Source organism: Urtica dioica, chromosome 4 (assembly GCF_054948205.1).
Source record: "Urtica dioica subsp. dioica isolate 48M chromosome 4, U.dioica_male_clone48M_v1_H2, whole genome shotgun sequence".
Lineage (NCBI taxonomy): Eukaryota > Viridiplantae > Streptophyta > Magnoliopsida > Rosales > Urticaceae > Urtica > Urtica dioica.
In genome coordinates this window covers 6,304,711-6,445,295 of record NC_142759.1, presented here as the reverse complement: position 1 = coordinate 6,445,295, position 140,585 = coordinate 6,304,711, and the positions used below count along the sequence as shown (strand labels likewise).

General features: G+C 35.0%; 16 protein-coding genes, 4 long non-coding RNA genes, 1 other non-coding gene and 1 pseudogene across 27 annotated transcripts in view; 8 read left to right on the top strand and 14 right to left on the bottom strand.

The window, feature by feature from the left end:
- Nucleotides 1–3,788, bottom strand: part of LOC149399770 (pre-rRNA-processing ESF1-like protein) — a 3,820-nt gene extending 32 nt beyond the window's left edge. The window contains exons 1-7 of the mRNA XM_089611338.1: nt 3,268–3,788; nt 3,051–3,125; nt 2,434–2,852; nt 2,112–2,274; nt 1,897–2,025; nt 999–1,720; nt 1–645 (exon numbers count right to left, since the gene is read on the bottom strand). The exon at nt 1–645 is cut by the window's left edge and continues 32 nt beyond it. Of these exons, the coding sequence (XP_089467464.1) occupies nt 294–645; nt 999–1,720; nt 1,897–2,025; nt 2,112–2,274; nt 2,434–2,852; nt 3,051–3,125; nt 3,268–3,729 (2,322 nt within the window). The 5' untranslated portion in view covers nt 3,730–3,788 and the 3' untranslated portion in view covers nt 1–293. The remainder of the gene's footprint in view (nt 646–998; nt 1,721–1,896; nt 2,026–2,111; nt 2,275–2,433; nt 2,853–3,050; nt 3,126–3,267) is intronic.
- Nucleotides 3,789–5,468: 1,680 nt separating this feature from the next.
- On the top strand, nt 5,469–6,347 carry LOC149399769 (uncharacterized). Its single transcript, XM_089610346.1, has one exon. The coding sequence runs from the start codon at nt 5,469–5,471 to the stop codon at nt 6,345–6,347; it is 879 nt and encodes a 292-aa protein (XP_089466472.1).
- A 7,966-nt stretch (nt 6,348–14,313) lies between these two features.
- On the bottom strand, nt 14,314–16,058 carry LOC149399768 (peroxidase 64-like). Its single transcript, XM_089613289.1, has 4 exons — nt 15,798–16,058; nt 15,548–15,736; nt 15,257–15,419; nt 14,314–14,914 (listed from the first exon to the last, which is right to left on the bottom strand). Exons 1-4 carry the CDS (start codon nt 15,999–16,001, stop codon nt 14,517–14,519), a joined length of 954 nt encoding a protein of 317 aa, XP_089469415.1. The 5' UTR covers nt 16,002–16,058; the 3' UTR covers nt 14,314–14,516.
- A 1,372-nt stretch (nt 16,059–17,430) lies between these two features.
- On the bottom strand, nt 17,431–19,152 carry LOC149399767 (F-box protein SKIP23-like). The gene is made up of 3 exons (XM_089612814.1): nt 19,089–19,152; nt 18,195–18,967; nt 17,431–18,112 (listed from the first exon to the last, which is right to left on the bottom strand). The coding sequence occupies exons 1-3, from the start codon at nt 19,090–19,092 to the stop codon at nt 17,735–17,737; spliced, it is 1,155 nt and encodes a 384-aa protein (XP_089468940.1). The 5' UTR covers nt 19,093–19,152; the 3' UTR covers nt 17,431–17,734.
- An 891-nt stretch (nt 19,153–20,043) lies between these two features.
- LOC149399766 (uncharacterized) lies at nt 20,044–22,428 on the bottom strand. The gene is made up of 2 exons (XR_016296448.1): nt 21,033–22,428; nt 20,044–20,737 (listed from the first exon to the last, which is right to left on the bottom strand). It is a non-coding gene; the product is annotated as an uncharacterized LOC149399766 (long non-coding RNA).
- A 682-nt stretch (nt 22,429–23,110) lies between these two features.
- Nucleotides 23,111–25,989, top strand: LOC149399765 (cell wall integrity/stress response component). Its single transcript, XM_089611439.1, has 5 exons — nt 23,111–23,394; nt 23,482–23,609; nt 24,317–24,374; nt 24,532–24,609; nt 25,517–25,989. Exons 1-5 carry the CDS (start codon nt 23,196–23,198, stop codon nt 25,708–25,710), a joined length of 657 nt encoding a protein of 218 aa, XP_089467565.1. The 5' UTR covers nt 23,111–23,195; the 3' UTR covers nt 25,711–25,989.
- A 1,067-nt stretch (nt 25,990–27,056) lies between these two features.
- LOC149399764 (aquaporin PIP2-7-like) lies at nt 27,057–29,036 on the bottom strand. The gene is made up of 4 exons (XM_089611438.1): nt 28,679–29,036; nt 27,799–28,094; nt 27,455–27,595; nt 27,057–27,363 (listed from the first exon to the last, which is right to left on the bottom strand). The coding sequence occupies exons 1-4, from the start codon at nt 28,977–28,979 to the stop codon at nt 27,247–27,249; spliced, it is 855 nt and encodes a 284-aa protein (XP_089467564.1). The 5' UTR covers nt 28,980–29,036; the 3' UTR covers nt 27,057–27,246.
- Nucleotides 29,037–40,850: 11,814 nt separating this feature from the next.
- Nucleotides 40,851–43,618, top strand: LOC149399763 (uncharacterized). Its single transcript, XR_016296744.1, has 4 exons — nt 40,851–41,110; nt 41,779–41,892; nt 42,258–42,352; nt 43,332–43,618. It is a non-coding gene; the product is annotated as an uncharacterized LOC149399763 (long non-coding RNA).
- Nucleotides 43,619–49,811: 6,193 nt separating this feature from the next.
- On the top strand, nt 49,812–53,094 carry LOC149399762 (uncharacterized). The gene is made up of 4 exons (XR_016296710.1): nt 49,812–50,586; nt 51,255–51,368; nt 51,734–51,828; nt 52,808–53,094. It is a non-coding gene; the product is annotated as an uncharacterized LOC149399762 (long non-coding RNA).
- A 661-nt stretch (nt 53,095–53,755) lies between these two features.
- LOC149399761 (la-related protein 1C-like) lies at nt 53,756–58,222 on the top strand. The gene is made up of 6 exons (XM_089611671.1): nt 53,756–54,505; nt 54,969–55,524; nt 55,653–55,776; nt 55,899–55,992; nt 57,003–57,074; nt 57,152–58,222. Exons 1-6 carry the CDS (start codon nt 54,143–54,145, stop codon nt 57,398–57,400), a joined length of 1,458 nt encoding a protein of 485 aa, XP_089467797.1. The 5' UTR covers nt 53,756–54,142; the 3' UTR covers nt 57,401–58,222.
- A 2,767-nt stretch (nt 58,223–60,989) lies between these two features.
- LOC149399759 (E3 ubiquitin-protein ligase RHA2A-like) lies at nt 60,990–73,319 on the bottom strand. 3 transcript variants are annotated; one of them, XM_089610244.1, is made up of 2 exons: nt 72,427–73,319; nt 60,990–61,007 (listed from the first exon to the last, which is right to left on the bottom strand). In XM_089610244.1, exon 1 carries the CDS (start codon nt 72,859–72,861, stop codon nt 72,436–72,438), a length of 426 nt encoding a protein of 141 aa, XP_089466370.1. In that variant the 5' UTR covers nt 72,862–73,319; the 3' UTR covers nt 60,990–61,007; nt 72,427–72,435. The 3 variants fall into 3 exon arrangements, with proteins under 3 accessions (XP_089466370.1, XP_089466368.1, XP_089466369.1); XM_089610242.1 differs by lacking the exon at nt 60,990–61,007 and adding an exon at nt 71,617–71,926; XM_089610243.1 differs by lacking the exon at nt 60,990–61,007 and adding an exon at nt 71,617–71,805.
- Nucleotides 62,797–64,079, top strand: LOC149399760 (protein FD-like). Its single transcript, XM_089612894.1, has 3 exons — nt 62,797–63,468; nt 63,570–63,646; nt 63,739–64,079. The coding sequence occupies exons 1-3, from the start codon at nt 62,889–62,891 to the stop codon at nt 63,817–63,819; spliced, it is 738 nt and encodes a 245-aa protein (XP_089469020.1). The 5' UTR covers nt 62,797–62,888; the 3' UTR covers nt 63,820–64,079.
- A 220-nt stretch (nt 73,320–73,539) lies between the features above and the next one.
- Nucleotides 73,540–74,572, bottom strand: LOC149399758 (Trm112p-like protein). The gene is made up of 3 exons (XM_089610245.1): nt 74,389–74,572; nt 74,238–74,292; nt 73,540–73,840 (listed from the first exon to the last, which is right to left on the bottom strand). Exons 1-3 carry the CDS (start codon nt 74,487–74,489, stop codon nt 73,736–73,738), a joined length of 261 nt encoding a protein of 86 aa, XP_089466371.1. The 5' UTR covers nt 74,490–74,572; the 3' UTR covers nt 73,540–73,735.
- Nucleotides 74,573–77,299: 2,727 nt separating this feature from the next.
- LOC149399757 (SKP1-like protein 1A) lies at nt 77,300–79,037 on the bottom strand. The gene is made up of 2 exons (XM_089610318.1): nt 78,645–79,037; nt 77,300–77,648 (listed from the first exon to the last, which is right to left on the bottom strand). Exons 1-2 carry the CDS (start codon nt 78,936–78,938, stop codon nt 77,475–77,477), a joined length of 468 nt encoding a protein of 155 aa, XP_089466444.1. The 5' UTR covers nt 78,939–79,037; the 3' UTR covers nt 77,300–77,474.
- A 2,355-nt stretch (nt 79,038–81,392) lies between these two features.
- On the bottom strand, nt 81,393–81,464 carry TRNAH-GUG (transfer RNA histidin (anticodon GUG)). The gene has a single exon. It is a non-coding gene; the product is annotated as a tRNA-His (tRNA).
- Nucleotides 81,465–84,477: 3,013 nt separating this feature from the next.
- On the bottom strand, nt 84,478–88,607 carry MCA1 (PLAC8 family protein). The gene is made up of 8 exons (XM_089610317.1): nt 88,265–88,607; nt 87,328–87,880; nt 85,878–86,281; nt 85,669–85,778; nt 85,479–85,550; nt 85,110–85,216; nt 84,918–85,011; nt 84,478–84,843 (listed from the first exon to the last, which is right to left on the bottom strand). Exons 2-8 carry the CDS (start codon nt 87,733–87,735, stop codon nt 84,791–84,793), a joined length of 1,248 nt encoding a protein of 415 aa, XP_089466443.1. The 5' UTR covers nt 87,736–87,880; nt 88,265–88,607; the 3' UTR covers nt 84,478–84,790.
- A 21,711-nt stretch (nt 88,608–110,318) lies between these two features.
- On the top strand, nt 110,319–113,090 carry FBS4 (F-box family protein). Its single transcript, XM_089612123.1, has 6 exons — nt 110,319–110,449; nt 110,573–110,664; nt 110,973–111,370; nt 112,006–112,080; nt 112,173–112,282; nt 112,380–113,090. Exons 3-6 carry the CDS (start codon nt 111,029–111,031, stop codon nt 112,642–112,644), a joined length of 792 nt encoding a protein of 263 aa, XP_089468249.1. The 5' UTR covers nt 110,319–110,449; nt 110,573–110,664; nt 110,973–111,028; the 3' UTR covers nt 112,645–113,090.
- A 1,788-nt stretch (nt 113,091–114,878) lies between these two features.
- LOC149399753 (thaumatin-like protein 1b) lies at nt 114,879–117,160 on the bottom strand. The gene is made up of 3 exons (XM_089611015.1): nt 117,025–117,160; nt 116,304–116,853; nt 114,879–115,214 (listed from the first exon to the last, which is right to left on the bottom strand). The coding sequence occupies exons 1-3, from the start codon at nt 117,095–117,097 to the stop codon at nt 115,004–115,006; spliced, it is 834 nt and encodes a 277-aa protein (XP_089467141.1). The 5' UTR covers nt 117,098–117,160; the 3' UTR covers nt 114,879–115,003.
- Nucleotides 117,161–117,974: 814 nt separating this feature from the next.
- Nucleotides 117,975–119,437, bottom strand: LOC149399752 (uncharacterized). The gene is made up of 6 exons (XR_016296793.1): nt 119,268–119,437; nt 119,103–119,189; nt 118,890–119,016; nt 118,501–118,572; nt 118,329–118,406; nt 117,975–118,049 (listed from the first exon to the last, which is right to left on the bottom strand). It is a non-coding gene; the product is annotated as an uncharacterized LOC149399752 (long non-coding RNA).
- Nucleotides 119,438–119,502: 65 nt separating this feature from the next.
- Nucleotides 119,503–120,727, bottom strand: LOC149399751 (zinc finger CCCH domain-containing protein 63-like; annotated as a pseudogene). The gene is made up of 7 exons (XR_016296290.1): nt 120,610–120,727; nt 120,532–120,542; nt 120,299–120,445; nt 120,067–120,185; nt 119,904–119,963; nt 119,682–119,779; nt 119,503–119,605 (listed from the first exon to the last, which is right to left on the bottom strand). The product of XR_016296290.1 is annotated as a zinc finger CCCH domain-containing protein 63-like (transcript).
- Nucleotides 120,728–120,925: 198 nt separating this feature from the next.
- Nucleotides 120,926–123,465, bottom strand: LOC149399750 (65-kDa microtubule-associated protein 5-like). Its single transcript, XM_089610344.1, has 7 exons — nt 123,454–123,465; nt 122,727–122,882; nt 122,513–122,587; nt 122,126–122,326; nt 121,779–122,024; nt 121,484–121,699; nt 120,926–121,042 (listed from the first exon to the last, which is right to left on the bottom strand). The coding sequence occupies exons 1-7, from the start codon at nt 123,463–123,465 to the stop codon at nt 120,926–120,928; spliced, it is 1,023 nt and encodes a 340-aa protein (XP_089466470.1).
- A 4,318-nt stretch (nt 123,466–127,783) lies between these two features.
- LOC149399749 (F-box protein At4g35930-like) lies at nt 127,784–130,606 on the top strand. 4 transcript variants are annotated; one of them, XM_089612125.1, is made up of 4 exons: nt 127,784–128,026; nt 128,854–128,936; nt 129,801–129,910; nt 130,007–130,606. In XM_089612125.1, exons 2-4 carry the CDS (start codon nt 128,877–128,879, stop codon nt 130,269–130,271), a joined length of 435 nt encoding a protein of 144 aa, XP_089468251.1. In that variant the 5' UTR covers nt 127,784–128,026; nt 128,854–128,876; the 3' UTR covers nt 130,272–130,606. The 4 variants fall into 4 exon arrangements, 3 of the variants coding, with proteins under 3 accessions (XP_089468251.1, XP_089468250.1, XP_089468252.1); XM_089612124.1 differs by having other exon boundaries at nt 128,825–128,936; XR_016296530.1 differs by lacking the exon at nt 128,854–128,936 and having other exon boundaries at nt 130,007–130,270.
- The last annotated feature ends 9,979 nt before the right edge of the window (nt 130,607–140,585 follow it).

Sequence of the window (140,585 nt, the reverse complement as noted above, 5' to 3'; positions counted from 1 at the left end):
AGCCAAAAATGGATAATATATATATGACTAAATTATTGTTTTAAAATATTTCAAAGAGCATGAATAAAGTCTATTAAAAATCTTCTTCACTTTTTTTTTTTAATATCCGAGTCAATATCTTAAAAAGATTTACCGGTGCTTCAGGCTCTTCGTCCAAACCATAAACCACGGCTTTGTCGTCGTCACTTGAAGTATCCGAATCGCTCTCCACCAACTCGTCGCCCGACTCGGACTCCGATTTCTCACTCTTCTTCTCTTCCTCAGAATCATCATCTTCTTCTTTGGTTCTGTTTTCACCTCTTTTTCTTGTTCAACCCATGCCTCTTGACTGATTGAACCATCGAAGCAAGCTCGTTATCTCGAATCTTCTCCCTCTTCGTCTTCTCCGGTTTCGAGCCTTGGTCCCTCGCCACAGACTCGTCGGCCTTCTCCTTAGAACTCGGCTTGATTTGCTGACATCTCATCTTCACCGACCTTATCTCCGTCGATAGCTCGTACTTCTTTCTGTTTGAGTCTCGATCGTCGGCCTTTCCTCGCTCTTCTGTGAGAACCTTAGGTTCAGCGGGCACCGGGTAAGGCCTTTCGTCAAACTCTTCGTTGTGCTTTTGCTTCCTCAACACAACTTGCCGAGCATAAGTCCCGGTCCTGCAATGAACAGCAAATGTGTCTATTAGGGTATATTCCGCAAATGGTAGTGAATTTCGGGCATTTCGTCAAGGGTATATTTGGAATGTGGAAATATGAGCGAGGAAAAATGAGACTCCATTGTATTTTTCTTAAGTTTGGATCGAAGAAAAAAACAAATCGAGGAAAAAGTAATGAAAATATATTCCCTTTCCCCCTGAAATTTCCTTGACTCCACAACCACAATACCGAATTTCGATTCTTACTCATATTTCCTTCAAATTTTCAATTTCCATCGTAACATTCGGGTTTCAAACATAGCCCAAAAGATTTATTAATTGTTAGTTTCTCTATTAAAGAGGCTAAGAAGGTACCTTTTGAATTGTGGATCAGTGGGATCCAAGGCAAAATCCGGCGAAGTGAATAGCATGCTGAATCGCGGATCGTCAACTTCGGGAGGGATTTCATCCTCTTCCGGGGTTTTCTTAACCTTTTTACCCTTTTTGCCCTTGACCTTCTTGGGCTTCAAATTATAGCCCTTGACACCCGTCCCTGCACCGGTGTCGTCAGCAAGTAGTAGCTCGAGCTCGGCTTCGGTCGCCGCTTCGACTTCCTTGTCTGGGTCATCTTCTCGCTTTGCTCTTTTCGGACCCTTTCCTTCGGACTTCTTGGGTTTCTTTTCGGCCATCGTCTCATCAACAAAAAAGTCGCCCGATTCCTCTTCCACCTCTCGGTCATCATCACTAATTTCATCCTCTGATGAGCCCTTAGACCTATTATTTCTAAGCCTCTTTTTCTCGCGTCTTGCTTTGAGATGGGCTTCCCAGACCGTCTCTTGTTTTTTGTCCTTTTCCAGATAAATTTTGCTTTGATCCTCCAAGCCGGTACTGAATGTGACCTCCATGTTCTTGGCATTGTCGTCTTCTTCATCTTCGTCCCCGTCTGAATTATTACCAGCAGAGTTGAGTAAGGCTTTGTATAAATCTCGCTTCTTTTGCTTTTTGTCATTATCTTCCTTTGTAACATCTGCATCGTCATCCTCGTCACTTTCACTATCATCAGAAGCAAGGTACTCTTTTAATTCCAAGTCTTCGAGCTGAAAACAGAAATATGTTAAAACATAGCTCATGACATATGCACCAATATCACAGCAAAACAGAGATAATTGTAAAAATCATACAGTAGAAACACCTCTAAGTGAATGCATTCAAAAAATGAAACGGAGAGTAGACTTATACTAACAGCTTCGTCTAAGAAAAAAAGCACATCAACCTGTTCAGCATTGAGTTTGCGTTTCAACGTCTTCGCACGATCCGGTTCATCCTCGTCCCAAGTAAGATGAATTTTACTCTGTTGCAGAGCTCGAGTTTGAAAGTTCAAACCATCATATTTTGAAGGTGCCTGAGAATAGTTACAAACTTTTGTAACACTTGACTTTAAATTATTTATCTCAGCAAAAGTAAATTAAACAGCAATAAAATACATACCTCCGTAGCAACGTCACGAGGTGGGTGTTTAAATTCCATTGAATCTGGGATAAACCTCATGTCAAGCATATTGGAAGATCTTGCAACCTCAACACCATCGCAAGCTTTGTAAAGATGATCTGCTGTGGCGACTGAATCACATTCCACCACCGCATAATAATACCTGAGCAACAAGTCACGTTAACAGAAACATTAAAAAAAAAGAACAGATTATATGTATACTAAAAGAAACAGTCTAAAACCATAGGCACAAAACAATGATCTTGCAAACTTTATTACCAAAAAAAAAAAAAAACAGCCAGACATTGCACGAATCAATCACCTCATCCTGCTTTTCTCATACTCTCGCAATTTCTCGTTGTCTATTTCTTCAGCATTCTCTTTATCACTTTCATCATCATCATCGTAGTCGGGGCTAATGGGACCGTGAACATCTTCCTCTTTCATAGGCGATTTTTCGTCTAATTCATCCTCATTCTCATCTTCATTGTCACTACTGTCTTCACTTTCATCATCATTCGCATTCATATCCTCATCATCACTACTGTTCTCACTTTCATCGTTATGTTCATCCTCATCATCACTACTGTTTTCATTTTTATCATCAAAGAGGCCAACAGGACCATGAACTTCTTCCTCTGCCATACGTTGGAGTCCAAACTCCGACGGATAGACAGATACCGATAAAATTTGTCCATTTTCATTCAGAAACGAGCTTAAAATCACATACAAATCTGATGCCTGTATTACACGCAAAAAAATCTCTCAGCGGATAGCCAATTCCCTTTAAAGGGAATAAAAAGGGGACTGATAGTACTCAAATCCAGAGCCTCTCACTAGGTCATAATTCATACTTTTTTTTTTCTCTCCAGCTTTTTGTTTTGAAATAAAACAAAGATACAATCATCAAATTTTTCATTCGAATTAGTTTTAAAATACCTTGATATGCCTCCAATCCATGTTTACAATAGCAAGCCTCCGCGTTTCTTTTTCAATTTCTGGTACGTTTTCCTCCTTCAAAACAAGTAATTTTATTAGCTACAACTTCAATTCAACCCAAATATGCTCAAATCCAAATTTTCAAAGAGCATGAATAAAGTCTATTCAAAATCTTCTTCACTTCATTTGTCTGAATCACTATCGTAAAAAGAATTACCGGTGCAGGCTCGTCGTCCAAACCATAAACCACGGCTTCGTCGTCGTCACTCGAAGTATCCGAATCGCTCTCCACCAACTCGTCGCCCGACTGGGACTCCGATTTCTCGCTCCTCTTCTCTTCCTCAGAATCATCTTCTTCTTCTTTGGTTATGTTTTCCTCGATCTGATAGAACTCCTTGAGAAAATTCTCAGAGTCCTTCTTCGGCCTACCTCGCTTGTCAACCGGAGCTGAAGAACCGACGAATTTTTTATCCTTGAAAACTCCGTCAAACCGGGAATCTATTTCGACCTTCGTTTTGTTCCTCGGAACCTTCTGGAACCTGGGGTCCGAGTGCACGGAAGCGAACCGGGGATCGGAGATCATCCCTGAGCCACCCTTGCTATCATGATCCGAGGGCGCGATTCCCTTATTCTTCTTCTTAGAGTTCCTATCGCCGTCGTTCGATTTCTTCGACCCCATGATCGGGATTTTCTTCAGAGCTATGGCTATGGCTATGGCTAGGGTTTAACGAAAAAGAGTTAAACGAGAGGAGATTTACGAGATGGCGCGAAAAGGGCTAATTTGTGCCATGGGCTTATGACTAAAAGTCCTCAGGCCCAATCTATGTAGACAAACGACTGCAAACCAAAATATTCACAACAAACGACTACAAACCAAAATAAGAGACGAAAATCATCAAAAATAATTGAGGAATTGGCGGCATAAATCATCAAACTCTTTCTCTGGACTCAGTTTGGTACTCAAACTTTTTTTTACGGGAATAATCACTAAACTGCATTTCTAGCGTTACTCATTTAAACAATTCAACGGCTCAGATTACACACGGCGGAATACAGACGTTAAAAACAATTAAAGTAAAATATAAACATAATAGAAAGAAAAAAAAAACTAATTACTAAATCCCTAAATCAAAAAATTCCAAAATCTTTGAAATCGAAGAGAAGAGAATTTGTTACGTGAGATGGATGAAGAAGATCAACACGAGATTCACGATGAACGCGAGATACACAATGAACACGAGATACACGATCAAGAGCCTGATCTCCAAGGAGATTTCGAACTCGTGGAAGAGGAATACCGCGGCGAAGATGAGCAAGAAGAGGCGGTTCATCCACAAAACACGACCCAGAATCAGACATGGTGGGCAGGTATGAACGAGGTCTGCAACGAAGTCAACGGAGAAAATGAAGAGTCTGATGGGGTTGAGTCTGATAGCGAACTCGAGAACATCCACAGTGACGATGACGAACATATGCCAAGGAAAAGAGACTATAACCCGCGCTCAAACCATGAATCTTTCAAGTTCAGGTTAGGGATGCTTTTCCCTAGTATTGTACAGCTCAGTAAGGTTTTGAAAGCAGAATTTATCAAGTCGGATAGGGACTTCAAGTACTACAGCAATGATCAAACTAGGATACGAGTCCGATGTAAAGGGAAAGCTTGCAAATGGATATTGTATGCTAGGGTCTTGAACACAGATTATAAAACAGTCAAAATGAATACTCTGATAGATAAGCACGAGTATGGCATTGTGTTTGATAATAGACTCGTCACCAGTACTTGGCTAGCTCATCATTTCATTGATCAGTTTAGGTTTAACCATAACTTGGACTTTCAAAGCTTCAAGGAAATGAGTTGTGCAGCAAAGTTCACCAATGTCACAAAGAACATATTCTACAGGGCAAAGAAAAAGGCAAGGGAAGCCTTAGAGGGATCTGTTGAAGACCAGTACAAGATACTTGACGATTAGTGCAAGGAATTGATGAAGACTAATCCAGGCACAACTGCTATACTGAAAACAATGATGGTGAATGGTAATAAAGTGTTTGAGAGGGTCTACGTTTGTCTAACTGCTTGCAAGGATGGCTTCAATAGAGGTTGTAGACCTTTGCTTGGGTTTGATGGTTGTTTTCTTAAGGGGTACTGCAACGGGATGCTATTGGCTGCTATTGGAATTGATCCAAACAATTCTCAATTCCCGGTGGCTTATGCAGTGGTTGAGAAGAAAAACACAGAGACTTGGAGATGGTTCATGTCACTTCTTAGTGAAGATCTAGAAATAGAAAATCCTAGCACTTTCACAATGATAAGTGATCGACAAAAAAGGATTGGAGAGAGCTGTGTCAGATGTGTTCCCGGGGGCTGAAGTGAGGTTTTGTGTTAGACATCTACACGCAAATTTCAAGGAGCACAATGGAATGCTGCTGAAGCAAATGTTATGGGCGACCGCTAAAGCAACTACAGAGGCTGATTTCAAAAAGAGGATGGGTGAGCTTAAGGAAGAGGATGTGAAGGCGTATGAGTGGCTTTCACAAAAGGATCCAAAGGAGTGGAGCAAATCACATTTCAGAACCAATGTGAAATGTGATATGCTTCTCAACAACCTTTGTAAGAGTTTTAACTCTTCTATACTAGGTGCAAGAGAACGGCCAATTATTACTTTGCTAGAGACAATTAGATTTTGGCTGAAGAAGAGATTTTCTACAAAGAGGCTTGATGCTCAGAGATGGATTCATCCAGTTGGCAAGCGCATTGTGAAGATTTTGGAGTCCAACAAGCAATTGACAAAGTATTGTCAAGCAACTTTGGCTGGTAATGCAAAGTATCGGGTGACTTTTCGTGGTACTGAAACTTATGTGGTTAATCTGCGTGGAAGGACTTGCAGTTGTAGGAGTTTTCAATTAACAAGACTCCCTTGTCATCATGCATTGGCAAGCATTTGGTCTTCTGGCTTGGAGGTAATTGACTTTGTTGATAGCTGGTACACGTATGCGGCTTATACTGCTGCATACAGTGGAGTCATACAACCAATGACAAGTCATGATCAATGGCCAGACACTGGACTGAACCCCATTCTACCACCACCGGATATCACCCTGCCAGGAAGACCCAAGAAAAAGAGAAACAAAAGCAATGATGAAGCAGCTCCTGGTTTTGGCCCCTATCCAGATCATGCCACGAAGCAATCACGAAAGGGTCAAGTCAACCACTGCAGCAAGTGTGGCCAAGCAGGCCATCATAGACATTTTGTTATCAGCCTATGTATGGCTTTGTTTTGTGACAATGTAATAGACTAATGTATGGATGATATTCTGTAAGGATGTGACAATGTATGGCTTTGTTTTGAAGCCTTATAATTTCAGCAATTTTAGTCTCAATTTCAGTCTAGAGTTTTGTTTAATTTCAGTCTCAATTTCAGTCCCAATTTTAGTGTCAATTTTGTCCCAATTTAGTGTCAATTCAGTCCCAACTTTAGTGTCAATTCAGTCCAATTTAGTGTCAATATAACATTGTAAATTCATCACCACCATAACACTGCAAAAGTATCAGTTCAAACAAAAAATTGTCATTGCATTGCATTGAAATCAGTCTTCATTACATCATTACAAAACCCTTAAAACAGATACCTTAAAATCTTACTTCGAGCAGAGCATTTGGTCTATTATCTGACTAACCAAACATAACCAAATATGTTCAGAGCATGTAAAAAACTACAACAACGACAATGACAACGAACAGAGCTATCTTCAGCTTGAAAATCTGACTTCGAAGTCCCGCATTCTCGGATTCTAACATGTTCGTCCTCCTCAGCAAACCCGGAATGATCTGCTTCGATCTATAGCACATTTCTGGGTCTATCCATTTGAAATACCCGCACCCACCATCTTCATGAGAAAACAAACACAAAGAGGTGCCTTTTCGGAGAAAACAAAGACGCGATTCACAATCGTGATTCGAGAGCTTACATTTTTTGTGATGCAACCGTGGAACCTCCTTCCAGGATTCAAAATTGTCCACGAAGCGCACTCACAAACAGGAATGCCACACTAGCAAAGATCTGCCATGACTCCGCAAGATCGGGACTTGAAGTTAAGCAGACGAGAGAAAGAAGAAGCAATTTGGGATTTATAAATGAATTCAATAAATAGAATAAATAAGTTGGTGGACTTATAAATGAATTCAATAAATAGAATAAATAAGTTGGTACTCGAATTTATGTTAGATTGAGACACATGGATTTCCGTCCAAATGTATCGTTAAAATGAGTAATGTCGGTACTAGAAATGCAGTTTAGTGATTATTTCCGGCAAAAAAAAAAAAAAGTTTGAGTACCAAACTGAGTCCAGAGAAAGAGTTTGATGATTTATGCCGCCAATTCCTCAAAATGATTTAAAGAGTTTAGGAATTTTTGTACGAACTAGCCATTTCAAACTTAGTGTTTAGCAAAATAGTTAAAGTTTCATAAGTTAGTGAATTTTAGCCACTTATAATGTAAAAATACTAATATACCCTTAATTATTTTTAAAATAATTAATCCAAGTTTCCAAAACTTTAAACCAATGTACTTTCTGCATTAATCCACTCTTCGATAAATCATAAGAAGAAAAAGAAGAAGACACCAAAAAAGTTTAATCCTGCCTTCAAAAAATTTAATCCACACTTCGATAAACTAAAAGTAGAAAAAGAAGAATAATAAGATGTCAAAAAAAAAAATAATCATGCTTTCAAAAAATTTAATCCACTCTTCGATAAACCAAAAGTAGAAAAGGAAGAAGAATATGTCAAAAATTTAATCCTACTTTAAAAAAAAATTAATCCACTCTTCGATAAACCAAAAGTAGAAAATGAAGAAGAATAAAATGTCAAAAAATTTAATCATGCTTTCAAAAAATTTAATCCACCGCGCAATAAATCAAATAGGAAGAAGAAGAAGAAGAAGAAAACGTAGAAAAACTCGAAGACGATCTCCGACGGCGATCGAATACGAACAGCCTGCTTCGCAATTGATATGAAAAAATCGATAATGATGACGATGATGACGATAAGACGAAACGAGATCTTGAGCTCGAATCGAGGCGTTGAAGCTCTTTTCAGCATGATTATGAGATCTTCATCGGTGAAAACGGAGATGAGAGAGTCGAAATCGTGATACGAAAGCTGGTATTTGAGCGCAACGACGAAGCAATCTCGAGGCTTGAGTTGAGATGAGAGAGCAACGAGGTTCGTAACAGAGGTCGGGTTCAGGGAAACGATTCTGGTCTCACCGCCGGCATAACAGATGGACTTCGTTCACGGATGTGATATGATGTGCCTGCCATACCTGCACATTACCTGGAGCTTCGAAGGTACATCCATGGTGATTTTTAGGGTTTGGGTCAGGGACGAGGTGAACAGAGCTGAGAAGGGTTTGGAGATCTGTTTGGGTCTAAGGCTATTATTCGGATTTTTCAAGTTTAGGATATTTTGCCTCAAATTGTGAAAGATTGGTTATTTTACTAAGGCCAAAGTTTCAAATGGATATTTACCAGCAAGTTGAGTGATGTAGCTAAATAACCAATTTAAAGTTATGAATTTGCAAAATAGCCGAGATTTGTATTAATTTAGTGAAATAGCTAATATGTGCTGTAATATAGTTTCAAATTTTTTTTTTGCCCCCAAGATTAATTTTTTTGAAAGTGATAAATTGTTTATAACAATCATAAAAAAAAAGATGGGAAAATTAAGGGGAATTTTGTAAATTTGACTTTCCATTCTATTCACTTACAAACCAAACAAAGACGTCTTCCATTCTGTTCTACTCCCCTTTTATTATCATTCCATCATAGTTTGAACTAAACTTATCCTAAAAAGGGTTGCCACTTTTTTTTTATTTTTTATGGGAAGACATTTTCTTAAAGTGACTCAGTGCGTGTGTGACTAGCTAAGATTCCATCAAACTCTATAGAGTAAGTCGATCTAAACTCAAATCTTATATTTGATTTGTCATATTACTCACACAGTTTTACTTTTAACTAGTATCTGCATATCGGCCCGTTATCTAACGGCATAAGCACGCAAACGAGTGTTACACTTAAAGTTTAAACGGGGTTCAGGTATGAGTAACAAAATGGAAAATTGACAAAGGTAGGACTAAATTAAGGTAAAATTCCATTTTCCTATTTTTTTCAAAAATTTACCAAACTAGGACCGGTCAAACAAAAGTCAAATGAGAGATACACAAAAATCTACCTATTATACCATCATACTAATTACCAACCTACAATCTTATTTTTTACCTGTTACTCGGACCCGTTTACCCGGATTTTGAGATGGGTCGGGTAACGGAGATACCCGCCGGGTAAGCGGGTTAAAAATATTGGACCCGTTACCCGTTTACCCGGTTTAAAAAAAAGGGTAGCGGGTCGGGTAGACCCGTTTACCCGTTTATAAAATAAAAATCCATCAACAATATAAAATTTAAAAATAATAAAATTTAGGTGAAAAATATCAAAGTGCTATTACAATATAAAGAACATTAAAATTCAAAATAAAGAAATAAAAAATACAAAAGAAGTCTTCATTGCAAATTGATCATTTTCATTGTAAATTTGGTCATCTTTATTGCAACGCTATCATCTTCATTGCAACATATAAAAATTTATGATATTTTTAAATATTTAAAAGTTAACGGGTCGGGTCCCGAGTAAACGGGTACGGGATGACTATTCTATTACCCGTACCCGGACCCGTTAAAACTTTAACGAGTATTACCCGTTTACCCAAAAAGAACGGGTATTACCCGACCCGAATAAATCGGATAACGGGTCGGAACGCGGGTAACGGGTTAAATTGCCATCCCTACTCTCGCCTCACTTTTTGTGTGTTAGGGTTAGAGCTATATTTCTTTTTCTTTTTTTAGTTGTCATAATGATACAACTAACCATTCTGCCATCTGTATAAGATGAACAAAATCTTTTTCAAAGTCTTCATACTCTGATAATGTACGGATCTTGGTGTTGAAGCGGTCGAATGTCTTGGAAGAAAATATGATAGACGTCATTGACAAATGACGTTGTGATTACTCGTTCTTCAATCGCGTATTGATTTGTAGCCATCTACACCAGGTGACTTATGAATCTACAATTGCAATGAAACCAGGTGTAGAATTGATATAGTAAAGATATTTTAATAAGTGAAATAAGAAGAAAAACAGTCTTGTTGAAGACCAGATTGAAGATCGTGATAAAGTTCAAGGATTTAAATCTCACGCGAGATATCGTTTCTCGCAGTGATGCGAGAGAGAGATGTATATATCTCGCAAAATATGTTATATTTAGCAAATTCAAGCGCGGCGAAGAATAAAAAACGTAAAATAATTACATTAAAATAAGTTTAAAAATTGTTTTCGGGCTATTCATTTCCGCAGGCCTATAAAATTCCCTTCTTTATTTATAATGCCCAAATCTAAGATAACTCATATACCTAAACGATATGTGACTTTTTTGCTCCATAAACTGCATGCCAAAGTGAATGTGTGATATAAAGTTTCAGCGCTGGATAATGAAGTTTTTGTCAAAATAATCACACATTCGAGTGTATTCTCTACAGCGTTATATATTCAAGTGTAGCGTTATTGCTTTTATCTCACAATTTTTTTTATTCCAATTCCTCTGTCGCTCACATCATTGTGTATATTTCTCTACCGCCAAACTCAAACCATATACGAAATTGTATATGCCAAAAAGCTATACACATATATTAATAGATAAACAATACAAACATACATATATCTAATATAAAATATATTATTCACTTTATTATTGGATCTTAATATTAATTATATATATATACATATATCTAATATATAATATATTATTCACTTTATTATTGGATCTTAATATTAATTATATATATATATATATATATATATATATATATATTAATGGGCAGTGTAGTAAAATAGTCAAAATGAAACTATGAAATTATTTTTTAGCCTACGTTTCACAACTTTTATGAAAATAGCCAACAGGTTTATGTGGCAATAATTAAGGTCTGATTTGCCCTTATTTATTAACAAATTCGTTATTTTCTATCTCCTACTTTTTTCCTACACTTTTTTTACATAAAAACTTCAAAAAACTATATTTATCTCATATGAACTCGAAATTGAGTGATTACAAATCCTACGGATTTGTGACGCCGAGATCTTCAAAAATAGATCCAGACATGCTTCTTTTACTCTGCTCTTCTTCTTCGGACACATTTGGGGGATCCTACCAATGTATTAGCCGAATTCATCGAATAAATACATTATTATGTTCCGATCCTAGTCAGACATTAATGTATTAAAGACCTGAAGATGTGAAAAATCATGTTTAATATCATAGATGTAGAAAAATCATGTAACTACCTTAAATATGGAAATAACTGAAATATTTTGAAATTATAAAAAAAAAATGGAAACGTATATATGATGCATTAAAAATAATTTTTCATCAAACACAATGGGTCTATTTTTGAAGATCTCGATACCACGAATTTGTAGGATCTGAAATCACTCAATTTCGAGTTCGTATGAGAAAGATACGAATTTTTGAAGTTGTGATGCAAAAAAAATTATTTGAAAAAAATAGGAGAGAGAAAGTGACGAATTTGTTAAGGGAAACTTGATAAACCAAGCATTTTGTGACACCACATTTGAAAATAAAGCCATGTTTTGGTACTCTTAGGAAAATCAAGCATTTTTGCTTATGAAAAGTAAAAAATGCCGTCACCTTCCTTCTTCTTTCTTCCTTCAGTAACAATTAAATGAGTTCAAGAAAATCAAAACAAAAACACGGAGCAAAACCCACGGGACCAAACCCACGCACGGCGAGAAAGGACGAAGCACGAACTGACTAAGCCCGAACCAGAGCGCCGACGCAAACCAGTCCTCCTCGTCGCCGCCATTTCGCTCCTTCCTCTTCTTGTTCACGTTGCTGCACACAGCGCTCAAGCAGGAACGGACGATGCCCACGCCCTAATTCCTTTAAACTCAAATTTGTTGGGCCTTTTATGTAGTTAACCACTTGAGAGAAGAAAAATGAGTAAGTTTCGATCTCTAATTCGATGATATTTTGTAAAAAATTTGTTTGATTTGCTGAAAAAATGAGTTTGGGTTCGTCATTTGGGATCCAGGAAAAAGTTCGAATTTATTGTCTGTACTTTCGAACTTTATAGCTATTATTTCGATTGCATTTCGAACTTTTTAACTTGTGCAGATTTGACTTCAAATGTATACTTTTTAACTTCTTAACAGGTCCAAACGTTAATATATGTTGTTTATTTGATGGTACTTGGGTGAACAATAGGATGGTGAGGAAGATGACGATGATGATATCGGTAATAAGAAGTACGCCTTCAGCCATAGCGTCGTGTACTTTTCGTCAGTAGTATTGGATTTTATGTCTTTGATTTTAGACATTTCAATTATTTTATGTCTTCGATTTCAGACTTTTCAATTATTTTATGTATTTAAGACATTTCAGTTCTTTTATGTAATGGATTTCAGACTTTCCAGTTATTTATGTGTTGGATTCAGATATTTCAGGTATTTTATGTAATGGATTTCAGACTTTTCAGTTATTTTATGTCGTAGATTTCAAACATTTCAGAAATTTTATGTAATGGGTTTGGTCCCGTGGGTTTTGCTCCGTGTTTTTGTTTCGATTTTCTTGAACTCATTTAATTGTTACTGAAGGAAGAAAGAAGAAGGAAGGTGGGGGTATTTTTGACTTTTCATAAGCAAAAATGATTGGTTTTCCTAAGAGTACCAAAATATGGCTTTATTTTCAAATGTGGTGTAACAAAATGTTTGGTTTATCAAGTTTCCCTTTGTTAATAAATAAGGGCAAATTAGACCTTAATTATTACCACATAAGTCATTTGGCTATATCCCTAAAAATTGTCAAACATATGCTATATCCTAAATCACATGTTTAAAGTGGGTTAGTTAGTTACAAATCTCTATATTAATTTGTAATACGTTTTAAAACAATTATTAAGTTTTAGTATATATGAACTATGCTTATGAATGAAAACTCTGTGTGAAACGGTTTTACTTAAATTTATGTTTTATCTCTGTACGCATGAAAATGTCCAAGTATTAAATTTCAATAATTGTTTTTATCTCCTGATTAAAAAATTTAAAAGTGAAAATTTTGACAATATTTTTAATAAAAACATATAAAAGAATTGACAACTTAAATTTACTTGTCAAAATATTTGAAACTACAACTACTAAGGATAATTGATTTTGAATGACTACTTTTTATTATTTTTTCATAAAATAGTTTCGCATGCCAAAATAAAAATAAAAATCAAAGAAGGGCATGAACGTAAATATGCTGCAAAGGCAATATCACTTCTATAACCCATCACTCCCTCAATTCACTCTTACAGGTAGCCTGTTTGATTTAATATATCAGTAGCAATTGAAATAACAATAATTATGTTTTATGGTTTTGAACAGATATTGCCGAAAAATTTGTTGAACCTGACACCCGGTAACATTTTCAAGGATAATAAGTTTCTGTGAGTTTAATTTTTTTTCAAGTTAATGAATAATATCTTTTATGTAGTCCCAAGACCACTGAAGAGGATTTTCACAAAACTCGCCGAATATATTAATGGAGGGAAGAATCCTTCTACGGGGAAGAAGAAGGAGCAGCCAAAGTCTGATACTGCGAGTTAGAAAAAAAAAGAGAATAATAGGAAGAAGAACCAGAAATAATAAATATACCACTAAATTATTGTTTTAAAATATTTCTTTGTATTTAAAAGGAGTTCTTTAATTTGTGTGTTCGAATTTGTTTAGGGTTTCTATGAAGGAAGATGAAAAGAATGATAAGTCAAAGTCTGATTCAGTCGAATCATCTACGAGCGAGGACCTTGCAAATAGTTAATTATTATATCAGAATTTTTTTTGCGAAAGACGAGGTTTAAAAATTGTTTTCGGGCTATTCATTTCCGCGGGCCTATTAAATTCCCTTCTATTTCCGCGGGCCTATTAAATTCCCTTCTTTATTTATAATGCTCAAATCTAAGATTAACTCATATACATAAATGATGTGGGACTTTTTTGCTCCACAAACTGCATGCCAAAGTGAATGTGTGTTATAAAAGTTTCAACCTCTTGTTAAGTAAACAAGTGCTAAATTAAAAAAAGTCTAATAAATTGTAAAAAATGATAAGGCCAGTCTTCTAAATCTCACGTCGACGGCTATCCGTAAAAGCTGTGTTTTCGTGGGTTAATAATTTGGTAAATTATACAGAAAAATATAAAAGAAATACTAAGAATGGTTGCATAAAAACACATCAGTGAAGAGTAGCATTCCATAAATAAACCACAAATGGCTTTACATTACTAGTATAATTTAATACGAGGTTTTTAGTTCCAGCCAAAAACTATAACAGCAATTTTTCTTCTAAAATACCCCATAGATTAATTAGTTTACCACTCTACAATTCTTTCTAACTTCTTGTCCTCCGGTAATGCTACTGAGTTTGATGATGGAGTTCACAAAGGCCTTAGAGAACGCCTTCTTTGAGCCGGCAAACTTGTACACCAAGCCTTTGGTCTTATGGAACCCGAGAAGAGCATGATCCGAAGAGAAGAGGGTTTTGCTCTGCAGGACCAACTTGTAGTACGTGTTATCGAACATTTTCGGGGAAAAAGGATCCATCGGAGCACCCGCGTTTTTTGCGGCATTGTGAGGTGGACACTTGGCCGCGAGATTCGATGCGAGGGTCGGGTGCAATGTCGGGTCCGTGTCGTGCGTCGCGTTGAAGTTGTGGACTCGGTTCTCGAACGACGAGCAATGGGCAAACCCTAGAGTATGCGCTCCTACACAAACGCGATGAATCCAAAAAAAAAAAAAAGGATTTAAATTGTTGTTTGCTCAAGACTTATTTTGTTATCATTTTGTAATCGAACTAGAGATAGCCACAATTTTTTGTTTAGTAATACTTAGACATTTGATATTTAATTTGCAAAATTAAGTTCTTTTAATCTTATTCGGGGTTTCCCCTTTTGCGGTAAAATGTTTTTCATCAAAGTTTATTGTTTTCATTTGAAGGGTGATGATTGAGTTAAAACCGAAAAAAAAAAATTAAATTTTTTGATATGGCAACATTCCGATTTCGGAAATCTTTTTATTGACGGTTCAAAATATATTTCAATTGATACCTGAAAGAGCGACAAGGTCATCCAAAGAGAGACCTCGTTGAGCGAAGCTCTTTTGTAGTTGAGCTATGCCAAACGTTGGAGACGGCAACTTTGCCACGTCACTAGCCCTCGAAACTCTGCCGTCTTTTCTTCCTTTCGGGACATACCAATAAGGACCTCCAGCCTAACATAGACGATGAAATAAATCCTTAAAAAATACTATTAAGACAAAAATTAAAAATTAGGCCATCCACGGTAGATAAGTATTTTGAAGATAATTTTTTGTTAGCGAGAAAGTTCATATTTTCTTACCAAGACAACGGCGTCCCTAGCCGCTAAGGCCAAAATATCGGCACACGAAACAACGCCGGGGCACGCGGCTTCCAGCGCCTTCTTGGCATCGTCAATGACGAAATATCCATGGAGAGATTGATTTGGCTGCGCATCTTTCTCCGCCTTTTGGTGCCCTTTCGAGTCCAACAATACCGAGCCATCACAACCCTAAGAGGATGAATCGCGTTAGTTAAACTAAATAAAGGATGTGAATTGAGTTATAGCGCACCCTTAAGAAGCAATCGTGGAAATGCATCCGAATGAGAGCGGCGGGGAGAGTTTTGTCCCAAGACACCGCGCTCTTCACTGCATTTGTGACGATAGAATCGACGTTCGGACATGTCTTGACGTAGTGATTCGAGCTTAATGCATTCGTTCGAGCAATTTCCAAGAACACGAAAGCAAATATCGAGAATGCCACTCCAAATGCCATCCTTTGGAACTACACTTGTCAAAAAAAAAAAAAAAAAAATCGTTTACTGTGCTTGTGTGAAGTGAAGTAACTCGGAACTTTGTTGGATTTTATAGAGAATAAAGGGAAATCAGGTAGTTATTGAGACAGTAAATGTGGCCCCAAAGTTCTCAAGTAGTTACTTTGTACTATATATCAGCATTGGTTGCGAATATCATGAAGAAGTAAAATTGAAGCAAAAATATTTATGACTTGGTGAGATGAGACAATCTTCCTCAAATCACGATTGTACCTTCATCATTACAAAAATCTTACTGGAATTGAATAAAACACAATAAACAAAACAAAAAAGATTGAATAGTTCTCTTTAAGCTTTCTCTTGATATCAAAGGCAATGATTATTAACTTGATCATCGCGTTCAAAACATCATGATTCATGATGCTCGTAAAATCAAAGAAAAAAACAACGAAATAATTTAATGATTGATTACATTTTTACTCCCTCCATCAGTGACAATTTGCATGGAATTCCATATTGATATCCTAACCATTCTTTACGGAAAATTTTACCCTTTTCTGTAGTGTATTTTACTCGTTTAACAACTTGACCCTAAATGAAAAAAAAAAAAAAAAAACTGCATTTTTGTAATTGTAGACATGTATGTATACAATTACAAAAATTGTGGACATGTATGTCTTGTAGTTGTATATAGATATGTATTGTCAAAGAAGCGTTGTGTGGTTGTTTTAGAGAACGTTTTGTGTGATTATGAACTAGATTTAGTTAGTTCTGTATATGATTTTGTATATTATTTTGGAGCGTCGTTCATCTTTCGACATTTTTCTTTAGTCCTCCCAGTCCCAAGATCAAAGAGAACTGCAGATATAAATATCCTCGATGTATTTCTATTTTTTTTTTCTTTTATCGTGTGTGTCCTATCCTATGTAGAGTGGGTCTTTGTCTATTCTCTGAATTTTTTGAATTTGCCTCACTGTTCCACTTGGTCTAGAATATGCATATTAAATTTACCACTAAGTGTATAGTAAATTATAAATTTGCTATGAGAAACAACATTGTAAATTCTAATGAAGAGAGGTTTTACGCTTAGTTTGGATTGTGTATTGTTTTTCCACGATTTTTCTTCGAAATGTCGTGAAATTGGGAAATTATGAAGGAAAAAAAGTTTTTGATGTATGGTATTTGGTGATATCTGGAAATCGTTCTTGTCTTGTATGTTTGATGCAAAGATTGTGCATTGCATGCTCGTTTCCGCCATGTCCGCGGCTTATGTATTTTTTGTCTGTTTGTTTTATTGATTCATTTGTGAATTGATTTTGATTTTAAATGGATCGAGTATATATATATATATATATATATATATATATATATTGTGTTTGACATGTATATATAGTTATATACGAATTATTGATATTTTTGCCCTCTCAACTATGATGGAACACGGTCACAATTTCACATATAGTTCTTGTGATAACTTCTCTCTCTCTCTCACACAATTTTATTGATCCAGTTTAATATGATAACAGCAAACATATTAAAAGGGTACAAAAAAGAAAGAAAAAGAGAACGGAGAGAAAAGAAAAGAAAAAAAATGGAAGAGAACGAAAGTAAATTCAAAATGGTAAAATGAACATTGCATCTTAGGCATTGTTCATAGAAGTGTACTAAATTATAGTTTGGTTATTTTTGTGTCAAAATAATTGAGATGATTAATAGATGTGTCCAACTCCCAATTCTAAATCGTTGGTACAACCCAAATAGGAGGCCTAGGTTTAGTTGCCAAATCGAGGGAGTTTAAAGAGTGGTGAAGCTCAACTTCATTTGTTCCAAGATCATAAATCCCCAAATCCGAATAGTCATGTCCGCGCCCAAAAAAACAAGAAACGTCATTGACATACTGAGGCGTGAAATACACGCAATTGGATTTGTACCCGAAAAACATAGAACACCTGATCGAGATAGAAGAACTACCGCCAACGAATAGACATGTATCTTCGAGCCTCGTCACCCTGACCCACTCTTTATCTTTACCGGCAAACCTAAAAACCCTAAACAACTTCGTGCTGCAGCTTCGCGTTCCGATGAAAGAGCGAGAAACAATGTACCTCTCGACCTGTAATATAATTATTAAGAAAATAGTCCACCAGCTTGCACTAAATTAATTAAATTGAAACTGTAGGGAAAAAAAAAAGGACCTGCAACAGATCGTCAGAGCACGGTGACCTCACGAGATACCTATTGCATGAGGGCACGAGTTCCTTCATGGAGGGACACAAAGGGATCGCCGGCGCAACTACAACCACATCCACGGCGGTGATCGAATCGGAGATCTCAAACGATATCATCGAGCCGTTATTCTCTGTCGATTTCCGTAAAGCATTCTTAATCGCGTACACTCTGTTACCTCCGAGGATCACCACGTCTGAGATATCTCTCAATTCCGGACTAGTTAGCCTGGTCCACGACGAGTCTTTGCCGAGTCGGAGAAAGGTCAACCCGAAGGGATGGATCAGCATAATAACGCACTCGTTCGGATTCGCCACCGGGTCGGCGGTGATCAGAGTTTTGCGGATGAATAAAATCCCGGGAAGTTTCGGAAGGCGAATCTTATGATTTTTGTCAGTCGTGGAAAAAGGCCGGTACAGCGTCACTGGCCCTAAGCGACGCAGGATTAATAACCATCCATGAGAAGAGCCTCTGCATCGCTTCATGTAAGGTGCGTGAATCTCACGGCCGATGAATTCGTTGGATGCGACGTCGTAGAGACGCCGCGCGTGTTTGTCGGTGCTCGCCGGAATCAGAAGCATCGGAGGCTGATGGTGACGCGACATGCCGTTTCGTTTCACGTTGTTGAACTCCCACGCCGAGCGCCACGTGACACACACAGCTCCGAATCGTATATAATCGCCCAGCGACTCTAGTTTCTTTAAAATAGAGTCAAGAAGATTATGGGGTAATCGTTCCCAATCTATCAAAAAAGAACATGCTTTATTTATTTATTTTACTTGATAACATATTTTCAGTATATTAGATCACCCAAACAAACAGGAAAGAAAAAGAAAAAAAAAAACTGTGTGAGGCGTTATTACCCATTGTGTGTAGCGGATGAATGATCGTCCGTCAGAAGAGTTTTCGATAGGCTGGCTTGAGATCTATTTAGGTTTCGTTATTCTGTTAGCTTGCTTTTATATCGGATGGATTGGGCTTTGACGAAGCCCAGGAGTCAACTGCCGCAAGGTCTCTGCTTTACTTTCGGTTCGTATTGATTAAAGGAAATATGAAATTAATTAACTAGCTAATTATAAAATAAGTAGAGGTCAAATATTACGAAAATTTACCACTAGTTATTTAAGAATTGAGCATTTCATCTACGTTTTAGAGAAGAAAAAAAAACCATAAAATATATAAATAAAAAAAGTAAATATGAACGAATAAGTATGTTTGATATCAAACGGTTAACAGTATAATTACATTCAAAAAATTTAAACAAAATAATAAAAAAAAAATTACATGAAAAGAAACTGGATAAGAGCATCTTTAATGGTTTGTAGCTTAACAATTGTGAGAACTTTCTAGCAATTAGCAAAAGTTGTAAGTTAGTTGTTTACCATTATTTTGCATTTTACCTATTAGCTTAACTAAGCTACCTTGCTTAACTAAGCTCCTAGTTTAGCAAATTAAATGGGTCAATTTTTTATTTAATAAGTGGGAATTGAATAAAAAATATTAATAAAATATTAATTATTGACCTGTGGGATAAAATTAAGCTAGGAGAGTGATTTAGCTCAAGGATTAAAATCTCGCATCTCGCGGTCATATCGCACTTTTATTTTTGAGTATCTCGTATCGTACCGTGGTATCTCGTGGTATTTGATGAACGTTCAGGGTATCTCGTACCGTGTGGTATACCGCATTCCGTGAGATATACCGTCAAAAAAAGGGTATTCCGCGGAGTATTTGAACAACTTTTAATTATGATTTTGTATAAGTTTATGATACACAATCTATATAAATTTTAAAATAAAGTTTTCAAAATTCCAGACATGAGATTCTAAGTAGAGTACAAATCAATACACATGTAATATAGAGTTCTCAAGCAAAGTCACACTAAATAAAAAAAAAACAAATATTTATACACATAATAGAAAGTTCTCACATAAAACAACACAAAATATAATAAGTGTACTACAAACCAAAGCATAGTAAAAAGTAGAGTTCACAGTAATTGTCGCTACTCGTAGGTAGAGTGTCGAGTGCTCTGAAATGTATGAGATTATTGGTCTTGCATCAGGTAATACTCGTACCAAGTCATCATGTGAGCATATGTAATCATATAAGTCTCCACGTGACGATCGTAATTATACTGATCTAATGCAACATAAATGGAGTATTTTGGGAAACCTGGTCGGTAATGAATACGATGTTGGGGCTCATGTGGCTGGTAAAAATCCCTTAAAATTGGGGAGAGACGGGGATGACGAGAACAGGCACGGGCAAGGAGACTATCATCGGATACTCAGGATAAGTGTAAGACCTGCTATGCGGATCAACTGGATGCGAGGATTCTGAGTCCTCCGGTGTAATCGAGAACCCACCGAAAAACTGTGACAATTGATCAATATCTTTGCTAGTAGAAGAGAATGACATTGCATCAGCCAAACCTCCGTACGTATTGCCTCCATATCCTGACTCAAAAAAGGCTGGATTCATGTTGTATTCATCGTCCGTTTGTGGTATGCTATATTCACAACAACATCAACATTAACAACATCTAATTAAATAAAGTACTACCTAAATTCGGATTAAAAAAACCATTTCAAAATCAAAACGACTTCAAGATTAACAACATATAATTAAAATTACCAACTAAATTCGGAGTAAAATAAAACTCATCACAATCAACATTAACAACATCATCAAATTCTTCAAAATTACTACCTAAATTCGGATTATAATAAATTCATATCAACAATCCATTCAAAAATTCATTCAAAATTCAACAAAAAAAATTAAGTTTTAGTTTTGAACCTTACCTCGCGAGATCCGGGGGTACACAACGAGATTTGAGCAGTTTTACACCTCCAGCGCGCGAGATCCGAGGGTACACGGCGAGATCCGGTGAGATTTACCCAGATTTGGTGTTCAGCTACGCGAGAAACGGGGCTCCTCTTTCTCTTCTTCTGCGGAAAACATGCGGAAATGAGGGAAAAGTTAGCAAAAACTAACTTAACCCGGACGAGATTCGAGGGTATCACACACGCGAGATAAGGCGCGAGATTTCGCGAGATTTGACCAAATTCGCGAGATATACCCGTACCTCTCTCGCAGCCTTCGCAAATGCAAGATCTCGCACGATATGGTATTTGCTTAAATTAGTTGTAACTTAAATTGCTTATGTGGCAAGTTAAGCAAATATGGTATTTGCTTACCATTAAAGATGCTCTAACTACTCAAATTTGAAAGCAGGTCGATCAAATTGGATTCTATCCGAACATGAACCGGAAAACCAAAAATAACCATATAAGTGAAGACGGGGCCTAACAAGATCATTTTTTTTTTGAGGGAATAACAAGATCAAATTGTTTGGTCACGTTTAAACAAAAATAATAAATGAGATTTATTACATAACTAAACCGTTTGAGTAAACGGAAATGACATTTAACTATAAAAATATAACTACTGTAAAAGGTTTAGGTATGATTGACTTTGATCGGTTAACTTTTTTTTTTTTTTTTTTTTTTTTTAGTAGGAACTTTTTTTATTATTAAATTGATTCTTTTTTACTAGCTTGTAAAAGACTTAAAGAAAGAAAATAAAAAAAATAAAAAAAAATATTTAGTTTGATAGATTTATCAATTTCCAACTAAGTGATAAGTGAATTTGATACCTAATAGAGGATAATCAAAATCATCATAATTAATTATCCTCTATTAGTTATCTTTAGAAAGTCCGTTTTCTGTACCTGCTACTAATTTCCAAAGGACGCAATAACCTCAGAGCCTAAACGTTATAGCATTGTAAAATTTACGATATTGCAGGTGCTGCTTCATTATTCAAAGTGTCCATAGTTTTCTTCTCATTCTTCTTCTCTGTATCTTCTGCCAGTTCATGGTTCCGCTGCCCATCGGGTTCGCCGTGTTCATGGTTCACTTCGCCACAACACCTATCACTGGCACCGGAATCAACCCTACCAGGAGCTTTGGAGCCTCGGTCATTCTCAATGATGAAAAAGTTTGGGCCGATCAGGTAACAAATTTATAATTTTTATTTAAAAAAATATAAACCTACATATAATTAAACATGTTACACTTAATTTATTTATAATAACAGTGGATACTCTGGGTGGGACCGCTTGGAAGGGGTTGGCTGCGGCGGCGTATCACCAATCTGCCCTGAGCGCATCCGCCATCGAATTGGGTTAATTCGTAGCAATCCTTCTAACTGATTTAATTTCTTCGTTATTTTTTTAATACATTTATTTGTATTTAATTTTGTTTTTAGTACTTTTTTCCGCCATCGCTAAGAATATGGCTTTCCAGTAAAACAAACAATAAAAAATAAAATAACAACTAAATACTGATAACTATGATTAGGATTTTATATTTTCAAAGGCCATATGAGTCGTCTAGTTTTGTCCTCCTACTACATTTCGCCCGAAATTCACACCCCATTTTCAAGCATGATTGTCACAACGAAAAAAAAAATTGCGGGTAATAAGAAAGTAGAACAATATGATGGTTTAATATTTTGAACTACTTTAATTTTGGGTTCAAACTACAATCTGAGGTTTAGATTACATAAAAGGAATCCAAAGCAGGGGTGTGGAATTTCAAAAAAAAAAAAAAAAAAAAACAAGTGCATATGAAAATGTGCAGGTTTCTGCAAAATTCAACAAAATTACACTACAATCTTATGTACTAGTAACCATAATTTAGCTTGCATGTTATGTAATTAGAATTGAAGGTAGTGACGTGAAAAATACAACTCACAAGGAGAGATTTGATAAAATTATGACCGAAATACATTTCTCCAACTAGTTCACCGCCACAGTTTTTTTTTTTTTTTTTAGTTCAATGCCACGTTAGTTTCTTTTTTTCTTTTTAATAATTCACGTTTCTTTTTTTTTTTGGTACTCACTCTAGGCTTTTCTCGAGCAAATCCCAATCTTCTCACTGACTCACTCAACTCGTTCTCCAATGGCGTTCGCACACTACTCAGTCTCCGCGCCCGTCGAGACTCTCAGGCATCCGAAACCTTCATTCGTCCCTCCATCTTCTTCTCCGTTCGCTCGCTCCGAGTTTCCGTTTTCCTTGCCTTTCTCTTCTGGTCCAATCAGGTCCAGAGCTCTTCGTCAACCCTCTTTACTTTCTAATTACAACCGGAATGTGCATAAAGGTAAAGATGGCGAATTTTATTTCCGGTAAACGATTTTCTCGAATCGATTTTCAATATCTTTATTGCGTAAGCGATTTTTGTTAACAGCAAAAGCTCAGCCCGAAGAAGTAGAAGTGAGTTCGGGATCTTCGGGCTCAGATGCGTTTACTGGTTTCAAGAATTTGCTCTTGCCAATTACTGACGGAAATCCTTATCTCGCTGAGGGAACAAGACAGGTTTGACAGTACTTATTTTGAACTTTTTTGCCATTTCCTTATTTTCAATATACCAGTTTCATTAGTGTGTTTGTGCCAATTGGAATGTTTATTCAGAACTCATTTTGAGTTTCTTTTTTTAAATAAGAGTTGAATTTTTTTTCTCAAACAACTGGTACGTTTTGTTCAATCCATTACAATTACATGTGGTAAAAGTTCACATTTTTTTAAAATTGCAATTAATATACACATAAAATTACCTCAAATTTGTTTACTATAGTCTTATAATGGCTTTATCGATCTTAGATTTTTGGCCGTCTTTCCTTTGTTTGGTACACTAAAGATGATTTAAATGGTAACTTTGAAATTAGCATATGATTGACTCTATTTAGTTTGATGATTGACTTGGAGATTGAAATAATCGTAACATAGTATAGGGAAGCTCATCCTTTAGCCCAAATTCCTTTTTTTAGTTTGTTCTACCATGGTATGTTCTTAGTCTGTAACCTCTTGTGGCCACTCAAATAAATTGTCAAAGTGAATTCGAAATCGCATATGCTTATCAGTTTCTAATAACTCAATATTGTATCAAGAATCGGAGTGTGAAGTTTCTGAATAAGCGATGCAAAGTCCAAATCTATTGATTTCTAAGTAACTGTGGTTCTTTGTGAACAAATTCCATGTTTCACTTTGCAACTTTAACCCCTTTTAGTCTGTGCTCTTCACAGGCTATATCGACTGCCGCGTCTTTGGCCAAGAAGTACGGGGCTGAAATCACAGTCGTGGGTATGTTAAGTAACTCCGTGTTTTAGTATTAGTTGTATCTATTTCTTACGGAATCAATTGTAGGAAACTGAGCTGTAGAGTCAACACACTTTCTTTCTTGAAGCATTATAATGGAAGGTTTTCAAGGAACATTGCTAGAACTTACTGTTCTTTGCAGTAATTGACGAAAAACAGAAAGAGTCACTGCCAGAGCACGAGACCCAGCTGTCGAGCATCAGGTGGCATCTCTCTGAAGGTTGGTCTATGTCTTTTGAGCCCTTTATCAACAACAGCTGTGTTTTTGTTACAGACCAGTTCTGTATATAGTATTTCCATTAGCTCCATAGACATGCCTAGAACAGTGTATTTTTACACCAAAATACTGATCTTTGTCCTCACTTGTCTTTATGGGTATTGAAAATCTGTGATCAGCTATATTAATTTATGTTTCTTAATGTGGCCACTTATCAACTAAAATTCAAGGCTGGTCTATATATCTTATAAGCCTTTGAATCGGCAGCGAATTTGTCTACGGCCCTTATAATATACACTATTTCAATTACTTCCTTAGAACTCAGTGTAATTTCTATACCTCAAATTGAACTGAAAATATATCTCCTAAGCGTCGTGATCTTTTTGCATTTCTTCTCCGAACTTTGCCCATGTAAATCTATAGCTTTAATGTGGCTGACAATCGATTAAACTTGAAGGTTGGTCATGTTGATGTTGAACTCCACAAGGTAGATTCCCCGTTTCTATATCTTCTAGGCAATTTTAATCCGCTGTAATTTTGTCTACGAACCACTTAAATACACTATTTACATCATTTCCTTAGGCATGCCTAGAACATAGTGTAACAATATGTTACATTGAACTGAAACGTTAACATAGTGTAACATTATATTACATTGAACTGAAAAGTTAAATGTCTAGGCATCATGATCTTTTCTCCTCTCTTTTCCAGGTGTTACTATAGCTTTAATGTGGCTTGTGCTTCTTAGCTTCATCATTGGGAATTCAGGATATATTCCCAGAACATTACGCTATAAGCAACATTGCGTAGAGCAATCTTTTTTAACGAAGAGAATGACCCAGTTTCACTACTGGATGTTATGTTTGATTTGATTCGAATATGTTGATCATTTGAGCGACGTTTATGGCAGGTGGATTCAAGGAATACAAGCTATTAGAGCGGCTCGGGGAAGGGAACAAGCCGACAGCTATTATCGGCGAAGTCGCTGACGATCTCAGTCTGGATTTGGTCATCATAAGCATGGAAGCCATTCATTCGAAGCATGTCGATGCGAACCTGCTCGCCGAATTTATTCCCTGCCCTGTAATTCTTTTGCCTCTCTGATCCAATTTTTTTCCCCATCTCCAGTTTAAAAGAAGTAAAGAAATCTCTTTTTCAGCTTCATTGTTGATGCTCTTTTCTTTGATCACGAGGAAGCTTGAAAACAATATCTTTTACCGGGGTTTTTGTTTTTTTTTTTTTTTTTTTAATAATGACGCTGTTGTAAATTCCTAAGAACGTCAAATTATACCACCAGAACAGAGTTTTTTGTTTCTTCTTCGTTTTAGTAGTATGTGACTAGCCAAATTATAACTTTTATGTCTAACTTCGAGTGTTTTTCAACATGTGATTTCGAGTTTGATATTTTGGGGAAGTAGAAAGAAATCATGCCTCATAGAACCTTGTGGAACACTATTTTAGCTGTTTTCGTTCAGAAAGACGCTATCAGCAGGGTTCATACGTTGACATTCCGTTTCTAAGATTTTATAATAGGAAATCGTGACCTTATCTTATCCAGCGATTAAAAACAAGCTAATATTAATTAAAGATATGATATACACAACACAACTATGAGAATATAAGAGAGTTTACAAACAACGCCAGCCTTTTAACGTGATGCATCTACTGGCGGATGCCAATCAGAGGGGCAAATCTGGAAAATAATTATTCAGGATGCCAGGAATTGCAGTCAATGGAGTAAATTTGAAAAACAGTTATTCAGAGGGGCATATATGAAAATCAATATAATTTTGGTCAAAAAAATATTTAAAAAAAATTGATAAAATTAAAAAAAAAATCAGAGCACATATGTCTCCTGATCTCTAGCTGGCTCCGTCAGTAGATGCATCTATGTGCATGAGTGTTTTTTTTTATTATTATTTTGTGCCTAATACATTTTAGAGAAGTGAGATCGAGAGCTTTGAGAGAAATTTCCACGAGGGACATGATCTTAAACCTAAGAGCTTTCTTAGGTTGTCGTTATCGAGTGGCAAACTAAGGAAGATAAAAACTCAACATGGATTCTTAAGAGTCTAAAACTAATGTAGTTGTCAAGCACCATAGTGAGTTATTAATTATCATGTTTTTACATAGAATATTTGGAGTTAACATAGGTGTAAACACTATTTTTTAGATTAATCTGTTTAAAGAAATTTAAGTAGAAAATCCTTTGGTAAAAATGATTGGTACATTGGTAGCACTAATTTGAATTTGACTAAATTTTATTTCAGCCGGTAACGGGCATCTCCTTGAATTGGACCCTCGATGTTTCATTCAGTATCTATAAATCACGGATTGAAAGCTTACCTTTTTTTTCTAAGAAATTATTTTCAATTTGGTTTATAAAGCTAGAGACCTAAATAAATATGGTATCCATCCCCATCATTCTCCCTTTAAGAAAATAATAACAATTATGAACAAGCACGAGACGTGAGAATATTTTATTGCTAATTTGATAATAACGTAAGTACAACAATGCATAGCACACTTAGACCATTCCAAATCTGAAAAACAATACTCTTAGCGAAGGCGGAAAAAAAATACTAAAAAAAAATTAGAATACAAATAAATGGATTAAAAAAAAACTACGAAGAAATTAAATCAGTAGGAGGGATTGCTGCGGAATGAACCCAATTTGATGGAGGATGCCCTCAGGACATATTGGTGATACGCCGCCGCAGCCAACGCCCCGACAAGCGGTCCCACCCAGAATATCCACTGTTATTATAAATAAATTAAATGTAACATGTTTGGTTATATGTAGATTTATTTTTAAAAAAAATAAGAATAAAAATTATAAATTTGTTACCTGGTCGTCCCAAACTTTTTCATCATTGAAAATGACCGCGGCTCCAAAGCTCCTGGCAGGGTTGATTCCGGTGCCGGTGATAGGTATTGTGGCCAAGTGAACCATGAACACGGCGAACCCGATGGGCAGCGGAGCCAATACCTAATAATACCAATCCAAAATTATAGAAAAATTCCAATAAAAATAATTTTTTATTTTTTTTTTCACAAAAAAGTGTCATTTGTCACTATAGCAAGTTGATAAATTTAATGTGACCGCACAAATTTGATTTTCGCGACGTACTTTTTATTTAATAAATCCTCTTAAATTAATAAAGGGATAAAATTTTATTTTTCCGCGCTTACGGGGACATGGGAGTCGCGCGCACTTCTCTTGGGGTCGGTGGCAGAGAAGACGGTGTAGACAAGGACAAAAGTGCCGATAATTTCGGCTCCCAAAGCGGTGCCGTTGGAGTAACCGGGGGCAACGGAATTGGCCCCGCCACCGAGACCATTGTAGGAGTGCTTCATGAAAGCCTTTACGAGCCCGACCCCGCTGATCGCTCCCAAGCATTGTGCAATTATGTAAGCCACCGCACGGATAATTGACACTTTTCTTGCCACCAATAGCCCGAACGTCACGGCCGGGTTGATGTGCCCTCCTGCGAATTTTTGTTTAAAAAAGAAATTAAAAAAAAAACATTAATTAAGTTCTTGTACCTCTATTGAATGTAAATTTACTGCGATTATTCCAAAATTATCTACTAATTAGGAAAAAAAATTCTCATTATCTACTAAGAAGACTTTATTCCACCTTTATGACTATGATTGTCATTAAATACAGTTTTTCATGACATATCCGCCATTAAATACACTTTTTTTTTATGATATGTGTTGTCATAAAATGGGTAAAAGTATTGCTAATGAATGATGTGGAAAAATCTCCATTTACTTGCATCATGCTGTATATTTGACGTAAATATTTAATAATGAAGAGAGAAAGAAAAACAATAATAAAATGAAAATCAATGTTGTTGACTAAACCATAATTATAACTGTGACAAGTAAAAAAAAAATTAAAATTAAAATTTACTGGAGAGAAAAACGTATCACCGCATTATATGTCAAAAAAAAAAATCATATAGAATTTTTACACAAGAAAAAGGTAGTGGTCTTATCATATTATTTGTCTTTTTTTATTTTCTTTGTAACATTATGATCATATTACTATGTTGTGGTTATTTACCCGAGATTCCGGCGGTGCAATAAACGAGAACGAAGATCATGCCACCGAAAGCCCAAGCAATGCCGAGAAGTCCGACGCCTTCACAGGCATCGGACTGCTTCTCGTGGCCTATGACTGTGGCGATGGAGACGTAAAGGAACAAAAGCGTGGCCACAAACTCGGCGATCACTGCTCGGTAAAACGACCACTTTCTCAGCTCTCCCAATCCCAATAGAGGTGCCGCCGGTGGGTCCGTGTAGTCCCTCTCTCTCGGCGGGACAATGTCCACTTTGCCCTCCTCTCTCACTACTTCACTTGACATATTTTCTTATCTTTCTTTCTTTTCTTTTCTTTCTTTCTTTCTTTGGTCTTGGATGGAAATAGTATGGTTTGTGAATGAAGAATTTATAGGGGTTTTTGAGACATATAGAATAGCTAGTGTACAGCGAGACCATGTGAGTATGTGATTCTATCTTTGTTGTCACAATGGTTGTGACAAGGTTGTCCATCACACTAACGATGCATGTCCGTATATATTATTATACCTACGTTGTTATTTTGCTTTATTTATGTTTCTTCTTCTATTCTAAAAACATTGTTATTTTGCTTTATTTATGTTTCTTATCTTCTATTCTAAAAAAATTGGTTTTGTTATTGTTTGGCGAGGAAGGCAAATGGGGAAGATGTTGTATTTGATTTTTTTCCTTTTGTTTATTTACTTGGTCAATATATATACTTCTGTGCTCGAGATTATTGGTGTAACAGGCTATAATATTATTCCTTTCTTGTAAAATAATGTGGCTACAGTGCATATATACATATTAACATATATATATATATATATACACACACACACACACACACATAGCGTAGCATCAACGTATTCTTTTTATGATATTCTAGTTTTATATGTGATACACTGATACAATTAAAACGATAGAAGTGCTATTATCGCATGGTTTAAATACGACTATTGTGCATTTTTTTTCTGTCGTGCAAAAGTGCACTGTGCATGTAAATTAGAATGATATAGCGCTTCTCTCTCTCGAAGAACAAGATGCTTGCCTAATAATAATCTCTAGCCAAGAACGTACTAATATGTATTCGAGTGGTTCACTGGGAAAATCATTGATGATAAGATTTAAAGCAAATGAAAAAGAAAAGAAAAGAAAACGGTGATATTCCATATAGAATGATCTATCAAGTTCTATATAACAACAAAATTTAATTAATATAAAGGACACATGCAAAAGTAAATAATGGGTCTTATTATCATTTTTTTGCTCTCCAAGTCTTATTATCCTTTCTTATGACATGCTGTTAAAGTCCCGTGTTAGCTCTGTTACTTCAAATCTGTTTATGATTATTTTGTTTGTGTTTAATGTTATCCTATTCTACTATAGATTTCAGAACTAATTAAAAAGCCGCTCTAGTATTGTGTTTGGATTATATATAAAGTTTACACTAGTACAAAAAAGACCTTTGGGTGCGACTTTTTTCGCACCCAAAAGTCAATTTTTGCACCCAAAGATATCTTTAGGTGCGACTTTGGGTGCGACTTTTCCGCATCCGAAAGTCCGCACCTGAAAGTCTTAGGTGCGAAAAGTCGCACCCAAAACTCTTGACTTTCGGGTGCGACATTTAGGTGCGACTTTCCGCACCTAAAAAGTCACCAAAAAAAAAAAATGGCGGGTTTCAGGTTTGTTCTTATCTCCGTCGCCGCTCCTCGCCGCAGATAAGAACAAACCCGAAAATCGCACACACACAGAGAGAGCTCGGGACTGGTCGAAACCCGCAAATGGTCGGAGGCTCGGGACTGGTCGGAGGGGCTGCAGCGGAGGGGCTGGTCGGAGGGGCTGCAGTGGAGGGGTTGGTCGGAGGGGCTGGTCGGAGGCTGAGAGAGAGAGAGAGAGAGAGAGAGAGAGTGTGTGTTAGAGAGAAGGGGGAGAGACAAAGTGAGGATGAGAATCTAAGAGTGAGAGGGAGGGATTACCTAGCCGGAGAGAGATCACGACGACGGAGCTCGGAGTGGTGGCGGCGACGGAGCTCGGAGTGTGGTGGTGGTCGGAGAATTTGTAGGAGAGAAATCGGAGAGAGAGAGAGGCGAAATGAAATGTTTTGGCTCGGATAGAATGAAAACCGAGCAAAAATTTGATTTATATAAAACTTTGAATTAGGGTGCGAACTTTGTCGCACCCAATGACACTTTTGGTATATATACAGTATTTGTAGTATAATTAACGCGTTGACTTGGGTGTAATATGGTATATATACACGTATCAATCGTCATGTATCCAAAATAATGTAGGTTAGAACCGATTAAGCAGTGACAAATTGATAATTTTAAGCAATGACAAATTGATAATTTTAAGCAATGATAAATTTGTAAATTTTTCATCTTTTTACAGATAATTATCTATACTAAATCCGAATGACAATTTTGTAATATCATCCAGTGGCAAGTTCTGTAATTATAAAAATTTTAAATGGCAATTTCGTCACTGTTCTGTGGAATTAGTAGTGAAATATGTCTACGTGAATAGTGTCGTGTTGGTGGTTCCTAGCATAACTTAGTTGGTAATTTCACATTACCTTCAAAGTGGAAGCCGCGAATTTAATCCCCGCTGCCTTCAAAAAAGTGTCTCGTTGCTATTTTAACATTTTAAATAACATTTCCTCTATATTTCCTTTCATTTTCAAAATAAGTATAAAATCTACTTCAACATCTTTCTAGTAATTTCACTTAGTAGCTACAAAAACACGCTATATTTACATATATGCACACTAAAGCAAGAATTTATATTTATATTTATATATATATATATATATATTTATTTATTTATATTCTAGTCCACTGTTTATGTAATACAATTTTTTCTACATATGTAATTTATAAATTTTTGGGTTTTATTTTTGGTTACTTCTATATACTTTTGTAGTATATGTGATCTAAAAAACTTAACTGTTCAGAAACTCTTTTAAGAAGTATATATATCTGACTATATCGAGAAAATGAATTTTGTATTACTAATTATGTACATAATGTACTATTCCATACGATAAACCATAAATTATGAATAAAGCTTAAGAGATATAGAAATATGTATCAGGTCTACATCCTGACAAATATGAAAAAACAAGCAATATGTTTCGCACGTTACTGCGAAATAATTAATATATTTTAGTCTGTACTAAAAAAAATATAGTGATATGTCAAAAAATATTTAAGTATGATAGAGATATTTTTATCTTTCTGGTAAAAAAAATCAGTACGAATGAATAATATTTGTGTTTAGATGTCTTTCTTATATTGTATATAGACGTTGCCTGGGAGACTTGATAAATTTTAATTTAGATAATAATGTGAACGGTTGGCAATTGTTGGTTGTCACTTGTCATACGTAAAAATTAGCATTTTTTAACCAATTTTTAATATATATTTAAAACCATTTTAATTAAATAATAACTCATATATAAAAAAATAAAAATAGAAATAGTAAGTTGTAATTATGAACACAATTTTTTTTAGCAACACAAAAATTATGATTAACCAACATCATTACTTATATGTTCATTAGTTTTCAATAATTGTATTGATCATAAGTAATTTGAATTATAAAACTATTAATCGGCTAATAATTGTTATCGTTTTAAAGTTAGTTTAGAGAATTTTAATTTTTAGAGTCGTTTATGGAATTTTCGCTTTTTAGAGTTGTTTCTGGAATTTTTATTTTCTAAAGTCATTAGTCTGAATTTTGTAAGTTTATTCTTTTAAAGTCGTTTCTGGAATTTTGTAAGTTTTAAAGGTTATTTATGTAATTTTCAAAAAAGTAAGCGATATTGTTAACATAACAGGAAAATGTTTCTTGGTGAATAGTGAAAAACGTTTTTGTTTTATATATATATATATATATATATATATATATATATATATATATATATATATATATATATATAAGAAACATGAAACATGTATAAAACAGACATTCATTAAAAATATATATATATATATATATGTATATATATAATAGGCATTGGCATGCTTGTAAATTGTATGTAATTTGAAGGATAAAATTGTTCGAATGTAGACTCAAACAATAAGATGAATCTACGTGAATAGTAAATCATAGGTCTCTTATATATATATATCATTTTTTATACATATTTGTTCAGTAAATTGACGTAGTTGGCGTAGCTATATATAAGCTAAAAAAATGTAAAAAGACTCATTGTAAAAATTTTAGAATATCTAATTGACGTCAACCATCCAAATATTTCTAAATAATCATGTCATAATAACCCTACTGAGCTAACATAAACAATCCGAATTGTCAGAATATCAGTGACATTTTATGTAACTTATAATCTTTTATAAGTTAATTTTGTATGGAAAATAAAAAATGGCATAAATGTATATTCAAAAGTTATAATGGATATTTTTGTCATTACATTGTAGAATGAATAGTGAGTTGTTTTTAGACGAATAGTAAACCTTAGCCCTCCTCTCTCTATATATATACATATATATATAGGGAGCTCTAGCTTATTAGCCTTTTTAAAACTTCAAATTGTGAAATAGCCAACGTTTTAGTAATATTTGATAATTAGCCAATCTTTGATGCAACAAGACATAATTACCCTTATTTTTTCCCCTAATTCTTTACCAAAAATAAATTAAATGAAAATAATTTATTTATACCTAAATACTCTCTCTCTCTATCTCTCGCTCTCTCTCTTTATTACATTTTTAGCCATAACATAGGTTAAAAAAAATAGCATCTCGCAGTTAATAGTCGGTAATAACTGTTAATAGGTTTCTACCAGAAACCTATTAACAGTTATTACCGACTATTAGTTAAAGCAGAAACATATTAACAGTTATTAACGATTATTAACTGCGGTTTTTATTATTTTGACATTTGTGCATGGCTAAAAAAATGTGACGAGAGAGAGAAAGAGAGAGAGGAGAGAGAGAGAGAGTGTGAACATGAAAAATAGAGAGAGAGAGGTAGAAAGATAACTGAAATCCTAATAATTAGGGATTTTGAATAATAAATTAGATTTTATTAATTTCGAAAATAAATTATATTAACTAATTAATAAGGGTAAAAATGGTATAAACAATGTGACACATAAGCAGAATGGCTATAAATCAAAAAAATTTGAAACGTATGACAGAATGAAATTCTTAGGTTTGAATTGGCTTAGTCATTTACAAAACTCATATATATATATATATATATATATATATATATATATATATATATATTTATATATATATATAACATCTCTCCTTTTTGTTTATTTTTAAATTAATTATAAAAGTAGTTTAAATTTTTTTATTGCAAAATATCTCTTTTTAAATAATAAATAACTATGTTTTTAAGTTTCCAGAATATTTTAAACAAATTAACAGTTTTGGTGTTCATTTTATCTATTATTAAAGTTTCAACTGGAAATTCAATTGTAAAATAGAAACACAATTTTGTATTAAAAATCAATTTTCAGCTATCTTCATAAATAATTATTTAAAAGAGTTCATTTTGAATTTTCCCACTAAAGACATTATCGACAACACTTCGGTTGGGGTTAGCCCGCATTTTATTTCGCAGCCCAATAGCCTCTTGCCTTGGAGACTTTTCTCAAAATATCTTTATCATATCCATATCATTAGTGCATTGCTATGCAAAAGGCATTATTCAGCCGATGACCAAGAATAATCTGCTCTCAACAAGTCGAGAGAGATCATTATATCAGTAAATTTTTTTTTTTTTTTTTCACTTTGCAATATCGACATAAATTCAATTGCTCACACAAAGGCAAAGATCAAAATCATCTAATCCGATACAATATGAAAGCACTTATTATCAGGGGAAGGGAGCAAACTAATTTGGGGGGCCAAATGTCAAAAATAAAAAATTTAGAAAAAAAATTGATAATGAAAGTTGAAGAGTGCAAAAAGTCAAATTGAAAATAAGTTATTAGAATATATTTAATCTAATTTGTAACTATATAAAAACAGAGTAGTTAATTTTAATATTTTATGATAAATCAATTATTAATAGTTAAAACCCGTAAATAAAATATTTAAGCTCACCAATGTTCTGCCTATATTTTCAAAAGATTTATCCATGTTTCGACTCGACGAACGTTCAAGAATAGCGTGTAACCAAAATATTCAATTATATCTCGTATATTTTATAGAAAATTAAGGTAACCATATTTTTAGGTAGCTTAAATGTCACTAAAACCCACATCATCAATACGATGATAAAGGCCAATAGTATTTAGGTGTCTTCGTATACAAGTATGATTCCAAGGCTAGCATAGTAGGGTGACGGACGAAGGAGACTTCTCTAGAGGAGTCGAGCGAACAAAAGAGGAGTAAGGTCTTGGTGTCAAGAGTAATATACCATCGAGCGAGAAAGATCATTGAGAAAGAAGACGTACGAGCTCGAGGAGTAACATGATTCTTCGAAAATTCCATATTCGTAATTCAATTGCAAATGAAGTTTATTTTGCGATCTTAGAAATCTAGTAGCCTCGGTTAGCTCAAGACAACCTTTCTTATTCTTAGAAATTATACTTCGTAATTATTATAAGTGAGAGTGATTCGAATAGAAAATGTTGGATCGACAGCAAGGAGAGCTCACTCATATAATCAGTAATCGAATAAAAACCAGTAATATTATTAGAATTATAACAAAACGAAGAACACTAGCATAAGAACATGAACATTTAGTTTTATATTTGAAGAACGCAAAACTTGTCTTAATAACTTACTTGAGACTTGGCAGCGTAGATCTTCTTCTTACATTTTGGCAATTGCTTTTCACTGCTTAATTGTTTACATTCATTGAAAAAGCTTAAATTGTTTGAAAATATTTACATTTACAAAATATGTTTACGTTTAAATAACTTTTTTTTTAATAACTTATAACTTATTGTTTTCAATTATTAAAATGTCTAGAAGTATAAATAATTTAAGAAATGTTAGTCCCATCAAACTATGAATTTCATAATAGGTAGCGTGTTAGACATTTTAATTACATAATCATAACCAACATTTTTTTTATATATTATTTATGCCCAATTTTATTATTTTAATTTAAACTTATCCTCTTCGTACCTTCTTAAGTGCAATAATGGATTTGAATTAGCAATCGAGCAAAAGCCATTGCCCTGATGGAGACATGTGCCCACTTCTAAATGTGCCCGACGTTTATAACTACTTATTATTTCCAAATATCACACCGATTAGGCCATTTCAAATATTAAATTTACAATCTTTTCAACGTTTTAAGCATGTTTAAAAAAGCCCGTTTAACTAAATATTGGATTTTTCACTAATCATATATTTTAATTGAGCTGAATAGTTAGGATACCAAAATAAAAAATTAGTATTTTTCACTAATCATATGTTTCAATTGAGCTGATTAGTTAGGATACCAAACTAATAAAATTAGTATTTGAAATTAAAGTAAGAAATGGCAAAATATTCCAAAATTTAAGTAAAATTGGTATTTATTTAAGAATTCTGATCTTCAGAATCAGTATTCACTGTCTCGTCCCTATATACATATATATTGATATGAAGTTTTACGAGAGAGATCAAGAATTTAATTAAAAAATCATAAAATATTTTCAACGTTTATTAATACTAATCAATTGGTATTGACATTAATTAACAAAACTAAATAAAATATTAAACTATATTTACTTGATTTGATAATGATCAAGTTATTTAATATAATTTTGAGATATTTGACTATATCTTACAAATGAATTAGAAAGTGTGGATTTTCTATATAAGAGGCAAATATGTATTGCCAATTTTCTGAAATCGGCACAATATGGAAACAAAATTCAGTAAATTTCGAGATTTTCTTACCACATAAATTTATTAATTATAAAATATAATCTTTCGTGGATTAATTAACTTAGTCAACTAAAACTATTGCCTTCACAATACCTTACCTATGGCTATGGATAGAGGTGTCTTTAGCATTTGGTAACTCAGTTTTCTAAGCCATTTTTTATATATTAAAAAAAAAAAAAAAAAAGCTCGGTTTTCTAAGTGAAAAAACCGTTCACTGTAGTTGTAGAAATTCTCGGCCATATTTATCTCTCTAAACCATATACTCATGTGCCGAGACTTGGTTAAATTTGATTCGAAAATGGATAATGTAGACTTTCGTGAAATTCGATTATTCTTGCTAAATTTATGTCTTCACGAAATCTAACCAGAAATATGTGAGAGAACGAAATCACTAAATTTTTTATTGGACATTGTAACGAAATAACCAAAATAAAACTATGAAATTTGTTTTTAGTTTATGTTTCACAACTTTTAAGGAAATAACCAACATGATTATGTGTCAATAATTAAGGTCTTATTTATCCTTATTTATTAATAAATTCGTCATTTTCTCTCTCCTATTTTTTTCATACACTTTTTTTACATAAAAACTTCAAAAAACCATATCTATCTCATATGAACTCGAAATTGAGTGATTCCAAATCCTACGGATTCGTGACGCCGAGATCTTCAAAAATAGATCCATTGTGTTTGATGAAAAATAATGTTTAATAGCATAGATGTAGAAAAATCTACCTTAAATATGGAAATAACGAAAATTTTTTGAAATTATAAAAAAAAAAAGAAATGTAAATATGATGCATTAAACATAATTTTTTATCAAACGCATTGAGTCTATTTTTGAAGATCTCGACGCCACGAATTTGTAGGATTTGAAATCACTCAATTTTCGAGTTCGTATGAGAAATATACGAATTTTTGAAGTTTTGATGAAAAAAAAATTATTTGAAAAAAATAGGAGAGAGAAATTGACGAATTTATTAATAAATAAGAGCAAATCAGACCTTAATTATTGCCACATAAGCCATTTGGCTATATCCCTAAAAATTGTCAAACATATATTAGATCAAAAATCACATGTTTAAAGTGATCTAATTAGTTACATATATCTTTTTTAGTCCGCAATAAACATACAAGTAAATTACAACGACAAAATAGATAAACAAAGAGTATGTTTGGCTACTGGGATTAAATATGTCAATACGCGTTACATTCTTCAACTTACATACATTTTTGTAACCAAAGTGTTAGGTAAGTTATTGTTAAAAAAATGTTAATTAATGGGGTCTGTACTCTGGAGGATGATTTTATATAGCCATTCCGCAATTCAAATGGTAGAAATTCGTTGCGTAATGCAATTAATTATATGTAAAACAAATAAACAAATCGAATAAGAACAAACATATCAAGTAATCGAATCTGAATTCAAAAGATTTAAGGATAACTATAATTTATGTTCCAACATAAATTCTTTTAATATGATTCAAACATATCCTTTAATAGTCACTTTATTGCATTAAATAATATAACTTAGAGCATCTCCAACAATGACGTGATTTTGATGCAATTTTGGCAATAAAAATGAATAGTGCAATTACACGATTCATAATTTTTTTTTTTTTTTCCAATCACACTGCTCTGCACCATCTTTTCACCAAAAGGTGTATTTCTATAATATGTTTTTATACTTCATGTATTTATTTTAGGAAAAATGGTATGAAGTAACAAATTCAAACTATGACTTTTGCAAAATAGCCAATTGAGAGTACTATGATTTTTAATCCTGTTTCGATTAATTTTAATCCAGTCTTCATAAAACTTACATTTTGTCTTTATAGTTCGTTTGGATTAAATTTAATCCAACATATATTAATCTTACTTAGGCTAGTTTACTTATAGTTGACAAACTATGGCTATTTTGCAAAAGCATAAGTTCTATTTGGCTATATAGCCGCTTGACCCATTGTTTTTAGAAATGATGGTCTTAGTTTATTATATAGAAACTAGAAAGAAAACTAAGAGCATCTCCGATCCAAAACTCGATTAATGAAATTTTTTGCATTTTAAAATGCAGTTTATGTCATTTTAAACACTATTTTATCTTCAACTTAATACTCAATTTTAACACAAAAATATATATATTTCATATTTTTCTAATATTATAATAATTTATACTTTCTAATTATTACACTATAGTTCATATATATTTAATGTGTATCTTTTGTATTCTACCATACTTTATAATTTTTTACGTATTATATAAATTTAAAATAATTACGTGACTCTCCAATAAATGCAAAATAATTTTTTTTATAATATAAACATACATTGTATATGATAATACTTGACAAATAATTATAAAGTAAGTGCATCATACTAACATACTAGTTAGAACTTTACATATATATAAGAACATAAAATATAAATAACAAAAAATAAAAAATATAAACAATTGAATATTTAGCCTTACTCATTAATATACTTCTCCCACACATGATAGATCAATACGTTTGCACTCAACTTTATAATGTATTATGTCCATCATATTGTTTACACTTGATTTTTTTAAGAAATTTGGAACTAATAAAGTCATCCTAATCTTAACGTTTGGGATTTAACCAATGTTTTAAAATTATGAGAAAATAGCAAAATGTATGAGGTGCCAGTTAGAGTAATGATTTAAAATTTCAAAAGTGTCATCAAATCAATTTATCGGTTTTTTTTTTTAGATTCGTCATTTCCTCTCTCTCTCTCTCTCTCTCTCTCTCTCTCTCTCTCTCTCTTTTGGTTTTGAAATTTGTCACTTTCTCTCTCATGTTTTTTTTCAAACATTTTTTTTCATCCAAACCTCAAAAATACATATTTATCTCATATGAACTCGAAAATTGAGTGATTCCAAATCCTACGAATTTGTGACGGCCGCGATCTTCAAAAATAGACCAATTGTGTAGATGTCATTTCAATGCAATAGATGTAGAAAAATCACATTACTGCTTAGATACAGAAATAATTGCAAATTTTCGAAATTCATCTGAAAATAAATGGAAATTTATTGAATATTTCTGGAAAAGTTATTAAAAACACACGTAAACATGACGCACTAAACATGATTTTTCATCAAATACAACGGATCTATTTTTGAAGATCTCGACGCCACGAATTCGTATGATTTTTGAAGTTTTTATGAAAAAAATGTATGAAAGAAAGTAGGAGATAAAAAGTGACGAATTCAAAATCATGAAAGAGAAAGTGAGGAATTTAAAATACTAATGTCATAAAAGTAATTTTTATTAGTTATCTCTTATGACACATAGGCTGTTTGACTATTTTTCCAATAATTTGTAAACATTCACTATTTTCAAAACATGAATATTTTTGTTGGTTATTAAACTACCATGCCCCATTTTTTTTAATGTACAATGTTTTTCAATTTATTTTTTAGAGTTTTAATTTGTATATATGTCATGTAATTTAATGTCTACTTTTGATCAATTTCATACAAAATTAGAATAAGCATAAATGACTTTGTAATAGATTAATATAATTACATAATAAATATTAAAGTATAATAAGTTTTGAGATCTTGTATTTAATTAAATTATTTAAATATTATTAAAATCCCACTTCAAAATAGGGTGAAATGAATAGTTAAACTTTATATTTGAAGGTTTTTATATTCACTGGACGTTATAAGGAAGTAAGAAATAAGGTTGGATCGGAGCATATCTGTAATGTATAAACTTTTGTAACCGCTCGACTTGTGAATTTGAATAAAATGGACGAGTTTTAATTCAAATTCTTGTTGCATATGAGACGTCCTTAAATTTTAAATATCTTGGAATATGATAATATTTAAGGTCGATGAAATTTCGGAATGAGAATATTCGAGTAATCCAATATTATTATTCGAAACATACTCGGAGATTTAAAAAAATCTCAAGAGTAAAGAATGAATTCCGAAATCCCTTAAATATATTCAAAATAACGAGAAATAATAATAATTTTCTCGGTTATTTTTCAAGATTATTTTTAATTAATTAAGGACAGGATTGTGAGAGTTTATTTTGAAAGGACTTATATGCAATATTTTGAAGGACGAAAGTGAAAGAAAAAGAGAAGCTGGGGTTGATTTGAGAGAGTTGTGGCAGGAGGGGATTGGTCCACGTATGCACGCGTGGCAATAAATGAGGGTGCCACATGGCCACTTCCTCCTCAAATCCTTGCCACCTCACCCTTCTCTCTCTCTTCTCTATTTTCTCCTTCTTCTCCCTTGCTTCACTCGGCCGAAACCCACACACGAGCAAACCAGGACAAACGAAAAAAAAAAGAAGAAAAGGAAAAACTCTCGGCCGCTCCTCTGCTCGTCGCCGACAACCATCATCACCGCCATCACCCTCGTTCTTCTCCTTCTCTTCTTCTTCCTCTCCTTCGCGCGTCACCGACCGCTGAGCCACCGCGCGCGCAAAGACCGAGCGACACACCGCCGCCGCGAGCTCGCCGTGACCGCCGCCGAGGAAGGAGACGCCGGGAACACACAATCGAGCGACGAGGACACCGAATTCGTGAGAATTTCGGTAAGAACAAGCTAAACCCAATTGATTTTTCTGAGAAATTAGGGTTTGAAATTCTGAATTGGGGATTTCTGAATCCGAGTTGATTTCGGTTAAATTGATTGGTTTTTATCGTTCATTGAACTCGATTGATGTTGTTTGTAACTTGAATTTGAGGATTGGATTCGGATTTCTGGGAATTGTTTGATTTTGGCCGAATATGTGATGAACTAGGGTTTGATATTGGGGCTTTTTGATTCTGCGAGTTAGTTGATGTTTCTGGGACGTTTTTAAACCTGTTTGAAGCTTGGGTTTTGATGAATATAGCTGTTTGGAATTTTGTTGAATTTTTGGACGAATTTTCATTGAAATTCTTGTCTTGGCCGTGTGTGATTGTTATCTGGAATTCTGTTTGGATTGAATGTTGTTTTGGCTGAGTATGTTGTTTGGCCGATTGTTTGGTTGGTTTTAGTGTTGGCCATAAAGCTTATGTTTGTTTGTGACCGTGAGCTTGGTTTTGGCTAGCTCGGTCTCACTGCTCGTGATTTTTCTGAGGCTCGGTTTGAGTTTTGTGGTCGTTTCCGGTCAGTTGGATTTATGTTGAGTTCGCTTGTTTGAGTTATGGGTTCGGGTTTTGAGTTATGTGATATCGGAATTTGGTTTTAAGATGTTAACTCGTCGTTGGGTTCCAGGTTTGATTTACAGACATTGACGGACGGACGGGAACCAGACGAGTCGAGAGCGTTGAGATTAGCCTCTGAAGATCTCAAGTTGATAGAGTTATCGAAATAAAGCTCGATTAACTCGTGAGTTTTAAATCGCTTACAGCGTTTAAATACTCTTATATATGTACTTTAAGTATTTAAATAAATAATTTAGAATTATTTATTTAATAATGTTTATGAATTTAATTTAATTATTCATTTGGAATTCTCGGTTATTTTTAATTTCGGATTATTTGATTTATTTAAGACTCGTGATTACTCGTTGAACGTTATCTCGTATCACTCTCGATATGGGATACGCGAGTCTTGAATAAACCTCCGAAAAACCGGGGAATAATAAATTAAATTCTCGAATTCCGAACCGACTCTAATCCCGACAACGAACCCTACTCTCTTTAAGTAAACTCGAATCCAATAACTAATGGATGTTCAACTCCGGATGCTAGTTCTTCCGACGTTTCGACAAGCGCCAGGTGCCTCAAAGAACGTGTGAAGCAAGACGTCTTCAGGACTTGTCAAGCGTTCTATCGAACAATTCCGGGTAAGTGTGGAGACATAAGTCAACTACTTACCAAGGGTATAATCCTGTTTGTTTGTGCATATGCTTGCTAATAAACAAGAGTAGGTAAAAGCCTAAAAAAATGAATAAACTCGAAAGTTAAGGCTTCGGCCACTCTTGCTTGAAAACTTAGCTCGGGTTCGCCCGTTAGGTTCAAACGCTAACTTGAACCAGCCTTGTTTGCTTTGTGTGTGGTTAGACTTCTCTTCTAACTCTAGGAAGTAGGTTAGAATCGAGAGGACGGAAGAGCGATAAACTCTCAAATTCAATCGAGAGTAGAGAGTTCGAAAGTCACATTTCGAGCTTTCAACCTAAAACACTAAACGAGCTTCAAAGGGAAACAATAATTTCTTTCGGGGTTTATCCCGTCACGCTCTTCCGTATATAAGTTTAACGTGTACGCTGCTAGCTGCAGTGTACCCAAACTTTAAACTCGTGTCGGTGGTACTCACAAGTCCCTGACTTGTGCTTGGCGGGCCATGTCGGTCCGTGCGCCGAGTACTCGAAGCAATGGGTGATGGTCGCGCATCGCGAGCTCCTTGCTTGCTGGAAGACTCACCGGAAGCTGCCTTGAGCACACCGGGGCGTAGTGGGTGATGGTCGCGGTTCGCGAGCTCACTATGCCAGAGACCAGTGGCGCTGACGTCATGATGAAGGAAGTACCACTAGTGGATCCCAGACATGTGTTAAAACTTAGATCAGTTGACGACTGCTGCTCGAAGTTGAAAACTGGTCTCTAGTCGGACCAGAGGTTATAGCAGTGTGGAGTGTATAACCTTGCGGGACGGCTAGTATTCTAGGATGCGCGCTCATTAGTCACTTTTAGGTGATAGCTGCATCCTGCATTCTTGTTTGCTTGTTCGCACGTCATATGCTTTGCATTAGCTGCTTTTCTTTCATAAGCTAGACTCCCGCTTGCTGAGTCTTTCGACTCATAGTTTTATGTCCCTTGGTAATGTAGATAAGGGCAAGGCGGCAATGTAGACGACCGAGAAGGAAACTGAGACGGAACGCGTATCTCTTGACCTACGGGCTATGGGTTCTGGCTCGGGAAGTAGACCTCTATATGTATAATGTTTTGAATAATATCGACTCTTCCTTAAATAATATCCCGTGTATGTATGTAAAGTCGGGAGCTTTCATGTACATATATATGTATGTATAAGGGTCGATATACGACTTCTAGTTCTAAAAGAAAAACGAAAAATTTCCCGAGATTTCCGATAACCACTTTTGTTGTAAACGTTTCCGCACTTTTAATAATATCGTATTTCGTATATTATATGTTTTGTAAATTATGTATTTACTTTAGATGTTTTGTTTACATTATATTATTCATATATGATATGCTCCCGCTACGTGATGTTGGTTCCGTCGAGTCGCGGCTTGCGGGCGATGTGACGACGCTCGCGGGTCGTGACAGATTTTGTGGTATCAGAGCCCAGGTTTAGCCGTTTCTGTAGACCTGAGATACATGTTCTGGTTATGGGAAAGTGTTGGAACTTGTGCTGACCGTTGGCCTGTCGTTTTGGCAGGTGGAATGGCGCAAGTGACGATACTATCCTACCCGGAGGCTCTCGCATCTGTTCCTCCTACCGCTCCGACTTTCAGCGGGGTGAGGGGTACACTTACGTGGGTGCGATGGATTGGTACTACCATCGAGTGGATGGACGCCCTTGCTATCCCTGAGATGTTCCGTACTAGTATTGCCACGACGCTCTTGCAGGGACCAGCCTGGACTCGCTGGACCCGGCATGTAGCGCTGGGTAGTCTGTATCGATCATGGGACATGTTCCAGGCCATCATGGGGGCCACTTTTTCAGCCCAGGGGCGCACGGATGAGTGGAACGAGTTCGCTCATGGTTTCTTTCAGCTCGACTTCGAGTCGATCGCTCAGTACGAGGATCGATTTGAGGATGAGATCGTGACATCTTGCCCCTTTGCTTTGGAGGACCGCCGACAGCAGTTTATCTTTCACCAGGGGTTACGACCCGAGTACAGGTATCCGATGCTGTTGTGTTGCTGCCCGTCTATGGGAGTTCTCCGAGCGCGTTTGGCGTTTATGATTCAGTCCCAGGTAGGATGTTGGATTCCTCCAGGTTACGAGCCTGCCCCGCACCCAGCTTATGCACCTGTACCACCAGCCCAGCCACCTCAGGCGCCGGCACCACCAGCATCGCCGCCGCACGCGCCACCGCCACCACCCGCACAGCCACCTGCAGCTCCTCTTGTTATTGTGATCTCTGACGACGAGGAGAGCGAGGTGGATGACGATGAGGATGAGGATCCCGTTGAGGATTATCCTCTTATGTGAGGGTGTGTTTAGGCTTGTTGTAGATAGTGGTGGTTAGTTTTTTGAGAGGTTGGTTTCGAGAGGTTGATGGTTGTTGTACATGTTTTTTTTTTATCTAGTAGACTAAGCCTGGTGAGAGCTAGTCTACCTGTAGTTTTTTTTGTCTAGCATGTGTACGTGCGAACTTGATGTTGAAAAGCTGGTTGTATCTTTTGACATGTATATATGGTTGTAGATATGGTTGTATATATAAAATCGCGCTTTAGTTTCAGTTGATCATGTGTTGATTGTATGTCTCTCGCATTCCGGTATGGATATATGAGTAACCTTGTTTGTTCTCATGTGTAGAACTGAGGAAATATGTCCGGACAAGACCCGTCTCCTACCGGAAATGCTACGGCGGCAGACCTCGCAGAAATGCGACACGCCTTGGAGAGACAGGCTGCTAGCGCAGCACAACGAGATCAGATAGTTGCACAGCAACTTGAAGCCCAGAATCGCACGATCACTGAACTTTTGACGAGATTAAATGCGCCACCTCCACCAAACCCGGAGCCTCCTGCTCAAGATGAACGACGTGAACATCCACCGCAGGCACGCGTGGATCCCCTGGAAGAGCTGAACTTCCGGATTCCTGATGTCGTTCCTCCGGTAGGCGAACCGGTGTATGAAAGATTTCGGAAGCAGAAGCCTCCGCAGTTTGGCGGTAACGTTGACCCTGCGACAGCCGAGAACTGGATCAAGAGGATTCAGCAGATTTGCAACTATATGCAGCTGTCAGATCAGGAGAGGGTAGCGTGTGCCGTGCACCAGCTGGAAGACGAGGCGAGAGGTTGGTGGGAGGTCGTAGCGTCATATGAGGACATCCACACGATGACGTGGATTCACTTCCTCAACTTGTTTCACGGAAAGTATCTAAGCGAGGCAAACCTATCGAACAAGGTACGCGAGTTTATGAACTTGCGACAGGGCACCCTGTCTGTTTCCGAATATACGGCGAAGTTCGATACGTTGGCCAGGTTTGCTCCTTCCTTGGTTCCCACTGATCAAGCTCGCAAGATGAAATACATGCACGGTCTGAACGTGGAAATTGTGAGCCAAGTGGATAGTGGCGACACCGGACCCCGTACTTATGCCAACGCTGTGCAGAGAGCGTTACGCATTGCTGGTTGGCGTGAAAGTGAACGACTTCCTGAGTCAAAGCCGGTTGCAGCACCGTCTTCTGAACCTGCTAAAACGGGGCAAGGTAATTCACAAGGAAGAACCCGATCTCTCTCGCGATGGGAGAATCGGCAGCAGCAGAGGTTTGGCAATAGGTTTCAGCAAGGATCAAATAACCGATCTCAGGCGAGTTCTAACAGTCGCTCGTAGTCCGTGAACCAGAAGAAGAATAAGGCAGACAATAGACGCCCAGGGCCGTCCAAAAAGAAGCCCAGAAACTTCGGGAACCAGCCGTCGTCCCAGTGCTGGAGATGTGGCGAAGTGCATGATGGCGACTGCTTTGCTCGCACGTTGACATGTTTCCGATGTGGAAAAGTAGGTCATTTGTCGAAAGTCTGCCAGAGTTCAGAAAGAAAGGCTCCTGCACCAAAGGAACAACCAAAGGCTAATGCTCGAGTCTACTCTATCTACGAGGATGAGGTTCGTGCAGGGTCCTCTACTGCCGTTACAGGTCAGATTTCTGTAGCCTCTTTCTCCGCATATGCATTGATAGATTCAGGAGCCACGAATTCTTTCATTGCATCTAGAAGATCTGATCAGTTGAGTAGAAACAAAGAGACCTTCTCGTATCCGTTTGTTACGGTTACACCCTCGGGAGAGAGATATCAGTCGCTATACTGGTATAAAGATGTGCCTATTCAAGTTCAGGATCAGGTCCTTGAAGCAGACCTGATTGAACTAGAAATGGTTGACTATGATGTAATACTTGGAATGGATTGGTTAAGTAAGCATTATGCAGTCATTGATTGTAGAAAGAAGTCGGTTTTGTTTCAAGAACCGGGGCTTGAACCATTCCAGTTCCAAGGTTCCTCTCGGAAGTTGGAATTTCCCGTGATATCGGCACTTAAAGCGTTGAAGATGATGCAGCAGGGATGTGCCGGATATCTCGCGAGCGTTGTGGATACTGCGAAGGCGACCAAGCCACAACCGCAAGATATTCCTGTTGCGAGGAACTTTCTGGATGTTTTCCCAGAAGATCTTCCAGGTCTACCTCCTGACCGTGAAGTCGAGTTTAATGTAGAACTCCTTCCAGTAACAACACCAATATCAAAGACCCCGTATCGGATGGCTCCGGCGGAATTGAAGGAACTTAAGACGCAACTCCAAGAGTTGTTGGATAAGGGATTCATCAGACCGAGCCATTCGCCATGGGGAGCGCCAGTCTTGTTTGTCAAGAAGGCAGATGGTTCGTTACGGTTATGTATCGATTACCGTGGCCTGAATCAGGTGACAATCAAAAACAAGTATCCGTTGCCGCGCATTGATGATCTGTTCGACCAACTTGCTGGAGCAACTGTGTTTTCGAAGATTGATCTGCGATCAGGATACCATCAGCTGAAGGTTCGGGACGAGGACATTCCAAAGACGGCTTTTAGAACTCGTTATGGTCATTACGAGTTCCTAGTTATGTCTTTTGGACTAACCAATGCACCTGCATCGTTTATGAACTTGATGAATCGAGTATTTGAGGATTTCTTGGACAAGTTCATCATCGTGTTTATTGATGACATCCTGATTTACTCGAAAACCAAGGAAGAACACGCGCAACATCTAGAGATGGCTCTGACAAGACTACGAGAAAAACAACTGTACGCCAAGTTCTCAAAGTGTGAATTTTGGCTGGAGCACGTTGTTTTCCTTGGTCACGTAGTCAGTAGCACAGGAATCATGGTAGATCCGACCAAAGTGGAAGCAGTGAAGCAGTGGAATCAACCGAAGACGGTAACCGAGATAAGAAGCTTCTTGGGTCTTGCAGGCTACTATAGGAAGTTCGTAGAAGGATTTTCTAAATTAACCATGCCGTTAACCCAACTGACCCGTAAAGGACAGAAGTTTGTCTGGTCTGAGAAGTGTGAAGAAAGCTTCCAGGAGCTGAAGAATCGTCTGACCACGGCTCCAGTGCTCACCATTCCTCAGGGAGCCGACGGATTCGCGATCTACTGTGATGCCTCTAAGCAAGGATTAGGCGCGGTTCTAATGCAGCATGGTAAGGTTATTGCTTATGCCTCGCGACAGCTGAAGGATTATGAAACCCGGTACCCTACGCATGATCTGGAACTCGCAGCAGTTGTTTTTGCGCTTAAAATATGGCGACACTACTTGTATGGAGTTCATTGCGACATTTACACGGACCATAAGACGCTGAAGTATCTCTTCACCCAGAAAGAGCTGAACATGCGACAAGGACGCTGGTTGGAACTTCTGAATGACTACGACTTCGAGCTACACTATCACCCTGGTAAAGCTAATAAGGTCGCAGATGCGCTCAGTCGTAAGTCGGTAGCTTCACTAGCAAGTCTAGTTGAGACGTCCCTCAAGCTGAAGAAGGATGTTCAGCAACTGGAGCTTCAGCTAATCACGGGAAGGATAGCTGCGCTCAGTGTGCGACCAATGTTGCTGGAACAGATTAAAGACGGTCAGTACGCAGATGAGTATCTTCTCAGCAAGATGTTTGATACTCAGAATGACGCAGAAGGTAAGTTTACACTGGACGAGAAAGATGTTCTAAGGTGTAACGGGAGAGTCTGTGTACCGTCCGACGAAGGAATCAAGAGACAATTGATGGAGGAAGCTCACGGAACGCCGTATTCCGTGCATCCTGGTGTGACTAAGATGTACCAGGACCTGAAAAAGGTCTATTGGTGGCCAGGAATGAAGAATGATGTAGCTGTTTTTGTTCAAAGGTGCTTAACTTGTCAACAAATCAAGGCAGAACATCAGAAACCAGCAGGAATGCTTCAACCCCTAGAGGTTCCGCAATGGAAATGGGAGCAGATAACGATGGATTTCGTGTCAGGTTTGCCAAAAACCACTGCTGGTCATGACTCTGTCTGGGTTATTGTTGATAGATTAACCAAATCAGCTCACTTTCTACCTATCAAAACCACTCACACGGTGGATAAGCTTGCTGAATTGTATATCAAGGAGATTGTACGTCTCCATGGAATCCCTAATTCAATCGTATCCGACCGAGATACTCGGTTCACTTCCAAATTCTGGAAGAGTCTACAGGAGAATTTGGGAACACGATTGAAGTTTAGTACTGCTTTTCATCCCCAAACAGATGGTCAGAGTGAACGCACGATACAAGTGTTGGAGGATATGCTTCGGGCATGTGTCTTAGACTTCCCAGGCTCGTGGAGTCGTTATCTTCCTTTGGTCGAATTCTCCTACAACAACAGCTACCAAGCGACAATCGGAATGACGCCTTATGAAGCCCTCTATGGACGGAAGTGTCGCTCTCCAATTCATTGGGATGAAGCTGGCGAGAGCAAGCTGTTCGGACCTGAATTGGTGGAGCAGACTACAGAGGCAATCAAGACGATTCGAGCCCGAATGAAAACATCTCAGAGTCGTCAAAAGAGCTATGCAGACAAGCGGAGAAGACCGCTAGAATTCGAAGCAGGAGAGAAAGTTTTTTTAAAGGTTTCCCCGATGCGTGGTGTCATGAGATTCGGGAAGAAAGGGAAGCTCAGCCCGAGGTATGTTGGACCTTTCGAGATTCTGGAGCGAGTGGGCAAGGCAGCGTATCGCCTAGCTCTACCACCGTCGATGTCCAACCTCCATGATGTATTTCACGTATCGATGCTACGGAAATACATGTCTGATCCTTCACATGTACTGCAAGATCAAGAGGTTGAAATTTCTCCTGACATCAGGTATGAGGAATCAGCCGTCGCAATCCTAGATCGCAAGGAGAAAGTCTTAAGGAATAAGACTATACCTTTGGTCAAAGTACTTTGGAAGAGTCACTCTACAGAAGAAGCTACTTGGGAGCTTGAGAGCGAAATGCAAAAGAAATACACTTCCTTGTTCTAAGTTTCGAGGACGAAACTCTTTTAAGGGGGTAGGGATTGTAATGTATAAACTTTTGTAACCGCTCGACTTGTGAATTTGAATAAAATGGACGAGTTTTAATTCAAATTCTTGTTGCATATGAGACGTCCTTAAATTTTAAATATCTTGGAATATGATAATATTTAAGGTCGATGAAATTTCGGAATGAGAATATTCGAGTAATCCAATATTATTATTCGAAACATACTCGGAGATTTAAAAAAATCTCAAGAGTAAAGAATGAATTCCGAAATCCCTTAAATATATTCAAAATAACGAGAAATAATAATAATTTTCTCGGTTATTTTTCAAGATTATTTTTAATTAATTAAGGACAGGATTGTGAGAGTTTATTTTGAAAGGACTTATATGCAATATTTTGAAGGACGAAAGTGAAAGAAAAAGAGAAGCTGGGGTTGATTTGAGAGAGTTGTGGCAGGAGGGGATTGGTCCACGTATGCACGCGTGGCAATAAATGAGGGTGCCACATGGCCACTTCCTCCTCAAATCCTTGCCACCTCACCCTTCTCTCTCTCTTCTCTATTTTCTTCTTCTTCTCCCTTGCTTCACTCGGCCGAAACCCACACACGAGCAAACCAGGACAAACGAAAAAAAAAAGAAGAAAAGGAAAAACTCTCGGCCGCTCCTCTGCTCGTCGCCGACAACCATCATCACCGCCATCACCCTCGTTCTTCTCCTTCTCTTCTTCTTCCTCTCCTTCGCGCGTCACCGACCGCTGAGCCACCGCGCGCGCAAAGACCGAGCGACACACCGCCGCCGCGAGCTCGCCGTGACCGCCGCCGAGGAAGGAGACGCCGGGAACACACAATCGAGCGACGAGGACACCGAATTCGTGAGAATTTCGGTAAGAACAAGCTAAACCCAATTGATTTTTCTGAGAAATTAGGGTTTGAAATTCTGAATTGGGGATTTCTGAATCCGAGTTGATTTCGGTTAAATTGATTGGTTTTTATCGTTCATTGAACTCGATTGATGTTGTTTGTAACTTGAATTTGAGGATTGGATTCGGATTTCTGGGAATTGTTTGATTTTGGCCGAATATGTGATGAACTAGGGTTTGATATTGGGGCTTTTTGATTCTGCGAGTTAGTTGATGTTTCTGGGACGTTTTTAAACCTGTTTGAAGCTTGGGTTTTGATGAATATAGCTGTTTGGAATTTTGTTGAATTTTTGGACGAATTTTCATTGAAATTCTTGTCTTGGCCGTGTGTGATTGTTATCTGGAATTCTGTTTGGATTGAATGTTGTTTTGGCTGAGTATGTTGTTTGGCCGATTGTTTGGTTGGTTTTAGTGTTGGCCATAAAGCTTATGTTTGTTTGTGACCGTGAGCTTGGTTTTGGCTAGCTCGGTCTCACTGCTCGTGATTTTTCTGAGGCTCGGTTTGAGTTTTGTGGTCGTTTCCGGTCAGTTGGATTTATGTTGAGTTCGCTTGTTTGAGTTATGGGTTCGGGTTTTGAGTTATGTGATATCGGAATTTGGTTTTAAGATGTTAACTCGTCGTTGGGTTCCAGGTTTGATTTACAGACATTGACGGACGGACGGGAACCAGACGAGTCGAGAGCGTTGAGATTAGCCTCTGAAGATCTCAAGTTGATAGAGTTATCGAAATAAAGCTCGATTAACTCGTGAGTTTTAAATCGCTTACAGCGTTTAAATACTCTTATATATGTACTTTAAGTATTTAAATAAATAATTTAGAATTATTTATTTAATAATGTTTATGAATTTAATTTAATTATTCATTTGGAATTCTCGGTTATTTTTAATTTCGGATTATTTGATTTATTTAAGACTCGTGATTACTCGTTGAACGTTATCTCGTATCACTCTCGATATGGGATACGCGAGTCTTGAATAAACCTCCGAAAAACCGGGGAATAATAAATTAAATTCTCGAATTCCGAACCGACTCTAATCCCGACAACGAACCCTACTCTCTTTAAGTAAACTCGAATCCAATAACTAATGGATGTTCAACTCCGGATGCTAGTTCTTCCGACGTTTCGACAAGCGCCAGGTGCCTCAAAGAACGTGTGAAGCAAGACGTCTTCAGGACTTGTCAAGCGTTCTATCGAACAATTCCGGGTAAGTGTGGAGACATAAGTCAACTACTTACCAAGGGTATAATCCTGTTTGTTTGTGCATATGCTTGCTAATAAACAAGAGTAGGTAAAAGCCTAAAAAAATGAATAAACTCGAAAGTTAAGGCTTCGGCCACTCTTGCTTGAAAACTTAGCTCGGGTTCGCCCGTTAGGTTCAAACGCTAACTTGAACCAGCCTTGTTTGCTTTGTGTGTGGTTAGACTTCTCTTCTAACTCTAGGAAGTAGGTTAGAATCGAGAGGACGGAAGAGCGATAAACTCTCAAATTCAATCGAGAGTAGAGAGTTCGAAAGTCACATTTCGAGCTTTCAACCTAAAACACTAAACGAGCTTCAAAGGGAAACAATAATTTCTTTCGGGGTTTATCCCGTCACGCTCTTCCGTATATAAGTTTAACGTGTACGCTGCTAGCTGCAGTGTACCCAAACTTTAAACTCGTGTCGGTGGTACTCACAAGTCCCTGACTTGTGCTTGGCGGGCCATGTCGGTCCGTGCGCCGAGTACTCGAAGCAATGGGTGATGGTCGCGCATCGCGAGCTCCTTGCTTGCTGGAAGACTCACCGGAAGCTGCCTTGAGCACACCGGGGCGTAGTGGGTGATGGTCGCGGTTCGCGAGCTCACTATGCCAGAGACCAGTGGCGCTGACGTCATGATGAAGGAAGTACCACTAGTGGATCCCAGACATGTGTTAAAACTTAGATCAGTTGACGACTGCTGCTCGAAGTTGAAAACTGGTCTCTAGTCGGACCAGAGGTTATAGCAGTGTGGAGTGTATAACCTTGCGGGACGGCTAGTATTCTAGGATGCGCGCTCATTAGTCACTTTTAGGTGATAGCTGCATCCTGCATTCTTGTTTGCTTCTTCGCACGTCATATGCTTTGCATTAGCTGCTTTTCTTTCATAAGCTAGACTCCCGCTTGCTGAGTCTTTCGACTCATAGTTTTATGTCCCTTGGTAATGTAGATAAGGGCAAGGCGGCAATGTAGACGACCGAGAAGGAAACTGAGACGGAACGCGTATCTCTTGACCTACGGGCTATGGGTTCTGGCTCGGGAAGTAGACCTCTATATGTATAATGTTTTGAATAATATCGACTCTTCCTTAAATAATATCCCGTGTATGTATGTAAAGTCGGGAGCTTTCATGTACATATATATGTATGTATAAGGGTCGATATACGACTTCTAGTTCTAAAAGAAAAACGAAAAATTTCCCGAGATTTCCGATAACCACTTTTGTTGTAAACGTTTCCGCACTTTTAATAATATCGTATTTCGTATATTATATGTTTTGTAAATTATGTATTTACTTTAGATGTTTTGTTTACATTATATTATTCATATATGATATGCTCCCGCTACGTGATGTTGGTTCCGTCGAGTCGCGGCTTGCGGGCGATGTGACGACGCTCGCGGGTCGTGACAATATCCAATCTCATATGAAGTGGGTTCGAGATGGTCCAAGACTCAAAGAACAAAGAAAATCATTTGCATAACTATTAAATAAATTTGTTTAAAAGGAAAATTATAAAATAAAATAAAAAGTATGAACTTTTTTTTTTAAAGGGAAGAAAACTGCGAACTTAAAAAAAAAAGTGTTTTAAAAAAACGTATATAAAATTAAGGAACAAGCTTACATTTTTTTTCCTCTCTGTATTTATAGATACAATACATTAACATTAAAAAATATATATTTATATTTTTTTGTGAAAAATATATATAATACATTAATTTAAAAAATATATATGTATAAATAAAATATAATACATTTTATTAAAAAAAAAATATTATACAAACCCTTTGAAGAAGCGTAGCGGACATACCAAGTACCTAAAACACCCTTGGACAAAAAGGGTATTTTCGTCAATAAAAACGCGCGTGTAAGAACCAGTATATTAATAAAAGAAACACAAAAAAAGCGAGAGAAAATTATAAAATAGGAGAGAGAAATTTTGGAGAGGAAGAAGAAGAAAGAAAGAAGAAACAGAAAGAGAGCTCTGGGCTCATTCTCTCTCATTTCTCTCTCTCTCTTCGCATTTTCCCTCTAGGTTTGTCCCTCTCTCTAGTTTGCGATCTGATCGCTGATATATTTGGAAAAAAATATAGCTCTTTCTCTCTCTTTCGTCCACATTACCTTGAAACCCTAGTTTTGCTCCGAAAAGGAAAATAATTTTGGTCGATTTTTATTCCGATTTTGCCCTTCAGTTTCGTCGATCGTCTCATTCGACTCTTTAGGTGTTTTTTTCGTCATTGTTTGCTAAAAACCAAACCCTAACCCTAGTTCATCATTTCGACCCCGATGATGGCGGCGATCAACACGGCGACGAGCGAATCGCGGCGCGGAAGGTCATCGCCGTGGAACCAGGTTGTCCGCGGAGGAGAATCGGAGCCGGAACCGTCTGTCTCTGCTGAGCCTTCGTCTCCTCCGACTCCGCCACCGCCATCGGCGATCTCGGAGGATTCAAGCGGCGATGGTGGCAATGCCGGTAAGAGGCTGGCATGGAACAAGCAGCCATCGAATGGGGGATCGGAGGTTGTGCCTCCGGTCATGGGGGCTGAGTCGTGGCCTGCTCTGGGAGAGTCCGCTAGGGTTTCGACGAAATTGTCCTCGGAGTCGCTGAAAGGTTTATCTGAAGGAGTGACTTCTGCTTCCTCGTCTCAGGTTAGAGGAGATCAAAGTCTTTACAACTAGATAAACGCAATCAAGTGTTTGAATATATATAAAAAATTTGGGTTTCTTTAGAGTACTTTTGCATGCCGATTGTTCTCTGCTGAGATATTTTATTCGTTCAAGAAAATGATATTGTGAATGATATAGGTACTCTCGGCGCATGAAATAGCGTTTTGAATGCTTGATTCCAGTGGGTTGATTTAGTGCTTCCTGTTACATGGGGCTTTTGTTTTTGTAGATTGTAATGCATTTAGATTATGATATCTGATACACTATTTTATATTAAGTTCTGTTGTTCTGAAAGTGTGGTTGGGTTTATATGTTTGCATACATACTGTTGGATTATGTTTCTTTTATTTCCTGGGTATATATCTCAGCATGTTGTTAGACCAATCCTTTGGTGATTAGATTTTTCATCCCATTAATCGATTGTTTTACATCAAAAAACGTGTAGGCACAAGTTGCTGGAACCACAGTGTCCACAGCCACCACGGTTTCGCCTCGGAAACAGGCACCTTCTGCTTCAGCCCCTAACCACTCGGCTCCTGTTCGTCAGAAGTCAATGAAGCAGCGCAATAACCCCAATGCATCCTCAAATGGGGCTCCCCCACATCAACAAGAAGTGGCTGGTCAAGTGTACGAAAACGTCACAAGCAGCCCATCTCCGAGCCCCAGAGACAACACGCAAAGGAGCGGATTTGGTCATCACTCCCATGGCGGTGGAGATTCCCAGCACCGAAACTCGTTCAGAAACAGGAACGGAAGCGGCCCGCATGTGCGCGGAGACGGACCTCACCATCACAACAACTATGGAGGCAGGCGTGATCAGGACCGTGGAAATCATGACTGGAGTTCCCACAACAGAAGCTTCAATGGTAGAGATTCTCACATTCAGCAGCAAAGAATGCAGAGGCCTGTTCGTGGGCCCCCACCGCCGCCTAGCCCGCCACCCTTCATCCCCCATCTTGGGATGAGGCCTTATGGTCCTCCTCCTCCCATGACATTCCCTGGTAAGCATGTTTTTCTTCTTCTTCTTCTGGATGTATGTGAATAGAGTTCTATGTAATTCGAGTTTGTATTTCTTATCACAATTCCTACGGCATTCCCATTTTTCTTATGTAAATATCCATACGTGCAGGAGAACTTGGAGGTGTCTACTATATCCACCCTCCTTTTGTTGCGCCTGTTCCACCTATTCTTGTTCATGGACCAGATCCGCAGTTGCCTTCTAAGATTGCTAATCAAATAGATTACTATTTCAGGTACTCCTTTAATGATAATTTGTGAGACATTATGTCTATTTTTTATGATGTTATCCCTCTTTTTTACAGAACGGAAACGTGATGCTTTAGTTAACTCTGTGTCACTCAAAATTTTGTTGCAGTAATGAGAATCTAGTTAAAGATGAATACTTGCGGAAGAAAATGAATAAGGATGGGGGATGGGTTCCGATCGATTTCATTGCACGGTTTCAGAAAGTGAGTTTGTTATTTTCTTATAGCCTTCACTCATGGGCTTGACTATAAATTTCATAATGCTGTCTCCATTTTAATAATGTGAAGTGCACGGGCTTCTCTGTTCATATATGTTTTTTTTTGTGCTTGCATGCCACCTTATGAATATATGAATGTGCCAACTTGGTCTAATAAACATTTGATGTTAGAATGTATTAGGTTGGTTTTGTGTCTTTACTTGTCAATCAAATATGTTCCTGTGTACCATGTTAAAAAAATTTTGAGCTTTAAAATATGATTCGCTATCAAATTCATATCGTTTTTCTTGTTTCTTCTATATTTTGAAGCTTCTTATCCCTGGCAAGTGGTTTTTGATTTCTTGGATCTTAGATCCAACATTATATGCTTAGCAGCACGCCTATCTTGTTTTATGTAATTTCTTTTCCCATAATCTTTAGTTTTTGTTTGATGACTAGATTTCTCATTTCAGTAGTAGAATCTTTGTTTACATGGGGAAAAGGAGTGTTTGTTCTTTGTAGTAAATATTATTAATAACATCATCGTGTTTCCATTGCAAGTTAAGATGTGAGATAATTGTTGCAGTCAAACAACCATTTTTTGTTTCTTCTCGAATTTCAATGTCTTTTGTATGTGAAGAGAGCAGATTAAGCCTCCAAACCAATTGATCCTACATGTATTTTTTACTGGTAGGTTTTTCCTCTGGTTTGTTATGTTGCATCACTGCATGCTGTGCAGAGTGTTTCAGGTTGTGATAATTAATGGGGTATTGCATGTACCATGTAGTAGCCTTATTGGATAGGAATTTCCTGGAATGTGGAGTTAGTTCTAGTGATCTTGAAGATTTTTCCTTAATATATATTATCACGTGGTTTACATTTGCTTCATCTCTGGAGTGCTTTTGATTTTTTTTTTCCTTCCTCCATATATCACATCTTATGTACTTTGATTGACTTAAAGATGAAGGGATGTGTAGCAATTAGATGTGGCATGAACAATAACGATTTACCTTTCAGGTGTCGGATTTGACAGACAATATCCCATTCATATTGGATGCTCTACGATTGGCAAGGAACGTTGAAGTTCAGGTATGCGAGAAGCAATATGGTGCTAGTTAGTCTGAAATTGTGGATGCTCTACCTCATGTATTCACGTTGTATATTAGGGTGACCAAATACGGAGGCGCAATGACTGGAAGAGGTGGATAATTGCTTCTGATGATGAGAGTGTGAAAGCTCCAAGGTCACAGACTGCTGGGAAGTCCGGTGATGAGCATTTGGCGGGTCGTCTTCAAGGGGTAGTGCTCGAAGAGCGGAACGTGAATATCAGCAGTAGCAGTGGCAGCGGAAGTCAAAGCACACAGCTTCCCAACGGAGACGTGGGATCGGATCATTCCATCTCCGGAAGGAATTAGAGAACGAGGTGTGCTTTGATTACTCACTATTCTTTGATAAAAGAAAATTGGAGTGAAGGGCGTGGAAGGGGTGGTATGTTGGTCATAATGAGTTCGTTAAATGGTGTTACTACACTTGCTGGCTTTACCTGGCAAATACAATGACAGTATTAGAAAGGCGGGAAAACAAAGAACTTTACTAATCAAGGAACATATGTTCAGCTAATAGGAAGAAAAAAAAAATTGAAAAACCAAAAAAAATTGAAAATTTGAAAACAACAAAAAAATTGAAAAAGCCCAAAAAAAAGAAAAAAAAATGCAAAAAAAAAAAACCCAAAAAAAGAGACCCTTTTATAGAGTAAATCTAGTGTGACAGCATGAGTTTTTATGGGATTTTTCTATGCTTTTTCACCTTGAGGCGTTCTATGGTGGCATGGTATCTCTGCTTTCTATATATGTCTGGGGAATTTTTTTTTATTATATGTTCCCCTTGGTGCCGTTGAGCAGTATTCAGAATCTTTGGGGGGTTACAGATCATCTCCGTTTCTGATTTTGGGGGGAAAAATCTAGTAAAATGTGATTTCTTATGAGAGGTTGAGAACTTGAAGAAAACAACTTTCTGGGAGTTTCTGTTTATTGGCGAAGAACGGGGATTGTGGCTTTTTGATGGATACTGCCGTTGCTACTACCGCTGGCTCATGCTTGAACCGGGTTTGCTCTTACTGAAGAGCGTTTTTATCATTTTTGTGCGTTTAAGAATTTTTTATAATATAACATATTCTAAAATTCCATTTATATGTATACCTTTTGTCTTCAAACCCTTTGAAGATTTCACTTCATAAATGGTCCTCTATGGAACAATTTTTTTTTTTTTTTTTTTTTTTTTTTTGGGTATTCTCGTTTGATTTTGTTCTAAGAGGTTAAAATTGGATGGTGATGGATGTTGATTTTTTCTTTTCCCTTTGATGTTTTTGTGCTGGATCCCTTTTAGGTTTCCCATGCATTATTTGCTTTATTAGACCATTTTGTTTGGCTGATGGTTAGATTATGGTAGTGATCTTGCTAGGTTTGTGTGTGTTGCACTGTTGCTATATGAGCTTTTTGGTAAAAGTGGTGCTTTACTACCACGATATGATGACTAGCTAGCCTATGAAATATAGTGCCCTATCCAAAATTACATAGCCTATGGGGAATAGATTCTCGTTCAGAAAGAATAGTGGTTCTCTGTCATAACTTCTGTGATTTGTATTTTTCCCATTTGATATTATTGTTAAATTATGACCTCGTTTTACTGTCAACTAAACTTTGTTTTTAGTCTTAGATCTTGTTTTAGAAAGTTGAGGAGTTTAAAATGGAACTAGCGGAACCTAACACTACCCTGTAATCTTGTCTCTTTTTTTTTTTTAAAAGGTTTTGCAACCCAGAACGCTGTAAGAACATAAACCACCTTTATTCGAATTACCCCATTTATTGTCAGGCTCAAGAGTTAGACCCAAACATATGAAAATCGTCAGTCGTATAGTACGCTAAGAGCGAAGGGTTAGGTGAGAGTATAAGTGAGTACTATTGGAAAAGCGATAAAAAAGAAAAATAAAAGTAAACAGTAAAAGTTTACATCGTCGAAGTAAAAGAAGAAGAATTTAACCATCAATCAAACGTTTTTCTTACCAGTGCCATTTCATTCACATATAACTTTTTCTTAGGATCCCCAAAAATATTTTTACATTCTCTATAAATTTTTTTTAATATAAATTACTAAAACCGAAAAAAACAGGTTTTACATTCTGAGTTTGAGACTAAGGGATTTGACGTTAATACCAACATTGCACGAGGCTCATTATTTCAGGACAAAGTTGATACCACCAACGTTGCACGAGGTTCGCTATTTCAAGACAAATCGAATACCACGATCAGGATACAACTAATGAGCAACATGCAATTTTGAGGTTCAAACAACAAAGTTGAGGTAGAAGCGACTCGAGTTCAAAATTTTCGACCGTTCACTATCGCAATCAACATCGGTGATCAATCAACACCACGAGTATCCCGCGCGGTATCCCATATTGTGCAGCCCCACATGAGCGGGATGTTTTTTTTCTTTTCACGAGATGCCTCAAATACCGCAAATACCGCGGAATTTATGCAAATAACATGCATATATCTCATATGTACTGCAAATATCGCAACAAGCCAACAACGGTAAAAAAAAAAAAATTAGCTTTATATTTCTTCAAATACTGCACATTTATCTCGCATACCAAAAAAAAATTTAATTTTTTAATTTTGATATTTGTATGTAAAATATATTATATATATATATAGATTATATTTATACCTACGGAATGCTCAAAAAAATACAATATACCTCAGGCCATATGCGAGTTACCAATAAAATTAGAAGTGTGGCGCATATGTAGTAAGCAATATTTTTATCCTTAATCAACACCAGAATTGGGATCAACTTGTTCTCACCAAGTCGGTAAAACCTCCGCATTGAGTATGTGGTGCCAAAAAAATTAAAACAAACACAAGTTATCATCGGATGTTATGAACATTCACGAACATCATTATAGAGCCCCCAATGGCACCACCACATTGTTGTTGTGGACCAAGTGGAATTAAAACAAGCTTTATAAGCATATACTAGTTCCTTAGCCCTATCTCATCCTGGCTATCGGAAGGAATTGCCTCTTTCACTTCTAATAAACCACTTTCCAATTGCTTATTGGAAGTCACACTTCCGTTAGGCAAAATAGTGTCTTCCATTGCTTAACGGAAGTGGAATTTTCATTAGGCTTAATGAAAATATAGATTTCCGTTAGCTTCCATTAAATAATTACAAAAATAAAAAATCAAATTTAAATGGTAAATGAAAGGGACTAAACTGTTAAAATTTTAAAAGAAGGTACTAATATGTAAACTATAATATATATTTGAATGACTTAATAACACTATGAAATTTTTTAAAACTAAACTATGTAACAAAAATTAGAAAATGAACTTAATTATGCAATGAAAATTTTAAAAACTAATTATATACCAAAAATTAGAGTATAAACTTAACTATATAATAAAAAAAATTATAAACTTAAGTATATAATTTATATGAAGAGATTGTTGTAGAGAAATATCTGTAGATAATTTGACAGGATTTGAGAGTTTGATAGAGAATAAACTTTGATTTGTGATTAAAATGATTAGAAATGGATGTATTTATAAGAGAAATAAAGGAATGGGTTAAAATTTTTGAAATTGTGTAAATTAGGAGGTCCAACGGTTAAATAACGGACAAATTTTTTCAACCATTCAGATCCAAACAAATGTGAATCTAATGGCTGAGATTTAATATAAGAAAATTAAAAAAACCTCACTAACATATTATATATACACACAAAAGAATACACACTAGTAGTACACACTGACACACACTAATTAATATATATTACACACACACAACGGTACAATACTGCCTCACACCACTTCCGACCCGTCTGACGCACTTCCGACGAGTGTTGGAATGCCTTTTCTGAGACCGAAGCTTACGGTACACGGACGTACCGTGAGGCGCGTGATGGTGACGGAATGTCTTCCTTCCGTGTTTGTGCTGTCCGAGAACCCAGGATGAGCCCTATCCAAGTCAACGAGTTATATTGGAGGAGTGAGTCTTCACAAATCAAGTCTGAGCTAGACTCCTAATTTAAGGGGGCCAAAGTGTACTCTTTTCAAGGGGGATAATTTGTAATTTGAGGGTGGCTTAAACTCTTGATGGGCATTAATTGGCTCCGTCCCCATCTATAACCATGGATAACACTTCTTAGAACAACACAAAGGCGGATTAAAAAAATACCTCTAGTATCGTATAACGGGATTAAATATTGACCAAGTATAGTGCCCAAACCCATTCATACAATGGGTATGTTATAACTGCATATATTAGTCTATTTAAGATTTGTAGTCAACATAAATAACTTATGCCAACAATGTGATAGGTAGAAGACGTATTGTCGAGGAAACAACGTATTAACCATGCATATCTATATGATTTTAAAATTACGAGCAATAACTTAATTAGGATTAAATTATGTGGGTCCATTAGAAAAAATAGCCAACTTAAACATTTGACATTGCTAAATAGCCAACATTTGGTAAATCTTAGATAAATAGCCATTTTTCAGACGTAAATCTGAGGTAAATAGCTGATTTCATATACCAAACGTTATCTAATTAATAAGATTTACATCTAAAAGTGACTATTTACTTAAATTTACCAAACGTTAACTGTTTAGCAATGTCAAACATTCAAATATTTTCTTAATTTTTTGCACATTTATTAACACCACCGTAATAGATCAAAAAGGTGTATAACCAATAAAACGTGGGCATTTGGAATGGAAATGGTTCCTTCCGGTCAATTTAAAGTAATAAAAATTTCCTTCCACTGATAATGCATGGAAGAAATTATTCATCCCGTTGACCAGCGGAAATCAGTGGAAATGGTACAAAAGTTCTCCTTCCATTGGCTCCCATTGATTTCAGCTTTTGTTTTATTCTTTTATTATTTAACTCCTCATTTTTATTCTCTTATAAATATCACTCACATTCACATTATTTCCTCACAACTTTATCATATAATTTCTTCTCCTACTATCCGAACTACTCTAATTGGTCATAGAATATTAATATATATTTGTTTTATTATAAACTGTCTAATTTAATTTTCATATATAATTTTAATATATAGTTTTAATATATGAATTTAGTAAATATATGGAGTTCACCAATTTTTTTTTTGTTCTTCTTCGTATATAATTTGTAATATAGATTTAATATGTAATTTTCATATATAAATTTAGTATATAGTTTATAAGATTTTATTGAGTTTAAAAAACTAAATTACTCTTCATTTTCTCACTTTACATTCTAGTCTTTATTTAAAAAAATACTACATTTTAATTCTCTAAAATTATATTTATTTTAATTATTATTTTTTATGTATAGAAATGGAAATTTTCACGAAAATTTCCACCGATAGAATGGACAGTAAAAGAAATAATTCTTTCTATTCAAACACGGGATTCAGTGGAAATGTGGTTATTAACCACACCACGTGGTTTCAAATTATTAAAAAATAACTTAGGAATGAATGAACTTCAGTTCAAGAAACAAATTTACTAGAGAATGAGACAAGACAGCATACCAATCCTTCCCGTCCATGTCATCAAGTTCATCTGCAACCAGCTGTTATTTCATTGTCACACTTTCCTAATAGTATATATATATATATATATATATATATATATATATGTATATATGGGGAACATTATAGTACATAATCGTTCTTTCCCAACGCCACGTCGCCACCATAGTCTATTACCACTATGACTACTACTCATACCCTTTGCTCAGCAGCTTAATAGTTGGTGTACTATAAAGTATAAACTACTCTCACAACTCACTGTGACTGAAAGAGCTCAGAGCTCAGACTCTCTCTCTCTCTCTCTCTCTGAAAATGTCTTCCTCATACTCATCAAGCAGTGAAGAGAGGTATAGCAGAATTAATAGATCCCCATCATCCAACACAGGGCTGGTCTCAAACATATCCTCTTCAAGCTCTTCACTCCCTCCAGCAATGGAAGAAAATGGTTGGAAAGACAAGAATAGCCTCGCCTCTCTTCACCACCTAAACAAAACCAGCAACAACAGCAAAAACAAACAGCCCAGAACCAGAATCACTTACACTCTCCAAGACTTCCTCGGAACACCAGTTGACCCCAGAAACGCCTCTTCCAGCTCCTCCACGTCACCGCATATAACCGTGACCCAAAACCCGGCCACCACGGCTCTGAGCTTGAACCCGGCAAATATTATTAATAATAATAATAACAACAGCTCTCTCGGTCCAGTGCTGTCGTATTTGCCTTTGCCAGCAAACCCTCGTGCCTTTGGGAGAAACGGGTTTCCGAGCTCGAGAGAGAGTAGCGGCTCTATTAACATCGCTGTTGATCTTTCCAGAGACCCGGATGATAAGAAGAACAAGAGGACCATCAAGAATAGAGAGTCCGCTGCGAGATCTAGGGCTAGGAAACAGGAAAGGCTTTTTCTTTCTTTTGGTTTTGAGATTATTTATGAGGTTTTATTATCACTGAGGTGTTTTTTTTTTTTTTTTTTTTTTTTGGTGTTGTGTTACAGGCTTACACGATTGATTTGGAAAGGACAATTGAGCGTTTACAGGAAGAGAATAGGAGGCTCCTGAAACAATATGAAGAGGTTTTCATTTTATTTTAAATATATTACTTTTCTTACCAATGATTCTAAGAAAAGGTTTGTTTGTTTGTTTATTTTTTATTATTCATTGCTAGCTTCGCCGAGCATCACAACTACAAGCTTGCACTCTCAAGAAGCAGCGTGGCCTAAAAAGATCATTAACAGCACTGTTTTAAGAGAGAATGAAGAAACACTGTTGCTTTGGTTTGTCTGTTTGCATGGTTTAGCCTGTTTGACTTTCCGTATGTATTATTATTATTATTATTACTCTTTTGAGCTTGTAGAATGGATAGTTTAGGATCAACCAGCATTTGACATTTCTATGTGCCGTTATGTTTATGTAGGAAGGTTCGTTTCCTAATATATTTTATGTTGTAAATTATTGAACCCTTTGTTTTTATTTTAGAAATTAGCTTAACCATATTTGGATTGGGCATGGACGAAATATAACTTTTTTTTAACATGTTAAATTAATATGAACTGAAAGAAATGTTTAGAGTCTATCTCTCGCGGTTGATATTTTGTGTTGCTATCATTAAAGCCGTCAGAATTGCAAAAACATAAAATGTGTTGTGTGTGATCTAACTTCCAATATACTTGTCTATTACTTATGTTGTATTGTAAATGATCTAATAGTCAGGATTAAAAGAAACAAAACAGAATTCTGTAATTTGCAGAAACTGACCATTGGATCATACGAGTGTTAGCGTAAGAATTAAGTCATTTGTAAATCGTCCGATGTGTATAAATAGGACTTGTGAGTGCTAGGGGCTTATGAAGTGAGATAAACACTACAGAGAGGAAAACACTTGAGCGATTTGTAAAAGGAAATCGGATTGTGATTCATCTTTATACATTCATCATTGATAGTGAGAGAGATCAGCAGCTCCGACCAGTCTGGACGTAGGCAATTTGCCGAACCACGATAAATCCTTGCGTCGTGTTCTTTTCGTGTTATTAACTTTGGTGTTTGAGATTGCTTGCAAATCAAGAAACTGGTTCTTGATTGGGTTCAAAGCTGTTTTTTCACCACAAACTGGTCTCACGACGACTCGTCAGAGTCAAAACTTAAATCATATTTTCAAAAGATGTTTAAAATTGAATTGAATAAAATATTTGAATTACATACTATTATTAAAATGATCTTCAACTCTTTCGTCTCTAATAAATTTCAAAGAAAATTAAATTAACTGTTGTTAATAAATTAAATGAGCCAAAATTCATTAAAATTAGTCCTAGACAGCTTCTTGTTTCAGAGTTTTATCTTTGACAACTTTCTGAAATAAATTAAATCAACCAGTGTAGTATATTAATCATCATAATAAATTAATTGAACTACAATTAAACTATTTTCAGAGTTGAGATAAAAATATGAAGAGTCTAAATTTAATATGCCTAACTCTCCCTTGAAAACTTGACTTGAGTGGCTCAGCAAAAACAATTAGAGAAACCCAATTTAATTTTGTGCTCTATTGTCTAAAAGAAAATTCCACACTAATGGAAGTTAGATAGGGCGAGTGATCGAAATAGTCCCTAGTAGTGATAAGAATGTTAGTTTCGCTTTCCTCAAAAAAAAAAAAAAAAAAAAAAAAAAAGAATGTTAGTTTCCCGGCATAATAGAAACTAGAAAGTCTGTATTTTACAAAGCCTTAATTAATTGTTTTTAGTCATGTTTTATTCGAACCACATCCAAGACTAAATGGAGAAATATGAAAGGGTAAACTAGCAACATAGCCATTTTGAAACATGGTTTTTGGAATCTAGCAAACGTTTGGTAAATTTTGCAATCTAGCCATTTACTGAAATTTACGGATATAAAATACCTAATTTACCCTTTTTCTTATACTTGATCAAAACACTAGCCCACGTTTGACCGGTTTGAATTGTATACAGCCAATTAATTTCAGATTTTTTTCGCAATTTAATTGGATATTTAGCTAATTTAATAGGAGATTCGGTGATGTAATTAAAAGAGAAAATTTAATGCAATAAATGCACAAAAAATTTACCATAATTAACAGAAATTAACAAATCAGCGGAGATTAACAAAAATTTACAAACATTTACACTGTATTTGCTTACACGGCTATAATTTCAGCAATTTAGTTTCAGCTTTTTGAATTCATAATAGGAGATTCGGTGATGTAATTAAAAGGGAAATGAAATATTTATTTGATTGAATAAAGTCAAACAGGATAATGAATACACGTAATTATGATAAAATCCCGTTCAAAATTAGAAAATAAATTTGGAAAACAAAAATACCGTATTAAATGCGTATTAAAAGGAAAGGAAAGAAATCGGCTCTACCTGCACATTTGTAAATTTACCATAATTAACAGAAATTAACAAAGCAACGGAGATTAACAAAAATTTACGAACATTTACACTGTATTTGCTTACACGGCTATAATGTTCATTAAAGAAAAAAAGCTCAATAACCAACTTTGCCAAATATAGATTTTTTTTTTAAAATTCGAAATATAAACCGAATATAACAAATTCGGCTACAAAACCAAGTTTCAAAACGTGGGCTAGTATTTTTGAAATCAAACCAAGGCTAATATAGTAAATACCATCTTACATAAATATGACACGTCATCAAATTTGGCTAGAGTCGAAAATTAAACGAAACGTTGGCTAGATTACAATTGCAACGTTTGATGTGGCTTAGATCGATTAATTTTTCAATATGAAAAGTTTTTAGGTTAAAATGAATGCACTACCTACACCTAGTTATCGCATTTCTGGCCTCTTTGAGTGCATTCTCTAACACAGGATCCACATATTATACGAGTATTGACTTTAAAATTATCGATTTACCCTTATATTTATTATTTCCTCAACTCTTGTTTTTGTCTGTGGATAAAATGAAGCTCATTATGTAAAATATCTTACATGGTTTGTAATGGTGTATCTAATGATCTATTCCATCGTGCACCAGAACGATCGATTTATTTTCAATCTTATAAAAATGAAGCGGTGATATAAATAAGGGGTGTTGTAGATTTGTAGTCAAAACTAAACTATAAAATTGAGATGTAATCAATGTTTGTAAACGTTTAGAAAAATAGCCAATGACAATTATATTTTACTTAAATATCCTTATATTAGTCATGTTATAATTAACAAAAAATGTAAATAATTTAAAATTTCGATAATTAATATATTAATGGTGAACTCCGACGGAATTCTACAGTAATAGATAAGATTTTTCATCTAACACAATAGGTCTATTTTTGAAGCCCACTTTGCCACGAATCCGTATTCGGAATCATTCGATTTCGAATTCATATGAGGAATATATAGATTTTTGGAGTTTTGATGAGAAAAAAAAAATGTTTTAGAGAGAAATAGTGACGAATCACTATAAAAAAAGGCTGGAAGGACAAAATGGAAAACTTAAATGATTTATTTAAGTATCACCTCATCTGTTTGGAATGGCCTAATAAGTTACAAATTTCATAAATAAACCATACAGATGCGATGAGCCTAAAACATAATACTGATCATTGAGGTTTAATCCACTACTTAGAATTGAACTCATTGACAAAAAGGTAAAAGAAAAAGATATTAGATGTAACATTTATAATTTGAGCTTGTTTAACGATTTTGACTTCGAGCCTTAAAAATATTATGTATCATCTTACTCAACATAATTAGTAACATATGCGAGTAAGCTACATAGTCACCACTCGTGTCTTATGTCACAAGATATATGTCCTCAATGTTCTACTTATATCTACCTATCAATATTGTAATTTGAGTTTGGATTTGGTCAATACATGTATGAACTATTAAAAAAATCAATGCAAAATTGTGTATCTTTTTTCATTAATAATAATTTAAAATAGAAATAAATATTAAAGCCGTATTATATATTAAGTACTTGGTGCATTTGTTTTTATAAAATTCAACTACATATATAAATTAACTAGTTGTTTATCATAAATTTTTTTATTTAAGAACCTAGTTTCAGGGAAAAACCCGTAAACATTACAAGTGAAGAGTTAGTCTCCAAGTAAGAAAACAAATGAGGTAAATAGTCACCTTGTGTATTTGTTTTGTTTTATTATCTTAAGGTTGGTGTGTCTAAATTTATAACTAGAAACTTGTAATGCAATGACATCGTTGACAATTTCCTAAAAATAAAAAATAAAAAACATTTCCAAATATTATGCAGATTTTTGCTTTGTGATGTTTTGTGTTGGGTATGAAAAGTAAAGGTGTTTTCTTTGTATTTATTATTCCCATTAGTCCGGAAAGAACTCAAAATATCATTGTGGACCCCTCCCTCTATCTTGTACACTTTATTTGCTTCTTTTTTCAATTGCATTGATAAAGAATTCATTATCAATTTCCATTAATTCTTCTTCCTCTTTTTTCTTTTTCTTTTTTCTGGTCTAAACTCTAAACCTATTAACTAGTAGTAGTGGATGAAGACAAGTGAAGTGAATGAGTGGTTCACACATTATGCTATCTCGTATATCGCATACCTACAGTTTGGTTCAGTATCTCACAGAGTTACCCCAAAAACCGCAAAATCCCACATAATTTTGGGTGTAGTTCTCACAGCGTGAATTTTGACCTGAACGAGAATAAAATTTTGTATATATAAATATCTCGGGTTAGCCCCTGAAACCACACAAGATCTTTAAATTTGGGGGTATGCGATTCCAGTCCTCCTGTAGTTCATTTATTCTCCGGTACTGCAATATTCTATGAGGTTTTGAAAACAATTTGGATCTCATGTTTTACGGTTCTTCAACTTTTTTAAATTTTTAATGGACTTATAATTTATTTTTGGTGGATTTTAAGATGAAATTGTTTGATATGGTTATATTGAGTCGATTGGGTTGATTTTGACTCAATGATGAATATAATCCGCATTAAATCCGATTTATTGTTCATGTTTTGTTGACTTGGTTTATGTTGAGTTAATTTTGAATTTTATCCGAATAATTTTTTGTTGACTTGGTTTATATTGAGTTGATTTGATGGATTTTGATGATTATATAATGAGTTGATTCTATTGAGAATGAATTCAGTCAGAATGATTTTTTTAAGTGCACGGTACTATGGAGATTTTATTAAAAAACCCCACATGTAATGGAGGAAAACTGTGATTACACATATTCAATAAATATTAAATATTTTGATTGTTGATTAGTTATTTTGTTATTATTAATTTGATTCGGGTGGATTTATGTTGATTAACTATTGTTAACTTGATTGCAGTGGATATGTGTTGATTATGAGTTGGTTTTGAATTTAATGTACATCGAACCCGAGTTCTTGTTGATTATATAAAAGAATGACATGAAATTTGTACGCTCATATTTGCTATTTTTGCGGCCATGTAATAAGCGAAGGAGGTATTAAAAGTAATCACCTTGCCGGAGTCGATGCACCAAAAAATCGTGCAAAAAATGTCCTCCCGAAATAAGATAAGATATGAAAGAGTTAATTCTCAGCAACTCCAAGAAGTAGAAGGAGAAAAAGAATTTGGTAATCTACGAGATAATATTAAACTGCTGTTGGAATAATAGAGAGTTTTGATAATAAAGTGTACTTATTATCTGATGGGCTGTTGACTTTAGGTAAAGATTTGAGTGAGGTCTACTCAACGGATTTGATAATTCCTTCGTATTATTCTTCCTTGCGGAATGAGATATAATATCGATTATAAGTTTGCCAAAATCGGAGCTATAATGAATGAGAAATTGATGCTTAAAGTATGCTTAAAAGAACACATTTGTTATGTGTAAATGAAGTGAAGTTCAAGAGTACCACATGGGTTGGGTAAGTGTGTTGTGTAGTTTATATATACTATCATCTTTCTTTAGTGCATAAGCAAATTCAAGAGATGAGAGTGTGAGTGGGTTAACTCTTAACCTCTCGTGTGCACACACATGTGCGCCGCCACCGCCGCTAGGCCGAGCCGGGTTCAGGTTTCGAGAATGTCTCAGTCTCGGCCTTGGGCTTGAGCCAATTCTATCTTTTTATTGAAATTTTCACTTCATAAATTTGTTAATTCCACAAATAATTTATGTTGTTATGGTGGGAATTAACTTTATACCATGCATTGATGCTGAGCGGTTTTGGGCTGAGCAAACGTTTGTAACCTTGTCATTAGTGAGAGTTAATGGTGTTTAATTGCCATAATGGCTGGACGGTTTTGTGAGCCTAGAGGTTGTAACCTCTAAGACCTTGGCCTATAAATAGAGACCTCTACCTCTCATTCGAAACATATCAATACACACAGTTCTCTCTACTCTTTCCTTTCTCTCCGAAATTGCTTTATTTTTCTTTGTAGTCGGTGTTCGATTCTGGTTCAGGTTCTAGTTCGCTGGAGAAGTTCGTTTGGTGCAAAGCTCTTCTCGTTTCCGCCGTTGTTTCCTAGGAGGTAAATTGCTCGTCGATTCCGGCACCCGTGGGAGGGCAATATTACTTTAAGGAAACCGTCGAACGGTCCTCGGTCTTTGGTGTTTTCCGTCGTGTCTTTTTTGCTTCTTTTCGTTCATAATATACTTAATGTTTATTTTATTTCTTCTACTATCAAATTATCTTTTGTTTCTCATAAAATAAATATTATTTATGTAATATTTTCTAACAACCGCTACTATATATAGTTATCCGGTATATACGAGATTCCACACGGAACGCACGGAATGTTTAGGAATTTTAGCTTTTGGTATTTTGCAAACTATCTATTATAACTCTCAACACTAAAGAAAGTTAAATGAAATTCGAAACAGTTAACAAACTTTTAAATAATTATGTAAATATCAATAAAAATATAGGTTTGACACCACTGAGAGTAGAAACTGCAATTTTTTAGCATTTTTTGCTAATGATATAGGTTTTGTTTAAACTGCTACTCCTTAACTTTTGTTTGCAAAATTCCCTGCGGAGTCCGTGGTAACTCAAACATTGATTCAAACTATCACTAAAAATACAAGATGAGGAAATTCAATTTTAAGACTTGCTTTAGTAATAATAATAAAAAAAAAAACCCATAAAATTATGACGAAGGTGTTTTCAATTTTACTAACTTCTTGTTTTTTTATACGTGGGTTCATTTCATCTAAATACGTCGCAATTATTGGGGGTCCGTCCAAAAAGTGAATCTTTTTAAAGTTGGAGCAAAATTTTTATTTTGACTAAACACGTGATTTGTTAAGACGAAATTTCACTATTCACAGAGCTCTTTTTTCCGTCTAACATAAGTTTAATATTTAAAAAAATTAGTAAAATAGCTAATTTAAACGTTTGAGTTTAGCAAAATAGTCAACGTTTCGTAAATCTTGGATAAATAGCCACCGCATTTTATTTATAAGTGTACTTTTACAAAAATACCCATAAATAATTTCAAATTGTTTTGGATATTTATGAGTATTTTTGTAAATATTCGCTTGTAAATAAGCGTAAATAAAATGTAATGATTATTTACCTAAGATTTACGAAACGTTGGCTATTTTGTAAAAACAAACATTTAAGTTGGTCATGTACTTAATAGACCCTTAATATTTTGTCGTTTATTTCGTTCAACTCTACTAAATAAATGTAAGTATTAACTAACTTCTTAATCCCACTTCAATCATCGGATCTCTCCATCAATAAACAACTCGTAAAATGAAATATATTATTATTATTATTACTGCCAACCTATTTTATCTTCTTTAGTATAGACTATAGAGTATATAGACTGTAGTTCAAGCTTAAGTGCGCGACAGGATAATTCTCAACGTGTGGGTGTTGTAATATGGGAATGGAATGCTGATAACAGTCAAATTTTGGAGACAAAAAAGAACCCAAAAAGATAGAAAAAGACAAGTCCTTGAAAATTCTCTATAAAAAAAGGTCCTTCAAAATTCTCTATAAAAAAAAGGTCCTTGAAAATTGAAATATCAGATTGATGATAAATATGTGCTACATAATTACACTTTTTTCATTTCATCATATCTCATATTCAAAGCACTTTTTCTTTATAATCATAGGTAATTGGTATTAGTTGGTACCAAATTACCAATTAAAACCCTTTGCCCTTTTCCTTTTCACTCCTCTCATTTACATAGGCGTATCCGCTTTCTAAAGATAATCACGTGCTTAATATAGCGGATAACGGCTTTTTGTTTTGGGGTTTCATTTACCCTTTCTGTCTGCAGAAAGAAATACATTTTTATTTTACAGAAAACATTACTACAACCAAAGTTATAATAATATGTAAAGTAAAAGAAAGCAAACGTTTTCTTAAGATTCCTTGTATCCAACACGCTTGATCTGTCCACATCATCAGAAAAAAAAAAAGAGGAAGAAGAATAAAAGGACCTGTTTGGAATCTAAGCTACCTTTGTATAGAGTCGTGGAATGGTTTACCCAACTTTATTCACATAGAGTATATTTGGACTTTTGCCTCCATTGTATGGGAAAGAATGAGAACCCATTGTACTGGAAAGAATTAGTTTCAATGCATTTTATTCTTGTATTGTTCGGATCAATGAAAATTGGAGAGAAAGAAAAGTTAATTTAGATTTTACTTTCCTTGTAAATATGTGTGGAAAGTATAAATCCAAACAAATTCGCACATAAGCAGGGATTTCTTTGAGGTTTCATGAGAAATATTCTTCAAAGTTCCCTTAATTATTAAACACAATAAAGAATTTTGATTTTTCCTCAAATTTTAAGTTTTCATTATAAAATCTGTGTTCCAAACATAGCTATATAGTCCAAACAAAAGGTTTTAACGATAAAAAAAAAATTAACATAAAAAAAAAACTCACATGGTTAACTTAGAATCCGGATGCGTGAAAAGAAGAAAAGTAAATGAGTATCTCTTCGGTTAGTAATTCACGTCCGAAATCAGTCTCCTCTTCCTCCATAGAGAATCGGCAAACAGGACATGTCTTCTTGGAAGCACTAAACCATCTCTCCACACAATCGATGTGAAACCGATGCCTACAAGGAAGAAGGATCGTTTCCTTTCCGGGCTCTTCATCGTCGTTCAAAATTGACAGACATACGCAACAAAACTCGCCCTCGGCAGAGCCAATGGACTCAGCCGTGGATTCGTCTGAGCACTGGTCCACGAGCTTCCGATCAGCAACAAGCTCGATAAGCGCACGAGAAGAAGCTTCGCTAGCTTCTTTGATCCTCGGCTGCCCTTTATTGAGGCTGAGAAAGTGATGAATCATTGAGAGTAGCTTATAAAGGACCATTTGGTTTTTAGTAGATGTAGATTAGTGTTTCATATTATGCTTTTAATAAGAAAAGGGTCATGGTTGAAGGGAACAGTGTGTGATGGAGAAAGTGTGGTCTTTTTTGCTTGGTTTGGAAGAGAAAGGCATAGGTTGTATAAGCTTCCAAACATTCAGTGGTTACACCTAAAAAAGAAGTGTTACTTTAGACCTTATTTTTCTTAATTGGAACCATAGAATGTTAATCTCCATAAAAGTAAGATTTTTGCCATTTCTTAGTCCTTAGTCACACTCTTGCCCAACTATGATGGGAAAAGTCCACCAATCTATTCAACAGAACCTTTATCCATAAAATGTGATGAGCAAGGATTCATGCCCAATCTGGATAAACATGCACATATTTTCTTCACAACAATAGTAACTCGCAAAACTTGGAAAGCCTATAAATTTATTGAAGACCAGTAAAATTTTCCTCCTGAAAATTCCTCTGTCAAAGCAGAGACATATTATTTACCAGCCAAAAAAGATCTACAAATATTTGGCTTGTGAAAAGTGACGAAACCTGAGACTTTAATTTTTATTAACTCTTCAACTAATATCCCTTTAAAAAAGGCACGCTTCCAACTTAAGTCATCCTTTATATAGTTTTTTTTTTAGGATAATGAAATGCTAAACTAGTTGGCAATAAGCAACCAGACATAAAATAAGACGTTTTCTTAGATTCACAAATGTGTCTTTTCCTCGAACAAAACTTTTTCTCGTATCTTCTTTCGTTATTCACTCAGAACAGACTTCACATAAATCTAAGGATCGATTTTGAATAGCAGATACAGAATTGATAAAATCAGCATAAATCCAACAAGGCTGAGATAATGGCACTTATCTTTTCCAAGACTCACTGTTTCGCAGATGGCTCCACATCATCTTCAGACTTTGACTCATCTTCAAGATCCAATATTTTGCCATCCTTTGGAACCAAACAAGGAATCCCATCCTTGATCTATCAGGAAACAAAAAAATCAACATGATCTTACTTATTTTTTACTCATGATTCAACACACAGAAAGTAGGCTTATGTAAGTGGATTAAGAGCTGTTTATATAAACAAAAGTTTTGCATTCAAAATTGTATACCCTGTTTAGTAATTCCCTGGTATAGTTGAGCTCATTGGACTAAGTTTACATGTAACAAAACGTCGTAATTTAATCAGTGTGGAAAAACATTAGGATCTTTCAACCACATTCTTCAACGTTGAGCTGAAATACAAGAACTTTATATTAACTATAACCAGGCATTAATTTTGATAACATTCTCAGGCAGAGATAATGAGTCGCAAAAATCCCAAAACACCACAGAACCCTAAACAGTGAGAAAATATCGGGTCAGCTGTCACTCACAGGAAAGGAAACTCCAATGGCGTCGCTTATGAGAGAATTCGTTTCCTCGCAGAACCTAATCGATTTTGAACACACACAAAACAGACCAAACAAATTAAATGAATAATATGGAAACTTTACAATCGACAGAGCCGATTTTTCTGAGGCATACCTTAACGGCTGTTTCGAGAGAGGACACACAAGGATTTCCGAGAGAGTCTTGTTGAGGCCATTCGATGCTTCTTTGAGAAGCTTTGTGTTTAGTCTCACCATTTTCGTTCGATTTTTGGAAGCTCCAAACTCAAAATTCTCTTCTGTTCTTTCCTTTGTTAACGAACCAAGATCCAGATCCGGATCCGGCTCCGACTCCGACTCCGACTCCGACTCCGATTTTATGTTTTTTTTTACCAGATTCGGAAGTCCAAATAATCAACGGCAAAAAAAAAAAAACAAAAAAGAACTTTTTTGCCATCTTATTAGTTACCGTTGGAAAGAGGCAAATTTATTTTTTGCTAATCATTATTGAACGGTAACATATTTATTTGTGAGGATAGCTACCATTAAATTTTAAATACCCCATAATCCATCAGAAGTTTGCCTTCCTAAAACTCGCATTATTCATCTCATCTTTTGTAATTCTCAATCCGAAAATACTAGTCTATTCCGGTGTACAACGTTTACTTTCTTAAATCATACATCTACCAATTTACTTGTCTTTTTTTCCATCTATAACTTGTATGAATTTTAAACACCAAGATGGGTTTAGATGACACAGCATCTTCCCAACCACGTCAAGTCCAACGACGCACTTTCAATGAAACGCAATCAAGCTCACGGGTAAGTCACTGTGACCCTGAACTATTCACAAAATCAATAATAAAATATATTATAGACAAATATATAGGTGAAATGAAAACCAAGTGCTTATTGATTATAATAACTATGAGTACGTTGTGTTTCTTTTTAAAACCATCCAATAATCTTTACTCATCAATGGTCTTTTTCGCGGTGTGTTTGAGTGATTTTTTCAGGAGCTTACAGTCGTTATATCAAGCTCTCGGCGCAAGAAGAGCCGAATGAGCGGCGGGTCTCAGAGATCGGACGTTTGGGAACGATTTGTGAAGCTCGAAATTCTCAAAACCGATAACACAGTCACAGTGGAACTAGTGCAGTGCAAAGTGTGTCATCAAATACTCGCCTACTCTAGCGGGACGAGATCATCTCTCGACACACGAAAAGAGGGCTCGGGTCATCACAAACCGGGTCAGAATAGCCTTGGTCAAATTCATCGCCTCCACCGATCAACACCTAGGAATAGGATCAGACCCTCATTTCGTCGGCATGATTAGAGAGGGGTTCAATCCAAATTATGAGCCCGTTTCGCGATCCACCATCATTAAAGACTTGATCGATTTGTACGAGCACGATAGACGAGTTGAGCAAGAACCTTGGGAGCAATGTTGGGGGCGTTGTGCTTCACCAGCGTTGCGTGGTGAATATCATCAACCTCATGGTTTGAGCTAGAATGGAAAGCCCATAGGACCAATGCTCGAAGACATTCGATCCGTGGTGAAGTACGTGAAGAATAGGTGGAAGTTGAAGTGCCGAGCAAACGACATGGAAGATTGTCTAATCGCGCACGATATACCGAGCCAATGGAGCTCGACGTACGTCATAATGGAGTGATTGCTTCCGTACGCCGACATTTTCACGACGTTTATTCACGAGGAGCTCATAGGAGGAGAACAAAATCTCGTCATCAGCGACCAACATTGAGTTGTGGCTCGGGCTATTTGCGAGATTTTGAAAGTGCACTACAGTGGACGATTCACATCTCGGACTCTGAGATCCCGACCTCTCACCCAGCCATCCACATGGTGTAATAACGACCACGCGCTCATCGGAGCAGCCGTAACGGCTATATGGTGAAAGTGTGGGAAAAGTACTTTTGGCCTATGCCTATGTTGTAATTGTTACGCTTTTATTTTAGACCCGCGTATCATAATAGACGGTCTAGCTAGTTGGTTTAGCATGCTCAAGAGTAGCTCGAAACTCGACTATGAGGGAAGCTTGGAAGAAGCTCGGGAAAGTGTATTTCGTGCTTGCAGATTGTAAGAGTTGAAGTGCGCCGCAAGGCATGTTGTGGTGCTCGAGGATCCGCATTTCACTACTTCGCCGGTGGAGAGAAGTTGGCAAGAAAATGCGAAGAAGAAGAAGTTGGAGGAGCAGTCAAGTAGTAATAATCTTCTTCCCGAGCGGAACGAGTTGAAGCTGAACTTGTTTTGAAATGGTCTCTGTACTTGCTCCAAACTTTGATCAACTTATTGCTCTAGCTTTTTGCTTATGTGGATGAAATATGTCCTCATCTTAATTAATTTCTAGCAGTGTTAAATATGTAATTTTCTCTTTGATAAATACAGTTTATATTTAAAGAAAAAAATTGATGTGTAAAAAAAATGAGGCTTTACGTGTTCCAATTTATTACAGTAAAATTAATCTAGTGTTTCTCTGTATATATAATAATAATAGTATACTTATATTTAACACGAAGACCAATTGTCTATATTTTATTTTTTATATAAATAGCAGGACCACAGTTTCTGGGTTGACAAAAGAAGTTTTTTTTTAATAGTTTGATTCTCATGACATCAAGTTTTTTTTTCCCGAGTCTTAAATGATTAATGATAACACAATTATGTTATAAGAGATAATTTTTTTACTTCATAATTGGTTTCAAATAATGATTTTAAAAACTTGAAGTCATCAACCAAGAGCTGACTAAAAATTGAAGACAAATTTTTTACTTGCATATTGGTTTCAAATAATGATTTTAACAACGTGAAGTCATCAACCCAAGTGTTGAATAAATTTTGAGCTGATGATGGTGGTTTAATATGTTAATTTAGTGTTAAGAAGTTCCCAACTACTAAAAAAAATTGTTTGCCAACTCAAAAAGTGTGGTCCCTGCTATTAATCAAATAATTATAATTGATCTTAGAAAATGAGTACGATACGATATATCAAGAGAAACAGAGATCAAGTTATCTCAAAAGTAGAAGACAGAAAAGCCAAAATACGAAAAGTGCAAAGAAAACACTACCCATCAAATTATCCTCTAAAAATCTAAAGCACTTCTTTACAATCTTAGACAAGTAAACCACCATAAAATCCACCATCCACATCACAAGTTCTTCATTCAACCAAAGATAAACCATGTTAAATTAAATGTATTTTTCAAGTAGTAATATGAGAGATCATTCATTCAAACGCCCACTGGTTCTCGCGGCGAACCTCCTCTTCTTCCTCGGGAGTGAAGTCATTCTTGATGTTGAAGGTCTTCCTGATCTCCTCCGGGGTCTTTCCCTTTATCATGTCAGCGACCGTTTGGCATGTCAAGTCCAATAGGCTCTTGATGTTAAGGAAGTTCGCAGCCTGAATGAACAAGCAGTTTAATGAACTAAAACGGAATAACACATATCGAGATCGCATAGAAAGTATGTAATTCAATGAACGAAAACAAGTTTAAACAAATTTATAAGAAACGAAAAACACTGTCGATTATTACCGACCCGATAACAAATTTATAAGAACTTATAATCACAAAACAAATTAATGAAACCTATAAACAGACAAGTCTCCCAGTCCAATCCAGAATTCCAAACAATCAGAAACCAAAACCATATTTAACAATATACAAACCCTAGATAATTTATAAAAAAAAAAAAACTAAAACCTGAGAAGCAAAATAAGCACCTAGAGCCTAAAGATAAAGGGATTTACAAAAACACGAAGCTAAAATACTCGCCTGAATATTTAACTATCCCAATACAGATTGATCACTCTCAAGCACCGAATCTTAATTATAATCGCTAAACATGTTTAAAAACCTTTGATTAACGTATATGTATCCAAACACTAATAAGAATTCCAAATTTATAAAACCTACGTCTCCAAATTCAATAAAAAAAAATCTAAGTAATCCCAAATCAAAACCCTAAATCAAACAATAACCCCTAATTATAAAAGATAGGCGATCACTAAGACCCAAAGAAGAGGCCAAATAATTAATTTAAACAAAAGAATCAAAACCTTTTATTAATCGAATATGTATCCAAATTCAATTAAGAATCCCATATAAAAACCCTAAATCAAACAACAAACCCTAATTATATAAACTAGGCGATTATCGAGACCCCATGATACAAAGGACAAAACGATTAATTGAAACAAAATAAAAAAAATATCAGAACAAGAAGACGGAAAATCCAAGAGGAAAAAAGGGATCGATGGCGAACAAAACCCTAATTTAAAAAATACAATTCCCATAACCGTATAAGAACCAAATAACTAAATTAAAATCAAACAATCAGACAAAAAAAGGGAGAAATTCAAGAGAAAAAAAAAAGAGGGAATCAATCGATGACGAACCAGAATGAGGTCGAAGAGCGCGCTCTGGTCGACCTTGATGAATTCGGCGTCCCAGGCCTTGAGATCAGCGTCGTCTTCTTCGACTGGCTTCTCTCTCCCGGTGTGTTTGACACAGTACTCGATCACCTTCGCTAGGGTTTTGCTAGACACGTTCGGCAGGGGAATCACGCCGCCGACGCAATCGTCTTCCATCATGTGATTAATCGTCTGCGACTGCTTCGCCACCGACTCTTCCACTTCAAACGACTCGCCGTCCGAGCTACGGAGCACCAGTTTCTTGTCCGACGACGACATCGCTTAGCTTTCTGGAGGGAGAGAGAGAGAGAGAGATTAAAAGAAAGGCTCTGAGACAGAGAGATACGAATGGGTTAATGAAGTGGAGAAATTTGCAACTACCTCGTGACCTTTGTTATATATTTATAGGGTTTTGTTTAGGGTTTAATTTACGATTTCGCACTTGAATTCTTTGATATTTGTTACTATCGGGGCTTGGACTTCTATTATATTGATGTGGAAGCTGCCGACTTTTGTTTTGGGAAATTATCCAATAAAAGTATCTAATAATTTTGGTTATCGAGTCCGATTTTCATGTACCAAAATTAATGATCACATCCTCAAGAAATTTGGTTATCGAGTCCGATTTTCATGTACCAAAATATATAAGGATCACATTTTTTTATATAAATTACATAAATCTCTATTTATTTTCCTTATAAAGTCTAAAAAAAAATTCAGAACTCGTTAATTTTGATAAAATTGGCATAAGTGTCAATATATGACGACACAATTATTTTAAGGATTTTTTTATGAAGTAATCAATTTAAATTAATTCTTTAGCAAAATATCTAAGATTTTGTAGGATTTATTATTTTATTTTGAAGAATTTTTTTTTACGTTTTGATCAATTTCTTTAGCTCATAAACTCAATTTCGGTCCATTGATTGATTTCGAAATTGTCTCTCTTTCTCCCAAGAAAGATTAATTCAATCATAAAAAATTTGGAGTGTGAAATGAAAAGTAGAAAAAATTCTATTTATTAAGGTTTATACAGATTAATATTAGCAATTAGACTTATTTAGGTATTTGGCCTATATCCGTTTTTGTTACGCTCTAGAATACACTTTCATCTAACTGTCTCATATAGGCAACACATTATTCAATAGACAACTTACATGACTGGATTCTACTCAATTTAAAGCTCTATTACGAGAATGCAAGGGGATATCAAATTATCCAAACATAAAGGTACAATTTTTTCAGGATTTCAAAATAATTAATCTAAGTGTCCAAATTTTTAATCCACTGTTTTCAACGCACTTTTTATACCAATTAGTTTCGAAACTAATTCTATCGTTGAAACTAGGCAACAAAATTAAAAAAAAAAATTAATCAGGCTTTCAATTTTGCTTATTCAGTCTCAAAACACACAAACAAATAGAAAAATATTACTTTTTTTTAGACAAGGTATATAATTTTCAAAATATTTAATCGTTCCTTAAACATTTAATCATAATTTCAAAATATTTAATCCACTTTCTGTAGCAACTAAATAAGAGCTCATAAAATTTAAATATGCCTTCAAAATCATTAAGAAAATAGCCAACTTAAACGTTTGGTATTGCTTAATATCCAACGTTTGGTGAACCTTAGATAAGTAGTCACTTTCAAATGTAAATAGTAGGTAAATAGCAACGTTTGCTATATGAAAAATGACTATTTACCTATGATTTACGTCTAAAAGTGGTTATTTACCTAAGTTTACCAAAATGTCAAACGTTTAAATTGACTATTTTCTTAATTTTTATATCATTGATATAGTCTTAAAAACACGCACAAAGTTGTTCAAAAGTTAAAATCAATAATTTGAAAATATTAATTATGTCTAAAAAAACACTCAAATAGAAGAAGAAGAAGAAGAAGAAGTTAAATTGCACAAAATAGACGGCGATGATAACAGAGATCGACGACGACGATGGTGGTGATGGTGATTGATGGCGATGTTGGCAAAATAGATCGATAGCGATGGCGATGGCAATAAACGACGACGGTGACGGAGATCGACATAACAACCTTTGAATTGTCGGCCTTCGATCTCTGACGCCGACATTTGGATCGCCACCACGACACCTCTGTCGCGAGGAGAAGCAAAAAATGAAAGGGTCCCTGAGATCGGAATCAAAACACTATATACATTTATTTAAACTTTGAAGAGTTATTACTATTTTCTTTTAAGACTCTCAAATTAAACATGTACTCACTTAACCATAAAAAAATTGTAAACATTAAGTCATATACTTTATTTATCGTGAAGACAATTAGCAACTTAAAAAAATTATGTCAAATAAATTTTGAAAAGTCAGTACCGTAATCTTTTCTCTAGTTTTTGGTTAATAACTCGTGCATGTGAGAAATATCAAGTATAAGTGTTAATATTTACTTCACCTTATTTTTTTTTATTGAATTAAATATCTTCTAGATTTTTAATGAATATATCCTTTTATTTTTTATTGAAAAGTTTAGTTCTATATATACTTATTGTGATATATTTATTTGAAAAATGTATTGCAACTAGTTAATTTCTTATATCCTAGGCAAAATTTCAATTATTGAAAAAATAGTCCATCAATTTACTGCAGGTACAATAAGCTATTTTTTTGTAGTAAAACGAAACCTAGATTAATTTTAAATAAATGTGTTGCTCTTATTTATTTTCTGTTTATTTTTAATAAAAATAAGAAAACAATTACGTGTGGCTGCTGGGATTCGAGCCCAGGTCTCCACGGCCACAACGTGGAATTCTCACCACTAAACTACAGCCACGCGACGAGACAGAATCTTGGTTTTCACTTTTTACTACCAAATAACCAATTCATGAAAAGTGGGTCAAATAAAAAAGGAAAACCATTTTAGTAGGTTTTCCGATCAGCAACTCCCGCGCGAGTGCTTAGTTTCCTTGCACTCCAAGCATGTCCTTCTCTTTTCTCACTCATACGTTATATTCATTATTGATATTCCAAAACTCTGATGTTTCCCTTTTAATCCAGCGTTGGAATTGCAAGTCATCTATTTAGTCACCATTAAATGTGCTCCTTCTCCATTAAATAAAAGTTGCCATGTATCAGATAAATCCAATTCCCAAGAAACCTATAACCAAAGACACACGGTGTGAGATGGACAAAAATTGGGAAAATTCTTTCGATACGCGATCAGCTTAAAGCCTCACACAGCACTTATATTATTTATGAAATTCACAATTTAATTGCTCAATATTTAGTTTCCAACTTCTTTTAGCACTTTCCCGTTAATATTTCCTTCTCTAAAATATATATAAATAAGAAAACAAGGATTTGTTATTAGGGTGAATCTTCTTAAATTACGAATTTTGCTAAAATAATTTTACTTTAATCTTTCTAGTTTTCTATAGAATTGTGTGAGAATTAGATGTTGACTTGGTTATGCTAGTTAGGTTAAAGCTTATCTTGTGTAAACTTATCCATGTTACTGTGTGATTTCGATTTGATTGCTGTAATGTCTTATTTTATTTATGATACATCTAATCGTCTTCTCTAAAATAGTATTCTTTTGTATTTTTATATAAATTTAGTCATATCTAGTTTATGCTCTCTTTTTTTTTTTTTAATAAAGAATAGGAGTATTTTAATACTTATTTGGGAGGTTTTCTTCTACGTCTTTGGTTTATTGTAAGTTTATGACTCGCTTATAAAATTGGTAGAAAAAACAATATTTTGTAATTTTGAGTTGTAATCATTTTGATATATCTCGTAGTAATATAGTTTGTTCATGATTAAATACATCACATTACTGATTGGTTTACATGTTTAACTGCTATTAAAACTTATAATTGAGTTTTTATTTTGGATTCATATCGGTAATTGGTAAACAAAGTAAACGAGTGACATCAAAGTCTTACGTTTTCTCTTTTTTATTTATTAATTTACTCTTCTTTTTACAAACTTCAAAAATCATTTTAATATTAATACTTTACTTTTTAATTACCCCCTTAACATTTCTTTTAAGATTTTATTATCATAGTTTTACCTCCTCATGGACACGACTTCGAATTTTTCGTGTGTATAATGATCGATTAGTAAACGCACAATTTAGACATGAAATAGGCTAGTTTTTCATACCAAATCTGTTTTGGAAATGATCTGCAAATTGAAAATATTTTGAACCCGCACCATTTAGACCCGATAACCTTATGCACGAGATAAGACAAATTAATTTGACTCCCTTTCTAATAAGGTTTATAAAGGCCGTGAATTACTCATCTCATTGCCAATTGGTTTTTAGATGGAACCCCGTGATACTTTCACACTTTATGTGCGAGGCTCCACTCAGCTTCTTGTAACCTAACTTGAAGGTTAGCCGTTTTTAAGAGACTAACTTAGATTTAATAGTTAAAAAGGAGTAATTGTGGTTAACTCATTTAAACCTTTTTTAATAGGAATATATGATTTTTCAGATATTTCAATTTTAAAAAGATTAAAATATATACATAAAGAAAATGAATTTGGATCGATCATTTTTATAGAAACTTCCCTTGTGGCCATATTCATCAAGGTTGATCATTTTCAAACACTAAGTTTAACCAAAATCTCAGTCAAAGTCACAATATCAATGACAAATAATTAGCAAAGTAGTCAATTAAAACTAGATGAATTTTTAATTAATCAACATTTTGTAAATTTTAGGTAAATAATCAACATTTTATAAGTTTTAAGTAAATGTTAATTAAATAACCAACATTTTGATAAAGCATTTCAGTCAATTTACGAGTGTAAATTTTTGATCATGACTATTTACCAAAAATTTACTAAAAATTAACTAATAGGAAATCAAAACTGTAATTATATATCTAATGGACCCTATCATCATTGGTATCATCGTTCTACAACACTCATTGTTGGAATTGATCACTGCTAACGTTCGAGTACAAAGTTTAACGATTTTATGCACCCACATTTGTATTCTTGAAATGTGCCCTTATGTTCTAAAAAAAAATATGCGCTCGATCGATATGGTTCTGCCCTAAAACGCTATGATACATAATTTATACAATACTCCGAACACAATTTCCTAGAATTATTGATGAACACGGTTCACAATTCGAGAGTTGAACTAATATCTCCACTCACACTATTCTACTACTCCCCTCACACTACTTATACTACTAAGAAGTAGAGAAATAATTAACTTGACATCACTTTTCCTAACCCTAATGACCCACCCTAGAAATTTTTACTAAAAAGAATTAATATAGGAATTTACTAATTAACCATTACACATACCCTCTATGGAGTCATCATTGACTGTTGAATACTTGTTCTAATTAGTAGTTATATAATTGTTTTTTTTAATAATTAATAAAAAAGTTAGTCTATATATAGAAGTTAGAGAGAAGCTTAGTTTGTTGGAACTTGTAAGTGCTCCTTATCTCTCGAATCCTCATATTTACCTTGTAACAACTAACTCGTATAGTTTCATTCAAGAAACAAGATTATTGGAGGTTCTCGTCTGGATGATGATGAAACATGTAAAATTCAATAGCACTTTGCTTATCATCCCAAGAACAAACAAAAAATTAGGTGTACTTTGCGTAGCCACTTTTCGTCACTTCTTTAAGTGTTTCTAAGCTATAAGATTTCAAATATATATATATGCGCCGAGAATAGTGAATATCTATACATATCTGCCCCTTAAAGCCACAGTGAGAAGAGGACCACATCGCATTATTCGGATTATTTCATTGCTTTGTGTTTCTTCTATCACAAGAAATCTCCATTAAGCAGAGCGTATTACTTTTGAGATAAACTAACGTAATAACAACACTATATCACATAATATAGGAAGACCAGTCGATGATACATCAGCATCTGAATCTGAAATAACTATTTGATAAAAAAAAATTTAAAAAAAAAACAGATTTACAAAAGAGGGGGGGAGTGTGAAAACCAAGGAACAGAAACCACAAATACAAGTTGAACATTACAAATGGCAACTGGCTATACATCACCTATATAGATTATATATATATATCGCTTTAAATGTATACGTATCTCAGTCTCACAAGCAAGTGAACTCAAATCTCCAGATTCGGGCGCCTTTTTTATTTCTGAACTTTATTAGGATTCCATGTACTGTGATGTTGGTGGGCTTGTTTTTGTCTTCTCAGAACCTGCAAATTTCGGGTTTGTATTTTTAGAAACACTTGCAAAGCAAAATTTCTTCAGGGGTAAAATGGGTATTTACCGTAAACGCCGCGTATCTCGATCTCACGCCATTCTTGGACCAGGGCACAGCAACAGCACATAAAGTGAGAAAGGAAATCGTCGATAAAACCTCCCTGTAAATAGCAGGATCAAAACAAAAAGATATTTCTTTAACAAAGAAAAATAAAAAATAAAAAAGCGATTGATCTGTGAGCAAATGAGTGAGTTTTACAGTGATGTTTAATGTTTTTCGAAGCTTTCTTCTGATACAGCATGTGTAGCAGCAGCAAGACAAGATTAATGAATACGCCATCAACTCGTTACATGCTTCTCCAGATGCTATTCATATAAAGAAAAAAAAACTGCGTCACTGATTGAAATTTAAATACTGTGAAAATAAATATATATGAAGCAGAGTGGTCAAGCCATGTATCTATAACTTTGCATATAAAATCATGGAGAAATGTTCATGCCATCACAGAGTAAATGCCTTTTAACCACCTTCATATGACAGAATGGATAGATCCAGAAACTGTTAACCAAAGCATAAATTTACGGTACAAAAACTCTTACGAAAACTAATTAGTATATGTAAGCTTACACATGTGCCTGTTTGTTGCTACGCTGGCGATTCTTGAAAATGTTCCACAAGGGCAAAAGAATGTCTTCATACCTGCAATGCAAGATAATTGTGTACCATTAATATAGAATCATAGACAGATGAATTATATCGAAGTAATGTTAAAATACAATGCTAAAGTTAGTTCCTTTAGGATAATGAAAGAACATACATAGAGAAGGTTCTGAACAACACCCAAGCAAATCAGTGTGCCATTCTTCGTTCTGATAAGAGCTTCTAGTTGACAGCAAATCTTGCCCAGATGAAACTGAAGAAATGTTTCTGCACATAAATGTGACATTTTTTTTCATGCCAAGAGATGATACATTATATGTTTGATTTGAACAAAAACAAAAAAATTAGGTCTGTTTAGGTATTGACCTTGAAGTTGAGCGACTATCATATCCCTTTTGATGGTTTTCCTTTGATGAATGTTCCTTCTCGCTCTTGGCCTTTGAGACGTTCCGCTCTATTTTCTTTTGGGGTTTCTCGGGCGAAGCCTTTTCTGGGAGAGAATTTACAACGACGGACTCGGTGACATCAATCAGACGTTGAATCACTTCGCATTGATTCACATCGTAAATGGCCTGTGACCTTTGAAGTTCAACTTGAAGCTTTTCATTTTCCTTCTTCAGCGCCTCTTTGAAAGGCAAGTTCGGGTATGAACAAGATAGCGTTTTCTTCAGTACCGATGGCTCTGGATGCATAATCACATCCTGAATCTTTCTGTCTTCATCATCTAATGTGTACTCACATTGATCGCTTTCGATATATTCAAGTCTCTCCTGCAGATTTTTATTAAATTCAATAACTCATATCTAGACACCCAAAAAAATAATACTATTGAAGCACAAGGAAAGACACAGCAGAATATTCTAATGAAGCAATTCCTAATTTTACAAGATAAGAAAGCAGATCATCATTTAGGGTACCAAAAGAAGTGTTCTAGCAGAAAAGAAAAAAGAAAAAAGAAAAAAAAAAGCCATGAAACTTTAATAATTGAATCTTCAAATCACATTATAATCCAAATAAGAGTATATATATAATCTGACTATTTTCTTAATGAGATAATTGGAGTAGCTTGACTATTTTATTCTTATAATGACATAATGGGATTAGGTATCCCAAAAATAAATTTCCTATATTTGGATACCACGTGTTACATTTATCATAAATTAATTTTTTTTTTTTTTAATAAACAAGTACGTGCTATATATCTATGGATTAGGCAAAAGAATACATTGAGTCATAACAAGTTCACAAACCAAATCTTCCTCAAAAAAAAAAAGTTCACAAACCAAATCGCGCAACCCTTCAACATAAACCCATAGGCCATAACCATCAACGCAAAACTAAACATCCTTATCAGTTGACTAACTTGAAACCTAATCATATCCGTCTAGTAGATTATAAGTCTAGTAATCCAAAACCAAGAGTCTTTTTCACTCCCAAAACAAAATTCCCATTCAATAATTTCTTTTAATAATGATAATATATTTTTTTTAAAAGTCCCACTTCAACCCTTCAATGCCAGATCCAAAATATAAGTTCACAAACGCTCAATCTTTAACAAACCGAAAAACCGTCAAAATCACAGATATCCCAACCAAACAAGAAAAGACCGAATTAAACAAGATCACGAGCGACTCAAGCATATTATCTGCTCAAACATTCTATACAAACGGCATAGAAATCACATGATAATAAAGAAGGCAAAATCAAAGAAATCTCAACCAACCAAAAAAAAAAAAAAAATCTCGTTAAAATTGCATAATATAAAAAAAAAGAAGAAGAAGAAGAAAAAAAGATGTGAAAAAAAAAAGCCAAATACCCTGACTCTGGCATTATCGACGAGGGTGATGAGAGGGACGAGCCTAAGATACTGATCGATCTCATTCTGCGCTCGTCGGAACTGGTAGACGATGTTCCAGCCCATGGCCAGAAGGTACAAGAAGCTCCGATCCTGACAGCTGTTGACCAGAATGTAAGACCTCCGAAGCGCCTCCTCGAGGTGCTCCAATGGCTCTCTGGTCTCCGGGTACCTCTTCAGCTCCGATATCCTCAGCTGCTCCAACAAGTTTCCGATCAGCTTCAAGTGCTTCGCGAATTGCCGGCAATTCTTCTTGTGAGTCTTAGCCGTGCTCGCCGCCTTCACTATCATCGCGATCAGCCGGACCGCGTCGAATCCGGCCAGCTGTGCCACGTTCGCGATCTCTCCGAAATGCTCCCATGACGCCATTGGTTTTTGCTTCTTTTAACTTCTCTCTATTTCTCTCCTCTGCGAATGCGGTTTAGTCGTGGTTGGAGATTCTGAAACCTTTTTTTTTAACCGAATTTGTGGATTTAATTCGAGATCTAGCTTGGCCTTCTTTGGAGATAGAGTTCTACACAGCATTGCAGACGAATAGAATAATGAGAAATTAGATTGTGAAATCTTCGGGATTTTGCTTTACGCTTTCTTGACTGTGCTTTTCAACGCCAAATGAAAAAGGATATGAATAGAAGAAGCGAACTGGAAATGAGAGCTGAGAACAAATTGAATCGTTTATCAGACAGCGAAATGCAAAGGAACAGCTTCAAGGAAAGTTAATGAATTTTTTTATCACGCATTTAGAATTGAAAATAGACTAAAAAAAACTGAAATTGGAAATCCAAGCTATGCGAAAGCAATTAAAAAAAAAACGGATATGTAGTAGTGTAAACGTGCTTTTTTTTTTCTTCGAAGCAAATATTCTCCGTGTAAAAAAGAAAAACTCTTGTCTATTTACCTCTGTATTTTGTTGGTTCGGTTTTGGCGAGAAAAGTTTCTTGGTAGAGTTCAAAATGCGTGAAACGAAACGTTGAAGTCCGTGAGGAGAAGGAGAAGAAGAGACATTGGAGTTCGGAAAGCCATTGCTTTGCGAGAACAGATTTTTCTCAGTTTTTTTCTCTTCTTCTTCTTTCCTCAGGCTCAGAGCCACTGAAAAGTAGAGAGAGAGAAAGAAAAGGTCTGCTCTCAATCTCAAATGGACTTGTTTCTCTCTCTTTCTCTGTCCGTGCATTCACTGTTTTTCTATTTTTTTTACTCGCTCTCTCTCTCTCTCTCACTCTTGGCTGAACGCGAGCTCTACGACAGGGAAGCAAGTGACAATGCGGTGGTGGAGCCAAAATACCTAAAAGCCCCTCTTAGGCTCTGGGTATTACACTTCTCAAAAAGGGCTCTTTGGTATTGCATATTATTACCACCAAAGACCAAACCTTTCCTCTTTCTCTTTCCTCACTCTTTAGTATTGTATTCGTGACATTGGTTGGTGTATGTTGACAACTTCGGGGGTAAAATCTAAAATGTAGAAGAAAATAGAATAGAGTTTCTGGATATTTTGAATACTATTTACGAGACATCATAATTTTATGATATCTTAAGTTTTAAGTTTTAATTGAGAAAGTTCAAAACACATTTTTTTTTTAAATAAAAAGCTCATCAAATCAAATGAGATATTGATAAAAGCCAAAAATTTACATTACAAAGCGCAAAAGAAATTATAAATATAACATAATAATTAGTGGATTATCAATCTATGCGGGTAACTAGTCATTATTGTATTACTACACAAATCACAAATGAAAACATCGGTCTTAGCCTATTGCATATTACGAGTTTAGTGGTTTTGTTCGATTGAAATTCACGCAAAAAAAAATAGATATAAGAGATTCAGATATGAATAAATATTAAAAACTACTCGAACACATTTTTTTTCTATAGGAGTATTAAACTCCTCATTCTCTACAAAAACTTATCTATGAATCACTAAAATGTTAAAGGTATATCTTAGGAAAACTTTATTTTTTATGTGCTTAATTCAAACATTGAAATTATGTATATGTTTTACATAATTATTTTTATGTATCATAACGCGCCGCAAGCCACCGCAAACTCATTTCTGAATCAAAATAAAATTATTTTTTCAAACACGACAAAGACTATAAAACGAGTTGTTATTGCCCATTATTAAAAAAATATAAAGCGGTTTATATTGACCTGCAGTGTACTGCATGTTGCGACAGTCTGCAGTTGCTTGATGGGCATTATAGTATTTATGTAAAAAAAAATAATAACTATGTTAATAAGGGTTTTTTATGGATTTTAATTACGTTAAAATGGTATGTTAATTACGTTTATATTGACATGCGGTATACTGCATGTTGCGAGGTATGCAGTTGCTTGCGAGGCATTATAGTATTTATGTAAAAAAAACAATAACTATGTTAATAAGGGTGTTTTATGGATTTTAATTACGTTAAATGGTATACTATAGTGTTGACATAATAATTCATCTAAAAAAGTCTTGTAATTTAAAAAGATCTGATTTAACTTTATTTATTGGACCTCTGACTCTTGTTTTTAGGAAATGATTCTCACTTGTAAATTTAACTAGTTTCAACAACGCGCGTTGCGCGAGTCAGTAAATTTTTTTTTTAAATGGAAAATAAAAATAAGGAAAATAGAGTAAGTTGAATATGTTTAATTGTATTAAATTAAATTTAGTAAAATCGTTGTCAATGATTTTTAAAAAATAACAAAAAGTAGGAAAAAAAATTCTTTTATGATTCAAAGTTTTTCAAAATATTGCATGTTTTCCTATCTGTCAGATTTCTTAGAAGTATTATGGACAAAAAAAAATTGTAGTTAAATAAAAGTTGAAGTTAAATTTTAATAAAAGAAATTTAAAAAAAAAATATAGAGAAATAGAAAGGAAAAAAAGTTTTTTTATATATTGTTATGTTAAATTGCAAAAGTGCAAATAATAACATAAAAAATATACGTGTAATATTAATACTACATAGTTTTTCTAAGAATATATATATATATATATATATATATATAATAACATATACTCATGAGAGAGGGAGAAAAAAATATTAATATACATAAAAAAGACTATACAAATATATTGATAAGAGAGGGAGAAAAAATATTAATATACATAAAAAAACTATACAAAATATATTCATGAGAGAGGGAAAAAAATTGAAGGATGGAAAAAAAAAATTTGAAGGCTGGAAAAAAAAATTAAAGGCTGTAGAAAAAAAATTGAGACTGATGGAGGCAAAAAAAAAAAAAAATGAAGCCGAAGGAATAAAAAAATAAATAAATAAACGCCACGTGTCGCCGCTTGTAGGTGTCACGTGACGACACCAGGATGCAAGTTGAAGAGATATTGTCTCTTATGACTATGGATAATATAAAACGATAATTATATGGATAATATTATGTGAATTGTATACAAAAGAAATGTGATTTTATTATGATCGATGATTAATATAACGAAAATAAGCTAAAAGCGTGATTATAAGAATAAAGTTAATAATTTGCTTTTGAATGATTCACTCCGGATTTCTTAGGTCTAAGCTTAAATTGATATACTTGCTATAAATTAACATTAGAGCTATGTGTATTGCGAAAGACACGTTGATGTTCAGCAAGTATATTCTCTTGTCAATGATTGAGACATGTGTCATACGAGATTCGGATTGCGCAGTGTTTTGTGATGAGTATGGAGTTTTATGAACTATTTTCATGAAGTTAGAACGAGAAGTTCGACCATGTTTTTTAGAGAGATAAGTTCAATACTGTTTGAACTTTGACAAACCATCTGTTCATATTATTATTATTATTATTATTATTATTAATGATAGTAGTAATAATTATATTTTTTTGCAAAATCTATGCACTTGCTTAAAATTAGTATTCCATAAAAAAAATTACAAAATGAAAGAGAGGTAAACTATAATGAACTAGTGAGTGTCCTTTGAAGATAAATATATATATCTCTCTCTCTCTCTGAATTATACCTTTTTAAGTATTTTTTTTTTCTCATTACCTTTATTTATTATTATTACCCATCAGATGAATACAGCGATTTATTTATGTTACTATTACAAATTACAATGATCTCCCCCGTCCAAAAAGCAAAAACAAATAGATCGTGGTACCTAACATAAGTTAGTTAGTAATTACACACCACACCACTATCTCTCAAATGTAAGTTGTGCTTGTGGGTTCAATCACACATTAAGTGCTTTAAAAAAAAAAAAAAAAAACTAGATCTACAGCGTTGATAAAATAAACTCCTTACAAAGGATAAATTACTTTATGGAGAAAGGTTTATTATTTTTATACCAAAAGGTCAATACTTTCATTAATGACATATATACAATAAAGGGAAGACCAAGAAAATCAATGCTTTGCGACGAGGGTTAAAATTGGCAGTTCCTCTTGCGGGAGTTGTGCTATTGTTGATAATCAATTTTCGCAACTTTCTTTTTTGTTGTGCTTTTTCACATGCATCAATTAGTTGGTAGTACCAAGAATGATCAAATAATTCGGTTGACTTATGTGAGCGTTTTAACTACAATTTGTCTAAGGTAACTCTAAAAATGGAATTTTTTTAAATAATTTTTTTATTAAATAAATCCTTAATCATTAAATTTAATTTTGACCTATTAAAAAGATTAAAAATAAATAAACTTGCCGTTAAGATAAGGCTACGGATGTCGTTATAAGTGATTTATTCTCAAACCTCTAATTAAAACGAAAGAGTTGTGGAATTACTGATTGAATTTTCATTAGCGTTCAAAAAAATATGAAAAAAACAGTAGCTTTTCAACTCACACCCTGGTAGGGTATGATTCAATACTAATAAAATGTCATCTTACGAAATTTGCATAATCCTTATACACTAGGCTGGCTTCGTATTAATATATATCGTCTAAAACCAATAGAAGTACATGAAAAACTATAGAAGTGCATGAAATGTAATGACCATTCAAGATGTGAGTGTGATTACTCCCAAAAATAATTATAAAAAAATAAAAGAATAAGAACTAGACCATGGGGTTTTGGTATAATCGATGGAGTTGACTTGTGACATTGCAATTTGTCTTTGAAATGGTCCATGACTCCACGAGCGTATATATGGATGAAAAAGTTGACTCTGAACTAAAGATGTGACGATGGTTAATCCGTAAAAGGAAAAAAAATAAATAAAAATTGATGAGCATATTAACTAATCAAAGGGGGAAAAAAAGATTTTTGACCAATTAATTTTTTATTCTTATGGTCACCGATGATACTGTATAATTTTGCAAATTTATAACTAATTAAAGGGAAAAAAATTATTTTAACCAATCATTGGGAAAAAAATTTATTTGTTACCATCTAAATTTATAACTAAAATAAACGTTTATACAAATTTATATCTAAAGTGGACCCCCAAATTTGTTTCAAAACAAGTTGAGGGGGCTTAATCCTACTCACATTTCACCGGCCAACATGCATAAAATCACTAATTAGGTTGTATTATTATTTTACAATGTTTGAGTAGATTCCAATATAACTATATTTTTAATTTTTATTTTATTGTTTAAATGATTGCTACTGCTAATATAAAAGACAATTATACCTTAAAAGGTGTGATTTATGACGTCCCACCTCTAAAATGTCCTTGTGCTCAGCACATGTGTAAAGTTTGTGTTTGGGAATATGTATAACACTGACCAAACATCTATACTCAAACTTGTATATCACCTGCATAATTGTTGCGATATTGGAAATTAATTTTGATGACGTGATAATTTAAATTAACTGGAATAGTCATTTTTTATTATTATTTAGAAGTGTTTAAGATTCCGTAGCAAAAAATGATAGCAGGTATGAAATTCAAGTTAATTTAAATGGTAAGACCGTAAGAGCATTGATCACACATTTTTCTCTATCATCTTCGTCTCTCCTATTCAGATCCAATTAGTTTATTTTCCAGTTGGTGGGTCGTTATAATTTTAGTATAAGAGTAACTTAGTTTCTTATTTTTTATTTAGTTCTTGTTTTATGTTGTGTTTGATATTTAATTTGTATTTCAACATTTCAATAGTAAGTCTTTTGTTTTAAAGATGTAATAGTCATTTTTTTTTCTATATGAGATTTGACTCATACGGCATTTCTAGCGGTAAGTAAGCATCAGGTGTTTTGATCCATCGATTAACTTTGAAAGATTTTTTGAAAGAGCCATATTGTTCAAAACTTAGTATATACAATCATCTTTCGTGTGTTAGAAGTTTACACGTGATATGTTTCGATTATAATTTAAATTGTTTCGATTTAAGTATTTTATTTCATTGTTGAAAAAAATTTGGTGTTGCATCACACCCGTTATCTAATACAAAATCTAGCATTATCTAAATTATGTTAATTTTAACCAATTTGGCTATTCTGGCCGGTTTAAAAAAAAAAAAAAAAAAAAAAAAACCTTACCTTATATAATAGTTGACAACGATTACAAATGGTCCCAGCAAAACGATTACAAATGGTCATTAACTGTCAACTTTTTTTTTCTTAATTATTATTGTGGGAGTTGGCAAAAATGTGCGTAGGATAAATAAAACCAAAGCCTCATAGATGGTAAACAAATAAACAGAAAATATCATTCTGCCAAGTTTGGGTCCCACCTTATGTGCAACCGTGACATTTTGCACATGCCACGTTGCATATTTCTTTGTCACGTCACGCCGTTGATGGCTCTCCTTAATCTGATCGATTTTCCTTTCTTTTTTTTTTTCTAAAAAATTCAGATTGATTTTATTTTTTTCCTTTGAATAATCATTTAAGTTTATATATATATATATATATATATATATAAAAGATCACTTAATAGTTATAATAAAGATCGTTTTGTAAACAGAAAGAATGTTAAAATTAATCGAATGAATCCATTTATTAAAAAAAGTCAACGGCCAGTGAGCCGAGGTTTGTGAATGGCCATTTGAAATAAGTGTAAAAATCAAATATAAAACAATAAAAGGTCTATGTCTAAAAACACGTTAGAAAAATAAGGAATTTATATATAAAATTTCCGAGCGAGTGTAATACACATGTCATAATTCAAGAATTTTAAATACTTCATTATTTAACGAACTGTTAATACAATATGAAATTTTTTATCCATATACACTTTACTGAGAAGGAGGCTGATTTTTCAACTTAAACTAAATGGGTTGTTGGTTTCGTTGAAACATATCAATATAATTAAATTTGTGATAATGAGATAACGTGAGTTTTGAGAACAATGATATTGATATTGCAAACAATAATCATCACTTTTAAATGGGAGAAAAATCTTAATCATTGTGAACAAACGTTAAGGTCGATGTACTCAAAAGCAATTGCTAAACCAGACTATGGGAACTAGAGTCATTTTAGCTCCTTGAACAAAGCCATTTACTTACACCTAATCCAAAGCAAACGAAACGGATAGAGACGGCAAAAGTGTAGTTCTCTATGGAGGTGCTAATTTGAAGGGGGAAATCAGCTGGGGACTAATATGTAAACATTATATAAAAATATTGAATTAAAAAAAAAAAAAGAACAAAGCCGGGGGTGCTAATTTGAAGGGGGAAATCAGCTGGGGACTAATATGTAAACATTATATAAAAATATTGAATAAAAAAAAATAACAAAAACGGGGGTGCTAATTTGAAGGGGGAAATCAGCTGGTGACTAATATAAAAAATTACAAAAAAAATATTGAATTGAAAAAATTAAAGAACAAAAAACACATTTGAGGGGGCTTATCCCAAGACCTGCGTATTGATAGTCGTATAAATTTATATCTATATCTTATCATGTTCTTCGATTTATAAATTGTATTCCAAGTTATTGTTATAAACACAGGTCTTATTAATATATATATATATTGTTGACATACAAAAATGGTACAACAATTGTCCTGCGAGGAACACTAGGGTCCGAGTAGGGAGCCCCGACCACACATAGGTTCCAGGTAGGATTTTCTCTATATACAGACGAATCTAGTACAAGAGAGCAGGGGTGACCGTGCTCTTGATGAGCTGCCTACGTACCCGCGTTTGCGGGATCAGGTCATGACGTAGTTCAAGAATGTGGATGAGGGTGCTTTTGGATAGGTGAGATTTCCGGCGTATACTCCTCTTCCTTTCTTTGTTGATTTGCTTCCCTTTTATAGAGTTGAGTTTGGAGATAATGGGGAGTTCAAACCCATGATCTAGAAGTTACTTTGTAACTTCCCCATTATCCTTGTGAGTGGGTGGTTATCATGCATAACCGCTTGGTAGTTATTTTTATTAGAGTAACCATCGAGTACGTGTTCTCAGGTGGTTTTAAATAATGATATGACCACATTTTCTTAGTCTTCCGACGAGGGTCCGACCACATACTCGGAGGGTCCGACCACATGGGTCCGAGCACAAGGGTCCGAGTACATTCTTGACCTTGCTAATTTTATGTGTAACAGCAGCCTTCCAGTTTCTTATTATTTTGGTAAAAATGATAAGTAACTATATTGCACAATCTTTGATTTAATTATTCATGGAATGCTCTTCTTGGATTATTCCTCGTGATGTTCCGAGGTTGATTATTTGTCGGCTTAAAAGCCGAGATTCGACTGAGGTGTCTTTATGAAATTTCTTCTATGTTGTTCTCATGCCTCCGAGAACAAACTTGAAATTTCATTCGTGTGTGCTCATACCCTTTGAGCTAACACTTATTATTTTTATGAAATTTCATTGAAGTCTTTTTGCTCTTGACTTATGAGCAAAGACTACATTTTATGAAATTTCTTCTATGTTGTTCTCATGCCTCCGAGAACAAACTTGAAATTTCATTTGTGTATGCTCATACCCTTTGAGCTAACACTTATTATTTTTATGAAATTTCATTTAAGTCTTTTTGCTCTTGACTTATGAGCAAAGACTACATTTTATGAAATTTCTTCTATGTTGTTCTCATGCCTCCGAGAACAAACTTGAAATTTCATTTATGTGTGCTCATACCCTTTGAGCTAACACTTATTATTTTTATGAAATTTCATTTAAGTATTTTTGCTCTTGACTTATGAGCAAAGACTACATTTTATGAAATTTCTTCTATGTTGTTCTCATGCCTCTGAGAACAAACTTGAAATTTCATTCGTGTGTGCTCATACCCTTTGAGCTAACACTTATTATTTTTATGAAATTTCATTTAAGTCTTTTTGCTCTTGACTTATGAGCAAAGACTACATTTTATGAAATTTCTTCTATGTTGTTCCCATGCCTCCGAGAACAAACTTGAAATTTCATTTATGTGTGCTCATACCCTTTGAGCTAACACTTATTAATTTTATGAAATTTCATTTATGTCTTTTTGCTCTTGACTTATGAGCAAAGACTACATTTTATGAAATTTCTTCTATGTTGTTCTCATGCCTCCGAGAACAAACTTGAAATTTCATTTGTGTGTGCTCATACCCTTTGAGCTAACACTTATTATTTTTATGAAATTTCATTTAAGTCTTTTTGCTCTTGACTTATGAGCAAAGACTACATTTTATAAAATTTATTCTATGTTGTTCTCATGTCTCCGAGAACAAACTTGAAATTTCATTTATGTGTGCTCATACCCTTTGAGCTGACACTTATTATTTTTTTGAAATTTCATTTAAGTCTTTTTGCTCTTGACTTATGAGCAAAGACTACATTTTATGAAATTTCTTCTATGTTGTTCTCATACCTCCGAGAACAAACTTGAAATTTCATTCGTGTGTGCTCATACCCTTTGAGCTAACACTTATTATTTTTATGAAATTTCATTTAAGTCTTTTTGCTCTTGACTTATGAGCAAAGACTACATTTTATGAAATTTCTTCTATGTTGTTCTCATGCCTCCGAGAACAAACTTGAAATTTCATTCGTGTGTGCTCATACCCTTTGAGCTAACACTTATTAATTTTATGAAATTTCATTTAAGTCTTTTTGCTCTTGACTTATGAGCAAAGACTACATTTTATGAAATTTCTTCTATGTTGTTCTCATGCCTCCGTGAACAAACTTGAAATTTCATTCGTGTGTGCTCATACCCTTTGAGCTAACACTTATTAATTTTATGAAATTTCATTTAAGTCTTTTTGCTCTTGACTTATGAGCAAAGACTACATTTTATGAAATTTCTTCTATGTTGTTCTCATGCCTCCGAGAACAAACTTGAAATTTCATTCGTGTGTGCTCATACCCTTTGAGCTAACACTTATTATTTTTATGAAATTTCATTTAAGTCTTTTTGCTCTTGACTTATGAGCAAAGACTACATTTTATGAAATTTCTTCTATGTTGTTCTCATACCTCCGAGAACAAACTTGAAATTTCATTCGTGTGTGCTCATACCCTTTGAGCTAACACTTATTATTTTTATGAAATTTCATTTAAGTCTTTTTGCTCTTGACTTATGAGCAAAGACTACATTTTATGAAATTTCTTCTATGTTGTTCTCATACCTCCGAGAACAAACTTGAAATTTCATTCGTGTGTGCTCATACCCTTTGAGCTAACACTTATTATTTTTATGAAATTTCATTTAAGTCTTTTTGCTCTTGACTTATGAGCAAAGACTACATTTTATGAAATTTCTTCTATGTTGTTCTCATGCCTCCGAGAACAAACTTGAAATTTCATTTCTGTGTGCTCATACCCTTTGAGCTAACACTTATTATTTTTATGAAATTTCATTTAAGTCTTTTTGCTCTTGACTTATGAGCAAAGACTACATTTTATGAAATTTCTTCTATGTTGTTCTCATGCCTCCGAGAACAAACTTGAAATTTCATTTGTGTGTGCTCATACCCTTGAGCTAACACTTATTATTTTTATGAAATTTCATTTAAGTCTTTTTGCTCTTGATTTATGAGCAAAGACTACATTTTATGAAATTTCTTCTATGTTGTTCTCATGCCTCCGAGAACAAACTTGAAATTTCACTTATGTGTAATGGTCAGTTATGTAGGGTGATCAGTCCTACATCCTTGATAGATATTAAGTAACCGTTCCCTGAATTGTGCGTAATGGGTGGTTATTTCATCGAGTGTTTTGTTTTGGAATTTACACGTGTTTGATTTGTTTTGACTAGTCTTTGACCTATTATCTTCTCTTCTCTTCGAAGTTCTGATTGATAGGGTTCGTTCTTAACTTATGAACGGGTCGTTCCTTCTCAATAGTGAGCTCTCAGGCCTATTTTTCCTGAGCTCGGTGCTGGATTCCTTGCGTCTTCTCGGGATTCCGACCAGCCTACTCGGCTTAGACAAAATAATCCCGTAACAGTAGCCTTCCAGTTTCTTAGTATTTTAGTAAAAATGGTAAGGAACTATTTCAGTTTGATTTCGCTGCAACTCAACTGTGTTCATTTTTACCTTATTCATTCCTCGGATTCGGCCCGAGAAGTAATTTTGTTCATTATAGAACGTTTTATTTTCTTCCTCAACTTTAGGCCGAGAAGAGATTCGCTTGAATCTTTTAAAACAAATATTTTTGTTAACGGTGTCATTTTGCTTTTATCGAGAGTGAATCGTATCGAGAGTGAATCGTTGCGGTTCTTACCCGAAATTTCATTCGTGTATGCTCATACTTTTTGAGTTAACACTTATTATTCTTATGAAAGTTCATTTAGGTCCGTGCTCTTGACTTATGAGCAAAGACTAAGATTTTAGAAAATTTCTTTTATGTTGTTCTCATACCGAGCCGAGTAGAAGGTACCGAGGCCGAGAACAAACTTGAAATTTTATTAATGTCTTTTTGCTCTTAACTTATGAGCAAAGACTATGATTTTAAAAATTTTATTTTATTTTGTTCTCATACCGAGCCGAGTAGAAGGTACCGAGGCCGAGAACAAATTGAAAATTTATTAATGTCTTTTTGCTCTTAACTTATGAGCAAAGACTATGATTTTAAAAATTTTATTTTATTTTGTTCTCATACCGAGCCGAGTAGAAGGTACCGAGGCCGAGAACAAATTGAAAATTTATTAATGTCTTTTTGCTCTTAACTTATGAGCAAAGACTATGATTTTAAAAAAAATTATTTTTATTTTGTTCTCATACCGAGCCGAGTAGAAGGTACCGAGGCCGAGAACAAACTTGAAATTTTATTAATGTCTTTTTGCTCTTAACTTATGAGCAAAGACTATGACTTTAAAAAATTTATTTTTTGTTTGTTCTCATACCGAGCCGAGTAGAAGGTACCGAGGCCGAGAACAAACTTTAAATGTCTTTTTGCTCTTAACTTATGAGCAAAGACTATGATTTTAGAAAAAATTATTTTTATTTTGTTCTCATACCGAGCCGAGTAGAAGGTACCGAGGCCGAGAACAAACTTGAAATTTATTAATGTCTTTTTGCTCTTAACTTATGAGCAAAGACTATGATTTTAAAAAAAATTATTTTTATTTTGTTCTCATACCGAGCCGAGTAGAAGGTACCGAGGCCGAGAACAAACTTGAAATTTTATTAATGTCTTTTTGCTCTTAACTTATGAGCAAAGACTATGACTTTAAAAAATTTATTTTTTGTTTGTTCTCATACCGAGCCGAGTAGAAGGTACCGAGGCCGAGAACAAACTTTAAATGTCTTTTTGCTCTTAACTTATGAGCAAAGACTAAATTATTTTGTTTGTTCTCATACCGAGCTGAGTAGAAGGTACCGAGGCCGAGAACAAACTTGAAATTTTATTAATGTCTTTTTGCTCTTAACTTATGAGCAAAGACTTTGACTTTTGAAAATTTCTTTTATGTTGTTCTCGTACCGAGCCGAGTAGAAGGTACCGAGGCCGAGAACAAACTTGAAATTTTATTAATGTCTTTTTGCTCTTAACTTATGAGCAAAGACTATGACTTTTGAAAATTTCTTTTTATTTTGTTCTCATACCGAGCCGAGTAGAAGGTACCGAGGCCGAGTATAAGGTACCGAGGCCGAGAACAAACTTGAAATTTTATTAATGTCTTTTTGCTCTTAACTTATGAGCAAAGACTATGACTTTTGAAAATTTCTTTTTATTTTGTTTTCATACCGAGCCGAGTAGAAGGTACCGAGGCCGAGTATAAGGTACCGAGGCCGAGTATAAGGTACCGAGGCCGAGAACAAACTTGAAATTTTATTAATGTCTTTTTGCTCTTAACTTATGAGCAACGACTATTATTTTAGAAAATTTCTTTTATTTTGTTCTCATACCGAGCCGAGTAGAAGGTACCGAGGCCGAGAACAAACTTGAAATTTCATTTAGCGAGATCTATCCCGTCCATACCTACAAGTTATAGAAACATATATCTAGACTATTGTAAATTAATGAAAATATATTTAAAATAGTACCTTTTTATGCGTTTTTCGTGGGTTAGAGCATGTGCTCGGACCCTCTTCTCGACATCCATATCCATGCTCCTTATTTTTATAAGTTGCATTTGTTTTGATGTTATGGCCATCTAGCCATTTTAATGTGTTAGATGCCCTTAAATTATGCTATATTAAAGCCTTCCAGCCTTTCGGTGCGTGTTAGGCATTTTTTGTTTTTTCTAGTCATCCAAGCATCTAGACGTGCTAGAAACCATTTTTTGTCGTTTTCGACGGAGAGACAATGTTTCGACGGACCCTAATGTTCTCGATGATTTTTCACGAAGAGATGTTGATCTAAACACGGTCTACGATGTTCAAAAAGTACTTGCCTTTAATCTCAACGCTATCCCCTCCTTCTAGCGCCAAAATGTTGACATACAAAAATGGTACAACAATTGTCCTGCGAGGAACACTAGGGTCCGAGTAGGGAGCCCCGACCACACATAGGTTCCAGGTAGGATTTTCTCTATATACAGACGAATCTAGTACAAGAGAGCAGGGGTGACCGTGCTCTTGATGAGCTGCCTACGTACCCGCGTTTGCGGGATCAGGTCATGACGTAGTTCAAGAATGTGGATGAGGGTGCTTTTGGATAGGTGAGATTTCCGGCGTATACTCCTCTTCCTTTCTTTGTTGATTTGCTTCCCTTTTATAGAGTTGAGTTTGGAGATAATGGGGAGTTCAAACCCATGATCTAGAAGTTACTTTGTAACTTCCCCATTATCCTTGTGAGTGGGTGGTTATCATGCATAACCGCTTGGTAGTTATTTTTATTAGAGTAACCATCGAGTACGTGTTCTCAGGTGGTTTTAAATAATGATATGACCACATTTTTTTAGTCTTCCGACGAGGGTCCGACCACATACTCGGAGGGTCCGACCACATGGGTCCGAGCACAAGGGTCCGAGTACATTCTTGACCTTGCTAATTTTATGTGTAACATATATATATATATATATATATATATATATATATATAATATAACACTACAGACATTAGTTTTGGCTATTTAACTCAAAAAAGTTTTTGTTTTCTATTTTTTAATTTTTATAGTTGTACTGAAAAATTATTTTGCAGTTGTTTTAAAAAAACTGTTTGGTTTCATTTTTGTTTTTGAGAAATTGAAAAAACTGAAAAACTGTTTGGTACAATTTTCATTTTTGTTTTTGAAGGAGAAAGATGAGAGAAGAGAATAATTTTTTTTTACAAAATACTTTTTATTTGTTTTCAGTTTTTTTTACTATTTAACAAAACAATTTCAAAATTTTTGAAACCAAACGCAACTTTCACTTTTTGTTTTCAATTTTTTTTATCTCAAAAAATCAAAAACACTTTTTGGAATGAAAAGCAAACACTCTTACACTCCCTTAAGTACTTCTCAAAAGTTCACGGGCATACAATTGTACCACGACACATATGTTATATACCAAATTCCTGTAGTGGAAATACAGTTATATTTGTCCACTAACCTTAACCAGATTTATAGTATTAATTTGTATATCCTAAAGATATTAATATTTGTAATTTTTTAATTTATTTATATGCTCGACATACGTGTACATATGCAAAATAGACCACTATTGTGCTGTGCATGTGATTTGGTGGGTGGGGTTTTTTTTTTATAAGCTACAAAAAGAAAATAAAAAAATTACCCAGAATTCCAAGCAATATTGGCACTTAAAATAATAAACGATTCGTCAAAAACCTACCAAATTTAGTGAAACTCGCTACAGAACAAAACCCTGGTATTCACAAAAGAAAAGAAAAAGTGCGAATTTTAATTTAGCTATTATTAATATATTGTTTTTATGTACATGCAAACTTGGCATTAGGAATATAGATTTCTCTAAGTGCTCAAAGCGTGAATTTTGTTTTGTCATGTACTTTTATTGAATGGCACTACGTGTATGTCATTATCTGGCTTAATCGCATTACCATACGATACACTTTGGTTGTCATTATCTGTGCTAAAGAATATTCTTATGTTGTGTTAGCAGCATAGCTTCCGTGATCTCTGATATTATTGTATTTATAAAGTTATAATCAAACATACTAACAACAAAAAGCGAGATTCTTAGTTGTCACTGTTAATGAATAATTCAAGTCAAGAACATATCATTGGGAAAGAAACGAGATTGGAGATAATTACGGAGGTGGGGTTCGAAGATATTATGAAAGAGCAATTATATTGTTGTAAATTGTGCTAGCCCATGCATAACAAAGTAATAAATAAAGTAAATTTGGTTATTTTAATCTTTGATATTTCACGAGTCTTGCTAATTTTAGCTTTTTATTTTCAGAAGAAACAGTATGAAAGTGTGAAGTAATTAAATTGTTACTGTTAATTAAAATTATAGTTTAATTATATAAATATTAAAAAAACATAGTCAAATTTATGTTTACAATTTTATAATAGAACACATGCGTCTTACTTTAATTTGAGCTATTTTTTAATTTAAAAATAATTATACTAGAATTTTAACGTAAAAAATTTAAATGGCTACATGTGCAGTCGGCGAAGGTCCATCAATGTACCAGATAAATTTAACTTAAGGAAAGGATCATAAATTTGCATAAATATTCGATGAGCTTTAGCCTAAATGTACCAGATAAATTTTGTGAGGAACTGTATTCGGTCCTCTATATTTCAACGACGAATTCCCATGATAAGTACCTTTGAGTTTCCTAAATGATTTGGCGTAAACAATGAACAAATCATCGGTTTAATTTGTGACCACATGTTTCCAAACTCTTTAAGTGAAAACAATGATGATTTTTTTTTTCATGTATCCCATGAGTGTGATTATCCTTCGAACCTTTCTTTAAGGCGAGATATAGTGTCTCATGGCCCGGTTTTGTTTTGGTGCAATATGAGCTAACTAGCATGGATTTTTAGAAATGGGCCCAATTAACCAGAGTATGTTAGCCAAACAAGATTAAAGGTACCACAATATATTCAATGTCTCGGATCATATCGACCTCGACGCATACCCGATATTCATAATACATAGTATCTCCTTCGATTTTTTTCCATGCAAGGACCGTGTTCTCTATAGTTAGGATAATTTGTGTAATTACTACATAAGGTCAAACTATCAAGTTATTACGAGTTCTAAATCTCCATATATTAATGTGAGGTTTTGGAACATTTGACATTCAATTTTGCTCGTAGAAGTATTAAATGTTCTAATACTTGTTCTATTTACGAGCACTAATTTGAATCGACTTTCAATTTTTTAGTTTTCATTGGCTTAAAAAATGCGGACTTCCACGGTGTTCAGAGATAGGCTCTACACTTCATGATGCTCCTTGTCGCTAAATTTTGTTTTCTATTTGGTATTTCTTGGTCAAGTTTAGAATTTGACCTAATGTGTACATATTGCTTTCCCCTTTGGTGTGCTCGAAAGGACAACATCCATGTGGAAACTCCATCGCCGAGTGATCGCATTGCAAATCCAAGCCCTTGTATCTTAGAGTTTCAAAAGGCACATAGGCAAGTTGACAATTGCGGAAAAAATGTCCATGCTAGAGAAGCGACAATGGTCCCATACTTTGATGTGATATTTCAAGCTCAATATCGTTAATTTCATTTTGTCAAACGATTGGGCTTGTTGCAACTCCTCTAGTATGGTCTATGGTCTTTTCACGAAGACGCGCAACGTCTAAGAGAAATCGGGGTAGTTTGATTGTGTTGTTATGGTGTATGCGGTTAATAGCAACAAGTCATGTTTTGTCACAAATTCAATTATTACATACAATTCGCGATATACTTGTTTCCGTGCTAATTCATATATCATTTTTCTTTTCATAATTATGTTCGTTTGATAATATCCTTCTTGTATTATGGATGCTGTGATCGGTGAATTGCCGACTACTAATTTGATGAGAAAGATGATCTTTTTATAGAATAAATAAATAAAGGAAGTGGAGTATTGATATATTAAACAGGAGAGGGAAAAAAAATGCAGTCTAACAAAATAATATTCATTATGCATGCGTTGAAGTGAGAAAGTTGAAAAACTTTTGCTATATATACAAAGGTCACTCAAGTGGCGAGTCCACTATTTTTTTTTTAAAGGGTGAGTGAGTGCACTACATTTTGTGTTGGTGGCACAATATATGGGACTTGAAAATTACGGGCATAAGAAGTCAAGTTTTGGACACCACACAGAAAAAGCCAATCTTTAACGAGTGTATACCTAATATAGATAAGTCCTGGATATTTATATATATATATATATATATTTATGTTGTCTTGTACTGATCATTCACTCAAGTCTAACCAACTCTAAAAATGTGGTCCTTTCACTCACCACCCTTGCTTGTTCTATTATATTATGCCTATGTTATCGTGTTTGGACATTGGAGTTTTATCCTTCTTTCATTCTGTAGTCTTTCTAACTTTCAATCCGTTTTTACTTTGATCTTATGGTGTGAAATTGTGGGTCTAAAATGTTTTGTAGGCTAATTTGTTTTATATACAATTTTTTTTTTTTGGCATAGAACCGTTTGAGATAATTCAGATTGTTATATTGAAAAATATCTAATATATGAAGAGATTAGATGACAAGAAGCATAGATTGGGGAGAGGTTTGGTTGGTCTCTCTCCACGTGTCTGCAGGCTTTTATCCAGTTTTAATGAGTGTGTGCCATGTTTTTTCCAATCTCTCTATCTTCCTATTTCTACTCCCTTTTTATTTGAAGGGGAGCGAAAATAATATCTTATTATTTAATATCAGCTTATGTGAAGGGGAAAAAAAAGAGAGAGACGATCTTTGACGGTAGGGACGTTAAAGATCTCCTCTGCCATTATTAACAAACCTGGTTCAGAGGTTGGAAGCTCGTCCTTCCGATAAGCTCAACCTCGGCCGATGGAAATCCGAGTTCCGTGAGCACGGAAGTGCCGTCTTGAAGGCTCGGAAATTTTCCGTCCGTTTTGACTCGAAAATAATATCTTATTATTTAATATCAGCTTATGTGTTATGTTTCATTGAAAAAAAAAAGTATTTGTTTCCATAATGGTTTATACTAATCTGATTGACTTTTTGTTACTGTAAGTCTTTAACTATACATATGACTGGTTGAATTCTATTAATAATCATATAAAAGAAATGCAGGACCAGGCAGTTCAACATGAAGAAATTGTCAAATATAGGATAACTTTCTAAACATACCTTAAATCATATCTGGAATTTTATTTTTAAAAAAAATTATATCTGGAATTACAGTCACGTAACCAAGGAAAAGTAGGGGAAAAAAAGTATTAAGCAACAAGCAAAACTGCAGTCACAATTTGACAGTGAGTTTTGAGAAGGTTTGGCACCAGTCATGGAACATATGACAAGGCACAAAAAAGACCATGTACTTTGGACGATGAACCTTAAAGGAAAGTTCCAATTAACTTGAAAGACTTTTCAGACTATTTCATACAACGAAGCGAAAATCGAGTCCTCTCAATGGCATCCCTAGTGTCACCTCAAGCTCTTGCGACATGTTTGCTTCGCCACAAGATCAGCGTTTTCCTTGTCAAGCTTATCGAAGTCTGGTCGTAAAGCACCGACATTCTCGTTTCCCTTGGTCAATTCCTCTTCCAATCCTTTTAAAACCCCGCGAACCTCCACGACCCGAGCTTCAAGTTTGGCCATGTCTTGTCTAGCTTTAGAAAGGACAGTTTCAGAGTTCTCCAAGGCCTATGCAGCTTCGACTCGCCGAGAGTCGAGATCCTTCCAAAGGAAAACTGTCCCAGTCAAGCCTCCGCTTCTTTCGAGCTCTTTCTTCGCTTGCGAAGAGAGGCATTGGTGCCGAATGAAGTCCTCGAAATCCGCGTTGAACAAGCTCAGCGACGCGGACACGGAATTTAACTTGTCGATCATACCCTCGACATCCACGCCATTTTCGCAAGTTGTGAGCTCGGTGATCAGAATAGTCCTCACCGACGCGGCTAATGAGCAATAATTCTCAGCCTCTGCTCAACGAGGCTCCAACAGTGGATAAGCAATAACCTATAAACATAGGAATTCATTAATAGAAAAATAATTCGAAATAGTCATTTGAAAATAGTCAAATTTTACGAATCAATTAATAGTAAAATAACCGGTGTTAATTTTTAGGAAAATAACCAAAATGTTACATTGACCTATAGATATAAGCGCCATTTAGCACGTTAAGAAAATATATAATGATAGGGTTAAAAAAGACACCGACTCCTCTTACTTGCGCATTTTATAAACTAGACATATATTGATTATTTTTCGAATTTCAGTTTCAAGGCTATTTAGCTAGAATACAACAAAATCTGACTAACTTTGTCATGATAAAAAAATGGCTATAAACAACAATATTGAAAATATTAAATCTCATAAGTATAATTAGCTTTCACTAAGATATAAGATATTTCCGGAAAGAAAATTGTATTAAAAAAGAAAAAAAGTGGCATGTGGTTTAAGCTATTAATTTCGCCGAGTCGGATCGACCCTTTTCTTCAAGTCCTAGATAAGCCTAGACCCGTCCTAAACCCTCTATAATCAGACGATCGGATCGGAGCTTAAATTGGGCCTAAAAAAGCCCATATTAATAATCATTACCAAAACTAATAAATTACACCATATCATAAATAATCAAAATAAAAAACTTTTAGTATTACAAAATTATATCATATATACTAATATTTAAGTTATCGGTTAAAACCATTTTTTTTACACATAAAGAATAAATTTTGTGTAAATATTTTTAATATAAAAATGATTGAGCCCGAACTGAACCTAATAAGAGTTCGGGCCAGTATTTTTTAGGGCCCGGGGCAGGTCGTTGGGCTTGAGGCCCTATACTCCAACCCAAGCCATTCAACGGCCATGGTTAAAAGGGAAAGGCCGGCCCAAAGCCTCGAAATAAGAGGTTCGGCCAGTTTATGGCACTGCGTGTAATAATTATTTTTGATATTTTTTTTAATCCAAGGAACGTAATTTTTTGATTGACAATCCTTTTGATATATAAAATCAAAACATTAATTTTTTGGAAAATAAAAGCATAAATACCGAAATTTTTTGGTTGGATACAGTTGAATACGAGGCCCAAAGAGGTCTCAGTGCCTCCTTTTCTCGTGATCATGTTCATTGCTCAACCGGTCGATCCTAACACATATGAAGCGTTCACGTGCCTTGCCCTGACGTCTTCGCTCATATAGGCTATGTTTGGTTCAGCTTATTAAACTTGATTTTAGTTTTTTCTAAAAGTTAAATCATACTTAAGTGTTTGGTAAAATTGTTTTTTCTAAAAACTAAAAAGTGTTTTTGAATATTTTAACTAAAAAACCAAAAGCTACAATTTGTAGCTTTTATACGTAGCTTTAGTTTTTGGTTTGTAATTTCTCTCTCTTAACTTTTTTTTTTCTCTTACACTAACTTTTAATTCTAATTATCTTTACATGCTTTTATCAAATAATTTTTTTGACGTCACCAAAATTTATAATTTATTTTTTACATTCTATAGACACCCACTTTGATATATTTTTTATATAACAAAATATATCTTATTATTATTGTTAATTACATTTTATATAAATAATTATACTTATAAATATTAATATATATTTTACCAAACACTAAATCAGCTTTTGTTAACAGCTACAGCTATTTTACAATAGTTTACCAAACACTCATCTGTTTTTTAAAACAACAATTTTTTCGTACAGCTATTTTAAAATCACTTTTTTAAAAAGCAAAGCTATGCCAAACACAGCCATAATATAGCCTGAGCATGACTTTGCGAACCAACCAAAAAATAATGCAAACAAAAATGAAAATAATTAATAAATAAAAATTGTCGAGATTATTGCATATGCATACGAGATCTGTTAAAATTAACATACCACTCCTTCTTGATAATGAGCGTCGGGGTTCATAGCTTGGAGACACCGTTGTAAAGTGGACCACTCTTGCACTCCCATTAAGTTTTGGTCGACCGGAAAACCAATAATTGACATTTTTTGATGAACTAATTTACAACTGCTGGCTACTTCCTTGAAGAGTTTACGACTATATATATAATAGTAATAAAAACTATATTATAAATAATAAAATTTAATTTATCGGTTAAAATCACTATTTTACACATGAAGAATAAAGTTGTAAAATAATATTTTATTTAATAGAGAAAGGTTGGGACCGAACTCGGCCTAATGATAGTCCGGGCCGAAATGATTTTGGACATATTAAAAGAATATAATTTTTTGATTGATAACCCTTTTGAAAATATAAAGTTCATATATAAATTTTTTGGAAAAGTAACAACATAAATACCTAAAATTTATGGCTTAATACAGTTGAATACATATATATATATATTTTTGCGTGGATAAATAACCTATTATTTACTTTCAATGTCACCGTCACTAACAAGCTCAAATCAACAGTCTAAATTTAACAGATATTTAATTATTCCATTTTAATTGTAGTCTAATTATAGAAAACACCAACCATTAAAAATATAAACAAAAACTTTAATTGATGACCTATAAAACAGTTAAACAAATAAAATGAACATCATCAGAACATAGAACATAACAACGTCTATTTGAAATTAGAAAATAATTGAGAGAAAAGAAAATGATAATCTATTGTATTTTTCTAAATGATAGCCGTTGACACTTAGCATTAACATAAAACATTTCGTTTTTAAAGTAATTAACTGCAAACTGGGGCTCCTAGATCCGTGTGATTATTTCGGTCTATTTTCATATTTTTTTATTTTCCCAAAAGTTTTGGGTTAGGCTTAGGGTCTTAATCTTTAGGCACGATTCAGGCCTTTTGAATCTCGGACCCGTGCTTCTAATAAATGGGCTTAGGTTGTGTCTTAAGCCCAGGCCATGACTTATCCCATATTCTCACATTACGTGGTATTTGTATTTTATTTTTCTAATTTTTTTTTTGTCTTTCTAGAACGTTTTGTTTTGTCGTTCCTTCATAATTCATTCATTCACTCGCTCGGACTCACAGACTCACTCAACAAGTCTCTCATATCACGAAACGTTAAATTCTGTCATGCCTTGACTAAATACCCATCTCATTAACAACAAATAGGCGTCTCGCACGTGTCATTAATACTGGCACAAAGGCTTAGCCCGTACTTTCACTTCACCACATTAAAACCCATCATGAGAAGTGCCTCATCAGTGGGTCCCACACTCAGCTCCACAAGGTTATGGGAACCTAACACCAGTAACAAAATTCCGAAAATACCACCCACTTTCTCTAAATTGCGTACCAAAATTGTAAAATGAAGAGGATAACTATGTCATTGTGACCTTCGAGTATCTCCCTCCTAAAATCCTCTAAATTTGCTTTCGATTTTCCCTCCCAAATCTTTTCTATTATTTTCAAATTAAATAAAAACGACAATAAATTAGGATACTCCCGAATCCAATGACAACGAAATCTACGCCGTTGGATGTGGCCCAGTGACGTCACCTGTGGGGACATATGTATCGCTTCAACGAATCGATGACCGCCGCGTCAGCACCCAGCTAGATCATTAATTTCTCTCTCTACGGTTTCATTTTCTTTTTGTGGACTTTTTATGTTCTTTTAAAATTATTAAACTGTTCCCAAAATTTTTTGGCGGGCAATTATGTGAATTTAAAATAAATTGGGGGAAAAAAGGAGAAAAACCCTAGTCGTCCCTTCTCTCTCTCTCTCTCTCTCTCTATAGGCTTTTCTCTTCCTGTTTCGGTGTTCGAAGCTTGAAGTCGCTCTCGAGGTTCGTGCTTTTCTATTCTACGGTTTTTCTTTGTCATCATTTCCGATTAAAGTACCTGAAGATTTCCATTTGTGGTTTTCTGGACCTTTTTCATTTTTCTATTTGGTTATGGTGGTTTTGTAGGTACTTGGACTCTCTTTCATCCTTTTATTATTGCGCAGTCGACTTGAACTGTGATTGGGAGTTGATTTGCGATTAGTTACAATGCGTTTCAGGTAATGCTCGTGCTTAAGTTCAATTAGAAGCTTACAATTGTTCAGAAGTTTCAGGTAATGCGACTTAGGTTTGGTAATTTTCTGTTCCGAATAGTTAAAACTCTCTTTAGGGCTTATGTGAAGTTTAATTAGGCATAATCCAAGTTCAAATTTTATTTTCTTCCATGCATTGGATTGCTTTATCTTGGCTTTTCATTTTCAATAAGTATTTAGGTTTTTTTTAGCTAATCTGCTGAGTGCTACTGTTGAATTTTTCTCTTTATAGAAGAAGGTTCATTATAATTTCTGACATGAAATTCATGTATTAGGTCAAAATAGAGGATTCTATTCGGTTATTTAAGGCTATTGATTCTGAGAGGAGATAATGGGGAAAGTCTCCCCCAAACAGAGGAACCGGAAACAGAAAAAACGGTTTCGTGGGTCAAGCAAGTTCCTGAAGCCTGGTGCTCTTGCTCGGCTTCGACACACCAAGCTGTCAGTTTCGAAGGCTTGTACCGATCTCGGCAGGAAAAGGGTCGCTGTATCAGATGCTGAGAAGACTGACAGCGAAGAGGTTCTGGAAGAGAAGGTTACCGAAAGAAGCCCTTTGATGTTATCGCCGGTCAACTTATTCAAACAGAGCAGTCTTTTTGGAACTCCGAAGACTCCTCGGATTGAGGAGTGTGATTCAGAGTCTCGGCTTGAGTCCCTACCCATGGATTTACTGGTATATACTTCTGTTTATTTTACTTAGTTTTGTAGGATAAATAATATCCCTGCTTTTTACTGGCCATTTGTATATTTTGGAAGTTTCATTAGTATTGGCATGATGGATCATTTATGCTGGCTGCTTAGTTGATACAATAAAATAAGCTCAGTTGCAATTAGGTATGTGGTTTATGGTTCTTAATGGGATACAACTACTAAAGAGAGCAGTGAAAAGAGCGAGTAATAGCCAATTGTTGTAAAATTCGTCTTAGCGTATTTGACATTAAACAAGATACGGAGTGATTTGGTATATTATATTCCCGTTGGTTGGGTATAACAGCTGAGCAGGAATACTAACAAAGAATCTCTGTTTTTGGAAAGTAGTTCCAAGTAAGAAACAAATTGATTGATGGTTTTGTGGCAACAGTCCCATATTTACTCTGCAGTATTACGTGGCCAATTATAGGCTACTTTTCATCTGTTTGACATTACTAGGATTGGATTATTAATTTTAATTTAAGATTCTGATCTGTATGTTTAATTTATATCAACTCATCCTAAGATTACCATGTAAACACAACGTGCATATATTATTATATCAGTATATACGTGATTCCTGATGTCTTTTTTTTTTTGGGTTCCCCTATAATTTAGGTAAAAGTATTATGTCACTTGCATCATGATCAACTGAAGGCAGTATTTCACGTCTCTCAAAGAATCAGAAAAGCTGTGAGCACCATTTTCTCTCTCTGTTCTTCTATTGAAATAATTTATATTTCTACAACACGGAGCACATTCTCATGCATATAAACTCAAATCAGGTCGTGATAGCGAGGCAGTTCTACTTTAATTATACCACCCCGGATCGTTCTCGGCAGGAGATGTTGAGAACGATGACTCCTCGGCCAACAGATCATTGGCCTTTTCTAAGGCACGAATCCATAACCATTTGTCTTTGTTTTCTATTGAGAATTGTTGAGACCTACTCCAAAACCCTTAACCTCAAATTTTTATTGCATTTTTTATAGCAGCAAGGTTGACGGAAAGGGAATTTATTTGCCGAGCCCTCGAGCCCCAAAGGCCCCGAGGCAAGGTCCTCGACCACCTTCTCGCCTGAAATCTTCGGAGATGCGTCAAGTCGCAGCTGTTCTGTTTCAGGAGTCATCTCTTCCGGCGAGATGCATGGTTCCTTCTGTGCTTGCAAAGCCGCTTTGTAAATCGTTGGCCTCGAATAGAGTTCTGTTCTACGAGGACGAGCTCTGCCAAGCTGTTGCGCAGAATAAGCTTAGGTGATAAGTTCTTGTTCCCTCTGGTTCTTTGTGTATATATATAATATTATATATAGTAGCTTGATGCAGTTTTGTACCATTTCCGGGGAAGCGTTTGAGTAGTTTTATAGGGTATATGAGACTTTTCAGGGGTTTTTAATTAGAGTGAAAGAGATTTGAGAGATCATGTTTTGTTGAATAAGACAGCTCAGTCTGGCTATTGTATATGTTCTATATATGTTGTGAATTGGCAGTTTCTATAGCCATACTTTTGTTATTCTTGGGAACTTTTTCACTGTAGAATGTCCTAACGCAGTGATTAAGCAAGGGTTTAGGGTTTGATTTTAAGACAGGTTTAGCATTTTTTTTTGCCGCTGAGTTTTTGCACTCTTCAAAGAGACTAGTAATGAGTTGCAATATAAGATGGTCAGGATTCGGTGGAAATGTTATAGAAAGCCCTCTTTACGGTTATATATATCTTGTTTTATAGTCCAATAAATTTTTACATAAGGTCGACACTTTTTTTTTCTTTTCTTAATTTAAGTACATGTTTCTTAATTTATGACCGTATTTCTCGACAAATATATCTATGCCAAAGTTTTGACAAGAGGATTACTCATGAGTCATGAAGCCTATCAATACTATACCATGATTAATAATTAATATAGTGAAATTGGTAAACTTATCAATTTATCAAACCAAGTAGTTACACTTACAATTGTAAATCCATAGTCTATGAAATGTAGTTAGATGCCAAATTTTTGGGTAAACCTTAAAACCGTCTATATATCATGATACATCATTGATACCCCGGAATGTTACAGCACTCAAAATTATCCTATTGATCAAGTGGCAATATTGATAAAGTGATAGTGACATACATTTTTTTTCGTACAACTTAGTATTTGTACTGTGAGTTATTATGGAATGAGAGAAAAAATATACTCTGTAAAAAAATATTTTTTTTTCTCACAAATCAAGGCTAATCAAGCTTTATTATATTTTCGTTTCTTAAAGTGTCCAAGAGCTTTGATAAACCAATTATCATGCTCTTCACTTAGTAAAAGGAAAATGCCACCGACCAACTACACGATTCAAGGATCTTTTGAAACTCTTGAACCTTTTCCAAACCTTCCTCGAGCCCTTTAAAATTTTGAAGAGTGATTTCTCATTCCAAAATACGATTCAAAGATTCTTCTGAAGCTTTCCGATGTTTTGAACCTTGTCTTAAACTTTCTTGAGCCATGTGAAATCTCGAAGAATGATTTAGGGTCTATCCAAGACTAGACACATGACAATTTCAAGCACACGTATCCACAAATATTAGATTAAAAAAGGCTTAACAATATGTATACCAACACTCTTAAGGTAAAGTAAAGCTATAGCTTAGTTCTAGCATGGAAAACACGATTATTAGATAACATCACATCACTCACGTCCTCACACCACACACAAACAACACGAGTTTGAGGCAGATTCAGTTCAGCTACTAGGGATTGACGTACTGTCTGACACTGCAGTAGCTAAACTTCTGGACTCTGCTTCATTAGAATAATAGAAGATTGTATTGAAAAACTCAAATAAGAGAACTCTGATTCAGCTCAACGTGCTCTAGTCTAGTTAAGTCTAATTGACAAAATCAAATTGAACCAACAAGGGGTTGTAATAACTTGATAAATAGAGAGAAAGGGTTATGGGTTCCTTATGTTATGTGATGAAATTTTGCTCTTTGTAGAACACAATAACACATCACATAGAGAGAGAGAGAGAGAGAGAGAGAGAGAGAGATAGAGAGAGAGAGAGAGAGAGAGAGAGAAATGTCTTGTGCACTTTTTGCTAGCATTCTATGTGCATGCTCAGGATTGTATTAGAGCTTGAGTTTCAAGGTGTCTCAAAGAAATTCACCTGCCCTGGGTTTCAAACTTGGACTAAATCCCTCTTTCCCGTTTCTTAAATTAATGATTATTTAATTGACATTTAAAAGCCTTCCCAATCCATTTAAATGCATTTTCTCTACGTTGGTTGTGGCTGTGGAGAGCGAGGAAATGAAATATTGCGGAAGTGATTAGTTAGTTGGAATGTTCGTTATATTTCAGTCACCTGATTGAACGTTGATTCGTTTAAATTTCACTATTTACATTTCCATGCGTGTGTGTATCTGCTAATATTGGAACATCGAACAGCTAAATATTAAAAACACGGGCTTTCTTATTCATGGACAGAATATGATAATTGAAGACGCCAGAATATGACCCAACAAACAATAACAACGAGTGGGTCTATGGTACACCATATATATAACAATGAATGGGTCGACGACAAGGTAACATTGGTCACAAACAACAGAGGATTTTAAAAATATGTATATTTTATTTTCATCTCATTTAGCGGTTTCCGGAGTTCGATTTGAAGGTAAAGCAGTGCACAATTGTAACACCGTTGCAACACCCGCCACCGTTTCCACGTTTCTTAATGATCCACCATATCACGGCTGTGACTGTACCAGCGCCTCCGAGACCACCCAGGCCTTTTAACCACGCAGATCCACTCTCAATCCCTTGACTTTTCTGTATCCTGCTGTACTGGTTGTTCACACTAATATATAAGGAGAGACTTGTATGAGTTCCAAATACACATCACAAAAATCAATCATATTTAATTGACAAGTTCTAAACCTGTAACACTTATTTCCATCTCAATTTAAAGTACCAAACCGTAATATAAATTACATGACAATAAGCTCTTTAAAAAACTATGAAATGAAATATACAATTTCATAATTTATAAATCTCTTAAATGTTTCAAATATTTAAAATAATAATAAATGACTAGTACCGAAACAGAAGTGGTGTTCCGATTTGGTCGAAATTCTAACCATTTTCGAAAAATAAATATTTCGGTTTGTACCAATACTCTGGTAGGGACGAAACAAATTATTTATTCATTTTTCTTTCTCGTGGTAAACGGAAGTAATGTTCATATATGTTCTATTATTAAGAGTTGTATACAAATGACTAATAAAATAATAAAGAGGCCATGGATAAGTTAGCCCCTGTTTGGTTAACTTTTCTAAACCTGTTTTCTAATTTTAAATTCTAGAAAACAGTTTTAGAAAACTTGTTTGCTTATGAATTTAGAAAATAGATTTATAATTATGTTTCTGTTTTCTTTGAAATTTGTTTAGAAAACAGAGAAAAATGAAAATTTGTTTTCTATTTTATCTCTCTTGTATTTTAAAACAATTGAATGGAAAACATAACCAAACAACTTTTAAAATATTCTAAAACGTAATTTTAAATTTTTTTTAAAATTTAAAAATTAGTCAGAAAACAGAATTTAAAAACAGAAAGCGAGTTAAGAAAACTAAACCAAATACCACCTTAATTATTGGTAACCGGGTTCTTAAAAAATTAATATAGTTTGGTTAAAAAATTGAAAGAGCTAGGAATTCCAAGGGGTTGGGATTTGGAGAACAAAATTCTGAGGGGTCAAATTTAGAAAAATTATATAAATTTGGGGTAAATTTATAGAGTAAAAGTTACAATTTTCAAAAGTTTAGGAATTATTAGACCCCTGTGCCTCTACGTAGCTCCGACTTGTCACGACAGTGACGAAAATTGTTTTTGATGATTTATCAACACACATGTGTAAAGAATGTTGCTTAATCAATTAGCGATAGCTTACGTGTATGGGATTTCTGAAAAATGGATTTGGTAGGATGCGGCGGAACAAGCCGACGTCGGAGAAACGGCGACTGAGAATTCGCTCTTGCATCCCTGGACCGGATCCGAACCCGAGCACCCAGTCGGGCTGCACCGGGTCCCGATTCCGCCCACCGGATCCACGACCACCGCCATGTTGAACCCCGTCGCCGCGCTCACGTTAAACTCGTAGTACTCTCTGTCGCCGGAAACGGCCATGAAGTGAGCGACCGTGGTTCCCGGCGGCGGGGCATGGGTCCCGCGTGGACATGCCCTGCTTCCGGAGCCGCAGTCGCCGGTGCGGCAGCGGAAGGCGCCGGTAACGGCGTCTGCGGTGCAGTTAGTCCGAGCCCACACGAAGCCTGACCAGCCCAAGGGGACGAAGACTCCGACGGACTCGCCTGGGTATAGGACGAACCCCGTGGCGGCGGCCGGGAGCTCCGGCGAGTCCGGTGCTGAGACCACCGCCGTCCAAATTGGATCGGCGTTGGAGTTCTCAGACTTTATCAAGGTCCCTGCCGTGGCTGCGGTTACTACACCACGATGTGTTTGGTACTTAATTACTGGTCATAATTGGCAAACTGGACTAAAGAAAACAAAATTATTTATAAAAGTGGTTACAGTTAAGTATGACTATAGTCTATAGATATTTTCGAAATCGTTGGATACATATATTTTTATGCATTTAAAGTTCAAAAACGCACCTAAACAGAGGAGGGTGAGTAGTTTTAGATGGACCGTGAATATTCGCACGGGAAGTGTAATTGAATTTGCCATAACGTTTGTTCAAATAAGCTCACCTGGAAATACAATCATGGATAAAAGAAACTATTAGTATACCCAGTCGCCGAAGCTTCCAGCATATGAAAAAAATAAAAAGTAAGAAAATGAACTTCTTTTGAGGCAGGGAAAGAGCTGTGGAACTCATTTGATTGGGAAGAAGATGAGATCAAGGGTTCAAATATCATCTCGCGGCAAAGAAAAAAAAAATTAACTAACTGCGTTTTTGGGCCTGTCACAAGCCCAAATGACTTAACAAATGTAGTCAAATTTTTTGAAGTACGTATGTACTACACACTCAAGCCTGCTGTTTCATTATTAAAATGTAAAATTTACTTTCGATGTGGGATTTTTTTGCACTGTGTGATAGGCTGCCACACAATTCTTGTACACATATGCCGTGCTGTCATGTTTCTAATACAAAGTTACTTGCTTTTTTTTTTTCTTTGTCAAACATTGAGTAAAAAAAAAAACAATAGTACAAAAAAATATATATGCTTTTCCTTATATAATTAAACTTTAAAAACATATATATATATATATATATATATATATACTAGTCTGAAACACGTGCTTCGCACGTGGTGGTTGTAGTTGTAATTAGTAAATAATTATAATATGTATGATTTAATTTACCAAGTTTTTTTCAAAGCATGAGGTTATAAATGAATATTAAGATATCAAATATTTCAATCATACATAGTAAGTACAAACATTTCAAGTAAATATATAGTCAATGGCATACTTTAAAATAAGAAAAATTGACATAAGTAAATAAAAGGTCAAAAGTTTGGTGTCTTGAAAAAAAAAAAAAAAAAATCAAACCAAAAAGTTTAAAAATCACTTAAGAAACATGTTTTTACTCAAATTTTTTGCCTGGATACGTGGCGGCGCTTGCGGGCCCAATGGTGCCATTATCACTAATTGCTCCTTGATGAACTCCTTCAACCTACATTTAACATCCCATGAATTTTGCTTTAGGGTTGTTCTATTACCACCCCCACAATAATAGGTGCATATCATATATATTAGAGCAAATTTATGCAGATAGATATTAGTCTTTTAGGTGACACTTGTAGAAAATTACGCTGACCCGAAAATAAAAGTTAAACACACAATAACTTAACAGTTTTAACCATAGATTATTGTATTTGTTCATCAAATAAATAAATTAATTAATTAACATAGCCAAACATCATATTTTCTGTATTGAAGGTATAGTACGTACTCGATGTGAGTGCAGGGCGCCCGAGCTGATCGTCATACGCAACTGGGTTCTGTCGGCTGGATCCATTTATATTCGAATCTGATGCAGCAGAATTTGAAAAAGGTTGTCAAACACATAAACAATATGCTTCAGCTTTAGAGCTAATAAATGGACAGTTTAATTCTATGCTTACCAAGCAGAGCATGCCCGGTGTACTTTCCGAGTAAAATGTGGTGCTTGCGACAATATTATTTGGATTCAGATCCTAAACAAGAGACCCAATGTGAGTAAGCCTCTTAGACAGCACGGCTCGAAAAATCGCAATAAAAAATGGTGAAGAGTAGACTTACAAGCCCTGGACAAACTATTAACCGCAAATTGTTCAATAGATTAGTCATTTCTGGAAGTGATAGTGGTTTTACACCCCTAATTTGCACAAGTAATCGCGAAATGTATCAAAAATCAAGTGCAGTAATAAAACAAAATAATATGACTAAGTTACTCTTTTTATTAAAAAATCAATTCTCCGGTAACGGAGCATATATGTATACTTAGGACAAAAGGTCTTACGCCATCTCATACCACTTCTTGGAGCTTCAAAGGTGGTCCTGAGACCAATCTCCATTGGGGAAAGGAACTCTTCAGCGGATACAGTAATGGGATGAAGAAATTTGTTCAAGACTGCTGGGAGGCGAAGCTTCACATTGACCTGCAGAAGCAGATAATGAGACATTTTCAATTTACAAAACATCAGCTCTCCAAGATGGAAACTACAAGCAGAGAATTTAAAATTACCATTTTGGTTCCAAACATGTAAGAGAAGTCGAGAACTGCCACATCCCTGCTTGGACGTAGATTCGTAACTTCAAGTGGACATTGCACCTATAAATCAAGAGATATATACAAGATCACGATCTATATGTGAATACCAGATTACCACAACATACAAATTGTGTTTACCTGTGCCCTGGGAGGAATAGTTTCCGGTACTAAAGATAGCTCAACCTACAAATGTGACGGAGGCAAAATTACGGCATGAACTGAGTCGAGTGGAGAGTATTTTTGTTTCCCAAGAAAAGAATAAGGCGTCCATGATGCATTCGCCAATCTGCTTTTATGCCAATCTAGAATACCACAAGAAGACCATATTTATGGTAAAAAGCGTTGCTCCGTGGCTCAGTTAAAAGAGAGAAATTTAGAAGTTGAATTTTACGATGCCTGTGAAAATTAGACTCCCAGGTCCCGTTTGAATTGCCCGTACCTCCTGTTTTGAGTAAACCTTTCCTCTTTCAGCGAATCTGACACAACGCAACGGGTATCAAACGAGAAGCATCAGTATCACGTTAACAAATTAAGGTTTTGTCGGAAACTTACGAAGGTAGATCATATATGCGAACTGAGTTGTCATGACAAGTGCATAACAACACCGGTTTGCCTTCCGGATCATGCATTCCACACAGACCAAGCACGCCCTGCAAAAATACGGATGAGGAACTTTACTTAAATATCATATAGTCTTCTACAACAGCTCTTTATTGATTCCCGGAACCATTTTAACTAATATGTGAAGATGAAAAATATAAATAAAAAAATTACATGCTCTTCGTTGTGTGTAAAAGTTACTTCCAAGCTTCCACTCTGCGTAGCAACCCACACCTGCAAAACAAAATAAGACACCGTTATAAAACACCATATACAAAGATAATTGAATTTTTTGAAATATTAGAACTATACGAAAAAAAATGGCAAAAGCACGCACCTTTATTGTTGGTCTAAAGAACTCGATAAAACAAATTGATCCCAACAAAGAACATACATTACAACGGACGTATGGTCACTGAGAGCCTGTATACACTGTAATGTTTCAAGGCTCCAGACCTGAAGATTTGAGTATAGTAAGAAACAAGAAAGTTGAGGCAGACATCAAAAGACCTACAGCAATAGACTAACTCGCAATTATGGCAAGCTTTTAATACTGCTACTTAGCTTACCTTTATAGAGTGGTCCATTGAGCCAGAGTAAAGTCTGTTAGCCCCAACTACTAATGTAACCACCGCGTGTGTGTGACCCTTAAGTGATGTAACCGGTTCAAAGCAACTCCCAGCTGCATTAAACCTCCATGCCAATATAGATCCATCCTGGATAAGAGGAATTTCATAGTGCTAATGCGGAGAGACTATAATTAAATGTTGAATCAAAAGGACAGAAAAAAAAACCTAATTACAGAATCCAAAACTGTGAATCAATACACATAAATTATTTATCTGACTGCGATAATAAAGAGACAAGGATGGCAATAAACCATAATCAATGAGATTGTTGAGAATCTTCCACGCTGAATCACTGTCTACATCCATATGGACCCCTCTGTATACTTCCTCAAGCTCATTTTGCCGCTTGAATATCAGCACCCTCGTCATGCTGGCTTTTAGAGCATTCAACCGCTCAACTTCGGTCTCAGCCTAATTATCATGCAGTTGAGAAACCATGAATACTGACTGTATCACTAACCATGAATTATAAAATACTCACTGCCTAAAGATTGTTTAAAATCAACTGGAGAAAATGAGAAATACTGTTACATGCTCTAGGACTTGTTGGGCAAGAACTCCTTCCCTTTACACCTCATAAACATGCGAAAGAAAACAAGTAACGTGGTCGAATGCTTTTTGCTCGTCAGTTGGTATCTCCAGCAGATTCCATAGTTGAACCAGCAACGTACCAAGATCTTGGAGCTACAAAAAAGAAAAAAATAAAAAGAAATAATAAAAAACTCAAAACAGAAAAAAAAAAATAGTAATAAACATTCTAACATAGTTTAAACAATTATTGAAATAAATTTCTAAGGTGGAGACCAGGAAAGCATAAGATCTTACTAATATTTTTAATAATGAAACAGATAAGGTTCAAAGCAGAAATCAAAACAAAACAAAAAATCATAAACTTAAGAAAGGAAATAAAAACTGAATTTAAATTATTTATCACTAAAGAATAGGTTGCTGTATGAGGTGTATGAGGCTATTTCGTTTGGAACATTGGTTGTCACCTACACCGCTAAAAACTATTGAGCAACATCTGAAGTAAAACAAGATCATCATTTACACAGGCATAGATATTTGAAAGCGTGTGTGAAGCAAGAATGGCAAGCAGGAATATGAAAAAAAAAAGAGAGACACCTTTTCTAGTCTTTGTTGTTTTTGTTGCTTGAGCAAGCTGATGAAATCCGTACATCTAGCCAATGTATCATTGCTTATGCTCTTCGAGTAACCACCCGATGAATTGCCCAAGCTTGGGTGAATTTCATGAACAGTTTCTAAGAAATCAACTTTCAGAACAACTGACAGCTCATGAATGTTTCTAAGATAGCTGTTAACTCTCTGCAACCGTAAAGCCTGAAAAAGAATATAGGATGACGTAGGCCCACACCTAAAATCTTAAATACACTCTAAATATAAATATTCCTCCAAGCACCTTTTCGCTCTTAAGTTCCTTAAGGTGCAACTTGAGCTCTGACAATCTTTTTGCAGTTAAATCAGAGTCTTCAGTCTTTACATCCCCATTGTTTTTAGACTGACCATTCCCAGCTATCTCAGCACGTATCGCCGCAATCTGTGACTGGATATCCACAAACTCATCAATTCTCTCTTTTTTCCTTGCCCTCAAGTCCTCCAAAATAGGCTTCAACGACGCTATTTGGTTCTTTAGTGAGCCTTTTCCCTTCTCAAACACGCCAAGCAACAACAACAATAACAAACTCAATACAAAAACACACATCGTAAAACAATATGGGAATCAAAACAACATAGGGTAAAAGGCACACGCCCGATAGAACGAAGATACATTAGCATTTCGATGACGTTGTTCATCAGCATTTCGATGACGCCGGAGTCGAAGTCCGAGCCGCCACAGCCTCCTCGTCTGAGCTCGTCTCCGGGCCTCAGTAGGTGATGATGTGGCGGGTTTGAAATAGCCGCGAAGGACACCACAGCGGAGCCGAAGGGAGAGATAAAAGCCTCGAACTAAACCCTAGAAAACCGAAAAAGATGAAATCGAACAAAACCCCCAAAATTATCAGCCAAAACCGAATATAATTTCCATGGAAAACCAACAAACTTCCAGGGTGAGAAAAATAAAATAAAAACGAAAAATCAACAATAAAATTTCCGTAAAAAATGAAACCACTTAGAATCAAGAGTTTAACCCACCTGTACGGATATCCCGAAGGAAAGAACTTGTTCAGGAAAGAATCCATAACGTCTTGAGTCATCTACAAATATCGGCTGAGAAAGAAAATTTAGGTCAAATTCTACCACAGAAACAGAACTCTGAAAAAAAATGAGAAGCTTTGTTCTATCTAATACAAAACGGCATATATACGACGAGAAATCAGTTCCTTAAGATTGGGGAAGAATTACGTACAGAGAGTCCACCGGGTCTGAAACTGGAAGCGATCAGAGACGAGAGAATATAATTGGATTGCCGGTGATGATCCAGGGTGAAGAGCGCAAGAGCAAGGGTCTGCAACCCCGCGTCGGTGTAGATGCACGGGAAAGCCTTCTCGGCGCTGGAGAGGCCCTATTTTGAAAGAGAAAAAAAAAGTAAATAACCACCGAAATGGATCACACGGATGAAGAAGAATAGAAAGGAGAATGATGTATTATGAATAAATGCAGCTTTACGAATACTGAGCGTTGTTACGAATAAGTGAATAAAACCAACTCTCTATTTGAATTTGAAGGCGACGTTTCGTGTGGTTGATTGAAGAAGTAGATTATAGGTAACGTGGCAGGTTAGTATTGGTTATAATATAGGTGAATAGTCTATGAATAGTAATCGATCATTCTCCCTTATTATATTATATAGATAGATTATATAGATAGATATATATATATACACATCTGGCAAATAACGTTGTATATATGCTTTTCTTAACTTTGTATACATCCGGCAAATATATATATATGCTTTTCTTAAAAACATATATATATATACATTCGGCAAATTTCTTTTCCTACAATTGTCATTTAGTTTTTTTTTATCATTAATAAGAAAAAAAGGTAAATATATGTTTTATTTTATGTAATTAATTTAATTTTGGATTTGTATTATAATAATACATAGAGTAAATAGAAACACTTTTTTTTACTTGTAACTTCATGACTAAATTTTATTTTATGTGTTCGATACTCTAAGATTTTAAATTTATATTTAAGAAATACCTCTATGTATAAAAATTCTATGTTTAAATTTTCTATGTATGCATGAAAATTAAAAAGTATTTTTTTAAAGTTTATTTATTGTTCAAATACCCCGCGGTATACCTTTCTTTTTGCGGTATACCCCGCGAAATGCGGTTTCCCATGCGGTACGAGACGAGATACCCCCAAAATTAGAAGTGCGGTACGGTCGCGAGATGTGAGATTTCAATCCTTGGATGAGATACGGGTTTCTACTGTTTTCAAAAAAAAAAAAAAAAGTGGGTCCCACCATAATCTTCACATTGCTAGGTCAGCTGCTTTCCAAGCATTGTAAGGGTAAGGCGTATTGACATATTTAATTGATTTACTCTCAAGAACAGATTTGCATCAGAGAGTCGGAGAGGGTTTTAGCACTCTGACTCACGTTATTTTTTTGGATAAATTACATAAATGCTCCCTGAACTTTTGACCATTTAACAACGTGATTCATACTTTTATTTTTCTTACAGCGTCGCCCTTAAACTTTGACAATCTTACAAACTTAGTCCTTCCGTCTATTTTTCTCAACAATCCATCCATTTTTGCCCATGTGATTGGCATGTGACTATTTAAACAAGGACAAAATTGTAAAAAAATAAAAAAATATTGATTTTATAATTATTTAATATATTAAAAATTATTACTTATTATATAAAAAATAAATAAAAATAAAATAATTATGTAAATATTAATTTTTAATAAAAATGAATTGTAAAAATGAATTATTATTTATTATTAATTTTCTATTATCGTGAAAAAAAAAAGTATAATGGAAATGTACAGAAAAATGTATTAAAAAAAGACAACAAACAAAATGAAAAATGAAATTTTTTAATTTTAAATATAAAATAATTAAATAAAGGATATATAGGTAATTTTAAATATTCAAGTTGTAATATGTAGATTACACAAGTTAAACTAGACAGAATATAGAAAAAAAAATGACGGAAGGACTAAGTTTGTAAGAATATGAAAGTTTATGGGCGACGCTGTAAGGAAAAAAAAGTAGGGACCACGTTGTTAAATGGTCAAAAGTTCAGGGGGCATGAGTGTAATTTATCCTATTTTTTTAAACTCATTCAACTGCTACGCCTATAAGACATCACAATCCTCACACAATTTTAGAAAGGAAAATAATATCACTAATATAAACTATTTTTTTTCTTTTTATCGAACTAGTTTTTTTTTATTTCAAGACAAAAAGCCACTGTTTTTGTTGAAATAATATTATGGCAAATGGTACTGCAATTATCTATTGTATGATATATGTAAAATACAAAATAAAGATTAAGTTATGTACTTCCCTCGGATACTTTATTTTGAATTTAAATGTTTTAAATTTTATATATTTATTTATTTTTAATCATTTTGAAATTTTAAACAAGGAGAAAAATACAAAATAAAGATGAAATAATATATGTATATTCATATATATTTTTAATATATTCTACAACATTATTTCTGTTCGGTTTTTCATCGGCGTATCGGTTTTCCATGGAAAGCTGCATTTGAAAACGGCATATCAATTATCTTTTTTCACATTTTTTCCGTTCGATTTGTCATCGACGTGCCGGTTTTCCGTAAATCGGGAAGCTCGAAACGGCGTCGAAAATGGTATTTCGAACCTTGGTGAGTGGTAGCTTTTTTTTGGGTTCTCGAAAAATAATTTTATAATTCGAATGAAAATCATGTATGTATATTATATCTAATGCGTTTATGTCAAATAAAATCAAAATTTTACTTATTTTTAAAAAATTTACATATGAAAATAAAAATTACTCATACTTTTAATTTCCAAATCTTTATTTATTTGCAAATAATAAAGTATATTAATGAATATTTTTTTTATTTAATTATAAGATTATTAAAAAAATGATATTTTTTTTACAATAATTTGTAATATTAAAAAAAGTTAAAGAATTAACACTATATTGTTGTTTTGGTTCAACTCGCACGACCATAAAAAACTAAACAGTTGTTTGATCATGTGGTTTCACACCCTGACCAGGACGGATCCCATGACAATGTCGTAAGTTCCAACCTCTGATAAATAATAATAAAAGTTTAGCAGGTTAAGATAAATAATAATAGAAAAAATGATGTAACGAATTATCGAAATCTGTCTGTGCAACAACGCAAGGAAGACTACGGTATTATTAAATATATGATTGACTTGAATAAATTGTAGTCACCAAACCTCGAAAATATCGTAAAAAACCGTTTAAAAAAAATTAAACTATTCTCACGGGCCCCAAGAAATATGCAAGCTCAAAAGCCAAAGAAATGCTCTGATGAGTGAATTAATGTCAATCATTTTGTATTTCTATAGTACATGAAAGTTCATATTATTCACTAAGCAAGCGATGTGAGACTTTTAACACATCACTATATCTTCACAAGTTAAAAGAAAGTACATAAAACTTTTTCTTAGCATGTTTTATACACTTACGCTGCAAACAGGGCCGGCTCAAGGGGAGGGCAAATGGGGCCATTGCCCAAGGCCCCTCCCCCCAATAAGGCCAATTTTTTTTTAATAAATATATTTATACATATAAAATTATTATATAACTTCACTCATAGTTAATTTGTAGTTACAATATTATTAAATTGTTATAATCTGTAGCATTAATTTACAGTTATAATTACAAGTACAATTAAATAAACTTAACATTTTGTATCTATTAATAATTTATATGATAATTAATCAAAATATTTAAAAAAATTGGGGGCCCTTAAATGAATTTTTGCCCTAGGCCCCTTAAATTGTTGAGCCGGCTCTGGCTGCAAATATATATATATATATATATATATATATATATATATATATATATATATACAAGTACGATACCTGCGCGTTGCTGCAGAAAACTTGTGTTTACAATAATAATGTTTTCATTTATAACAAAAAAAAAAGTTTAACTTGTATTTAACGTAATATCACTATAAAAAAAATTGTTTTGTTCTCCAATATATACATAAAATTTAATTATATTGATACAATTAAGTATATATCATTGAAAACTAAATCTATTTTTTCAAATATAAACATTTTTATTAATTAATATAATACAAAAAATTCACTTATAATGTTATTGTACTTTTCAGTGATTATCTTTTACTTTCCTTTTTATTTGCTAAAAATTTAAATATTCAATTGGATTATGATATTGTTTTACGTTTTTTTTTTTATGTAATTATATATTGAAGGTTATTAGCTTCTCATCATTTTGATGAAATATTTGGAATTGACATAAAAGTACATGCACTAATTAAAAAATAATCAACATAAACAGTTTAATGATATACACAAACTTCTAAATAAAAACGGTGCATTGAATATATATAATAATCATAATTACATACATTTTCTTGGAAGGAAATTAAACTTTTTGCGATGGTTTGGAACAAATAATCCTTTTTAGTAATACTAATTATTGAGACAAACAATACAATTTAACATAAACGTTTATACAAAATAATGTTGAAAAAAACATAGAATGTGATTCAAACAAATGTTAAATATACGCAAATCATATATATAAGAGGAGATAAATGAAAGGTTTCTATAAGAGCAAAATATTTATATAATTGTAAATATGTATATAATATATATTTCAAATAATTGATTTTTTTTTATATAATTACATACATAAGTTATTTTAATTTTCTGTATCAACAAATAATACATAGTTAAAACATTCTCCATATCTCTCCATCTCTCTATTTATTTATTTTTTCCTTAGCTTCTTAGAATTTGTTTTAATTTATTTTGGAAAGTATTATGAACTCTCTTCATATGAATTCTACTATACCTGATGTTTTTTTTTTCGAATCTATAAAATGTGGAAAAAATAATTACTTGTAATTAACATTCGAAGATTAGTTCAAAATCATGATCATATTTTAATTATGAATAGCTAAAGACAATGTATGTCAATCAATTTTAATAAATTTCATTTGTACATATCAGGAGGAACAAAATCGGATGAATTAATTAGACTAATCTCATACTACTTTGTGACAGAGTATATAGTACAGTACTATATACTATTAGTACTCCACGTCTATATATTAATTCAAACAAAAACAGAAAATAATACACAAAGATAAGAAATTCACACATACGTGTTTTGTGGCCCAGGCCCACACGAACACATTTTACTAAACCTATCTCTTGTTCGAAATTAAAAAAAAAAAAAAAAAAAAAAAAACCTAACTTATCTCTTTGATAACATATCCCTCATTCTCGATTCTTCTTCTTCTTCTCTCTCTCTTTATTGTTTTTATCTTAGTTTCGTTTTTTTTTTTCCATTGATCGAAGATTACATCTTGACCATCTATTTCCTCTACTTCAGGTAAGACTTTTTTTTTCCTTCCTGTTTGGTACGCACTATTCTACCGAGCTCTCATTCGAGATCCACTTGCGGGAGATTTTTTTCTTCTTGGGCCGTGGTTCGGGTCGTTGAGACTCGATTGTTCAAGGTAAGTCTCAAAAAAATTTCTTGCCTACTCGAGTTTCAGAAAAGCTAGGTTTAGATTTTATTTTGAATCTCTTAATTTTTGGTGGAATTCAATGGTGATTCGATATTTGCTCGCGCGCGTGTGGATTCCTCGTGATTCTCTTCTCAGTTTCGTCTATGAGTTAAATCCGTGAATTTAGGGCTTTCGGATTTAGGGGTGCCTGAGTGCATGTTCGAGTCTATGTGTCGTTTGTGGTTGATTTGCTGATTGTTGATGATTTAAGTAGCGTATTCGAATCTCTCTCTCATTTCTATAGTTTGAGCTCGAACTTGAATACGGTGATTGGGGATTTTGAAATTCTAGAGTTTATGATTTGATCGGGTCTTTCAGAAATAGATAAATCTGAGGATGAATTATTCAATTGAATATGAGATTGAGTGTTTTGGAACCTATTTTTTTTCTAATTTTTTTTTATTAGTGAAATGACCATGATAAGTACTAATTATCAAGAGTTGGATTGCTAAAATTCGTGTGGAAATTAAGACGAAGAATATGTCTGTTCTTTGTATCTTTATCTTTCGAACCTCACTCATGCATTTCTCTTTCTCGAGTGTTCACTTTCTTTTTTCTTCTTCCTCGATATCACATATACTTGGAAAAAAATGAGATTCGTTTTCTGGTCTCTATCTTTCCCACCTCGGTTGTGATTCCTTCACTCCTTCAGGCTGAGATTTTTCCTAAAGTTCGGGATTTTTTATGATTTTAAAATCTTACTATGTTTCTACTGTTTGCCTCTCTGTTTCTCATTGGAGCAATTAGGCTTTTGTTTCCCTCTGTTCTATCTTTAGTGTGCGGATAAAGCAATGGTGACATGAGGAGCGACTTCTGTCCTATCTTCTTATGTGTCCTTCCAGCCTTTTTTTTGTTGCAGGCAAGTTTTTTTTTCAGATGAGATCTTGCTAATTCGTTTTCTGGTTTTGTCCCGGTACTTGCTCATCGGGACAATGGAATATTTGAGGAGCTGAGGAAGGCGCTGACCGGTCCTTATTTAATCAGCCACTACTGTATAAGTGTGTGTATAAATATTATTTCATCATAAGAGTCATCTGAACTCTGAAGTAACTTCTCCAGAAGTTCGGATATATATAGAGTAAGGAATATAATAAGACTGACGTAAGCAGAAATGTCTAGATGTTTTTTTTATATGTGTCTGAAATGTTCCGGAGACATCTAGGGAATTATTTGTAATTGTAAAAGTTTAACTAAAATGGCAACATCATGTAATTCTGAAGCTTTTAAAGGGCATTTACGTCAATTTTTTTTCGGACACTGTAGACTTAACAGGAATATGTGTCTACGTGAACAGTGATTCCGGATTCTCCTTTATATATATAATATTTTTGTATATATTATATAGAAACCCAAATTTACTGTTCATTCAGTGTCAATACACCGTTGTACATGGCCATTTTTCGCGGGCGCAGACATGATATAATTACTGTTCTGTCTCTTTTGGATCTTGTGAATGTCGTACTGCAATTGCTAATATATGTGCTCTCCCTGAAATAATTGATTCTCGTGACTTGACTTCGTTTACCATAGGGTGTGCATTAGATTTAGACATTGGCTGTTAAATGAAAGAAAGACCAAGTGTATTTTCCATACGGTTTTTTTTTTTTTGTTCTTGGTTCTGTTTAACTTCTGCAGCCCTCCTTGACAACTTTAGAGATTTACCTTCGAGTCTTTCTATGAATTCTCAGAGTGGTACATTCTCATGCATTTAAACTCAAATCAGGTCGTGATAGCGAGGCAGTTCTACTTTAATTATACCACCCCGGATCGTTCTCGCCAGGAGATGTTGAGAACGATGACTCCTCGGCCAACAGATCATTGGCCTTTTCTAAGGCACGAATCCTAACCATTTGTCTTTGTTTTCTATTGAGAATCGTTGAGACCTCCTCCAAAACCCTTAACCTTAAATTTTTATTGCATTTTTTATAGCAGCAAGGTCGATGGAAAGGGAATTTATATGCCGAGCCCTCGAGCCCCAAAGGCCCCGAGGCAAGGTCCTCGACCACCTTCTCGCCTGAAATCTTCGGAGATGCGCCAAGTCGCGGCTGTTCTGTTTCAGGAGTCGTCTCTTCCGGCGAGATGCATGGTTCCTTCTGTGCTTGCAAAGCCGCTTTGTAAATCGTTGGCCTCGAATAGAGTTCTGTTCTACGAGGACGAGCTCTGCCAAGCTGTTGCGCAGAATAAGCTTAGGTGATAAGTTCTGGTTCCCTCTGGTTCTTTGTGTATATATATAATATTATATATATAGTAGCTTGATGCAGTTTTGTACCATTTCTGGGAAGCGTTTTAGTAGTTTTATAGGGTATATGAGACTTTTCAGGGGTTTTTTTAATTAGAGTGAGAGATTTGAGAGATCATGTTTTGTTGAATAAGACAGTTCAGTCTGGCTATTGTATATCTTCTATATATGTGTGAATTGGCAGTTTCTCTAGCCATACTTTTGTTATTTTTGGGAACTTTTTCACTGTGGAACGTCATAGCGCAGTGATTTAGTAAGGGTCTTCCATTAATCTTAAGACAGGTTTAGCACATTTTTGGCGCTGAATTTGTGGACTCTACAAAGCCTCTAGTAATTTGTTGCCAATAACGCATCGCCAGGATTCGGGGGAAAATATCATAGAAAGCCCTCCTTCCGGTTTTATATTTTGTTAAAAACTCTATAATAAATTTTTCAGGTTTAATTTTCAATGTCTTTCAAGTTGATTTCCTCATTTTTTTTTCTTCATAAATTTAATTAGTGTTTCTCCATGTCTTCGTTATTAAGTTAAAGTCCACAAATATATCTAAGCGAAAAACAATATATAAAACTATCAATTTATAACATGTATTTACAGTTGTAAATCCATAATCTACTATATAACGTAGTGAGATGACCGAGATTACGAATTTATTTAGGCGCTACTGTGGAACATGACTTTAGAAGCGAGCAAAATGAGAGAGTCGAAAAACTATTCGCTAAAATTAGTGATTTTTTATTCTTATTTTTAAGCAGAACATGATAATTGAAGGCGCCAGGATATGATCCAAGTCTGATATAACATGTATAACACTGAATGAACACTGCTCATCTGGCTCTTTCTCGGGGTTCGATATGAACACTGCTCAGGCAATGAAGTGGGATCTGAGGTTCGATATGAACATCTAGTCCGGCGCCACGTTTATTAATGATGCACCATATCACGGCTGTGACTGTAAAACAGACGCCACCGTTACCCCCGCCTTTTAAGCAGCACGGTTCCGTCCCTGTTCATCGATTTGATCAAAACAACTCCAATCATGCTCCAAAATTATGATTATTTATTGATGTCAATAAATAATTGTGTTTATTAACAAACATGTCATAATCATAATTTTGAAATTAAAAACAATAAGTAAATTTTAATCATAGAAATCTTAAATGATCATAGTTTTTTGAAATTATCCCATTTTCCATTGTCTCTAATTCTTCCATCACTAAAATCACTTTCACCATTAAAATTCAGTAAATCTTTCCACTTGGTATCTATACAGATTTTATTGTGGGTTCATTAGGTATATAGTCTTATTTACAGTTTCACATGACTGTATACTCAACGTTGCAACGTTCATGTTTTTACACGTATAAATTGACGTAAATACTTCACTTTTTTATTTTAATGAAAAGACAAATCAGAAATAACATGTCATCTTTATGACTATTTACTTAAGATTTACGAAACGTTGACTATATATAGCAATACCACATGGCTAATTATCTATTTTTTTTTTGTTTTATTATACAATAAATCTCATTCAAACCTTTCACATAAAGTAAATCCAAATTATATGGATCTTTTATTTGGGTAAGGAACACTTGTTGAGATCTTAATTCTTTTCTCGGGCATTTGAAATACCAAATACTTCTATCAAGTTTTGGACTTCACACGGCATTAAAACACCAATGAGTTCCTAACAACCATCAACTAGAAATTAATGACAAAACTTCCGTCAAACAACATGCTTTTTTGATCTGTTTCTTTCAGGCTCTAACTATAAACACCTTAGCAACATAAGTAATTTTATTGGTCGTTAGTAATAGTAGTGATAACAAACGTATATTAGGTTATGACATACTTCATTTGAAATTTTTAATGCGGAGATTTCATGACGGAGTAGAGACTTATCACGTCCGTCGCTCGAGGTCCTTGGTATTGTTTTTTTGGTGATTTGGGTTGTGACTTATGTTGAGATTTTACCGCCAAAAAACGAAAAATAAACAATATCAAAGAACACACAAGATTAATATATAGTGGCTCAATCTCAACGTGAGATCTAAATTCACTTTACCACTGCAAATATTATTATAAATCAATATGGGATGGTGTTTACACTCGATCTCTCTTTTCTCTCTTACAGAAGTGACGACTACAACATATTTATAGAGAAATAACTAGGCCAACAGATAGACTTAGAATACCCTAAATACCATCGACCTAATTCTTGACCCAAACGACATACACACAGTCGTCTTGTATTCAGCTCGACGTGGTCTGCTCGGCGATCGATCCTAACTCGACAATCAATCTCGGTCTTCAGCATTCCAACTCGTCAACTCGGCGACCAATTTGGCTTCATACCTTCAACAACTTATTGGGGTAAACCCAAAACGTCCATATCTCTAGATTAACCTTGGAATTGCGATGAGGATGATGGGATTATTTTCAATGATAACGAGTTCAAGGAATTATTTTCAATCAATGTTATTTATTTGTTCATGATTGTGTAGTTTACGTGTGTTTGTGTATTCGTTGAGACAATCTTCATAAGAGGATTGCATGGGACAGAGAAGGATATTTGATCTAAGTGAAGCTTAGATTGCAATTCATGGAAAATACAATAATTGAGATGAAATTTGCAAACTTGAGACTTTCCAAATATATATATATATATATATATATATATATATATATATATATATATATATATATATATATATATTTCGTTTTGTGACTTCATTTTATTTATTAAGAGAGATGATAAATTTCTCATAATTTTTTGAGGAAATGATGGTAATACTCAAAAGTTTACGCTGCATACACTTAACTACTTTTTTTTTGTTATTATTTTTTTTTACGGGGAAAATACTTTATGTTAGGTTATGGTTTCATGGTTACTATCTAATTCAAATCAAGGGTAGAGATTTAAGTTATTTTTTCTTTCAATTTTTTATTATTTAAGAGAAAATGGCGGCATAAATACTTAATATTTTCGGAAACATACACTTAAAGATCTATTTTTTTTTCCGAGACAAATACCTAATGTTAAATTTCAATTGCACTGTTAAACAAAATCAGTTAAATCATAAATGAAATTACATGTGACAACCTTGGATTAAACACGATTTAACATTTTTTCCCACAAAATTAACTAAAAATTAATAATAAAAAAAAATTTATACCGCAATCTTCTCATCATTTAATTAATGATCTTTATTGCTTGGAAAACACACATATAGATATGCCGCTTTTGTTGTCACCAATACCAACTAAATGGTCTCTTCATCATGGACCGTTACATATGTATTATATTATCAGCCACAAATTGTTGTTGTTGGAATAAAATTCCGGCTTATCTATGTAGAATTTTATTCATATACGTTGATTCCTTTCCCATTGGGTATACTTTTTTTTTTGCTTGAACAGAAAGTTTCATTCATCACAGAGAAAAGAAGGTGTTCCCATTTACCTACGCGGTTGAGGTTGAGGGTTTTTTTTTTTTTTTTTTTTTTTTTTACAATTACAGCATAATTAATCTAACTACCACAGACGTGCTTATATAATAACTCTTCCACATTAATTATTGGTTCGACCAATTTTCAATTCAATTATTTGTACGTATACCTGATATAGTGAAAAGTAGATACTAAATCTTTAAAAGAAGATATCCATATTTTATGATGATTCTATAATTTTGTATTCACATATTTTATTCACTAATATTTATTATCTTGATGTTTATTTCTAAAGATCGGTTGTTAACGAATTTGAGATAAATTCATTTAATGTTGAAGGCAACTTTGCATTATAATGTAATATTCATTACAATCCAGTTAGTACAATAGTGGCCCTACTAAGATTAAGACAATTCCATTTCCACGTACTTCGACGGTATTTTTCCGATTTCAATTTACAAGTCTTCAACACAAAACGTGAATAGCCGCCGGGAATTATAGCTGGCATTGTCGTTGACGTCAACGCCATCAAGGCTCAAAGGATTTCTAGTTATAAATAATTTCTTTGAGTGGAGGAAACCTACTTAGTCATACATCACTTTCTTATCAATGATAGCCATGCATAACTTACAAGTCATACATTACTTTCTGATCAATGATAGCCATACATCACTTAGTCATACATCAATTAGTCATGCGTCACTTTCTTGACGTCATGTATGGTGTACTCAAGTACCATGTACCATGTAGCCCATCATCCCCATTATTAATGATGAATGAAACCTAGCTAGCTTTGATAGCCAAGCACCAACTCAGTCCTCAAACTATATATAACTTTGTGAACCCTTTTTTCCAATCTTTCAAGGAACGCTTCGCAAAGAAAAAGAAAAGGCCTCCCTTTCTCTTACCAAGCGCTGTTCTTCCCATATCTCCACACACCAAGGTTGTCTTCCCATCTCTCCACAACAAGCTTCTCTCTCTCTCTCTCTCTCTCTCTCTCTCTCTCTCTCTCTCTCTCTCTCTCTCTCTCTCTCCCAACAAGGTGTTCTTCCCATCTCTACACAAGTTTCTCTCTTTCTCTCTCTAAGGTGTTCTTCTGATCTCTATCTCTCTCTCAACAAGGTGTTCTTCCCATCTCTCTCTCTGTCTCTCTCTCTTTATTATAATTTTATTTGGCTAGCTACCATAACTTCTTGAAGTTGCAGATTGAAATGGACATTTTTTTTATTCCGCTGTGAATTATTGAATTTGCAGGGGAGTTTATATATTAGAATATCACGTGATGTCTATAACATGCCTAGTGCGATTCATTGCCTATCTTCAAATCATCACTCTCCTCAATTTAGGCACGGGTACGAAATAATAATTACAAATCATACTATCATCGTCATTAATATATATATAATCAATCACTTACAAATATTACGTATATTGTGGAGGTTTAACAGCGAAGGGCATGACAGCAGTGGACGCAGAAAACTCGTGCAGCGAGTCACTTTGGGTGGCGGTGGTGTCGGCTCCTAGCGCGCCTGAGCTCACCGCCGCAGCCACAGGGTTCGTCCTTTTCCCGGGCTATTCCACTAGAGTCATAGTTCCAAACAACTGGACCGGCCTCGTGTGGGCCCGAACGCGCTGCGACCCCGACCCGGCCTTCTTCCACTGCCTCACCGGCGACTGCGGCTCCGGCACCGTCGCCTGTCCACGTGGCACACCCCCATTTGGCGCCACCGTCGCCCACTTCACGGCTGTTTTCGGCGAGCAGGAGTACTACAATAACGAGGTGTACGTTAGCGCGGAGACGGGGTTCAACTTGGCGGTGGCAGTGAATCCGGTGGCCGGAATCGGGCCCCGTTGCGGCACGGCGGTGTTAGATCAGAGCTCCTCCGCCGATGCCCTAACTTCACCCACGTTTGTTTGCTTCAGCGCTACCTACCACGTCCAGTTCTGCGCTACCCGACAAGAGTACGCAACACTTCACCTTCCCGCTTCTTATATATATATATATATATATATATATATATATATATACACACACACACATATGATATGTAGATATAGAGTGTTCGTCGTTGTTGCCATGCACACTGTCATGTTTAGTTAATCTTTTTCTACCTTAGCTACTAAGCAGTGGCGGGTCCAGAATTTGTAGCCAGGGCAAATTTGATTAATTTTTTTTTCTTTCTAAATTTTCTTAGAGGTATATAAGAAAAAATATATATTCAGGAGGGGTAGATATGAGAAGTTATATAATTTTGAACTAAAAATGTGAAATTTAGGGTTTAATTAAGTTGTAAATTTAGAAAGATCGCGTAAGAAAAAAAAAGTATTCATGAAGAGTAAATATGAGAAGTTATATAATTTTGGACTAAAAATGTAAAATTTTAGGGTTAAAGTTGTAAATTAATAAGGGGGCGTGTAAGAAAAATAAATATTCAGGAGGGGCAATTATGAAAATAGTATATGATTTTGGGTGAAAAATATAAAATATAAGAGTACAAATTTTAATTTTTTTTTTTATAATTTAAGGTAATAAATTTAGTTTTTAAAATTTCAGGGGGCATAGGCTATTTCTTTAAAGATCATAATTAACTGACTAGAAACCCTATTTTTTAAATTAAACTCACTCAAAACAATGTAAAACCTTGATTTATAAATTAAAATATATTATTGCTTTAATCGCTATACATCATTAGATTTTTTTTTATTTTTTTTATTTTTTATATCAGCCTCCTTTGATTTAATTCATCCGTATCTCAGGTCGCATAGTGTGAGCATGCCCGAGAAATCAGAGGGGCATAAGGGTAATAAGGGTGGGGTGGCGAGGATATTATGGTGGGCTGTGGGTGGCGGTCTCGGCGGCGTTGGGATCGTCGCAGCCTTGATATGGTGGTGTCTCACATCTGATTCTGATGGGTGTTGTAATCCCACTTTTTACTTCTTTTACCGATCAAATCAGACTTTGACGACAACCAACACTCAACGCCCCAGCAATATTAAAGTCCACGTCCAGTCTCGAGTCTGATAAAAAAAAAAGAATGTTTTTGTGTACGCGCTTTTTTAGTGAATTATTTTATTTTTTATTTTTGAAAAGCTAATAATTCACTAAAATTGCGCGTATTATTATACATCTTGTATTCTGCTACTCTCATTTTTTTTTATGCAACGCGTTTTAGGAAATTGCTGATGCATCCTGTTTATTTATGTTAAAATTGAAGACAAATGTTTGTTTGTTTTTTTTTTTTTTTTTCTTCTTTTTTTTTAGAAGAAATGTTTGTTTTTTTTCGTTATAGTAAGTTGTCGCATTATTCATTCATTTATAAATTCTTACAGCTTTATCCATTACCATTAGTGTATAATTTTGTTCAACGTTTTTAATGAAAACTTTTCATTTAACAAAAGTTCATCTAGTTTTTCATCGCCTCATTGGATTTCGGAAACACACATTCTATTCTATGTATTGAAAATAGAGAGTACACCCTTTTTTTTTTCTTTTCAAAAACTATATCAACTAACCAAATAATTATCCTCAATTAAAATTATAATCAAATTATTCAAACAACTAACTAAATAATTATCCTCAATTAAAATTATAATAAAATTAAACAATTAAAAAATAGCGCATGCGTCATATTTTAGTTTTTGGCTACTTTTTTAATCATCTTTTAGATTGTTTGGCTATATATTTAACTCTCTCTTTTTTTTTGTAATTTTTTTGTTTAATCACTTTTTAAATTTGTTTATACAAAATAACAAAATATCCATGGCGGAGCCAGGAACGAAGCTCAAGAGGGGCCAATTATTTATACTAATAATTATAGTGTTTATAAAATAAAAATTGGACAAAGTAGTCAGTATAATTTTTTTTTTCAACGAAATAAGCCAAAATTTAAGATTTTAAGCAAAATAATCAAGATTTAAAGTTTTAAACAAAATAGGTAAAGATTTGACATCATATAAATTATTCTATTTTAGATAAAATAATCACTTATCATTGTATATATGTTACATATATGCATGGGTAGCAAAATACGTACCCTATATAAGTACGGAGATAAATATTTTTTTTACAAATTTAAGTTTTATTCAAGTTTGAAATTTTGCATGTTTTAGACAAACACTAATTATTCTGTAAGTCTATTAACTAATAAATGTTTAGCTATTGGACCAAAAAAATTTAGAATTAGAAAGGTTTAAAACAAGTTATTAGAATTTGTAACTTTAATTACAAAACGGGAATGATTTTTATGTTATAGTTACTTTTTGGTATACAAAGTTATATAATTTGCACATGTAAGAAAATAAAGATAGACTGAATGTGCATATGGTAACTGTTGTATGTGTATATAGATGAATAAAATTGGACAAACACATAAACGGTAAACCTATGTACAGAACAGTAATAGAATAGCTTTAAAAAAGTTACATATAGCAAAATAACTTAATAACTAATCATGCTACAAGTCAACAAATAGACACGATGATGACATTTTTTGAGAATTCAAAAGGGGAGTATATGAGACGTACAAAACTAAAAGAGTAAAAGTATAGCATTTTTTTCCTTTCCTTTTGCTTTTCGCTTTTCATACGCTCTATGTGTTATGTATCATACCTCTACGCGGGGTTTTTGGATTAAATTCTGACTTCTTCATTTTATTCTTATCATACTAATTGCGGGTCCCGCCCGGGACGAATTTATTGTTAAACAATAAACGTAATATTTCCTAAAGAAATTTGTAACTATTCCAAACATCAAAGTGTATATAGTCTTTTTTTTTTTTGAGGGAATAACTGATTCATTAACATCATAACAGAGCTTTAACATCTCTTTGAATACAGCAGTCAAGCCACGCAGGGCAGATGACAGAAACAAAATCAGAGATAACCTCACTCAAGCGGGTCTTGGCTATACAATTAGCCGCACCATTACAATTCCTTGGAACCCACTTAACCAGCCCCGTAGAGTCTAATCTCTCCGTCAAGACAAGAATGTCTCTGATGATAGGCCCCTGCAAACCGTTGACCTGCTCCCCACCCACCAGTTGAGTTGCACGAAGACAGTCGGATTCCACAGCAGCCACATGCCACCCCTGAGCCTGGATCAGACGGAGGCTCCATCGCAGCGCTAGACACTCGGCTGTCAAAGCCGAGTCCACCCGTCCGACCGAGACCGCCGCAACACCGATCACTTCGCCGCCATGGTTCCGCACAACACCACCCACTGCTGCATCACCGGAGTTAGCATCCCACGCCGCATCAACATTGAGTTTAAGCTCCCCGGGATTTGGCCTAATCCACGCTTCCTGCCGCACCGTTCTGGCCGCGCCGTGTGTTCCCGGACTAACCACACCTTTCCGGAAACTCGCCAACCAATTTGCCACTTCACCGACCCATGCCTCCGGAGATTTTATGACGTTCTCAAAAAGTCGGAGGTTCCGATCAGACCACACTGCCCAAATTAGCCCACAAAACAGCTCAAGGTTCCTCTCGGTCAAGCCCTCCATCGCACGCAAACAGAGGTCTTGGAACGGGATCGCCCCTGTTTTGTCCGCCCATTTGTGGAGCAGTGAACTCCCCCAAATGGCCTGTGCACGCTCACATTCCCAGAGCGCGTGGATGGCGTTCTCCGGGAGCGCACCGTAAAAGACGCAGAACGGGAGACAGTCCACTCCTCTCCTCTTCAGGCAGCCAAAGGTCGGGAGAACCTCGAACCACGCTCGCCACACCACGTGCTTGACCTTCGGCGGGATGTTGAGGCCCCACATCCTCTTCCACCACCGCGGTTCCAGACTGGCCGAGCCCGACGGTCCGTTACACAGCCCCGATCGCGCAAGACGGTAGCCGGATCGTACCGAATAGTTTCCGTCTTCTTCAAAATGCCACACAAGCCTATCCCGAGAGTCAACCTCCCCGAGCGGGATCTTCACGATTTGCTCGGCATCGTAGGGGACAAAAAGAGCCTCAATAATCTCCTGGTTCCACCGACCATCTTTCAGCAAATCTGCGACTCTCCAAGGGAATCCATCGTCCGGCTCCGTCGAGACCACCGAGAGGGCCCCCGCTCTCGGAATCCACGGTTGCGCGAAGGCTCTAAGGTTACCTTCCCCAACTTGCCATCGTATTCCTTGTCGGACTAGATCTCTCCCCCAACACAAGCTCTTACAAAGAAAGGAGAAATGGTCTTGACACACAAAGTCGAGCACCGACCCAAGAGGAAAATACTTAGCCTTGAGGATCCGAGCCATCAAGCAGTCCGGGTACTTGATAATACGCCACGTAAGGCGACCCACGAGCGCACGATTAAAGTCGCCAAGATCCTTGAAACCCAATCCCCCCTCTCCCTTGGGCATAGCGATGAGCTCCCACCGCCTCCACGTAACCTTTCGCTTATCCTCCGACCCCCCCATCAAAATCGGGCAATCAGCCTATGGAGCTCATTAATTGTCGTCGTTGGGAGCTTGAAGAGACTCATCATGTACGTAGGTATGGCTTGGACAACCGCCTTCACAAGGACTTCCCGGCCCCCCGCCGAAAAAAGCCTAGACCGCCACGCTCGAAGTTGCTTGTGAACACGGCTTGTGAGAGCGCTAAACACCGCCACCTTATTCCTACCCACATGGGTCGGGAGCCCGAGATAGCTTTCAAGCTCCTCCACCACGGGTACACCCATCGCGGTTGAGAGAAGGCTAATCTCACCCTCCGTAGTATTGCGGGAACAACACATGAGCGATTTTTCCATATTCACCATTTGCCCCGAGCCCCTCTCATAGATAACCAGAATATCCCGTATCGCCCGGCAAGCGGCGGCGCTCGCTTCGCAGA

Excerpts from the sequence above, each read along its gene's own strand:
- LOC149399769 (XM_089610346.1), top strand. The coding sequence starts at position 5,469 with ATGCTGCTGAAGCAAATGTTATGGGCGACCGCTAAAGCAACTACAGAG.
- LOC149399768 (XM_089613289.1), bottom strand. The coding sequence starts at position 16,001 with ATGGCATTTGGAGTGGCATTCTCGATATTTGCTTTCGTGTTCTTGGAA. Across the intron at positions 15,420-15,547 it reads CTAGGGACGCCGTTGTCTTG|GCTGGAGGTCCTTATTGGTA; the intron begins GTAAGAAAATAT and ends CGTCTATGTTAG. Across the intron at positions 14,915-15,256 it reads TGACCTTGTCGCTCTTTCAG|GAGCGCATACTCTAGGGTTT; the intron begins GTATCAATTGAA and ends GCGTTTGTGTAG.
- LOC149399767 (XM_089612814.1), bottom strand. Across the intron at positions 18,113-18,194 it reads GCTCTGACGATCTGTTGCAG|GTCGAGAGGTACATTGTTTC; the intron begins GTCCTTTTTTTT and ends ATTATATTACAG.
- LOC149399765 (XM_089611439.1), top strand. The coding sequence starts at position 23,196 with ATGGCGTTCGCACACTACTCAGTCTCCGCGCCCGTCGAGACTCTCAGG. Across the intron at positions 23,610-24,316 it reads TCGCTGAGGGAACAAGACAG|GCTATATCGACTGCCGCGTC; the intron begins GTTTGACAGTAC and ends TGCTCTTCACAG. Across the intron at positions 24,610-25,516 it reads CAGGTGGCATCTCTCTGAAG|GTGGATTCAAGGAATACAAG; the intron begins GTTGGTCTATGT and ends CGTTTATGGCAG.
- LOC149399764 (XM_089611438.1), bottom strand. The coding sequence starts at position 28,979 with ATGTCAAGTGAAGTAGTGAGAGAGGAGGGCAAAGTGGACATTGTCCCG. Across the intron at positions 27,596-27,798 it reads CGCGCGACTCCCATGTCCCC|GTATTGGCTCCGCTGCCCAT; the intron begins GTAAGCGCGGAA and ends TGGTATTATTAG. Across the intron at positions 27,364-27,454 it reads AAAAAGTTTGGGACGACCAG|TGGATATTCTGGGTGGGACC; the intron begins GTAACAAATTTA and ends TTATAATAACAG.
- LOC149399761 (XM_089611671.1), top strand. The coding sequence starts at position 54,143 with ATGATGGCGGCGATCAACACGGCGACGAGCGAATCGCGGCGCGGAAGG. Across the intron at positions 55,777-55,898 it reads CAAATAGATTACTATTTCAG|TAATGAGAATCTAGTTAAAG; the intron begins GTACTCCTTTAA and ends ATTTTGTTGCAG. Across the intron at positions 57,075-57,151 it reads CAAGGAACGTTGAAGTTCAG|GGTGACCAAATACGGAGGCG; the intron begins GTATGCGAGAAG and ends GTTGTATATTAG.
- LOC149399760 (XM_089612894.1), top strand. The coding sequence starts at position 62,889 with ATGTCTTCCTCATACTCATCAAGCAGTGAAGAGAGGTATAGCAGAATT. Across the intron at positions 63,469-63,569 it reads ATCTAGGGCTAGGAAACAGG|CTTACACGATTGATTTGGAA; the intron begins AAAGGCTTTTTC and ends TTGTGTTACAGG. Across the intron at positions 63,647-63,738 it reads TCCTGAAACAATATGAAGAG|CTTCGCCGAGCATCACAACT; the intron begins GTTTTCATTTTA and ends ATTCATTGCTAG.
- LOC149399759 (XM_089610244.1), bottom strand. The coding sequence starts at position 72,861 with ATGGTCCTTTATAAGCTACTCTCAATGATTCATCACTTTCTCAGCCTC.
- LOC149399758 (XM_089610245.1), bottom strand. The coding sequence starts at position 74,489 with ATGGTGAGACTAAACACAAAGCTTCTCAAAGAAGCATCGAATGGCCTC. Across the intron at positions 74,293-74,388 it reads CTCTCGAAACAGCCGTTAAG|GTTCTGCGAGGAAACGAATT; the intron begins GTATGCCTCAGA and ends AAAATCGATTAG. Across the intron at positions 73,841-74,237 it reads CCATTGGAGTTTCCTTTCCT|ATCAAGGATGGGATTCCTTG; the intron begins GTGAGTGACAGC and ends GTTTCCTGATAG.
- LOC149399757 (XM_089610318.1), bottom strand. The coding sequence starts at position 78,938 with ATGTCGTCGTCGGACAAGAAACTGGTGCTCCGTAGCTCGGACGGCGAG. Across the intron at positions 77,649-78,644 it reads CGCTCTTCGACCTCATTCTG|GCTGCGAACTTCCTTAACAT; the intron begins GTTCGTCATCGA and ends TTGTTCATTCAG.
- MCA1 (XM_089610317.1), bottom strand. The coding sequence starts at position 87,735 with ATGGCGTCATGGGAGCATTTCGGAGAGATCGCGAACGTGGCACAGCTG. Across the intron at positions 86,282-87,327 it reads TCGATAATGCCAGAGTCAGG|GAGAGACTTGAATATATCGA; the intron begins GTATTTGGCTTT and ends AAAAATCTGCAG. Across the intron at positions 85,217-85,478 it reads AGCAACAAACAGGCACATGT|CATCTGGAGAAGCATGTAAC; the intron begins GTAAGCTTACAT and ends TTATATGAATAG.
- FBS4 (XM_089612123.1), top strand. The coding sequence starts at position 111,029 with ATGGGGAAAGTCTCCCCCAAACAGAGGAACCGGAAACAGAAAAAACGG. Across the intron at positions 111,371-112,005 it reads CCCTACCCATGGATTTACTG|GTAAAAGTATTATGTCACTT; the intron begins GTATATACTTCT and ends CCTATAATTTAG. Across the intron at positions 112,081-112,172 it reads CTCAAAGAATCAGAAAAGCT|GTCGTGATAGCGAGGCAGTT; the intron begins GTGAGCACCATT and ends AACTCAAATCAG.
- LOC149399753 (XM_089611015.1), bottom strand. The coding sequence starts at position 117,097 with ATGGCAAATTCAATTACACTTCCCGTGCGAATATTCACGGTCCATCTA. Across the intron at positions 116,854-117,024 it reads ACTCACCCTCCTCTGTTTAG|TAACCGCAGCCACGGCAGGG; the intron begins GTGCGTTTTTGA and ends ATCGTGGTGTAG. Across the intron at positions 115,215-116,303 it reads TTTTCAGAAATCCCATACAC|TGTGAACAACCAGTACAGCA; the intron begins GTAAGCTATCGC and ends CTTATATATTAG.
- LOC149399750 (XM_089610344.1), bottom strand. Across the intron at positions 122,025-122,125 it reads ATCTTCGTTCTATCGGGCGT|GGAAAAGGCTCACTAAAGAA; the intron begins GTGCCTTTTACC and ends GTGTTTGAGAAG. Across the intron at positions 121,700-121,778 it reads AGGAACTTAAGAGCGAAAAG|GCTTTACGGTTGCAGAGAGT; the intron begins GTGCTTGGAGGA and ends ATTCTTTTTCAG.
- LOC149399749 (XM_089612125.1), top strand. The coding sequence starts at position 128,877 with ATGAGGAGCGACTTCTGTCCTATCTTCTTATGTGTCCTTCCAGCCTTT. Across the intron at positions 128,937-129,800 it reads CAGCCTTTTTTTTGTTGCAG|GTCGTGATAGCGAGGCAGTT; the intron begins GCAAGTTTTTTT and ends AACTCAAATCAG. Across the intron at positions 129,911-130,006 it reads GATCATTGGCCTTTTCTAAG|CAGCAAGGTCGATGGAAAGG; the intron begins GCACGAATCCTA and ends CATTTTTTATAG.